A 144,179-nucleotide genomic window follows, 5' to 3' on the forward strand; every position below is an offset into this window, starting at 1 on the left:
CTTCTTCTGCACCGCGGCGTCATTCCCTGCTGCGCCTACCCGGCTGTGATATTTTATTCTAATTAATGCACTAACTCGAGCTATCAAGGAAGTAAGCTGTATGTTTATTTTATTTTTTGTTGTATTATTCTCAGTTTCTAGGACTGTTGTCATTTTTATCTTCGGTGCTTGCTATTTTTCCTATCTTTGTCCTGCTCTCTGCTGCAGCGATGACCCAATTTCCCCACGGGCATCATTAAAGTGTCATCTAATTTAAACGATACTGTCTAAATAAATAGGCCTAACAGTAATTCCTCACATCCAATGTAGGGCTACTGATGGTTTAGGGGCATTTGGATTTGTTTGGAGGCAGGATGAATGATCAGCATTTAAAAAAATGCATAAAATGCCTATAGGCTGTTAACACCCAGGAGAGATTCACCTACGCATTTATTTAATTAGCTTTATTCAAAGACGGCTCAGTTGTGCACTTTGTGAAAAGTTTAGTGCCCGGCACAAGCTTGTGACACAACAAGTTGAACTCGTGAGGTCAATCCAGACCAAAGGGAGCTCCTGCTGTCCAATCACAAAGCTCCTCCGGTCCCTGGACGTCCGGGTCCTTGACCAATCAGCGGGCAAAGCGCGGAGTCAGAGGGGACAGCGACCACAGATAAAATGTTTGACTTCCATCCATCCTCCCAATCCTCCCAGGACTGTTAGCAACAACCTTCAGAGCGGGCTATAGTCATTTTAACTTGGCTTTACCCAGCACTTTGACTAAAACTCCCACTTTAGCCCAAACATCAGCACTGGATACTGGTCTGCAGCATTTCTGAGGGATTCCATTTTTTCTTGGCGAGGCAACCTGTTACTCAAGGAACTGGAGGCTGCCTCGTACACGCCTGTAGACGAGGCAAAATACTGCAAACTAAAGTGTTTCTGAGGGATTAAAAGCGAAAAGCAAAGGCAGTTTCGTCTGAGTCGCTGCCTGACGGAGGGTCAGGAGTCATGACAGCGCTTGCAGGAGGCTTACCGAGAATGATGCGGCCAACTCCACACCAGAACTACCCGCGGGGAGGCTACTCTCTGGAAGGTAGGATACTGCGCCAGCTGCTGGCACTGTAATGTTCATAACCTGCAGAAAAGCTGACACACTGAAAAATATATTCCTCAACAAGCCATAAGTATCGAGTCTAAACATTTCATTTTTCTTAAAACAAGTGGAAAAATCTGCCTGCGGGGTGTTAAATTCACGTTTCCAATGCATACCAACTTGTTTCAAGGATTTTTCTTGAACCAAGTTTTATTTTGTTTATAGCCTACTGGTAGAATGATCTGTCTCATTCTGCTCTGTTTCAAAATGGGCTATTGACAGCCGTTTATAGAAAAATTCAGAAACGTGAAACTGCGTCGTAAACAAGAATGAACGCCACTGGCAGAATTATTCCTCTTGTTTCATGAAAAGTAAGATTTTAAAACTGAGTAAAAAATATGAATGACATGTTAATATTGACATTTTTGTAGTGCAGTAACGCCACAACTTTGACTTTTATTGTTTGGTGAAAGTTCAAAATTCAACTGCTCGTGGATGACATCCAGCAGAGCTACAATTGCTGACAGTTCCTGCGTTGGCCTTATAGAATATCTAATAACAACCAAGTTGATAATTAGCTTCTAGAATATGAAAAGAGAGAAAACACACAGTGTAGTAGGCCTAGTTATGAGGAGTCAACTTTTTTTTATTGTGGTTACTGAACGGCCTGCACTGCCCCTGTCCAGTCTCCACTCCGTTAGGACAGGGCCGGGTGAACCAGCTCGGCGGGGTCTTCATAAACGGCAGACCTCTCCCCAACCACATCCGTCACAAAATCGTGGAGATGGCCCATCACGGCATCCGGCCGTGCGTCATCTCACGGCAGCTCCGGGTGTCCCACGGCTGCGTCTCCAAAATCCTCTGCCGGTACCAGGAGACAGGCTCCATCAGGCCGGGGGCCATCGGAGGCAGCAAGCCAAAGGTGAGAGATCCAGACAGTGATGTGGTCTAGTGGGAAATAAAATGAGCTCCAGACGGTGATCATCATGGGGAAAACGACCACCAATATAGGCTCAACAAAATCCTGTAATATTTTCTGAAAAGCATAAGGATAATTTATGCTTTTCCCTCTTAAAATAGGCCTACCCTATTACCCTAACTCTGATCAGTTTGATAGGCTACTACGATGAATGTGGATATTTATGTCATGTTATGTACAACGGTGAGTAAACAAATCAAAGAAATCATCAGATGGGAAAAGGGAATTTAAATTGATTTACCCTCCACTACTTCCCTGGATACAAACTAACTGCTACTGCTAAGCTACTTTGTATGGCTGTGAAATAAACAACACCGTTTAGGCCAAATATTCGTTCATAATCAGTTATAAAAAAAAAGTTTTGATTCAAAGTCGGTCGAATTCAACGGGACTTTTGTGAAAGAGCCATAACACAACTTGGGGAATGTTTGACTTTATAGGTTTACTTGTTTTAGGCTAAATATTGAAGAACTTTGCATTTTGCATGTTAACTTCTAAAACGATTTTACAACTGCCATCAACTCAGCAAAACAAGAGAATCTGACTTGCATGCCTCGCATAATAGTTTACTTTGAATGTAGAAACTGACCAGCTCTTCTCACTGCCTTTAAAGCAAACGACTTCTCCAGACGTGGACAAGAAAATCGAAGAGTACAAGAGAGAAAACCCGGGGATGTTCAGCTGGGAGATCAGGGACAAATTACTGAAAGATGGGATCTGCGACAGGAACAACGTTCCCTCAGGTAGTTTGTAGACCTTCACATGCATGTAAATACCAGGATTAGACCAGTAAAAAGACCCGGGAATAATTAGTTCATATTTATTAAAATTTTTTATATGCTATTTATTAAACAAAATAAATGCGAGGAATTAAGGAAAATGATTGCCTCTTATCTCAGGAAATACCCCCCTATTGTTTATAGACTATTATTATTAGCCTGTGTTATAACATTTATTGTTTAGAATAAGAGTATAGGCCTAAACATTTATCAATTGTTTCCTTATATAATTTCTATTTTTGTTAATATTTTGACTGTTTTTCCTGTTTCAAAGTGAGCGCAATCAGTCGCATCATGCGGTCTAAATTCGGAGGAGTGGGTGAGGATGAGGAGGATGACGATGAAGTCGAGAAGAGGGAGATGGAGGAGAACGAGCGACGAGCCAAGCACAGCATCGATGGCATTCTGGGAGACAGATGTAAGTTGCTTCATTATTATACAGTCTGGTGATTTTAAGAGGGGCAGAGCTGCTGACCATGTGCAGTGCTGCTAGAAAATTGTGCAAATTACAATTTACAATTTACAATTTACAATTAAATGGACGAGAATTCAGTGATCTGATTGGTTGGAGTTGTTTTGTGATATATTTCTAAGTTAATTATGGATACAGGCAGTGCTACATTTATTTTTGTTCTGTCTTTTGCTGGCAATTTCAGGTGTAACAAGTGGTATTGTTGATTATTACATAGACAGTAAATATACAATGTATCTTTATCGATTTTTTTTAAAAAACTTTTAACAGATGAAATTGGATGATAATAATAATAATAATAATAATAATAATAATAATAATAATTATTATTATTATAATAATAATCATAAAAATATACGGTAGGTAGGATATTCATGAGTTTTAACACGTTTGGCCTTCGTATTCATGCCGTGAGCTATTATGCACTTGAAAAAACTTGAATCTTAAAACTGCGATTATTGAATATAAAATTCAGAATAGGGGAATAAACAGGCTACTTTTGCTTTTGGGTTATTAACCTACACAGTTAAAAAAAGGCTCAGTTTTGAAAGAAATGTAGTTTCAGTAGTTTCAGGTTTTTATGCATGCATTATAGCCTTTATGCCACTGAGATTAAACAAATATGCAGAGGACAAATGTTATTATGAAGGTAATCAAACATTTACCCAACTCACATATAGCCTAAGAAACAGTTTTTTTGCGCACAATCGGACACTTGAGGATGAACTTGAGGAGACAAAGCAGCGAGAGTCCATTGAGACTCACACCTCGGTTTGACGCGCACAAAAGCCAAACTCTAGTGAGCGGCTCAGCGGTGTACAAAAAGACGCCAAGGCTTTTCAAAATGTGGAAAGAAAGGGAGAAAAAACTGCGCTGACAAAAGGCCGGGAGAAGACATTATGAACCCGCAATGAGCGATGAATTATTCAGGAACACCAATGGGCTCAGTCGGACCTGTTTTATAGACTGCTCACTTAGAGAAAAAAGGCCATTTTCACCTACAAAGTGTTAATTTGGGGGCTTTTTCTACTGTTTAGGGCTAGAGTTTGCCTTTCAGAAAAAAATAGAGCCCAGGCTAAACACCGTAGACTTGAAGCAAACACCTGTTGATTTACGACCTGTTGGGGTCTGAGGAATGTAGGACAGCTTCTGGAGTTGGAAACATCATGTAGCCTGTAGTTAATTACAGATGAAAAGACCTTTATAAATAGGTCTGTAACTGTTTTTGGTGTAATTTGATGGCAAGTCAGATCGAAATAAAGCGCTGGCTCAATTGTTATCATCACAGTGATTTTGTACTTCCATAGTTGGATTTTGTTTATCGTTCAGTTTTAATTGGGAGATTATAGCCCCATATAATACACAGTAAAATTAAGTTAATGCAGTTAGCAGCTGGAAGTACGCTAATGATTTTTAACCTGTTAAAATGTGTAAATTCTCTTCAGGCCCTGTGTAATTAAATTGATCACTGCCGTTATTTTTGCGCACCAGGCTTTTGTTACAGTCTTTGCGCAATGGGCATGACGCTCAGCCAGTGAGCGCAGGGGAACCCTTCTCCACTAGATTAAATCCAAACCTTTTATTTCTTTCCACTTTCATCTCAGACAAAGTCCGCCCCTTTCCTTTCCGCCTAGGGCGCACACATTCATGCAATATCTATAGGCACTTCCCTCTCCCTCTTCCAGGCCAGACACATCTCCAATACAGATCAGCCAGTTGACTTCTCTAACCTCTAAAACTGCTATCCGCACTTTTTCACTATGGGTCAGAACAGATGGTCTGTGTTGGAAATAACAAACCAGAGTAAAATAAGTTAAGATGCATAGTTAAATTGCTCTCTTAAATAATTCTTAGCAAAAGACTGAGTTGTGCCTTTGCTGATTGTCCTCTTTGTATACTGTTTTATTATTATTATTATTTTTCCCCTTTTTGTTTTTGTGTTGGTAAATTGTGAGGAGTATATTTGATGCAGGTTGTTTTATACAGTTTGTCGAAAACTTGCAATAATGAAAACTTTAATTTGTGATATTAATCTTGAATCAAGGCCTAGACTAATGTGCATTTTTGAAATAAAACAAATAATAGGCTACTAACCAGTTCTATGCCAAATAGACTAGGTGATATCCTACATGCAAACAGCACAGAGACACTTTCCCCCATTGATATACAGGATGGCAGTATTTCATTCTTGTGTCTCTTTGTGGAAGTAGTTGTTGTTTTTCTCTTTTATAGCTCTTCATTAGAATGTGAAAAGAGTGGTTTGGGCACTGAGAGAGTGTCTTCTGGCCAAATATTGATTAAGTAGGTGTTTGCAGAGGCTATTGTTGTGGAGGAGAGAGGCCTGTTGCTCTCTGCCCCTTTCTCCTCTACCACTATTGTTGGCTTTCCTTAAGTGCTAAGATCAAAGCTGACTCATTTAGATTTATTTGTCTGGGAAAAGGACGTTGCAGCAAAGGTTTGTGGGATAAAGTATACTGGGCAGCCCCAGGTCTGCATGGCATTAGCAAGTGCCTGGAACATGGTGGGAAAAGGATGCCCTCGAGCTGATTGTAATGTGTGCCGGAATGAATCGGATGCTAAATGGTTTACTTCCCCTTTAAACTTAACTGTTGAGTATTTTTGTGTTAGGGGGATTTGTTCCCAAATGCATAAGAATATTTAAATAATATCATATTGCCTGAAATTGCATGACTCAAGTATTTCAATCAGTGGTAGCAGCAGTTATTGGGGTGAGTTTGAAGGAAATAATTGTGCCTTTTTCAAAGATAGGAATACATTTCTCCATAAAAGCAGCAGTGCAAGTATGTTCAGTCAATCTAAATAATGCAAAAAATTACTAATTGGAAGATTGAATAATCCTAGGATATCAATAATTTGTTTTTGCCCATAAAACTTCACTGTAGCACAATGTAACAATAGACTTGAGGACTTATGGGAGTGTTTATTGTTATTTAATAAAGAATTGAATCAAGTGGCACTTAATTAATTGATAGCATCCCTTCCTCAGTTTATTACTATCACATACACTGTTAGCACTTTAGCCCCATTTAACTAATTAAAGTAACCAAAGTCATGAAAGAGGAGTAGCCCACTCTTCCAGGATCCATTTACGGCAGTGGGGGTGAAAGGGAGTGAGAAGAAGAAGAAGAAAAAAAAAAAAGAAAGCTCAGAAATACAAACAGTCAAAGGGATAACTTCTCTTTAAAGGGAATCCTGTGGTGCCAAATTGAATGAGCCCAGTTCTTTCAAATCTGCCATGGTGAACGCAGTCAACATGTAATAATTGGTTTCATTGAGGTGCATTCCAACAATCTGCTGCCATTCTCCTGCCTCTATTGTCCAGAGGCAGGCAAATAGCCAGGGGGACAGGAGGAATCAAGTGCTGACAAAACATGAAAGATTTAGCTGCTTTTGTCAAAGAAACTGAGTAGGACTTTGTTTGTGTAAATAAAGTGGGTTACTGGCTCCCTGTGACTTTGGCATGGATTTGGAGTGAGGGAAAGATAGAGAGAGAGAGAGAGTAAGGAGAGCAGAAAGACCGTGTTTGTGTTTGAGAGTCAGAGTAATAGATGTTTTATTTTAAAGCAGGCAGAATATACCAAGTCGGCAAACAGTCGGTTCAAGCAAAGCCTGAGGGGGAAAACGATGACGGCAATGAACCTCCACGTGTAGCCCCCACATCTAAGCCATCTAATCCAATTATAAAGTTTCATAACTTATATTCTCAGGAGACATCTAAGCATATAAACAGATACATTTCTCTCACACGCAGGGAGCAATAGCCGCTGAGTAACAGAGTAATATCCCACTCAGGCGAGGGCAACTGTAAACACAGAGATAGGCATAGACATAGGATTTCTCTAAGTTGTGTATTTGTCAGCGGTCCGTGCATTTCCACGGTGCCTTTGTGAATGAGGCAGGGATTGGGAGTTAGTGGAGACTGTCTCCAGTCACAACAGACAGGAGGCCTCAATGCCACCAGTGGAATGTCTGCTTCAGCCACATTTCCATTTTCCTCTCAGGGCCGGGGAATGGAGAAATATATACGTGGGCCTCGCTTTGTGTTTTTTCACTGTTTCCCTGGGTTATTGGTGCTTGTAAGGCTAGTTCAGGCCAGTGGACTGTCTGCAAAAAAACAAAATCCACAAGGGAGGTTATATGGGAGGCTGATAATGGATGAAATGTTCCCAATTAATTTCAGGGACAAGAATTTACATCTACACAGAAATGATAGATAGATAGATAGACAGATAAGAGATTTTACAACCCCTTCTCTTCCCCTCTTCTCACATATAAATACCCAACACATTTACTCTCTGTGTTGGCATCATTCTCAAGGCTCTCTCTCTCCCTAAAAAGAAAGAAAAAATCCACACTGGCTGATCTGCAACTGAATGCAGGCTCTATGCTTCATTAAAGCCTCTTTCTCTGTTGGCACCCGCATTGTGATCCTCCAATATTAATTCAAAGGACAATTAATGAATGCAGGCCAACTTTGAAGTAAGGGGCTGGGGTCTTGCCCTGAGCCGGCCCCTCAACGCTGATGTACTCTCCACATTCTCCCCACTAACCCCAGAGACACTGTGAAGTGACTGAAAGAGAAGCAATGAGCAATGGAAGGTCAAGGAGAGGAGCCCCGGTAGAAAAAGAGCTCTCTATTTCCTTGGAAGTATTAGCCAAGCAAAACTCTGTGATGGGGAGGATAAAGGAGTGCGAAGAGAAAAGGGTCGGGGGCGAGGGGCGAGGGGACTCTGGCAAAAAGGAACACAATGGGATAGTTAATTGAGTAAAGCCAGACAGCGTTGTCAATCACTTAACTTTGTTTAGCCTCAGTTTTTGTGGAGCTGTTTCGTTCAGCACATTGCACATTATGGACACGCCAGCACAACTCTGCTGCTGTTTTGATTAATGTCTTTTTTTCCTCTCTGAACAAAGAAAACCAATAGAAAAGAATAGGACTTTAGGTTATAAGATTCTTTTTTAAAAAAAAAAAAAAAAAAAAATTGTTCCAAGTCAGAGCATCTGTTTCCTGCAATAGTCTAAACACGGGCCTTAAAACGAAAAATAGAAATTGAAGAAATGCGAGTAAAGCCCATAAAACCAAAAATAAGATACCAATAACGAGGGCGAAATAAAACACCACAATGGAAAGGAGGCTAGTGTTTGGAGCGCGAAAGAAGAAAGTATGGAATGTGAGGATGGCTTCTCTCTCTGTGCAGTTTGTGTGAAGTTTTGTTGCGGGGTCAGTGGTGAGGCCCTCTGCACCGCAGCGCTGCGCAGGGCAGCGGCTGTGAAAAGGTCAGAGGCTAACCTAGGGTCACTTGACTGTTAAAACTATCAGCCTCCAGGAAGACGAGGTTACGATAATGTTTGGGTGAAGATGACAGCTAATGGACTCCCTAATATCAGTACTTCATACCAGTGAAAAGATGTTGACTAGATAGCTTTCTCACTGTAACTCAGCAGATCTGTCAATTAAAAAAAAATATAGTTCCAGCTGTCATCTGAATTCAAGTATACCAAGTGTTTACTCTTATTTGGAGAGACTAGGCTGCTTCTGAACCTGCCTGGCCTGCACTGAGCTAGACTGAGGTGAACTGGGCTGGACTTGGGTGGAATGAGTTGGATCTGTGCTGGGTTGGTCTCTGCTGGACTGGAACGTGTGGCAGACTGGCCCGTTGCTGCGGCCCTGCATGGGTGCTGTGCAGCTGCTTTGTCCCTGCTCTGGGGGTGGAAATGCCACCGTGAAACTGTCACCTAACTGCACCGCAGTGGAACTAAATAATAACCACCTCACACTGGGCACACATAATGGCCAAGCAGGGCCATTTGTGGCTTTTTGTCACTTCACCTATATTAGACAGAGATACATCTTTCAACGTCATATCTCTAGCTACTTCTTTGTCCGTGCAGGGGCCGACCTCCTGCGCTCATTCTTTCCATTTTTTCTGTCCGTCACATCATCATCATTCTCTCTCTCCCTCTCTTTCTCTCTCTCTCTCTCTCTGCCCCCCTCCTTTCCCAGGCAGCTGCGGGTTCCTGGGGGCTCCTTAGCAAGTCAAGTGAGCAGCCCACTCACTCCCATTTTTCCCCTAACTGTTAACCCCAGCTGAGCCCATAAGCTGTCAGTTAACTATTCAGTTCCTCCGGTGCATCTGCTAGCTCTGGCTCTATGTGCCATGCCACTGTTTTATTCAGTGGCCCACTCGCACTATGCTGTGCCGGCTGAAAGGGCCAGATCTACTTCCCTGGGCAAATAACTAGTTCATTTGTCTCTTCTGCCCTTTGTTTTGTGCGGCGAACACATGTCACCAGCTCAATTACCTTCTCTATTAACAGCCCCTGGAGGACGGGCTAGCCAGCCCCTACCAAGACAAGGCCATAAACTGCCCCATATGCTCCCCTTCTCTCCCTCTTTCTCTCTCTCTGGCTCGTCCCCTTGCTCTTTCTCTCTCTTTCTCTCTGTCTATCTCTTTCTCTCTTATCTTGCCTCTCTTCTCTTTCACTTTTCGGTGCATCTCTTTGATCATCCTCTCTCACACTTTCCGTTCCTCTCTCTCATCATCTCTTTCTTTCCCTTTTCATTCAATTTTAGCCATAACAAAATACATAAATATGTGCACATGCTTTTTTTGTGTGTGTGAGTTTATACGCACATGCGCGGGATGTGTGGGCCTGTGCGTGTCTCTTCATATTAACATCTCTTGGACGGGCGGGAGGAAGGGGGGGGGGGGGGGTGAATGCTTGGCAAGGCGGGTTTTGGCCAATGGAGTCTACCCAGTAAACAAGAGCAGTCTTTATTCCCGCGGTTGGAATCCTCGCTAGTTTTCTTGGCGTGTTAGAGGCACCGCTGCTGCAGGTGAAGCTAATGGAACTGGACGTTCCCAAAGTTCACATCTGTGACCCTCTGGAGTTTATCTTCCCTGCTTGTCAGTCTCCTCTCTTGATCGATAAATGGTTCTGTTTATCGTAGGGGGTGAACCTGCAGCACTGTCCGTTTCTTGCCGAAGTTTGTGTGTAAGTGTGTGTGCGTGTGTGTGTGTGTGTGTCCTTGTATATGCGTGTGTTTAAGTTTATTTAAGGGTCTCTGATCAGTGAAAGGAACCTGTTGAAACGACTTGTTAAATACTCCACTATCTACTAAACTACGCTAAATAAATATACTGCCCACTAAACTGTTCAATAAACACTCTACTATCGACTCCACTATCTAAACTAGCTTGTTATTGGTTTATTAACCTACATCTTACTTTGTTTTGAAATGTCTGTTTTATGGGTAATTCTGCAACAACCCCAATTTCCGCTTGAGGGATAATAATCTATCTTTCTATTAAGATTCTTGTCAGAGCCACAGCCAAACTGTGAGCGGCTATGGAGTATTTTCAGCTCCCTAGTGCTTTAGCTGCAGCGTAAAATTTGATTTGGGTGTTTAAGTAAGGAGGTCGAGGCCTCCCTTTGTGTGTTTAGTATCCTCTTCTGCCATTTGTTGAGGGGAATGTGTGGGAACAACCCGCTCGGAGTCCGCTCCTGCATCAGCGCTCCTCAGCCTCAATCCACCGCGGCGTAAGAACCCTGTCTGAAAACGTCACGCGCAAAGATGCGGGTGCGGCGAGGGGTGAGCGCAGAGAAAGAGAGAAGTGAAGTGAAGGGAACGGACGTGATGGAAGGGACAGGTCCACTTTTTAAGAATGGCCAGCGCAGAGCACCCCCATTCACCCCGCACCCCTTCCCCAGCATCTTCTTCAGGTGCCTTCAGCCTCCCACTCTCCTCTCCATGTCAACCCCTTCAACTCCCCCCATCCCCCAACCTCTGTGCCCCTCGGGCTGTGGAGGGAGGGGATAAAGGGCTGCTCCCCTGCTGTGCCCCTCCGCAGCCCCCAGCGGCCCTTCTCTGGACCTCTTTGTCCCCCCCCTCCCCTCCCACTCTTCATTCCCCCACTCAGCCCCTGGCCCTACAGCCCCCATCTCACCCTGCAGCCCCCCCCACTCCCCTGCTGGGCAGGTGACAGGCCCCTGAATGCGGGCCCGGGCGTCCCTGATGGCTCCTACAGATGGAGCGTGGTAATCGGCCCAATAGAGCCCTGCCACAGGCTTTTCCCTTCGAACATACAAAGGCCTGGCCACATCACTTTCCAAAAAAGAAAAAAAAAGAAAGAGAGAGAGGGAGAGAGAGAGAGAGAGAGAAAAAGAGAAAGCGCAAGCCAGAGGATGACAAAAGCAACACTGTCATTTGCCATTAAGGGAGAGCCTGTGATGGAGTGTTCTCTCTGTAGTTACTAATAATAAAAACAGGGAGGGAAAAAGAGAGGGAGAGAGAGAGAGAAATAAAGGGAGTAAAGGAGGAGAGACCCGCCCCCCACCCTGCAGTTAACATGATACAGTGCCACTGGGGAGCTTTCTCCTCTGAGGAGTTTTATGAGCTCTCCTTCCCTCCCTCAGGAATCTTTCCGTTTCAGCTCTGTCATTGGCTCTCTTCCTTTTCTTTCTTTCTCCGCTCCTCTGTCATTAAAATGGAAATGACACTGCGTGTTTCTTAGCTTGCTGGTTTATTTAGTCTCTGTTGTGTACGTGCTGATTAATCAAAGTTGCACTTTATGGTAGAGTATAAACAACTCATAGAATTTGGATGACAATATTGTTGTTTGAAAACGTGTTTATAGGAAAGGTATCAAGTTTTAGGTTCATGCTGTGTGGCCTTCTCCTTATGAATATTGTGTCTTAAAATGTGCTCCAACTGGTCTGTAGCCACATCCTTACCTAAACAAACCACATCCCAAACTCAAAGTGGACGTTCCAGGAGTATCTTAACATCCCGCCAATCCCCTATGAGCCTCTTTGGCAGCGTGGCGCCCTCGGTCCGAATGTAATAAAGAGCTCTTCCCAGCATCAGAGTCTGCTGTGGCGGCGGTCCGGAGCGCAGCAGCATTCCCAGAGTCCAAATCCTTGTGTAATGCCTGGTCAGACACACACTGGCAACCGGCACAAACATTTCCTGCTCGGCTCCAGAGGCCGGGGCAGGCGAGGGGAGATCCCTGCTCCCCCGCATGTCTGACTTGGCACTTTTTAATTAAAGCTTTAAATCTGGAGGGCAGCGGGAGAACGAACAGTCTGGGGCTACGGGCGAGGCTCAGCCCTCTGGTGAGGGCTTTTCTGTCGCTTCCACCTGTCCCTCTGCTTTTGGTTTCTTTCACTCTCTTATTTTTTCTCTCTCAGTGTTTAGGTGTTTGCGCTCTGGAGTAGTGGCATAGTCTGAGTTCCTAAAAGGTGCAGTGAACCCTCTTCTAACTGCAGTAAGGTTTAAGAGGTCCCCCAGGGCAGAGAGGGAGTGGATTCCAACTCTTTCTGTCTTGTATCCATCTGTGTTTGAAACATTGTCATAGACTAAGTGCATTGAGGGAAAGCCTGTGGCCCAGACGCAGCAGATGCATGTTTGTGAGCGTGTGTATGACTGAGAAAGAGATGGGGGATTGGAGACATGTAATGGCGGACAATGGCAGGCTGTCACGCTAGTTTGTGGAGCCTAATCATTATTTAATAGATGGGTAACCTCCCCCATACGCTGCCATAGTCCTCCGGCTCCCAGTCCCAAGCCTTCATTGACTCCCTTCTTCTGCTGAATTAGATCCCAAAAGCTGTCTCCCAGTCAGCCGGTCCCTCTGTCCTGCCCTCAACTGAACAAACAGATTAAGAAGCACCTGCAAAGGGATGGGTGCCTGCCTTTCACCATGGGACCATATCTCCATAGTGCACAGCATGGCTAAGACCGGGAGAGACACACTGGCCCAGGGAATAGATGCCCCGGAGGGATCTAGTCCTCTCTAATCCATGTTCAAGCAGCCTCTGGCTTTTGATCCCCTCAGGAGCCACTGAGGAGTTTAAGAGACCAGGAGGACGCAATCTGAAGTGGCTGTATACCATGTGTTGTACTCAGCATAATCTATTGTCTCGGGTCTGTCTATGGCATCACGGATTTGTTGTCAAAGTATTTACCCCAAGTTTGTCTCCTGCCTCTGAACATTAGCAGCCAAAGTAACAGTGTGTTGGTTTTGTGCTTGCAGCCAGCCACTCGGACGAGGGCTCGGACGTGGACTCGGAGCCAGGTCTGCCTCTGAAGAGGAAGCAGCGCCGCAGCCGCACCACCTTCACCGCCGAGCAGCTGGAGGAGCTGGAGAGGGCCTTCGAGCGCACGCACTACCCCGACATCTACACACGAGAGGAGCTGGCTCAGAGGGCCAAGCTGACAGAGGCCCGAGTGCAGGTCAGACACACACACCCACACACACACACACACACACTCAGTCCCAGGGACCTAATCTTGACAGCAAAGCAATGTGTTGGCCTGTCATAGATATATGTCATGTGGGTGTTAAATTGCCTTGGGATGTTGCCATACATTCCATACAGCCATTAGACATGTGGACCCCCCCCCCCCCACACACACACACACACAGACAAACACAGAGACACACTGGACCCATTGTGTGCATATAGTGAAGAAGGCGTCCTATTTTTGTCAGACCTTGTGAAAAAGGGTTGTGTCAAGATCCTTAAATAGATGCCCGATTTAGATAGTGTATTAATATAGCCTTTTTACAGCTGTAACGGCTTTATGGGCTTGCTTTATCTGAACCCAGTGACTGAGCACACAAAGACGTAATGTCACTGTGGTTTCACTGCGCTCTCCAGATGTTCAGATCTCTATCGGCTCAAGCTCCTGGCTATGGGACCGAGAGCCCCTGCACTAACACACACACACACACACACAACTGCACACACGCATGCACATGCACTAAACACACTCACAAATACAGAAGATCTTACAAGTATTATGTCATCAAAACAACATAACACCAAATGCACTGTAATTGAATTAGCAGATAATCATGAGTGTCTAATATGAGTATTAGACAAAGCATGAAATAAACACCACACTTTTCTCCGTTCTTCTCTCAGGTGTGGTTCAGCAACAGGAGAGCCCGGTGGAGGAAACAAGCGGGAGCCAATCAGCTGATGGCGTTTAACCACCTGATCCCCGGCGGTTTCCCTCCATCAGCTATGTCCGGCCTGCAGCCCTATCAGCTGTCCGACAGCCCCTATCCTCCCACTTCCATAGCTCAAGGTATGCACAGCCGAACACACTCGGGCCAGCCGAACACACTTATGGGGTTTATGCTTTCCATCCTAATGGCTAGAAAGTTTAGAATGTTCTGGCAGAGTTGAGTAATTCTGTAAATGTGATTACACTGAAAAAAATATCCATCTGAGTAAGTCATTTAATCTAGTACTTACATTTTTTACCTTTCCTCAAACAAGTGAAAACTCTGCCAATAGCTTCACTTGTTTCCAATTCAAAATTCATGTTCAAGAATTATCTTGAATCAAGTGCCATTTTTTGGAAATTTAGTGTAATGATCTGTCTTCGTCCCTGTTTCAAGATATTGACAATTGTAGAAAATTTGAAAAACAAGTGAAACTGCATGAGAAACAAGTGGAATTATCTCACATCAGTGGCAGAATGTTTCATCTTTTAAGAAAAATTAGATTTTAAGACCAAGTACAAGACTAAACTCCAGTTTTTGCAGTGCATAAATCATCCATATGCAACTATAGTGTGATTTAATGGCCTCAAGAGTCATATATATTTATCTCTTATTCCTCCTCTCTGTCTCTCTGTCTCGCTCGTCATCTCCCTCAGCAGCATCGGAGCAGCCCAGTACAGTCCACCGGCCGCAGCCTCTGCCCCCCACCTCGGTGCACCAGAGTGGGCTTGGCTCGTCAGCGGGGTCCCAGGACGGAGGCTCGGCGTATTGCCTGTCCTCTGGACGTCATGGCTTCTCAGGCTACTCTGACAGCTTCGTGGCCCAGACAGGACACTCCAATACTGTCAACCCCACCATCAGCAACAGCCTCTCACCACAGGTTAGTCTATAGTATGTACTGTAGCTACACATGCATGTGGAAAATACATGTAGAAACACACAGACCTACATGTATGTATATGTCTATATCTACCTGTATATACACATAGATATACATATACACATACTGTACCTAGACATGCGCACATACATTCTCTTTCTCAAACACACACACACACATTCATGGACACCATGGAAGCATAATGGTACACACAAACACACACACTCTTATGTATGACCTGGAAGATGTCATTGCAATGACATTGATGAGGACCTTGTTAGGCTTAAAAAAAAACACGGTAGCTTCTCATTCTTGTTTATGCTGATGGGTTGTTGATGAATTTAAAATGTGGCGAATGTCAGTCTTTTGGGGGAGAGAAAGGAGCAGTTATGAGGAAGGATGAGTGGAAGTCAGATGATGACACAAATCAAAACTGAAAAGACAATTATGGTCGATTACACAGTCATCAGTGTCCATCAGTGGCTCCCTACCAGCCCAGAAGATGGACTAACAGGCGGAAAACGAGCTTTTAACCGCCACAAAGGGTGGCCAGCCCACACGCAATGCATGCTGGGTACTATTTCCCATGAGAGAGATTCTCAGACTCCTGTCAGGCATAGATAAAAAAACTGCCTCAGGCGGGCCTGTGTCTATGTGAACGCCTCAGGATGCATGTATACTGAAAGAAGAAGATCTCTGTTTTATCTGCCATGGTGCACAGTCAGAAAGCGGTAGGTGGCACCATTGTGGCTGGAAGGATAATTGACTGCTTTGATATTTGAGCAGTAGTAATCCACTAGACTTTGCTGCTTCCTCGCTAAGATTCAACCGCAGTTCTTCTTTTTTTAAACATTACTTTTTAGGATTTTTGCTTTTATTAGACAGTTCAAAGACAGTTAAAATGTGACAAATGTCTACTGAATGCCATATTCAAACCCAAGACATTGCAGGAACATGGTGTGTGTCTTAGCCACCAGGATGCCCAATAGCTCTTATTCTGATGTTTAACCTCGTTGTTGGAGGGTAACTAGTATGCGTATCTGCTAGTAGCCGCTTTCCTCTAACAGTGTGCATGGCTGTGGTGTGAGTTCACATACCCACAGGGTCACTTAGTGACTTTAACTAATAAAGAGGCCAAAGGTGCTGTGGCCTCATGGATGGTTTCAACATTAACCTTACTGGGCAGCTCCTTACAGAATGGACATCTCATCTTGCATAGGGACGGCGTGCCTGGAATGTTTTCTCAGTCTGGAATTGCAATCACAGAATGTTCCAGTGTCTTAATTGATTGGAATGAAGTAATCTATCCCCTAGTAACAAAGTGTGTAATTTATGTAAATGACTCACTTTGTTGGCTAATTTGTTTTAATTTATGTATTCATCGCGGCTGTGTGAATGTATATTGCAATACGCTCATCTCCATTTCAGACGAGGATGGAATTAATTTCCTGATTTTAACTTAATAAAAGAGGGGAAATGAGAATTGATTAAATTCTATGACATTGATAGTTAGCACATGAAGACCTCTTTGCAATTAGAAAACTTTACAGTTAGACTTAGTTTTTTAAAAGCTACATAGCTTTGTCTATTTTACGCATGCTGGCATTTTCTTACAAGAAAAAAACATCCGACCCTAATTTTGTCTATAGAGAAATAAAACTGCTGATACGTCTACTACTCTATCTTCATTAGGATGTAAAGTAGAGAAGACACTTTCTTTATTTCCGAGGCTCAGTCCAGATGTGGTAAGATTAGAGCCTCGTGGAGTTTTGATATGGATAGGGTTTACTTTAGATAGGCGATATTCTGAGGTCGTCTTGTCTGAGGCTTTTAGCCCAGCGCTCGGAGCAGCAGTCTGGGCCGCTGGACTGGTCTCCCTGTGGTGCGGGGTCTCTGGCGTCTCACTGCTGATCTGGTGCATACCAAAGGAATCCTTTCTCACCGAGGAAGTGAGCGGCCGGGATTTGCACCCCCATGAGGCCTAATCCCCGGAACAACTTCGAAACAGACACACCCTCGGGAGCTGCTGCTGTTTCGGTCGCAGACAGACATAGACACACACCCTTACACACAAGCGTGCACGCACACAGACACACACATATACGCACATTATTGTTTGCATATATGCACATGTAGACACATTCAAAGTGTATGCAATTTACACATCGACATACGTGTGATAGCATGTGAGGAAATACGGCTTAACTGATTTTACCGTGCTATAGCTGTAAAATCAGAAGAATCTACACCAGTGATTGAGATGTAGATTACAGTGCTACACTCCCAAAAAAGTCAGTACTCCATAAAGATACATCCACCATACTTTTTCTTCTAAATAAGTACAAATTTAGCACCTTAAGGGCCAGTGATGTATGTGGTAGGTAGTTTTAGTCAGGTAGGTGTAGTTTTATGTCAAAATGTTTTAGTCTTTCTGGGTGTGCTGTCTGGCTTCTTGCTACTGTTTGAACTTGTGGTTTTACTCTCTTGAATCATGGCAAAAAAAAACAAAAAAACCCGATGGAAGGAAAACTGTGTTGATTTTTTCCTTACTGGTTCACACTTACACACACACACACACACCCCGCTGTGAGATGAATTGTGTGATTTGACCTCCATGTGCTTCCCATTTGGTGGTAGTCACACATCAGCATGTTCTTCAGACGTGTAACGTTAGATCACTCTGACAGACTGCTGTAAATTACATACATTCAGACACCTGATGTTGCCTCAATGTGTGTGTGTGTGTGTGTGTGTGTGGCTGCCTATTGGAAACACCTCATCAGTTATCTTTCCATCCTGTGTGTTGTGTGTGTATGTCTGACATAAGCAAGCATAGCGTTTTTGTGTGTTTGTGTTTGCGTGTGTGTGTGTGTTTGTGTGTGTGTGTGTGTGTGCCAGTTGGCTGCCAGTAGGGGAAGCCCTTACATCACTGACCAGTACTTGTTCCTTTCCACTTGTTTTCAGTTTCCAGCTTTTCTTTTCAGGTTATTTTGACTTGTGTTGTTTTTGTGCATCTGGCTTTGCCTCTCTTTCCTCTTCTTTGAACTGTAACTTTCTTATGGAATCTCCCTCTTTCCCTACAAATTGTTCTCTCTTTCTCTCCATCCATTTTTCAGACGTTTTCATGACATTGCTTCTCACGTAAACTTTTGTGCAGCTGTTCACGATGTATCACCAACGAGACCCCTTCACCCCTGACATCAGAACAAAAAATGCTCACGCACACACACACACACACACACACACACCTACTGTTTCACACACATCCCCACACACATGAGGTAGCCTCGACACACATAAACACACACACTCCGCTGATTCCCACGTACCCTTTGGCCTCTTTACACCGGCCCCACAAGGACACGGTGAATTTGGGGCATCAGACTAAAGAGAGGGAGAAAAAGAGAGAGAAAGAGAAGGAGAGAGAGGATATGAGAGTGTTTTGCTCGGAGCAGATAGTTCAGTATATGTATCTGTTTTTTCTCCTTGAATATTCTGCTGAAAAACACACAAAGGACTTCTTGTAAATTCATTTTCTAAAACAGAGGTTTTTTTTTGTTCATACCAATGGCCAAACTCATAGATTTGGATTCATTATTCCTGTCCCATCTATTCCTTTTATAACAAAATACTAGAAGCCCATAAGTGTCATGACAAAAAAAGAGAGAAAAAAAATCCTCTTTATTCCATTTTCATCAATTTGACAGGCTAACTCGACAGAAACCACTAGTGGGGTAGGAGACTGAACTCAGCCAACATCGGCTCCCCTGCTTCGGTTAGGAAGCAGAGTAAAGAGAACCACATGTGTGGGTGAAGCCAGTATAATGCTTCTCTGACAATGAAAAAGAGGACAGAGCCTATGTTTTAGCCCACCTGAGTGGAAAAGGTGATTGAATGATGGCACTAAATACCTTCGGATTTTGATGTAAATTCGTTGCTGGGTGCATCAATTAGGGTTTTATTTATTTTATTTTATGTTTTCCCAGTGTATTGCTGCGTTTATAAGACTCATGTCCCCTATACCTAATATGTTTCAAATTATGTACATTGTATGTCCCGAAAAAACAGATAAACATCTGTTTCTATTCTATTCTATTCTATTCTATTCTATTCTATTCTAGGCAAGGCAAGTTTATTTCTGTAGCACATTTTGTACACAAAGGCAACTGAAAGTGCTTTACACAAGGTAGCCTATATAAGACATTAGATAAGAAATACAGCATAAGACAAATAAAACAAACAAATAAAAATAGGTAATAAAGTGTATAAGAAGAGAGAATAAATAATTAAAATGCATAAAAAGAAAATAAAGATCAAGTTGCATAGGCATTCTATTCTATTCTATTATATTCTATTCTAAAAAAACATGTTCCTCCATGTCTATCCCTCAGGTGATGGGCCTGCTGAACCCAGGAGGAGTGCCACACCAGCCCCAGAGTGACTTTGCCCTCTCCCCCCTGACTGGAGGCCTGGAGCCTAATGGGGGCATGGCTGCCAGCTGTCATGGTTCCCAGCGCCTGGAGGCTCTACCAGGTCTGACCAGCATGCCCACCCTGCCCAGCTCCCAGTCTTACTGCACGCCCACCTACAGCTCCCCAGCGTACGCCGTGGACCACCATCCATCCTACCAGTACGGACAGTACAGTCAGAGCAAGGTACGTCTGGAGTATGTTCTGTTTACCTCATAGTGTTAACCTAACCAAATTTAAGGCACTTAGGGGGTTACATCAGCTTGTATGTTTGATTTTTAATTATCTGTAATATGTTTGATTAGCGGTCACGTCCCTCTCCAACCCCTGCTCTGGCTGAGCTATTTAGTTTAGATTTTCTGACTCACAACCCACGTTAATTGCACAGGCCATGCTGATGAGAGAGCTTCTCAAATCACCCCGAGCTGTGCTGAGATTACATGTATGTTAGAGAGCATGAGTGGCTGGGCTACCTCAGTTTACATTACCATCACTAGACTGTCCACGTGGCCTTATCCCAGCCATACACACTCACACGCACACACTCACACACACACTTTCACTCACTGTCCTTTCATGACCCCACATGATGAGCTTGCCCATCAAACCCTAGTGTAGCTCACCTAGCCATGTAATGACCCCTGTGTAACGAGGATACCCCACCAAATGAAAGGAGCCGCTTCCCAAAGCATGTTTGACAGGAGGGAGGGGAGTGTGTGGGTCGGGGCGGTGTGTTGTTGGGGCTGATCTGGGGTACACTACCACATGTTGACTGGCCCATCAGTGGCAACATCTTGATGTCATTAATTTGGCCAGTCCTGGGAGAGACCCACATGCGGCTGTTAGGGGGTTTGGGGTAATGTGTGTGTGTGTGCGTGCGTGTGTGTGTGTGTGTATAAAGCGAGGGTAAGGGGCTCTTTAACAGGGGGCGATTATGGCCCTTGGCAGGCCAGGATTAGAACCATGTGTCCCAGTGGAGGTCAGATCTAGAGTTATTATTGATCAGTGGAGCAGAGCCAGAGATCCAGGCTAAGGCTCAGGCTAGCTTCACTAAGGCTTGGCCACACATTCTCAAGGCTTTTCACCTCTTTCTATGTGAATTTTATTGTTTAATCTGGGGCCCTAGAGCCTCCCTCCTCACCTGCTGTCACCTGCTGCCTAACACTTCTTCCCTCTGTCATCATCAATCCTTTCCCTTAAAATCACTCCTCTCATTCATAGTTGAATAAACTCAAGATATGTAAAAAGAAATTGTTCTGACCCTCCTTCTCTCTTCCCCTGTCTTTCTCAGGTGCCTTTCATTATATGAAGCCCCAACACGGCCTGAGTGGAAGTCTTCTCTGGCCGACCTGACGTTCATCTCCAGAGCGCACCCCCCCACCCACAGCCTTCGCCAGCCTCCCCTGCCCCGAGGACATCGAGGGGGTTGGGTGAGGTGTCCCGCGCTCGAGGATGGGAAAGAGTTGAGGTGGAGGGGTGGTGACGGCGACGGAGGGGGAGGACTGGAATAATTAGGACCAAAGGCGCAGCCTCTCCAGTTACCTGGCACTCGCTTTGCTCGTGCTGCACGTCATGCTCCGAGGACCAAGCACCCCTCCATGTCCATGCTTGAAGAGGAAAAGAAGAGGGGGGGGCGGGGGAGTAAATAAATTCAAGATTCTGTATTTGATTTTTGTAATAAGCGGCAGAGATGCAAGTTGGAGCGGACTTTGTAAGCAGTTCTCCCCCCTCTGTGCTTCTGGGGCCCAACTTGATAGGGGAGGGGAGGGGCGGGCTAGTTCTTATGGCTGATGGTTATCAAGGGGCCTCCAAGTGTTGCGCTCAGCCACAATGCTCTTTTTAAGGAACTCTTCATCACAATGTCTTAGGGAAATGACATTTACTGTACATTGACGTGATTCTTGTATAGGAAGTCGGAGATGAGAATGTGTCTATACCGGAAATCCAGCAGACAGGCAAGAATTGAGACCCAGTGCAGTCATAGTGAAACCACTGCAACCCAAAGAAAGTGCAATACATTCATACCTCATGTGATGTAAATTAACGCAGATCAATATCCCTGATTACATCCTCGAAAATATGTTCTCTCTTTTTAATGTCATTCATTTTGGGTTGTGTGCATTGATCGCTTACAATCAGGGGAAATCATCAAGCAACGGAAAAAAACAACAACAACAACAAAACAAAACGTAGTTGTGATGTCATTAAGCCAAAAAAATTCTCTGCCAGTGAATGCATTATTCAGTTTGACAGTTATGTTTTTTTTTCTTGCATGTGTTAAATTAGAATTCATCAGGAACTTGCAAACTTTAGTTCCATTTCTTATTTATTTAGTGTTGTTCAAGTGTCACGTCCCTTCTGTATCTCTTGTATGAGCACTCTGAGGTGCTTCAGTAGTCTTACACAATGTTGATTATTCATTACTTGTCTATTTTGTATCATGTTCATTTACATCTGCATAAAATGATTTTGTTGTAATAAGTTTTGTGTAAAATACAGCACTATTTACTATTTATAATAAACTATATAAAAATGCAGACGTTGAAGTTTGGCTTTTAAAACATGGAAGATCAAAGGGTTGTGACTTATTTGAATGGGCATAAGAATGGGTTACTTTGAGAATTTATCATCTTTAGTTTCTTTCTTTAGTTCTTTCTTTCTTTCTTTCTCTCTTTCATCCCATTTTAAACATGTCGGCTGTTTTTTCTATGCTGATCTGAATCCAGATGAGCACCATCGTGACAATGCCTGCTCTTCCTCAGCTGTGTGCCTCCTACACACTCCAAGAGCACACGCACTAAATCATAAATATATCCCCTTTCATAAACACTCCTTTTGGACAAATTCCTGCTCCCTGGGGGCTCCTTCACACCCCTTAATGACTAAAGCAGAGCCCCTGTAAATGATATAAGCACAGCGGCCCACAGACACAGCGGGACATCAGTCACTGCCGTGGCTCTACAGGGTTCAGAGGCCTTTGGCTCCCCGGCTCCCGTTGCCCAACAGAAAGAAAAACACCGTTCACCCAGTTGGCTCACAAGTTACAGATATCGCCGGTGAGTTTCTTTTATCACTCCCTCTCCTTTTCTTCTTCTCCCTTGGAGGATGGAGGGATCAGGTACCTGCAGCTGTCCATGTCATTCACATTATATGTGTTTGTATGTGTATAAAGTGAGTGTGTATGCATGAATGAGAACATAGAGAATTTGTGTTTCAGAGTGTGTTTTCATGTTCTTGTCTATGTGTGTGTATTTGTGTGTTAGAGTGTTTGCATGTGTTTATGTGTGTTTTGTGCGTCCAAAACAGTAAACGATAAGATCAAGGCGAGATCACATTTCACTATTTTCTTAGCTCTCTGCAAACTCTTTTTTTACAAGTGCTCAACTTGTAAGACACAATGAGTGAAAAAGCCAAAGGGGTTGCTTTGGAATGGAGTGTCAGTCAAGCAGCAACACACTGGAGACAACTTAACCTCTGACCCCAACACTCTTTGAAATGAGGAGACTACTTGACCGGAGCTGACAACAATCCAAGCGTCTCTGCAGCCTCCAAGCCCCCAAATTGAAAGTGAAGGAAGGAGCACAAGGGAGGAGGGGTGAACAAAATAGTTTTAGAGAAGAGAAAGAGTCAGATGGGAGAATTGTTTTAGTTAATACAATAAAGTTTGAGCGAGAATGTCCTGGAAGAATAGGGATCTTGGACTGTATGACTCACATTCATTTGTAACCATTATTTGATAGAATGCATCATAGTTACAAAATGGTCTTCAATTTGTGGTACAAATCATTCCCGAAAGAAGACCACGATTGTGTAATGGAATGCTTTCTACGATATCATGCTGGTTGCATCCAATAGGGAAAGCAAAGGAGTGGGGTTTATCTCTGAAATGCTGCCTTATCAAGACTCTGAAGAGTGTCTGGATGACTCACAGCGTGCCTTTCCTAAAGTGGTGCAGTGCCACTCGCTGCCTCTCACTCTTTCCATCTGTACTCCTGTCTCAATAGTCTTCGTCCCTTTTCGATCTATTGTCGTTTTGTTTTAATTCTGTCAAGATTCTTGACATCCGCTCTTCTTCAGTCTCTACTCCGCAATCCATTTTTGACATGAAGCGCATGAACCGGACCCTCCTGCTTGCCCTACTCTCCAGATGCCAGCAGATGATTCTGGACGACATGGATGCCGACATCAGCGGAAACCGAAGCAACATCACTGCGTCCGGAGCCACAGTGAGCCCTCCGTCCATCACCAGCCCAGTGTCCAACACGTCCGACCCCAGGAAGTCTTACGACAACGCCTACTTCTACATCCTGTTCGTCATGTTCTTCTACTCCTTCCTGGCCGTGACACTTTTCAAGCAGTTCATTCGCGGCGACAAGGCGAAAAAGGACCCCTACGAGGAGTTCATAAGCACGGGGCTGCCGTCAACACAAAAATTCAACACAGGCCCCATGGCAGAGAAGTTTTACTTTGAAGAGGAGAGCAGCCTGTGAGCCACAGGCTGGCTAAAGAGAGGGAGGGAGGGTAGGAGCACTGGGGGATGTTTTGACAGTCACCAAGCCAGGAAAACGTCAATGCGGACTACTCAGGCTAGACCTGCTAGTGATTTTGCAAAACCTGTACTAGGTTCTTTTTTTTTCTCCCCCCTTTTCCCCTTCCATCTGACAATCAGAAACCTCACGCAAGCAGGCAGGCAGGAGGAGACGGCTGCCTCTGATGATCTGAGAGAAGGGTGGAAACATGGAGAAGTGTGGGTCAATGGCAGGCCGGAATCTCCTCCTGTGAGGCCCAATCAGGATCAATAACACTGGGGCCTTCGACATCGCACACACCACAGGGAACCAGGGATACCTCAACAGACTGATGGTGTGGACAGCGTGGACTCTGTGTGTGTGTGTGTGTGTGTGTGTGTGAGTGAGTGAGAGAGAGAGAGAGAGAGAGAGAGAGAGAGAGAGTAGTGATCTGCCATGCATTCTCCAATCTGTAAATTCAGTTTGAACTTAACTGAACATACTCAACTGATTTGGGTTATACATTATTTTATTAGATTTACTATAAAATTATGTACACGCTTTTAAGTTTTCCCCCCCAATACTGAGCATGCATTGATGATTGTGAGTTTATTGTGAGAAGTTTGCACATTTACAGCTTTTTAAACAGTCTTGACTCTAAGGTGGGCAACACTATTGATCCGATGTATCCCAACATTCTTTAACAATAACCACAATACATGCTTACAACATTTACAAAAAAAAAAAATGCTTTTGAAAAATATGCATCTCAAAATGACACGTCACTCTCAAATTGGTTATAATTAGAGCCAAAGCTCCGTGCAACAGCCACTCGGTCCGAGCTGAGGAGTGAGCGACATTCCTTTGCCATTACATTGTAACTGATCTTTAGAGACTGAACGCACAGCTACGGGGCTGCTTTAATTCAACCTCTCGGTGACCCCATACGATCTGAGTTTACAAAGCTGTGGCGAAACGTGAACCCGAGACTCAGTCCGTAGAATTAACGTCGATTGCGCAGCGGGGATCGTGGAGACGGACTGAGAGAGAACACACGCTTCTGATTTACTAACATTACCTTGAGGACGACGCTTCAGAGAGGCGGCCGGACAGGTACGATCTTCTTCCCCAGTGATGCAGATGCACAGGCCACTTTATCACATCGAGGCCAAAAAACGGACTACGTTTCACAAGGCAGAGACGACTTAAAGTAATTCATTTACATTTTTGCATGAACTTAAAAAAGCCCTCAGAGCAATTAAATCTCCCGGGTCAAAGGTGGGTCGGGACGGACAATGCTTGTCTAATTTGAACTATCCGCTGGAGGTTGTGCCGGTCCCCGGGGCCATCGAATCTGTTTCCTCTTCTTCCCTCATAATTAAATTTTTGTCTCATCCTCCTCCCTTGAAGTTCTGGGGTCACCACGTGTAGGCTATAGGCTATATGGTAGCAAAACAACACCACTGTGCTGCGTTTGTCGGCTATGCTCCTGCCAGCCTGCTCTAAATACACTCAGTCTCAACAGTCAATCTGACTGATTGAATCTCTGGTTTTATGTTATTTTATTATTTATGGAATAGGAACTAAGTCATATGCGCAATTTATGCGCAATAAACATTGTATTAATTTATTTGTATTGAACAAAAGATTCCCATGTAATACGAGCCTCTATGGTCTATTTTCACACACACAAGAGTGCGTGAAAATTGTCTATTATGGTTTATTGTGACTTTATGGTCTATTTTCACACACACATTTAGAGTATATCCATTGGCCTTCACACAGGCCCTGTCTCATGTGGGTGTGATGTGTCTGATCCTCAGGGTGCAGGCACCACAGTGCTCTTGCTGCAGGAGGGCTTGGGTCTGGGATACAAGCTATGAGAGCAGGGAAAAAAAAAAAAAAAAAAAGTCACTGAATAGGCATAAAAATATGTGTGTATAATGCATCATGGTTTCTTGTGATACTGTGACTTCATGTGACATGCACACACAATGAAACTGCTTTAACTTTCCATTATTTACACTACACAGATTGTACTTACACTAGTTAAAGCCTCTAAAATCACATCTTCGTTTTCTTCTTGTTGAGATAAGACAGACACTTTTAAATGGACAATCACTGTTTGGACACCTGAAACAAACAAACAAAACAAAAAAAAGGAATAAAAGATGGTTTCACCCTACAAACTGTTTTTATGTACATCACTGAAACAGACACGTTAGTGTTACTGAGCCTGCACTGCACCTTCATCTGAGTTTATGCTGGAGTGTGTGGTTTCCCCAGAAGCTGTGGATGTGCTGCCATCTGCTGGTAAAGACGGATCACTGCTTCTATCTTGGGTTGAAGTCCCTGCTGTGATGAGAACAAGGAAATGTTCAAAAACTTTACCTGTCACAGTCTGAATTCGGGAGTGAATGTTAGATACATTTTCTAAGCCTTTTTACCTGTTTGGGTCGTCGTGACACTGTGAGTCATTGTAGTTGTTGAGACTGTGCTTGTTGTGCTCACACTGCTCAGCAGGGCAGAGTGCGGTGTGTCTGCAGTTGTGTGATTAGAATTAGTTGTACTTGTAGTATCAGTGTGGTTTGCGGGATAAGACTCGGGACTGGTGTCTGTTACAGCTTCAGCCGCAAGGTTCACTTGAGATGGAGCTTCGGACACAGAACTATCAGGTGTTATTGAGTCAGACAAAGGAGTAGTGGGTGAAACACCTTGAGAAGAAGGACTGGCAGGTGTTATTGTGTCAGACAAAGGAGTAGTGGGTGAAACACCTTGAGAAGAAGGACTGGCAGGTGTTATTGTGTCAGACAAAGGAGTAGTGGGTGAAACACCTTGAGAAGAAGGACTGGCAGGTGTTATTGTGTCAGGCACAGCAGTACTGAGAGATGATGTTTGAAGTGCCAGTGTTGACCCAATTCCTGAGACAGAGAAAGAAAAACAGAATTAATCAGTATATACATTTGACGGAGAAAGTTTGACAATATATGTTTGGCAACGACATTAAGAATCAGTGCATTTTAATAATGGGAGATGTGTATTTTTTTGAAACAGCTTCAGAAAAAGAAATAAAATAGTGTGTAATATATACTTAGGGAGAACTAGGATTACACACCTGTAGTAGTGGAGACTGTGGATTCTGAGGCTGTGCTGACATCTAGTGGTGAGGACGTGGTACTGCTGTTTGTCGTGTTGGGCTCTGCTGGCTGTGCAATGGTGACACCTGCAGTCAGGAAGAAAGGGAAGGTTTGCACAACAGAGCTCCTGTACCTTCAATTGACTCATGAATGAATGCTTGAAACAAAGTGTGCATATTCTCTTTTTCCATTTTCACCCTCACTTACCTTGCATGCAGGTGGGGCGGAAGTCCAGGCAGCAGTCGCGGAAGATCACGCAGCTCTCGTCGCAGAAGCACCCTCTGTTACAGCTGACGTTCTGACCAGGGCAGCACAGCACAGGAGGGTCCGAGCAGCCTGGAGCACACACAGTCAAAATAAGAGATCCTTCAACGCCGTATGTACTGTTTGATAACTGTAAAAATAATTCTTGTGAACAGCGATATCTTCCAATAACCAGTGATATCTGACAAACACTACACAGAGAAAGAGAATGGCTCTTAACTGGTTCTTTAAAAGGCTGTGTGGTTCCACGAAGAACCATCACCTACTAAAGAACCACTTTATTTAGTGGATAGTTCTTCTTGATATTAAAAAGTTCTTAATTTTTAGTTACTGGATGGTGGGTGATGGCATAAATGTGGAAAAAACCAAACCCCTCCATAGTATTGTGCAATTCCATTGGAGGCTATACAAGGGCAGATAAACAAAAACACTTCAGGTTCAGGTTTCTTTCAGGTTGTTTAAAGAACCTGAAAGGTCTGAATGGTTCTTTGTGGAATCAGAAATGATTCTTCCATGGCAGCACTCCGAAGAACCATTCTCAGTTCCAGTTTGCACCTTTATTTTTCTGTGTGTAGTCAGGCAGATGACCAGTAACTCACCCTGTGGTGTATTAATGCCAGTGGTACCCAGGTTTCCAGTCAGAGGGGTCTGTGAGGTATTTAGTGGCTGTCTGGCCAAGCTGTTAAGGTCCAGGGACAAGTTGGCACGGATCAGGTGAAATAGACTGCGACGGGTGGTGATGTTTGAAAGGTCTCGGGTGGGTGCAGCTGGGATCGGTGGAGGGGAAGTAAATGTAGCTGAGGGTTGTGGAGGTGAGGTGGAGGCAGAAGTTGCTGCGCTGGACTGGTGGGAGCTGGATGGAGCTTGGGTGGATGTGGTTAATGAGGCGGATGCAGTCTCTGTGTGCGGATGGGAAGTCGGAGTCGTCGTAACTTCTGAAGTCACCGACTGTGTGTCTGTGACCGAGGTGGAGCTAGGGGAAATGTTATGAACAGAGGTAGGTGTAGCAGAGGTTGAAGTGTATGTGGGGGAAATATCTGCCAGGCTGGATTCAGTATGGGAAGTTGTTGTTTGAGCTAGAAGATTCAGTGAAACAAAGAGGAAATTACACGTGATTACATAGGAATCCAGGAAAACAACATTTGTAATGAGGCTTTGTCCAGGTTTAAAGTGGAAGAGACAGGTATCAATTAACATGGATGCCACAGTGAACTGTCTGGAACAGCAACATGGGCGTTCATTAACCTTTTCTTTCAGATGTGAGACAGATGGCTGTCAGAAGTAAGTAGATCAAAGCAATTACCCTGGTAACAACTACAGAACGATCACATTTCAGGTGTGACATGCATTTCTCATCTAAGACAACTCAAAACGCTTGTCTCATAGAATGACACTCCTGTCTTTGTCTAGACAACATCCAAATGTTTTGTACAGTTGAATAAATGACATTATGGCATTTATTATTCTTAGATTTTGGTACACACTCACACCTACCAATTCCTGTTCACTCAATCCATCATTTATCATGTAATCATTATATTTACACTAAGAATGACATTCAGCCTATGTTACAAATGCAAAAGATAGGCTGTACACAGTATACAGAGGCAGCATAAATGGTTTTATCATTAATCATTTATCATATTATATGCATTACTTATAGCAGTATAAATGGTTTTATCATTTATCATTTATCATATTATTTAAGCATCATGTTAAGTCCTATGGTAAAGAACGATGTAACCTAACTATTAATACAAAGTTAGTACCTCTGCATTATTTAGCCTCATTACTTCATGTTGATAACAACTTATTTGAAAATTACTTATTCTAAGTGCTAATTTACAAGGGCAATTTTCCCACTGAGTTCAGTACAATTAGCACTGATGAATGGCCCGTCATCAACATGAAACATAGTGTCAGCAGGATGCTGGTTACTGGCTACTTTAATTGCTCATGACCTATACACCAAGGCAGTGATTAAGCTAAACAGTGGATAGAATATTATTCAAGTATCCAAAGAAAATAAACCAGGTCTAGGTGAGATTTTACCAACAAGGGTTAATTTACTTCATCTGCAGGGGTGCTACAGTTTTGAGCATTTCATCATATTTTTAATAATCCAATCAACTGAGGCACTTAGTCACGTAGTTGTATACTCTGTATTAGGATTTTCATGATTTTATCATTTGATGATCAAATAGTTTTTAAATAGACCAAAGTACAATAAATTATAGCTTGATATTCAAATACCTTTCATTGCCACTGTATGAATTTCAAACACATATTAGTATTATGTATTTGTAAGTATTATCTCACCTACACCTAATTACTCAGCCATGTCATCTTGTTTGATTTGATTTAGTTGTTGCAGTGAAACAAATATTAAAATTGTATGACTTATAGCAGTATAGATGTCAGTTAAAAACATCTTGCATCATTGCAGTGTGAGATTAATTTTGCAAAAATGTAAGATAGGTAATGCCATAACGTCATTTTATTAAACAATTCAATATTGATAGATATTGATTATAATTATAGATATTAATGATATTTCACTCACCACCATAGTGAGGTAGAAAAGGCATCAGGAGCAAATAGTATACAATAAACCCATCCATGCTTCTGTCTGGCGGCTGAGTGTGACTCAGGTTTATTTATGCATGAATAAGACAAGCGCATCACACACTTGGACATGGACAAACACAAAGACACACGTGAGCACTCACACGCACCCATCCACCCACACACATAGACACACACACACAAAAATAGCAACACACATCCAAAATGAATGATCCCACTGTCTGCCAAAAGCACAAACAAACATCTTGTGCTTGCAGGTGGGTAATATCATGTTACCGAAACTCTGTTATACTCGTTTCTCTGAAGCTTTTTTCTGTTCCATTAATAGTTAATGGTTTACACATACAGACTACAGACATGTAAGGAATGCTGTTGTATCTCCTCTCCAGACTCCACTGACTAGACTGATGGCGACACAAATGTAACCAGAGTGTTGATCTGGTAGGACAGTAAAGATCAATCACCCGCTCATTCACAGACATTCAAACACACATTGCTGCCACGTGCCGAAAAATTATTTATTGTTCATTAAATTTCATTCCAACGGTATCAGATGTAGATAAATAATCCATTGGTACTCATACATTCAGTAGGAAGGAGATATGCCAAAAAGCTTTGTTCACATTGCTGCCTGTGACAAATGTTCAATGAAAGTGTGCGTGCTTGTGACAGTGTCACTAAATTATAAGATACAGTCTGAATCATGTGTGCATCTGTAAGAATATTACCTCAGAATAAATAGTACAAATGGTAATGACACAAATAGTAAACTCTGATATAGGCTACTGAAGTGCTTTGTTATACATTATTTGATACAGAGTACAAGGAACTCTTTATACAAAAAAAAATGAATATGAGAGATTTAGAAAAGAAAGAGACCACAGTAACTTTTTTATCTAGACTTCTGAACCTTCAAATGTATCCTGGACATCAGAGTCTCGAGATGATAAGAAACCCTGGAATACTGTAGGTATAGTAGCTAAGTCTTTTCATCATGATACACTGCATGTATGGTGGGGAAATGTTTTCATCATGTATTTATTGTGCTGAAAGGATGAAGCTGCAGGATAAGAAAATTGGACAGCATTGTCACTAGCCACAGATATGCCTAGTCAATTCAGGTTCGGGAGGGGGTTCGAAGGTGAGTGGCTCGTCTAAAAAAAACAAAAAACATTGCATCTGTCAGTTTGTTATACTATAAGATGGCAGAAATGATCTCATCGACAAGTAGAGTGAGTCAGTCCAACTCACTACTTGTTATAAAACATTAAGTGGCGAGTGAACGCAGTGTCTCATCCTTACCTCCATCTGATATTCAGAGAGTCCTCCGTCACTCTCCAGCTCTCTCCAAACTCTTCAGTACTCTGGGCCTGGTTGCCATCTGGCTTCATCAGGTCATTCTTCTTTTCACCGTCAAAGTTCCCACACAGACCCCCCACCTTCCTTTTGTACATGTGTGGTAGAATGATCTCTGCAGGCAAAACAACAACGTCACGTCAGTTGATTCATTATAACACTCAATGACTCGTTAATCGGTGTTTGAATGGAATTAAAACATTTACAAGTGTGGCAAGGTTGATTAACTTGAACAAACTTGAGTCTGTTCTGTAAGCAAACATGGCAAATTTTTGTAAGAATTTATTCGATGTTGTCATTTATGTGTGTAGCCCAAGAAGACGAGTTGACATTAGCTATTGGGGATGCTTTAAATGAACAAATAATTAGAATTTTTTTGTAATTTAGGGATTAGTTATGAGTTATATATGCTCACATGTCCTGGGACTACTGATATGTGATCCATACACTCTATACTGTGTGGTAATGAGGTTATTAAGATTATTGACCTGCTGTGCTGTGTCCATCAAACTCCACTGAGAGGCCAAAGTCTGTCTTCAGGTAGATGCGAGAGGAATGCACCCGGATCTTTAGACCACTGGCCAGTGAGACAGGAGGGCGAGTTGCTCTGCCATCCAGCTGGAGGGAGAGAGAAGAGGGGGTGGGGGGTGGGGGGTGGGGTCAATGCATTTTGTAATATCTGATTAGACATGTCTGATCTTGTGTGCCTGTCAGAGACCCTTGAATATGTTGTGTGCAGGATTTTTTATTTTTTTTTAATTTTTCAACCATTTGTGTGCTTGTATTTTAAATTCTCTAAAGTCTTTTGAATGTCTTACAGCTGCTTGAACAAAGAAATATGGATTTGAAGTTTTTTTTTTAACTTTTTCGCACAGTGACTGCCTAAGTAAGCTCAAGGCCTGAGCACAAAGGTCCTTTGGGCCAAATATATGCAGATTTTCTCAAAATTAGATAGCTGATTTTTAAAGGAATATTACATTATATAGATTGATTGACTCCATAAGTGACAGGTGCACACACAACAAAGACCTTTGGATGGCCACAGATTTATTTTGTCACTTATAAGGCGGTGCTGGATGGATGTCCTTTCATTGGACTTGAACAGCAGACCCCCCAAAAGTCTGTGCACGTTTGGTTGGATAAGGCAGAAGAGGATTAAGGAAGTAACATTGAATGGCTACATAATGTACGACAGGTTATGCTTTTCCTTGTGGCTATGAGACATCTATCTTTTTTCTTCTCTCTCTCTCTATCTCTCTCTCTCTCTCACACACACACACACACACACACAAACACACACACACAGAGTGCCAATAGGGAAATAAACATGACAAAGCATAATTTAGCACGTAGTACATCACCTGCATCACTACCCTAACACCTCACAGAGATAATATGAAGGAAGATCGGTTATTTCCCTCAGTGCTGTGGCAAATGTTTGTGGGCACGCTGAAATATGATGACATTATCCCGTGAACAAAATATTGAGGCTGCTGAAAATGCTCCACTGGAAAATGAGATGAAGGCAATATACTGTAAAAAATGCCCTTGATACTTACCACCAGCTTTCGATGCTTCTTGAACTCCACAGTATGATTGTAGACTCTGATCTTGAGCTCTCTTAGCCTGCGGTGTTCCTCATGCTCATGACTGTCATCATCGTGCTCGTCATCGTCATCATCATCATCATCATCATCATCATCATCATCCCTGCCTCTGCTGTCTCTGTGGCTGTCGCGCTCTTCACTGCTGTCATCATCATCATGCTCATTATCATCTTGATCATCACTGCTGGCTGTATTGATGCCTTCTATGTAGACTTCTGGCAGGTTATTTGGCAGGTTGGTGGTCTGGACCAGCACATAGGAGTGCTCACCCTCAAACTCGTGCTTCATGTTATCAAAGGTTCTGTACTTGGGGTCTCCATTGACAGTGCACTCACTGAAGCCTGTGGAGATAGAGGGGTAGAACATTTCAAATTTAGCGTGGAAGACATAACTCTTATAATGTATCAACATAGCTTAGATACATCAGATAGTAAAGCGTTCCTATGAACTGGTGTTTACCTGTCGACTTGCAGTCATACTGGCCCTCCTCATTTTGAAGGCAGACAGCGTTTGCATCACATTCGTCTTCATCATCACACTCAATCTCCCCCACACCATCGTCTTTCTCACATTCACATTTCTGACTGCAGTGGTCGGTGTACCACACCTCATTAAACTGAAAAAGGAGGAAAAAAGGTGAGTCATCATATTGACCTCCATCTCCCTTTAATGAGGCTCCTCTTTACTAGGATGGCCTTTTGGTTAACCACATGCACCAATTGTTGGCATCAATGCTAGGGTTTTCAGAATTACAGTAATCTTATGTATGTGAAAACCAAACATACTAGGCTGTGTATAACTTTGTATATAACTGTCACTTACCTGATGTTTGCTGCCATTCCTGTCCACACAGCCACACTGTTGGATAGGCACACAAACGCTCCCTTTCCGTACAAAGCCATCATCACAGACACATCCCTGTGCACAAGGTTCATTCACATTGCAGCCAGGTGGGCCGTGCAGGTTCATGCAGGTTGGACTGCAGGCAGGGATACAAGTGGTGTAATGACTGTTCTCTGGGCAAGAGGGTGCTAGAGAGAGAGAGAGAGAGAGAGAGAGAGAGAGTGAGAGAGAGAGAGACAGAAAATGTATTGTATGAGCATCTATTGAGGCATGTGTAAAATGTATAAAAGTATCTTAGCTCCGAGGTTATCTTTGCCATTGGCTTTCAACAAATATATCAGTATTGAGTATACTTTGAGCAAAACCCGGTCCTTGTTTAAAATCTTTTTGAATAGGGAAATGCAAAAACTTACTTGGTATAGGTGTAGTTGGGGGTTGTGGTCTTCCTGTTGTTGGAGGCTGTGGTCTGGCTGTTGTTGGAGGCTGTGGTCTGGCTGTAGTTGGAGGCTGTGGTCTGGCTGTTGTTGGAGGCTGTGGTCTGGCTGTAGTTGGAGGCTGTGGTCTGGCTGTTGTTGGAGGCTGTGGTCTGGCTGTAGTTGGAGGCTGTGGTCTGGCTGTAGTTGGAGGCTGTGGTCTGGCTGTTGTTGGAGGCTGTGGTCTGGCTGTAGTTGGAGGCTGTGGTCTGGCTGTAGTTGGAGGCTGTGGTCTGGCTGTTGTTGGAGGCTGTGGTCTGGCTGTAGTTGGAGGTTGTGGTCTGGCTGTTGTTGGAGGCTGTGGTCTGGCTGTTGTTGGAGGCTGTGGTCTGGCTGTAGTTGGAGGCTGTGGTCTGGCTGTTGTTGGAGGCTGTGGTCTGGCTGTAGTTGGAGGCTGTGGTCTGGCTGTAGTTGGAGGCTGTGGTCTGGCTGTTGTTGGAGGCTGTGGTCTGGCTGTAGTTGGAGGCTGTGGTCTGGCTGTAGTTGGAGGTTGTGGTCTGGCTGTTGTTGGAGGCTGTGGTCTGGCTGTTGTTGGAGGCTGTGGTCTGGCTGTAGTTGGAGGCTGTGGTCTGGCTGTTGTTGGAGGCTGTGGTCTGGCTGTAGTTGGAGGCTGTGGTCTGGCTGTTGTTGGAGGCTGTGGTCTGGCTGTAGTTGGAGGCTGTGGTCTGGCTGTTGTTGGAGGCTGTGGTCTGGCTGTTGTTGGAGGCTGTGGTCTGGCTGTAGTTGGAGGCTGTGGTCTAGCTGTGGTTTGAGGTTCATGACTACCTGTGGTTGGTTGCTGTGGTGTTGCAGTGGTTGTTGGGACATCAGGATTAGCTGTGTTAGGAGGTTCACTTGTTGCTGTGGTTTGTGGTGGTGTTGTAGTGGTTTGTGTATCACAGTCAGTTGTGGGTGCCGTTGTTGTGGTGGCCTTTGTTGTTAATATTGTTGTAGATGGCTGTGGTGGTATGGATGTAGTTGATGTTGGTAGTTGTGCAGTGGTGTAGTTGTTCACCGGAGGAAACGCAGGTTCGTCTGTTATAACTGGACCAATGGTTGGGGGAGCAGAGGTTGTTGGCTTAACCAGATCTATAACAAAATTTCACAATCATGTCAATCATGTCAATGTTTTCGCTTACTGTATGTAGTGAGTTTTATAACAGTGAATGGAAGGGTAATGTGCTTACTTGCACAGCGCCCATGATGAAGAGACACATCATCTATGGCCACATCAGACAGATCGGTGGAACCTCTGCGCCCCTCAAAGATGATCTAAAATTCAATTGTTGCAAATGTAAAGGTTAATTTATAACACAATATTCTTGTGTTATCGCATGCGGTTTCCTTAGCTCTTACTTCATTCCTTTACTGTTGGCTACTACACAGAAAATCACTGTAGCCAGAATTAAGCTTTATACCATGTTACCATGTTACACCAGCAAACACCAGTTACAGGTTACTCACCTGGAAAGGTCCACTTGTGGTGAAATCCACCTGGGCCAGGCGCCACATGTTTCCTTGGTCATTCCTCTTCTTCCAAAAAGGATGAGCCATTCTGTCCTGGAGCAAATAAACATGGAGGCCCATCGTATCGGCTGAGCCGTACATATGGTACCAGAACTGCAGACACTGAGGACCAGACTCAGAACACTCAGAGCTGAGGAGGCGAGCCGTGTCTCCATACGCTGCACTGTTGGCCTCGATGTAAAGATAGTGACCACCTGGATGAGTAGATAAGGGTTGGTTCAATCCAAGTACAGATAATGTTATATTTTACATTTAGATAATGCAAGAATTCATTATTTATTAGTCCTTCATGAATACTCGAAACGATTTAATTCAAATTTCAAGGCAAGTACAATTTAGGGAAATCACTGCCCTCCTTTAGCAGTTTGAAGTGGGGATATGCAAGGGAACATGCTACATTTGTCAATTACTGGAGATCTTCTCTCACTCTGCAAACAAAGTGAAGTTGTTCCTTCCCACCAGTTTGAAATCCACCTGAAGGTGATGTAAATTTACTGAAGGTTGAGCTGTGTATTTCCCTCAAAGACAGTTTTACACCATAACCAACACAAGTGTAATATTACCAACATTACTTGGCTTCGTGTCAGTTCTTACCTCCGCTTGTGTGGTCTGAGGAAGGCCCTGTCATCATAGTAGGAGTGGAGCCACTACGCCATGTCCAATCAAAAACATCAGTCACCATTTGATTCCATTCACATAGATCTTGTTCAAAATCACAGTTCAGTTGGCAGACTGGAAACAAAAGATCAGAAATATCACTGAGACAATCATTCTGGAAATTGTACCAACAATTGTATAGCAGTTAAAAATTGGATCTGGAAAGACACAGTAAGTCCTAAACATCTTAATAACCAGAGGTGGAGATACTGTGGGTGTTAAAAACACTGCTGTTGACTCACAGTACCTGAGTGTGGAACAGTTGGGGATGGTGGTCTGCTATCTGGAGCATTAGTAATGTTGTCCTCATTAATGAAGTGGGTTGTTGCTTCCACTAGGGAAGGTGTGGTGACATCCACTATAGGGGGCTGAGCTGTAATATTGACCACAGGAGGCTCTGGAGCTGCAGTGGTTGGCACAGGAGGATTTGGAGGTGCTGTGGTGTTGAAATCAGGTCTAGGAGGACTAGCTGTAACGACATCACTCACACCTGCAAGAGCGCAGCAATGGTATAAGGTACGCAGTGTAACAACTTGATAGAGTGAATGATTAACAGATGGATTACAGATAGAGTTTTCAAGCTGCATAGCATTACAATGAGTTCTAAGCATTCAACACCTATGAATACTTTCTGTGTGTGCATGGTTCCTACCAGAGCATCGGCCGTGAAGAAGCTTCACATCGTCTACGGCCACATCAGACAGATCGGTGGAACCTCTGCGTCCCTCAAAGATGATCTAAAATTCAATTGTTGCAAATGTAAAGGTTAATTTATAACACAATATTCCTGTGTTATCGCATGCAGGTTCCTTAGCATTTACTTCATTCTTTTACTCTTGGCTGACACAGAAAATCACTATAGCCGGAATTAAGCTTTTGGGGAACTTTCTAAGTTAAAGTTATACCATGCTACCATGTTATACCAGGAAACACCAGTTACAGGTTGCTCACCTGGAAAGGTCCACTTGTGGTGAAGTCCACCTGGGCCAGGCGCCACATGTTTCCTTGGTCATTCCTCTTCTTCCAAAAAGGATGAGCCATTCTGTCCTGGACCAAGTAAACATGGAGGCCCATCGTATCGGCTGAGCCGTACATATGGTACCAGAACTGCAGACACTGAGGACCAGAGTGAGAACACTCAGAGCTGAGGAGGCGAGCCGTGTCTCCATATGCTGCACTGTTGGCCTCGATGTAAAGATAGTGACCACCTGGATAAATACATTAGGATTGGTTCAATCCAAGCAACAGATAATGTAACATTTTACATTTAGATAATGAAAGAATTCATTAGCCTTTCATGAAATACTCAAATGATTTAATTCAAATTTCAAGGCAAGTACAATTTAGGGGAATCACTGCCCTCCTTTAGCAGTTTGAAGTGGGGATATGCAAGGGAACATGTTAAATTTGTCAATTACTGGAGATCTTCTCTCACTCTGCAAAGTAAAGTTGTTCCTTGCATTTTCCCACCAGTTTGAAATCCACCTGAAGGTGATGTAAATTTGCTAAAGGTTGTACTGTATCTTTCTCCCCAAGACAGTTTTACACCATAACCAACACAAGTGTAATATTACCAACATTACTTGGCTTCGTGTCAGTTCTTACCTCCGCTTGTGTGGTCTGAGGAAGGCCCTGTCATCATAGTAGGAGTGGAGCCACTATGCCATGTCCAATCAAAAGCATCAGTCACCATTTGATTCCATTCACATAGATCTTGTTCAAAATCACAGTTCAGTTGGCAGACTGGAAAGAAACATCAGAAATATCATTAGTCTACTGAGATAATCATTCTAGAAATTGCACAAACAATTGTATAGCAGTTAAAAATTGGATCTGGAAAGACACAGTAAGTCCTAAACAACTTAATACCCAGAGATGGAGATACTGCGAGTGTTAAAAACACTGCTGTTGAATTATCACAGTACCTGAGTGTGGAGCATTTGGGGATGGTGGTCTGCTATCTGGAGCATTAGTAATGTTGTCCTCATTAATGAAGTGGGTTGTTGCTTCGACTAGGGAAGGTGTGGTGACATCCACTATAAGGGGCTGAGCTGTAATATTGACCACAGGCGGCTCTGGAGCTGCAGTGGTTGGCACAGGAGGATTTGGAGGTGCTGTGGTGTTGAAATCAGGTCTAGGAGGACTAGCTGTCGTGACATCACTCACACCTGCAAGAGCGCAACAATTCTATAAGGTACGCAGTGTAACAACTTGGTAGAGTGAATGATTAACAGATGGATTACAAATAGAGTTTTCAAGCTGCCTAGCATTAAAATGAGTTCTAAGCATTCAACACCTATGAATACTTTCTGTGAGTGCATGGTTCCTACCAGAGCATCGGCCGTGAAGAAGCTTCACATCGTCTACGGCCACATCAGACAGATCGGTAGAACCTCTGCGCCCCTCAAAGATGATCTAAAATTCATTTGTTGCAAATGTAAAGGTACATTTTTAACACAATATTCCTGTATTATCACACATTCCTTTACTGTTGGCTACTGCACAGAAAATCACTGTAGCCGGAATTAAGCTTTTGGGGAACTTTCTAAGTTAAAGTTATACCATGCTACCATGTTATACCAGGAAACACCAGTTACAGGTTGCTCACCTGGAAAGGTCCACTTGTAGTGAAGTCCACCTGGGCCAGGCGCCACATGTTTCCTTGGTCATTTCTCCTCCACCAAACAGCTTGAGCCTTTATGTCCTGGACCAAATAAACATGGAGGCCCATCGTATTGGCTGAGCCGTACATATGGTACCAGAACTGCAGACACTGAGGACCAGAGTGAGAACACTCAGAGCTGAGGAGGCGAGCCGTGTCTCCATATGCTGCACTGTTGGCCTCGATGTAAAGGTAGTGGCCACCTGGATGAGTAGATAAGGGTTGGTTCAATCCAAGCAACAGATACTGTAACATTTTACATTTAGATAATGCAAGAATTCATCAGCCTTTCATGAAATACTCAAAATGATTTAATTCAAATTTCAAGGCAAGTACAATTTAGGGGAATCACTGCCCTCCTTTAGCAGTTTGAAGGGGGGATATGCAAGGGAACATGCTAAATTTGTCAATTACTGGAGATCTTCTCTCACTCTGCAAAGTAAAGTTGTTCCTTGCATTTTCCCACCAGTTTGAAATCCACCTGAAGGTGATGTAAATTTGCTAAAGGTTGTACTGTATCTTTCTCCCCAAGACAGTTTTACACCATAACCAACACAAGTGTAATATTACCAACATTACTTGGCTTCGTGTCAGTTCTTACCTCCGCTTGTGTGGTCTGAGGAAGGCCCTGTCATCATAGTAGGAGTGGAGCCACTATGCCATGTCCAATCAAAAGCATCAGTCACCATTTGATTCCATTCACATAGATCTTGTTCAAAATCACAGTTCAGTTGGCAGACTGGAAAGAAACATCAGAAATATCATTAGTCTACTGAGATAATCATTCTAGAAATTGCACAAACAATTGTATAGCAGTTAAAAATTGGATCTGGAAAGACACAGTAAGTCCTAAACAACTTAATACCCAGAGATGGAGATACTGCGAGTGTTAAAAACACTGCTGTTGAATTATCACAGTACCTGAGTGTGGAGCATTTGGGGATGGTGGTCTGCTATCTGGAGCATTAGTAATGTTGTCCTCATTAATGAAATGAGTTGTTGCTTCCACTAGGGAAGGTGTGGTGACATCCACTATAGGGGGCTGAGCTGTAATATTGACCACAGGCGGCTCTGGAGCTGCAGTGGTTGGCACAGGAGGATTTGGAGGTGCTGTGGTGTTGAAATCAGGTCTAGGAGGACTAGCTGTCGTGACATCACTCACACCTGCAAGAACGCAACAATGCTATAAGGTACGCAGCGTAACAACTTGGTAGAGTGAATGATTAACACATGAATTACAAATAGAGTTTTCAAGCTGCATAGCATTAAAAACGTTCTACATTTTTAACACCTGTGAATACTTTCTGTGTGTGCATGGTTCCTACCAGAGCATCGGCCGTGAAGAAGCTTCACATCGTCTACGGCCACATCAGACAGATCGGTGGAACCTCTGCGCCCCTCAAAGATGATCTAAAATTCATTTGTTGCAAATGTAAAGGTACATTTTTAACACAATATTCCTGTATTATCACACATTCCTTTACTGTTGGCTACTAGACAGAAAATCACTGTAGCCGGAATTAAGCTTTTGGGGAACTTCATAAGTAAAAGTTATACCATGCTACCATGTTATACCAGGAAACACCAGTTACAGGTTACTCACCTGGAAAGGTCCACTTGTTGTGAAATCCACCTGGGCCAGGCGCCACATGTTTCCTTGGTCATTCCTCTTCCACCAAACAGCATCAGCCAGTCTGTCCTGGAGCAAATAAACATGGAGGCCCATCGTATCGGCTGAGCCGTACATATGGTACCAGAACTGCAGACACTGAGGACCAGACTGAGAACACTCAGAGCTGAGGAGGCGAGCCGTGTCTCCATATGTCATATTGCTGGCCTCGATGTAAAGGTAGTGACCACCTGGACCAGGAGAATGAAATAGATCAAGTTTTTCTATCATATAGCACCCCAATTTGTTATTTCCCATGTGCAGAGATAACTTTCCTTACATCAACATATTGTCCTTGTACACAATGTAAATTGTAAAATACTACCATTGTTATAATATTATATATGAATCAAAGAGTGTATCACCTCCGGTGTGGTCAGCAGAAGGCCCAGTCATCATGGTGGGGGTGGAGCCACTCCTCCATGTCCATTCAAAAGCATCTGTTATCATCTGACGCCAACGGCAAAGGTTGCTGTCAAAGCTGCAGTCCAGGTTACTGCAGACTATGAAGGGAACATTTGCAAAATATTAACATAATGCAAAATATTAACATGAACTAAATATTTTGACCCCTTTTACAACTTAGGGACTGTTCGTTATTTATGAGGGGGGTGGGGTGGGTGTGACTTCGTTTTTTTTTTTTTATCTTGACCCTCCCCGGAGCTACAAATATTTTTCCTTGAGCCTCCTTGAGTGACTGGGGGAAAATGCATGACCCTCCCTCCACCATAAATAACCATATTTTATTATATTCACACCAAAGGTAGGTAGTATTGGAGAATATATCGGCGATATAGCGGAGAGTGCCTGTATCTATTTCCTAAGTGGCTTTTTTCATTAATTTAAAACTCTCATATTTAGGAAAAGTCATGGAGGGAGGAAAAAATACAATTTTCCTCAAGTGTTGGAGGAACTAAAAATTGAAAATAACAATGCCAGATGGGTTTTGGCCTTTCTAATGTTAAACATTATCCACATAAATAACAAAACTATTATGGTGTATCAGCGGAAATAATTGTGGTTTTTCATAGACTACTTCATAGACATAGCACAGTGAATTGAGTGAAAACGTTATTTTGAAACATTTGGAGAGTTGTCTGGCGAGTTGTCTGGCCAGACAAATGTGCGTACACATGGTCTAAAGTTTGCGGGACGGCCCGCACATTCTCACGTCAAGTTCATTTTTATACATCCCGACGTGTGCGTGAAAACCAGCGTACACAACCTTTTTGTACGTGCGCAACGTTTATACACGAAGCCGGTGTCTTTCCTGTAGGGACTGTGAAGAATATGAGCCCGGACACGACGCAAACCCATGTGGGTGTTGTGGCTGTCCACCGGGAGCTTCTCCTTACTGCTGATGAGTCGGGCGTGAGGTACAATGAGGTTAAGGTAGGGGTGGAGATACCAAGTTTAGTGAGTCCCGTCACCATACAGCGGTAAAATACGTATTTTGAAAAGAAAAAACGTATTTAAAATAAATACAAAATACAACCATTTAAAGTTGTATGTCCCTCCCTTAAAGCCAAAATAAAAACATAAGTCCCTCCCCAGTGCTTAAAAAATTATTTGGCGTGCCTCCCCCGTTTTGCACCACCCCCCCACTCGCATAAATAACGAACAGTCCCTTAAATGAACATTTTGACAATCTATAACTTTAATTTCCTGTCAGAATTGCAGATTCAGTATTTAGTTGGAGCCAAATGTTCATTTGTAACCAGTTTACAATAAAGCTTCAAATTTTATGATGCAGAAGCAACTGACCCAAAAAAATATTCCCCTGTGTACTTACTTTGATGTGAGGGGAAGACTTCTGCAGTTTTAGGAGGAAGTGTGGTTACACTATCCAGTCCAGGGGAACCGGCTAGAGGAAGAAAAGACATGTTGATGAAGTCATCATTGATTTTGCTGATACAGTTTATACTCTGAGATACTGGGTAATTCAGATCTTAATTTATGTACACCTTTTGAAAATGAACCCTTAATATTATGATGTATCTTTAATCAAATTACTGAATTATTGTCCTCTTTGTTAGAGGTCAGTGTCACCTGAGCATGAGTCAAAGTGGATGGAAATGTCATCTATGGCCACATCTGATTGAGCGTTAGAGCCTCGTATTCCCTCCACAATGATCTGAAACAAGGAATATGAAAATATAATCCTTCACTGTACAGGATGACATCTTTTTTCTATGCAATGAAAGCTCACGACATTTAAGAACCATTATCTTTTAGGTTCATTATACAGTTGTCCTATATAATGTCAGCCTTACCTGGAATGGACCAGAGACTGTGATACCAGTATAAGCTGGAAGCCACTCTGGTCCCTGGTTGTTTGCCTTGGACCAGATCTTGGTGACTTTCCCCTCTTGGAGCAGGTACATATTGAGGGCCATGGCTGTGGCTGAACCGTACATGTGGTACCAGAAGTGCAGGCAGACTGGGCCACTGTAATGGCACGTTGAGCTCAACAGACGAGCCGAGTCTCCGTGGGTTACACTGTCACCCTCAATGTACATGTAGAAGCCAGCTAGAAGAAACAATCATACAGACTCAAATATTAAGCTTTTATCATTCAAAATGGATAAAACTGACGCAGCTATGGTATGACTGCGAAATTTAACTATAGTCTACTTTTTTCTGATATTGGTAGTTTTCCATTGCCATTGGAAGTGTTTTGTATGAATGTGATAGTGTGGCCTAACATTATGTCTTACCTCCAGTGGTGTGGTCTTGGTTTGGCCCAGTGGGGTTTGATGGGGTTGGGCCGGACTGTCTTATCCAATCAAAACTGTCCTGTATGAGCTGCTCCCACCCACACAAACTATTATCAAAGTTGCAGTTCAAGGGGCAAACTATGAAAAAGCATATGAAGACAATTTAGATGATGGGTATTATGAAACCACGACTTTCAAGAACATTACAGGTGAAAAATATCATAAATTATCCGCTAAAATATAAAACCTGAAAAATAATGGTTAATCATGACTGTAAATGATCATAATAATGCTATTCAAATGACTTGTATTGGAATACATTTTTACAATAAACTTAAACAATAAAACTACAATAGGCTTTGGGAGGCAAGAAAATCCAAAAGTAGCTGTTTTGGAATGAATCATTGGATTCTTTCATCGATTACACAAATCAGTAATAAAGCATTTCTTATCGGTTACATTTTGAAAGAAACCTTCCCAGCCCTGACTGTTCTTACAAGTTTGATCGGGTGTTGGAGAAGTAGGAGGAGTTGGAGTGGTTGGGGGGTCAGCTGAAATAGAAAAAAAAAATGAAACTGCTGTCATCAAAGGAGCAAAAAGAGTTAGCAACAATCAAAAGGATGAAAGGCAAGAGGGAACTATGGAAGATATTATTGGGAGAGAGAAAAGACAATCAAGAGATATGAAATGCTGCACATAGAATAGAATGCAAGGTAAGATGAATTGCCTTCAGTCAATCAGTCAATCAAGACCGATATCATTAAGCCTGCAGAACCCCTTGTACAGAAACCACTCTCTTCATCGCCAAAGCTCCATCAAACGCTCACCACAGGCGGTGCCACTCTGCCAGTGGGGCAGCTCCACCCCTGCCACCTCGCAGGCTGCCACGTAGGACTCCAGGGATTCACATAGGGTGTGCTGGTCCCCACTCGTGGCACAGTAGTCATAGACACAGCTGGTGAGGTGGGTCTGCGGGTGGACGGGGTCGTGGCAGGACCTGAAGGCCTGCCCCAATAGCTTGTTACACTCACTGTAGGCCAGATTCTCCTCATGGGCGCTACAAGGCCTGGGATCGTTTGGATGGGCAATACACCTGGAGGAGAGAGTTTATAGAGATTTAAAGGGATTTATTATCTTAGGATGAATGCAGCAGCCAAAAATGTCCAGTATGATGAATTTTCACTGCTATGCTGCCAAAACAGTGATGTGTGAAGTGATTATTTACATAAAAAAGTAGTGTAGTGTGATTCTACTCTACTTTCTCTCTCTTTTTCATTATCTTAAAGCCATTTTGATCTAAAGGCTTATGCTTAAATGCTTGAAATTTGTTTCTTAGACAAATATAAATAGGTTGATGCCTATGTATGGATGTATGTCTTTCCAAAGCCTTTCCATCAAAGGTCGGCTACTTCAAAGAATCTAAAATATAAGATAACTTTAATTTGTTTAACACTTTTTTGGTCACTGCATAATTCCATTTGTGTTATTTCATAGTTTTGATGTCTTTACTATTATTCTAAAATGTAGTAAAGACTAAAGAAAAATGTGGTGTGTCCAAACTTTTGACTAGTAGTGTACATGAGAGTATCAGTTAACAAGCATATAAAGTAAAAGGACTCACAAGGTGTTGTCCTCCACCTTCCAGCTGTTGCCAAACTCAAATGGCTCGGTGACATTTTGACCGCCCGGTGTTATGAAGTCATCGCCCTGCTGATCAGAGTAGGTGCCACACAGTCCGCACATCGCACCCCAGTAGCGCTCATCGACCTGCAGAAAGAGCCTGTTCTGCCTATCTATCATCATCCTGAGGCCAAAGGTCGTCTCCAAGATAACGTATTGCTTCTTCATGTAGACGCTTAGTGAGCCGTATGTACCGTTGGTGGAATAGGGGAGACGAACCCCGCTGTTATGCACCTAGAGAGGGGACAATACACTGTTTTGTTACTTTATTCAACCAAAGTTAGTCAGTGGGAAACTACTTTATATTGAATATCTTGCATGGAAGACAGTAGTTTTCCTAAATGTTTGTACTGGGATTTTTAGTGTAATCAGTGAGCCATTGATAGATCCAGGTGTTGATCTATTTATTGTACTGTTGAGCAGTAAATAATAAATGGTAGCGGAGTGGACTTCATAGCAGGGCAAAGTCAAGTTGTTCCGCTCTTCTAGTTTATGTGTTCCTGTAAGCCCCAGATGACAAATTCTTCCGCTGACCTGAGCTCTCTGACACAGAGTATCTCTGCACTATAACCACATTATCTGATAAGTCAGCTGATATCATTAATGTGTTACAGTGGCTAATACAGAACAGTACAGAACTGGTGCTCATAACCAGCAAAGGGGTCACTTGAATTCCACTGTAATACACATTTTCACGACTATATTACATCCACATGTTGTACAATAAATGCAGTTGAAAGGGTTTGACAGTAATACAGAGAGAATTACATGAATTATTAGGTTTTTTTTTCATGCTTACATAGACATCTCCACTCTGATACATGGTGAGGTGCAGACCGTCAACCTGAAGAGCCACAACCTCCAGCTTGGAGCGGGTGAAGTTCTGGAGGCGGGGGTGCATGTTGCGTCCGGTCACAGTGAACTGGACTGAGCTTTGTTCTCCGCATGTGGTAGCCAGCGTGTAATTGCAGCCCCCCTGGAAGTCGTAGGCTCTCCCATCAAAGGTGATATAGTGCGGGTCACCGTACACGCTGCAGGTAGCGGGTTTTAAAGGGAAACAGCCTTTCTCACCATCCTTGATCTTACAGACCTCATTGTCTGCGCAGTGCATTGTGGTGCACTGGACTTCGTTGTTACCCATGCACTGGCACTGCTCCTCACACTCTCCTTCCAAGAACATCGTTCCTTTCTGGAGGTGAAGGACATTGTGTGAATACTAAATATTAGTACACTGCAAAAAATGGCAAGCTGTCAAGTAAGTGATTTTATCTTGTTTCCAGGCCTATCAAGCTTATTTCATGATATTTTTTGTCAAATTATCTCACTGCACTGGCAGATAAACTTGCTGGTTTCAGTAAATTTCACTTGATACATGCCAAAATGACTTCTTTCAAGACATCATCAGAAAACATTGAAGAAAATCTTTTAACAAGAAACTTTCTCCAAGACAATTTCACTTTTACCAAGTAAAGGTCCTGAAAGAAGTTACATTATCCTGAAAAAAAGTCAAATTTGTTGAAACCGGTAAAATTATCTGACAGTACAGTAAGATGATTTCACTAAAAAAAATCCTAAAATGAGCTTGATAAGTCTGGATACAAGATAAACAACAACAACATCACTGAATCTGAAATTGCATAGTGAGATCACAGAAATCTCCTAACGTTAGAGTTAGGGATATTATGCCATGTGTGTTTTCTGTACATCTACTCCACCTGCCTCATAGTGTTGTCCATTTTTCCAGCAGCCACAGTCCTCTGCTGGTACACACCTGCCCCCGCTGAGTTTGAAGCTGGGGTCACACTCACATCTCTCCTCACAGCTGCCACAGGAGCCAGCTGCATCCAGGCTGGAGCACACCTCAGGGCAGCCCTCCACACATGAGTTATAATGGCTGTTTTCACCACACTCCAGGGCTGAGGGGAGCACAGGAGGAGGAGGAGGAGGAGGGGTGAGAGGAGAGAGTATGGTCATTATTGTGTTATCAGAATCATTGCAATTATTTGCCACTATTTCCCCTTTAACTTAATAAGCAGGAGGAAGAGAAATCAAAACAAGAAGTGATAAAGCAACATACGGCAGAGCGTGGAGTTCCTCCAGGCGGGTACAACGACTCCGGCCTCCTGGCAGATATCAGTGTATCCCTGTAGCGTCTCACATAGCACCGCTGGGTCACCATGAGTAGTGCACATTCCCACCACACAGCTCCTGAAGTAGCTCTCTGCCCCCAGGACTGATAGGCAGGCGGAGAAGGGCCCGGTCCCAGAGAGGAGGCCCCCGCAGTAAGGCTCACTGGCATACTCAGCCTCTTCCTGTGGGTCACACTGATGGGGTATGAGGATGGTCTCGCAGGAGGCGGGTCCCTCGGTCCGCCAGCTCTCAGCCAGGGCCACAGCGTCCGGGGCATCTGAACCGTCAGGCATGCGGTAGTCGTCGTCTCCGCGGTTGTTGAAGTTGCCACACATGCCGCAGACTTTACTGGAGTATGTGGCTGGCACGGTGACATGCACAGCACCAGCGCTGTCATATGAGACAAAGAGATCGAAGCTGGTTTCCACCACGACAGCAGCGGGGTTGCTATGGATCTTGACAGTGCCACCGTTGAGGCTCAGTGGGAGAATCCTCCAGATGCCATTAACCTAGAGAACAGCATTAATTTAGACATCCTTAGCAACTGTCAGCTGCGATATGGATTCACTGTATCTGATAGTTTACATAAAGGGCAGCAATCTCAAAACTGATAAGCAGGGAATTCTGGAACATTATGCAACTAAACTCTGCACTCTATGATAAACTCTGTTTATCAGTAGAATGAGGCTGCAGATATGGGGACTTTTCTATCCAGTAATTACAACTTAGTTCAACACCATTGCACCATTACAGAACAATGGCACAGTGCCACAAAACTGAAGCACATACTGTTGTACAGATAGCACTGCAATAATTATGAAGCTTAGAAAACAATGTAAAATGGGGATGGGGACGTGTTTTAAAGGGAAGAAACCCTGGCTTTCACCACACAAACATGTTAATCCTGTGCTTAAGGGTAGTTTGGTCTGCATTAGTAAATTGCTGTCTGCCAAAGCCATAAAAAATGATAAATATTTATATTGTCCCCAAATCTGAGATGTCATACTGATACACAGCTCAAAAGGGATTAAACTGAAAATGAACTGTTACAGTGCCAAGAATGAGTTGCCAGAGGCGTGGTTACATTTTCTGATTCACAACCAAAAGCTATGAAATGATGCTTATTTGAATGCTTAAGTTCAGACATGTGTTCTTTAAAAGTCTGTCAAAGTCGATCTCCCATTGTGATTGGAGCAGCTTCAGGCTGCTATGACAGTGGGGCATTTTAGCTTTTGGGGAGAGTTGTTCAGAGTTGTTGGCAGATGCTATGTTGACTATAGCAATGACATATGTTAATTCTTAAATTGTATGGTATCTTGATTTAAAGTCTCTCACCATAACCCGGTGGGTCTGCCTTTTCAGCAGGGACACTCGGTAGTTCTTCAGCTCCACATTGACCTGCTGGACAGCAGACACAGATGAGTTATCCTTCTGCTCACTGACCACCTCCACGCTGAACAAAGGCAGGGCCTCAGTGGGTGAGCAGGTTTTGGCCAGGACGTAGGTGCAGGGGGCCATGAAGCGGAAGAGGGCCCCATCGAAAGTGCTGCAGTGCGGGTCACTGTGGACGGTGCAGGTCGCCAGGGTCGAGTTGCCACTGGAGCTTTGTCTTTGGGACGAAGAGCAGGAGAGCTGGCCACCAGAACACAGGCAGCGAGTCGACTCATCTGTCCAGAACTCTGTGTCGGGCTCACACTGCTGTCCTGTGGGGACATGAGCAAGAAAACAATCACTCTGCAACCACAACACTGTCTGTCTGCACCAGTGTTAGGAATGACGGATGACTAACCAACACATTACTGAAATATTATTTTCCGTATGAATGTGTACTATAACACATTTTCTTAATGATCCTAATAATGTCATTTTTTTTTTTTAACTTAAATGCTACTTAAAGAGAATAGATCAGTATTCTCTTTGTTGATATTAATCAGTAGGATGAGAAAAGGTTTCACTCCTTTTGCTGAAATTGTGAAACTTATGAAACTTGACCTCTTTGGGAGCTATGGCTCATTTGACAGAGGAAAATCTACTTTGTTTGAAAATTAGTATCTTCTACATATTTTATCTTTGGAATGAAGATCTTGTGATATGTTAATCTGATAACATGTAACATGTAACTGATAACCTTCCGTATTTTTAGCAACCCATATACCTGAACTACAGGTCTACGGGTCACAACAGTTTTCTTGATAGCAATCTGACAAGTGTAATGACAGTAACATAATAGTTTGTGTATTGTGTAACTAACCCCCAGGGTGTAAAAATAAAGTAACACTGTTATCATCATGAGTGTATATACAGTATGCAATTTATATGATTTTTTTGAGTGATGGGACTAAAATTGCTCTGTTCCCTACACAATAAAAGAAGTCACATATCGTTCCTTTTTCATTTTATTTGACAGCTGAGTAAATACTCACCACACTGGCCTCTCCTTACTCCTATATGGTCAACAGCGACCTGTTCTTCTATAGACAGTCCTTGGACAGCTTCAAATACAACCTGGTATAAAAAGGTACATATATTTTAAGATACACTACATTATACTGTGATTCACCTACACAACTCAATTACAGGTTTGTAGTATATACTGTACAACCCCATATGTGGTACTTTACCTGGGTCCCTGTTTCAGTGATGGATAGGGGGACAAACACTTGTATCCAAGAACCTCTGTCCAGGGCAGGTGAGGTCCAGATTTCTACCAGTCCAGTGCTGCTTTTCAGCAGAACTTTAAGGTCTGAAGCGACTGGAGCCAGGTACCAGAACTCCAGACAGGCTTCACCTTCCAGCCTCAGGACGCTGCTCTCTAAAGAACTCACTGAGACATCATTTGGAGAGAGGTAGTGTTCATGTAGGAGGTAAAAAAGCAGATCAAATAGTGTAATAGACTAGATTATGCACATTGTTTTTTGTGCTGCCGGTCTGCCACTTTGTTTCTAAAGTACAAATATTCACTGAACTAAGCACTTCATTCTTTTTGAACCACACAATATGAACGATAACAGATTATTTTAAATGTGCAATTTTGGAATGAGCTTTTATATTGCAGTATCATTTTCATCACATCAAAAATGGCAAAACATTCCCACCTCTTTGTTATTGGAATAACAGCAGAAGTACATCTGTTGTGGCGCATTATAATTAGATGTAAAATAGCTGGAGTGTTTTTGAGCTAAATGTGAGCCTCAAGTGTAGGCCCTCTACTATGATTGCCCTTGGGAGAACACCAGGCTATAAAAGATTATTATCCTGCTTCAGATCAATTAGTGATATGCAGTAAGAGACGGACACAGAAACAGCCCGCCTATAGATTAGAATAGAACTGTGGACCAACGTTTGACACTGAAATCCCCTCAAAAAAGACTGGGACAAAAGTAAAGGCTACTACAATCAAGTTATATCTCTCTCTCTATATATATATATACAGAGGCAGCCATCACTTCACTGTTGTAAATTGTGTCTACTGTACCTGTTCCTCTCTGGGCCCTTGTCCAGTCACACAACAGATTGGTGTCACTGTTGAGGACACACTGTGTAACATATTCTATGGATGAAAAGGAAAATATAAATTTAAAATACACATTTATTTCTGTCTGTCTGCCTATCTATCTATCTATCTATCTATCTATCTATCTATCTATCTATCTATCTATCTATCTATCTATCTATCTATCTATCTATCTATCTATCTATCTATCTATCTATCTATCTATCTATCTATCTATCTATCTATCTATCCACATACTCATACATTCATTTTGATGGGCACAAGATAAATCTACCGCCTAATGGGAAGTGCATTGTTAATCAAAGAAACGTCTCGTGTGGTAAAGCTTTTGTTCGCTGTTTTTGTCCAAGCTTACTGTTGCAAGAAATTGGTAGTGTGGATGACACCAAAAGTACTGATGAGACCCAGGCAACAGCACATTATAAATTAGTCTGATAAACAACCTGCTTCTTTCACTGACAAATTATTATTCTCACATAAAAGTTATTGTGTATTTTTGAGAAAGGCATGATGACAAACAGGTCTTTGTACTTTGTATCCTCTGTACCTGAGTTTGTCCTCCAGTTTGGAAGAGTAACTGATGAGTTGTCATTTTCAGCCCTGAGAGAGGAAAACAACAGGGATCAGAGATGTGATTCGAGCTCTGAACCATTAATCATTTTCCTATAAAACAAAACAATTTATGCTCAACTTACATGTGTGTTAAAACTAAGATTCCACACACATTGACTTCCAGCTATGAAATAAATTAAACTAAACACAATTATCAGTATAAAATGATTTCAAATTACTTATCAGCTGAAAGTCGAAGCAATAACTGAGACCCACCTGCACTGAATCCCTGTCTGAGTTAGAAAGAGTAGAACCGCTGTGACCAGCAGATCTGTGTGGATGCCTCCCACCATGGCTGATCCCTTAACGGCAGCCTCTCAGGTACTCTCCCCTTGTTAATACTCTCCCTTTGACGACCTGAAGAAAGAATGATGAGGAGTGGCTATTGGGGAGTGTCTCTACGGAAGCACGGCGTATGTAGCCCCTTTACTGTTGGCAGGATGGTGCTGCTGGCTTCCTCTCTCCTTCTCCGTACAGAGCGGAAGGGTTTGGGTGTTTATAGGTCCCACACCTGACCAGGTAACCTTAGCAGTGGGCGGTTAAAAGAGGATTGGAGGACGGGGAGACAAGAAGGGGGCTGGACTGGGTCTGTGGCGTCAAATATTATAGAGGTGACGACACCTGCTAACATAGATACAGTAAATGGAGTTGACTGATAGGAAAGGTCAGGGTTTAGTACAGGTATTGCTGGGCCATAAAAAGCACTGAGGGGAGGGTAGGGCATAACAACACAGCTGAATGGATGAATGAATGAATGAGTGAATCTGATCCTTCTATTGAAGAATTTTTCACTATCATGTAAAAGTCAAACATTAATGTTGGTGGGTGCCAATAAAATAATAATAATAATAATAATTAAAAAAAAAAAAAAAAAAAAAAAAAAAATGGAAATGCCTATTGGTGTCTTTGGTTTGACATTGGTGTGTTAAGGTGGCTGTGAAAATGACCTATGAGTAAATTGATTGGTCGAAAAAAACTTTTCTCATGGTTAATCAGTTTCTAACCTCAGGCAAAACAAATTCTGCACAATTCCATGACATCATTGTAAAGGCAATACAGAGTCAGATTTAGCAGTGTCTGCCCATGTGTCTTTGCAAATGTTTTTATCTCAGAGGACAAAACATTTACAGACAGATTTTAAGAGGTATTGTAAAAATGTGAGGTGAAGTGTCATCATAGGTTCAATGGCTAGCCTGGCAAATAAAAAGTCTGTGATCATCCGCTATCCACACACCGTCCAAGAAAAGCACAGGGAGCATAAACCTGCAGAAAGACAGATTCAACCAGAATAGGGTAGTATATAGCTGCTCATCCCCTCAGCCAAAACGAGCAGGTTATCATCTGTTGATTTATGGCATCTTATCTGTTGAAAAAAGGCAGCACAATTCTCATAACTGGCAACTGCTGAAATTACAATCTGCCCTCACAAACTGTTGGTGGTGTCAGTTGCTGTAGTTCTCAGTCTTGAAACCATGAATTGTGTTATATAACACAAACTACTGATCAAACCAATTCAAATGCACACTCTTGAATTAAAAGAGGGATAGTTCTGCCTTAACGGACTTCAATACAGTAGAATTATCACGCCATAACACAACATTCATGGCATTCTAGTAGTTCATTTTTTTTAACGTTAATGTTATACAGAAATCCCTGTTCATCACTATAGAACAGGCATCACATTACTGAAGTAATCTTTTCTATACAATAGTATTAGCCTGCTCTGTTCAGGCCATTAAAGCTGATTGTTGTTGATACTCATGAATTTTACATGTAGGAAAAGGGCAACACAACTAGGTATAAAAAGCCCTACACTCCATAACACCCAGCAAAGATAAGCCCAAGGGATGGGCTGTTAAATGTGTCACCTTGTGCAATCTGTATGTCTGCCTGAGAGGTACACAAGGAGGCATGTGTACATTGTGACCTGATAATATTCTTGTTAAAACAGGCTTCAAGTATGTGTCTGCTAGAGCATATTTACAGTGTGTCAGCTAGATCGCAGCCCACACTTTAAGTATGGGCAGAGAAGAGTGATAAGAAAGAGACATCATGTGGGAGGTAGCTTTGATCCACCTGCTGTGACATTCCTGAAGCCCTGTCCTATGTGTCAATAGAGAGAGGGCCCAAAACAAATATTAGAGCTCTTTAAAACTGTCCATCACGAAGCATGTCTTTGTTAAGAATCTGTAAAGTACCAAATATATATGCAGGGTATGGAGACTGTATAATGTCTTCTTTATTCAGACAAGATTTGTTCTCTCTTGGTAAAAAAAAAAAAAGGCAAATGCAATTATTGTTTTATCTACACAGATAATCTAGATTTATCTACAAACCAACCTGATTTCATAACAGATTGGCAAAGTTTTATCTATGTGTGTCTCAGGTGTGTGATTCATGCCACCGGATGTGAGTTACTTATAAACTGACCTGTGGACGTCTGTGGGGAGAGGGGACAGATTGTAATTTGACAAGCTTCAACATAAAATAAAGCAGAAGTATGGATCACCAATGTCTGAAATATTCCAGTCAAAAATCTATCTTCAAACTGAAAATTGACAACACATATGGCTAAATAACTATGGTTATGTTTGGTTATGTTTTGTGTGACTTTATGTAGTTAATCTTTTGTCAAACTCATTTAGTTACTTATTGGCTTTTACTATGCACTTACATGTTACAGCATCACAAACAATACAAACTCTCAATCACCAAAACAGACAAATGATTCATAATGTAACTACTATGTTGGGCTTTGCTTTTAGACAGTAACCCCCCTGATGCTGTCTTGAAGGCAGTTATCTGTCTATTGATAAGGCCTAGGGTCAAGTCTGGTCCAAGTCTCTTTATCAAGGCGTATACTCTAAATATCTGTGTTGTTTATGATACACCATGATTTAAACTCTGAGTTAATCATCACAATGATTCTAATGAATAGAATCACTACCCACCATGAGGGACAAAACATAATACCAGGAGCAACATTAACTATATAACATAACATTAATGAGGTTAAAATTGCAATATGACAACATTAATCTGAAAATGCTACTCAATTACATATATATAAATCCATAAACCACGGGATTTCCTCATACCCTTGGAAGTCTCTTGCCAACTAATAGAAGGACCATTAATAATCAACCTTGACCACACCCCACTTCATGCATGGGAACAGGAGAAAGGGCAAAGACAGGGCAAGCCCACAAGCACAAAGCAATACAGGCCTTTAATAAGCTGATTGTGGACTACAGATCCCCTGATCCATGACTAACAGTTAATAAGCCTATGTGGCATTTGTATCTCCCCTTTTCTAACTCCACTGTGTCGTAAGCAAAAGCATAACACCTTACCAAGCAAAGGAATGTCGGTTTGGAAATACAAGCGAATGCCATGTGACATTGGTGGAGTATTTTTAGAACTCAAGGAGACGGCATGTCCTGCTCTTTCACAGGAGCACACTGTGCAGGGAATGTACATACTGATGTTCCATTACAGTAAATAATGCCCAATGCACTTGGCCAGAGGTGTGTTCAAGTCAACTTTGCTCGAGTCCCAAGTCCGTCTCAAGTCTTCAGGCGCAAGTCAAGATTAATCAAGTCCAAGTCAAGTGCATGTCATGAATGTCAAGTCAAGTCTAAATGTAGAACACCAAGTCAAATCAGAACAAATCAAGAGTTCAGTAGACAGAATCATGATGCAATCAAGCAGTATGCAATCCAGAATTTTGTCTTATTATTGTAATTTTTGCTCTTGTTGTTTTATTTTATTTTAATTTCTTTGTTGTTTTTGTTTTGGTTTCTCTCCTCCCATATACCCAACTCCATTCAATTTTGTGTAATTGAGCGTATTTATTTTTATCTAACAGTTCTATTGAAACTCAATGTATATGTCACCATATTGTTATGCTCGTAGTTACGTTAATTTGAATTTTTTATACATATAGTTTGGGTTATGGGTGGGAAACCAGATGTGAGGGGAGGGAAGGAAAAAAAAAATGAGAGACGAAACATCTGTAACTACATCTGTCCATTGTCATGTTGGTCCCTAATAAAAATAATTATAAAAAAAAAAGAGTTCAGTATCAGTTTAATATCTTAAACAAAACAAAATATCTAGGAATTTGGTAGTAATGCAATATCGTTTTAATAGTATGGAAACTTGGTAAGTGCATTATGAGTTTGCTTTCTATAATCAGTTTCAACTTCAATAGAAAACATAATTTCAAGGTCCCATATTCTACACTTTCCAGTGTTTTATTTTATGTCTTGAGGTCCATTAAAAGCTGTTTGTGTCTCAATCCATTTTTACACGTTCATTTTCCAGCATTTCTCGGAGCCTTACCGAGAACAGGCTGTTTCTGTCGCTGTGCCTTTAAGGTTCATTAATATTAACGACCCCTCTGTTCTGATTGGCTAACCGTTTCAAGAGTGAAACGTGAGACAGGACATGGCAGCTACAGACAGCACAGGTAGGGAAAACTCTGTAATAAACAATGACAACTGCTCAACTGCTTTGAAAAAAACACTTTGTTAGTCTATTATTTCTTACAAAAATGATAATGAGCGAACCTTTGTGACGCCACAAAGTTACGGAAGTCCAAACGGCTCGTTTAGAGGCTCGCTTTTCTAATATGGATTTTGTGGATTTAGTTGGCCACCGTGCCTTTTGATACTTTCACAATGTTTAGATAGACCATCCAACTCCTTTACAATCAAAGAGGCAAGGGGAATCCTGTTTTACACGATGGGACCTTTAAATTCAGCTGTCACAAACACAAGATCTTTTGTCAAGAAACCTTTTCAAGTCATCAAAGTCAAAGTCATGTCTCAAATCAGCAGAACCAAAGCCAAGTCAAGTCCAATATTCTCTTCATGCAAGTCTCAAGCAGTTAAAACTGTGACTTGAGTCTGACTCGAGTCCCCACCTCTGCTCTTGGCTATGTTCAAATACAATACTACAGAAACTGAACAATCAGGTCTCAAATTCAGGATTTTGGTGAGTAGATACTTCCCGTAAATATTGCAGTCTGTGATATCTGACTGGTGATTTCCCACCTGCGTCCCACCTGAGATTCTTTTAAAGGTTATTATTTTGAGTGTGGCTGCCTCACTAGACGGTGCTGTGAAAGCCAACACGAAAACCAGGGCAGAGAGAACGAAAGAAGAAAAAAAGAGAGGGAGACATAGGAGAGAGCGCCAGAGCGAGAGAGGAGACATGTAACCCAGTCCATGAGCCGGAGCCACAGCCATGACCCTGTGAAAAACATGACGTGGACATGCACTCCAGTCCACTGAGCCGCGGCGCCCAACCATCTTTATAAATGTGTTCGTCCCCTAATCTTCCCCTGCCCTCTACGGACACATATCCAAGTTCATTTGTCGAAACACTTCTTTGACCCTTTGTCAGAGTTCAGCTTATACCAGGCGCGCACCCCAAAGGTCACCTCTGCCAGAAAGAAAAATCAATCCACAGTGCAGCCTTTAATCTAGGAATAGGTCAATCTGTGGCATATGAATATCCTCTCCCGTTCTCACCTGTTTTTTCCTCTGTCTTCGCCGTCTGCGGTCCCCGGAGACGTCCTCAAGCTCAAGCAGCAGGTCAAGGTCATGGTTGATGGATAACACTGGGCAAGATAGGGCAGACATTGAGCTCTCCCTCATGTCTGAGATTTAGCACTTATATTTCTATTGAGTTCTGTTTCGTATAGCCGCTCCGTTCCCTCAGATGTGGGAATTAAATGAGGACAACTGGGATCACACTGCTGCTTCTCCTTGCTGTCTGAGGGGGATGTCCAATGCTTCAACGTGGGGTCGAGGTCGTCAGAGATGGAGACCGGTGGGAGAGCAGGCCAGACAATGAGCTCGCCTTCATGTCTCGGGTTTTAACAAAAATCTTTGTTCCTTTTCTTTTGATGCCCTATTTCTTCAGTGGAAGGAATATAAATAGCACTTTTTGAAGTTTTCAAGTGTGTGGAGACTTTTTGGCATTTCTAAAATCTCAAGGCGATCTTTTCTGCTTCTTGGAAGTCTGTGGAACATCATGTATGGCCTTCAAAAGACTGCAGAGGATTGAGAGTGTTTGGGAACCTCAGTAATGTTTAGAGTAGTTAATTGCATCAGTAAATTAATGTTGAGACATACATAACTGCTAAAGTGGGTCTATAACGTTGCATTTTAAATGCCCCGACTATTTACATTTTTACAGGCGCTGCCATTTATAATCTGTCTGCTGGAAAATGACCTATTTTCAATGAGGTTTTCAGAATGAAGAGTTACCACTGAAGGGTGAAAGCAGTGAAAGACCTTCTGTGGAATGTAAAGTAGGTAAGGTATAAGTTAAAGCAATCTATTCGTTCATCTGAAGTAAACAAAAAAAAAAAAAAAGTCTATCAAAACAAATGGGGTTTCAATATCTGTTTAATATTCATTGAATCATTTGACCTGCCAGAGCATTTCTTAATTTCACAGGGCCAAGTCAAACTTGTTAACATTTCACCCTCAAGTCTCAAAAGAGAACAAGTGTTTATAAAGCAATAAAGCACTAAATAACATCAATTTATTGTTCATTGCTCATTCCAATTATTCTTAGAAAATACACACCCAATTTAACAATTGTTTTTGGTTATGTTTTTAGTTAAACACCTCTTCTACATTTCCTCCTCCTCCTCCTCCTCCTCCTCCTTGTTTAGAGAAGGTCACAACCTGTCCTTCCCTTCCTTTCTTGTTCCTTCCTTCCGTCACGCTCCATTGAAAAGTTTCCATGTAATCTTGTAGGTGTTTCTGGCCTGTGGCGCTTCATTTCACAAACAGAGCCTGACTTCTCCTTCCTCCCCTTGGTTGCTAAACAGGTTGTTTAATGAATACAGGTGCAGTGGTTCTGCTCTGCCTATCAGGGAGACATGATCAATACTGTAGGCAAGCTGCGTTTAATTGTCTTTTGTTAACGTAGACCCTGTGTTAGGAGGAGAGAAGAAGAGACCCCCTCCCCCCCCCCCCCACACACACACACACACCCCACCCAGGGCTTTTGATCCCTCTGCTCTTCATCATGTTTTATGCTACATGCAGCTTGTTTCATCACCCCACCAGCCATGAATGCAAAATGCGACTCAACACACAATCCCTTTTTTTTTTTAGAGCATTGAAGTTCAGGAGGAGCTTCACTCATGACGAGAAACTGAATAGTGTTTGTGGCAACAATGCAAGGTTGTAATCAATTGCACGGATATGGATCGACGTGGATGAATGTGTTGTTGTTCGTTGTGTGTTTGCGTGTGTGTGAGAGAGAGAAATTCAGTGGAACATTTGTATCAAGAAGGCAACCTCCCGATTTGCTGTCATTACTTGCCGTGCAGTGATGAGTATGCTTATATGTCAAGATTGCAATTTCCATATGTATTGAGGTCTGTACTATGGGATGGCAGCCATTATGCACCTGATCTAAGATCTTGACTTGAAGGCACTGAAGGTTTTCCTCCTGCTTCATCTGCATAGCAATATTGTAGTTGCTATGCACATTCTTTAATTCTCTACAGGTCACATTCCAGAGACTTACTATCCATTGGAATGGAGCGAAGCATACAGCATCATTTAATGATTTCACCAGTGGGTGGCACTCTGTCTCTTTCTGAAAACTACCAGTGTGCCGGAGCCATGACAAAGCTTCTGGACATTTGTTATCAACCTGGCCACATGAAAACTACGCCTTGAATTTTCTGTCAGTGCTGGAAATGCATAGTATTAAATTGAATGGGATATTCATTCTAAATTTAAGACAAGATGCTGCAGCAGGTATTTGGGAAACAATGAAAGAGCAATGTAACTACATTTGAACATGAATCGGCTGAAACATTTAGTCTGAAGGAGGCTCAGCAAGGTCTTTCACGCCCATGAAACTGACCCAGAAACAGATGAAAAGAATATGAATTTAATTACGATAACAATTGATCTCGCTATCTAGTCTGTTAAAGCAAGATAATTCTCATTTGTGAAGTCTGATAAGGAATTGGTTTTTTCTGGGTTCAGTGATTCTCTCCCTGATAAACCCTGCTCCCCACTACAATACTCAGGCAGACACTGGCCCAGTGTCCTATCTCCCCTCAATTAACTTCAAACTGCTCTCCATTACACGCTACAATGAGACACGCCATTTCATTACCTCACCCAGGCCCATCAGTGCTACTAATTGTTTTTCTTTTCATTTTCAACATCCCTCCATCTCCCAGGGAGTGACTGTGAAGATATCCCATGTTCAGAGGGAAATGAAAGGAGGCAGGAGGTCAGGGAAGGAAAAAGAGGAAGATAAGATAAGGAAAGAGAGAGAGAGAGAGAGAGAGAAATCCTAGTTGTCCTCTGTCTTGTGCTTGCGGTTTATTGCTCCAGTGGTGAACAGAGTTGGGGTGTTAGTGTGTATAACCTTCAAAGGCCAGGGACCTGAAGCACTCACCGACACTTAATTCACAATCAGCAAAAGGTCAACACAGACAGACAGACACAGACACACACACACAAGCACACACACAAGGCAGGAGAGAAGCTGTAGTTTACCGAGTTAACTGGCCAGTGTCAGTGTTGACCCACTTGCTGTCCTCCAAACACAACAAATCATCAGCAGCACTTGGAAAGCAGTTAAAGTAGATCCATTGTTTGGAGTAATGCTCCTTTATCATCAAGCACTTCAAACAATATAAGATGTACTTATTTTAGATAAGAATAGATTTCCTTTGATATACCCTGGTGGAAACTGCAGACACATGTACATAGATGGAGGATCAGTCTGAACAGAAGATTAAAGAAGATGTGAAAAATCTAAGCAACTGATGGATGTGAGTCTATTCACTAGATTAACAGCCTACAAATTGCAAGACCCTGGTAGAAGAAGATTGACACATTTTAACTAGACCGCATGATCATCATTAATAAAGAACCTTACTATTAATTATTTGTTTTTGTATCAGAAGGGGTCCTTTTCTGCACCCATATGTACTGTGATGACTTCACAATGCTGCAGTACTGTAGGATAGTCATGTAAGATGGATGACATCACCCCCCCCCCCCCCCCCCCCAAGTCTTAAATCACACCACACAGAGAGAAGAGAAAGAGAAAAAAAGCAGGGAGGCCAAGAGCCGGGAGGACTCAGCACTACTTAACCACTCTGGGGGGAAAAAAGCTTACTAATTATTCATTCACAAAGTTCTGCTTAAGGGGTGCGGGTGTGGTGATGTCATGCACACTGGGCTTCCTGGATGTGTAAGAACCGAATGAATCACTCCGCTTAAAGTAACCTCACATCACATTTAAATGGCATTCAAAAAAGTAAGAATTGGACAAAAAAACTTAAATCATCCCGCTGGTAATGAGAGTGTGGAGAATATCTGAGGTTAGACTTTGTGTTGTTCTGCTGTAGCACACTGTCATTTTTTTTCTTTATGTGTGTCCATATTGTGTAGGCCTATGAAAGGCCCTTGCTAACTTTCCCTGCACTTTAATTGGATGATCACAAGACTGTCTGCAAAATGTACAGTTTACAGTGTTGTTTACTTTCTTATTCAGTGTCTCTCTGTGGGTTTTGAATATGCGATGGCATGTTGATTAAATGTTGATTGCAAATAGACACTGAATGAGTGACTTTCAAAAGAAGACGATGCCACTGGTCAAATCCCACAACTCTCATGTTTCTCAAGGTTTTGTTTCATAACCTCAGCAGTCCTCTAACACTGTTCCCCCTGTTCCATCTCATATATGAGCTGAATTGAATCGAATGCATCCAATTGAATGTGCACGAATGACTGAGATGTGAGGCAGGGTCCCCAGTCTAAAACTGAAATCGTTTCGGTCCTGCTATCCACGATTTGATTCGCTCGCCCAACCAGCCGAGACCAGTTTGTGATGAGGTGCTGGTCTCCAACAGGGCTATAGAAATCACATCCACGCTTTTTCACCTTAGCTGAGGCATACAGCCACCACCCTGAGAGAGAGAGAGAGAGAGAGACGGAGAGACAAACAGACAGAGAGAGAGAGAGATAAAGAGAGAGAGAGAGAGAGAGATAAAGAGAGAGAAGTCTTATAGCTGCAAGCTACTGGGCAAAAAGGTTGCATGCCCAAAATCCAGAGGGCAGTGGAGCATAGAAGAACAATCAAAGCTTTCAAAGACACACACACACACACACACACACACATACACATGCATGCACACACACACATTTTCTTTGTACAATTTCTTAGTTGATCTCCCTTTCTCGGTTTTGCCAGTTTTTCCCACTCCAGAACATGTCGCTGTCACCATGGTCATCCAGTAGGAGTTGGAGGAACAGGGCCTACATTGGGAATCCAGAGACTAAATGAAAAACAAGGAAGAAATGAAACCTTTGGTATTCTAATTACTAAGTGATCTGCATATATTCAAACAACAACAGAGACTTAGCCCAAGGAAGACCCTCTGTACGCTTTGACAGGAAGAATGAAAGCATTTCCCCCCTTCTTTTCTGTGAAGGCACGAGGCACACAGGCACCTCGACAAACCCTCATTATACTTTGAAGATCCCTCTTCGCCTGCAGCGCCCAACCTATGCACCTTTTTGCTCAACCTCAGCTGAAACAGATAACAGTGAGCAGCAGCAACCAGGTAGAAAGCCACATTTGAATGTCAACCGTCAAATATCAGAGGAAAAGCTACAAATGGCACAGCAACTTTGTCGTAAAGACACGCATTATCTCAACATGGAGCAACTCTGATAAGGTGAATAAAAGCCATGGGAATTTTAATCATGATATCGGGGATTAGACTTGGGAACTGAATGGCATTAATTTGAAGTTGCCTAACGCAGCCTTGAATGCAAAATGAAAGCAATTCATAAGAGATGCATAAAGAATAGGCATGGTAGGGGGTATGTTTTAATAATCGATGCACTGCTTTATTTATGCAAATACTAGCTAATTTGTAATTATCTGAGTGGGTGCATGTTTGGAATCTTTTTTAATCATCCCCTCAGCGTATAACTAAGAGCACCCATGTATAGCTATGGATGGTAATGAGGTAACCAGAGAGTACAGCAACTCAGTGGAGGCTGAGATGCTACAACATGATAACAAAGAGACATGATAACATACAGTATTCCAGACATTTCAGGTGTCCTACAGTACATCGTTATCGGACTGAATCACCACTGCTTCAGATCCAGACCTGCCAGCATAAAACAGAATAGGGAATGTGGATGAAAACTCAGTGTGTGTCTGAATAAAGCAATCCTCATCTTTTGCTCCACTGTCATAGGAACACCATTCAGTGTTGTTTGTTACAATGGTTTGCTCTATGCTTGCATCAGGTTAAAGAACATGACTGGGCTAAGAAGGACTGCTCCTTCCTCGAAGGTCTGATTGCCTCTCTTGGAGGTATGTGTGTGTGTACACGTGTGCGCGTGTATGTGTGTGTGTGTGTGTGTTTGTGGAATCGCTGTTGAAGTATCAGCCATTAGTCTGGTATAGTCTCTGGTTTTGATTTTTGGCAGCTTTGGACATGCCCATAAGCTGGCTGTTAGAGGCTGGAGGATTGCAGGTCTGCCAGGAGCAAGAGAGCAGCTGGCAAGACACTGCTTCATCTCTGCTGTCACTGGTAGCCTGGCTGTGTGGCGGAGGAGGTGCCACCCATACTTTTAAGTGTCCATAACTGTAGATCTGCAGAACTTGAAATATTGGAGAACTTGGTTTTGTGAAAAAGTAGGAACCATAGACTGTAAAAAAAAGATGGACGTAGTGAGTGTGACGTCACTCATAGGTTTCTGAAGGGCTGTTTTGAAGCCTAAAGATTGGGTTTGCGATCGCCACCATTTTGACAAAAGCGAGGCAGAGCCACAGCGTCGCCTATTATTGGCCCGTAATCAGCGACCTGTCAATCACTGGATAGGCGACCTGTCAATCACTAGGAAAACAACCCTGTTTTATATCCGTTATATCCCGTTAATGACACAATTATTTTGAAAATCGCCATAAGGACACGCATTAGAAGAAGTGAAATTAGCTACTGAGACCATAACCTCTTAATAAAAATGTATTGACTTTATATTTTGAGTGAGAAGTTGGGTTGTGGTCCCACTGACTTGCACGGAGTTGGGCTGGGTTTAGAGTCTTTTTGGCGCCGGCCTCTAGTGGAGATTAGAAGAATTGCCTCTGCAGAATCTTCCTTATTGGCTTCAAAATGTATCCGTGGTTTTGGCCGATTGGTGGGAACCATAAAGTATTTTAAATGTGTGGGTGGCTGGGCGGGTGTGGGTGTGTTTATAATTGGCTATGCATGTGCCATTTATGAGTTTATACTGCTGGCAAAAGTTATCTGACCCCCAGTTTTCTGACGCAACTAATGTATTGATGCCAGAGGAAAATGAGTTCGCAGTTTTCTCCAGAGGACTCGAACACTGTCAGAAGACCAGGGGTCCACGCTCACCTAGTCGATAAACAATCTGAGCACCACAAAGGAACAATAGCCACCATTCTCTTGCCCACCCAGCAAACACGTCCCTTTAAAATGTCAAATGAAAAAGCTGTTGCAAGGGTGCAGTGTTCTATTGATTCAAAATGGGCTCATCATTTGACCACTATGACCAATTTATGGAGCCCTCCATTTTAGATACAAAGAGGTGGAGCAAAACTATTTGGCTGTTATAGGGCTATTTAAGAAAAGGCAGAATAACACATGAAATCTTTAAAATCGCCCCTGAAGTGTATGAAAAGCAGTAAAGGAAAATGAAAAACAACTCTTTGAGTTGCAGATTTTGTAGAAACTCTGGAACGGGCTTTGGAAGCTGAGAGCTGCTCAAAAGAACATCATTTTCCATAATCTCCATCAACAATCAACGTGAGAGCTCAAAATGAACAGGATAAAGAAGTGATATACAAAAAGATTGATAATAGGAGAGAGAAAGAGGGACAGAGAGGCTACATCCACACTAATACGTTTTCGTTTTAAAATGCATAACCTTTGCTACGTTTACGCCTAGCGTCCACACTACTCTGGCGTTTTCGAACCCCTAAAACGGAGACTTTTGAAAATGCTGCTGACCCCGTTTTAGTTCGAAATCTCCGGGATTGCGTTTTAGTCTGGACAGGCGGAAACGGAGACTTTTGAAAACGATGACAGACACCCACGTTCGCTTCCTGATTGGGTCTTATCAGTCATGACGTGTCCTTCCCTGACTCCCAATCTATGTTTTCCGCCGCCTTGACCACCTCGTGTGTTACTTTCAGTAAAAGTTCCACCTCGTCGTCGGTCCAAGCAAAGAAATCTCTGGTCTTACTTTTCGCCATTGCTGTTCTTCCTCTGTAGTATTTTCTGCAACTGAGCAACCAACCGCAGAATAGACAATCTGCTTCCTGTTTACACCGGCACGCGCATGCCCAGTGTACGTGAATGGTCATGTGAGTATGGACGGAGATTATTTCTGAAACGCTCGTGTGGACGGAGATCGTTTTCGTTTTAAAACGTCGTTTTATTAGTGTGGATGTAGACAGAGAGAGACAGAGAGAGAGAGAGAGAGACAGAGAGAGAGAGAGAGAGACAGAGAGAGAGAGAGAGAGAGAAAGAGAGAGAGAGACGGAGAAGAGGAGGGGGAGGAGGAGGAGGGGGAAGGAAAGGGGGGGGGGGGGGGGATACTGCAGTGTTTCATATGAACCCGTTTCCTTTGAAGACTATATGAGTATGAATTCAATCAGGTTTAATCTGTCTCCTTCTGTGGTGCTGGGCCCAGGGGAACCCTCCTGACCGATCCGGCCAGGCCTTTTTTCTTTTTTTCCCAGCCCCTCCACCCACCATCCCTCCCTTCATCTCTCAGTCTCTTCCTATACTCCCCATCCTTTTACCCTCAGCAGCCCACCAGCAACTATCCTCTCTTCTTAGCCCCCAGGCTTTTGGACTCTTTTCATATGATTTGTGAGCATGGGTACATTGATGTGTGATATGTGCACATGTATGAGTAATGTATCTGTGTGAGTGTGTGTGTGTGTGTGTGTGTGTGTGTGTGTGTGTGTGAGTGTGTGTGTGTGCGCATGTGTGTGTACATGCGTGACTCATTTCAGAGGCACAACAAGACCTCTATAAAGGTTAAAGGTCTTTTTGGTAAGTATCTTGGTGTTGGATCAGTAAGGATCATGGAAGAATTGACCATGTCTCAGTTGTCTGAAGAGTCAGTGCTTCGTTACTTTTCTGAGGTCACATTATCTCTTTCATGTCACATGGGAGTTATAGATACACAGGAATGAGTCACAGTAAGTTGGCACGTAAAAGACTGTAGAAACTAGGGGTGTGTGGAGATACTATTTGTATTTGTATGTGTATTTGTTCAACCAACCAAATTATTTGCAGTTGTATTTGAATGAAACCAGAAGTGGGCAGGGCTTAAACTGGAAGTGAGTGTGGTTTAGACTGAACAATCACCCAAATTCTTACACCCATTATCTTATACTACTAATACTCAGGTCAAATGCATTATTAATGCTTTGCCCAATATGGCATTTGGATTCAGGAACATATGTAGCTGAAACCATGTAATTTCTGCCCAATAGTTCATAGTGGGATGCAGAGATCAGACTATTATTAAAGGGCTGTCTATATCGACTCAAAGCCTATCTCAGTGTTGCCATTACTTCGTCCCCTACCTCATCATGAGGGAGGGGGTTTGATCGTCTCAGTAACCCTGGGAGCAGTTTTGTTGGGAGCCTTGTAATCCTGGTGGGGACACCCAAGGCAAACTGGCGAGGGGTTGGAAAAATAGTGTTTCATGAAGACCCCTATGAGTGTTTCTGAAAGAACTGAGACAACCTTGCCCAGAACAGGGAGCTGGGGCTTACTCCTGGAGCTAGGCCTGGGAACAACATGATCTCACACAAATACGTGAAATGAACACGATCTCTAAAACGGCGATTTACGTGCTGTGGAAACGTATTGGTTAAGGTTAGAGAAATGGTTTGGTCATGGTTAAATAAGAAAAACGTTCGTTAAAAATTAAAATGTGACTTACTGTTGAAATGTACTTTGAAAATGCTGGGAATCGAACCTGGTCACCGACGTTGAAGGCAAACGTATACGCCCATCCACCACCCCGACCACAACACCCTTACTAGCTACCGTGCTACTTCAATGTCAAACTAGTTCCTGTTTATAGTCGTGTCTCCTTCACGTAACCGTTTCGTGCTGGGAAAACAAATTTAACACTTTATGTTCCACCAACACGTAATTTGCTGTTGTACATGTCGTGTTCATTTCACGTTTTTCTGTGAGATCAGTCTGCCTGGGGATGGTGCTCACAGCCACAGCCTGAAAAATGCAAGGTGAGTCCGCTGCCTTGTAGGCTCTACACCCTCAAGGCGAAGGGTATGGGTCAGATGTAATGCCTGTCAGGCAAGGGGCAGACTTTGTCCCAGTGGAAAAAAGGATTGCCTGAATGCAACTACGAGCTGTAGAAAGGAAATCTCTGACTGTTGTTCATGCATGCACGTAACAGCAGTTTGGCGTACCAAGCCTTCTTAGAGACAGTAGAGGAGGTGGCGGAAAAGGCTCCACCTACTAAATCCAAAGTCCTCATGGGTGACTTGTTATTGGACTTATGGGCTAGTCATACATTGTCTGTAACAAACAAGGAGGTTCATAAATGCACATTTTACCAGAGCACCCTGGCACTAACTTCAATGATTGACTTTGCAAATGTTTTATCAGACCTGAGGCCATATGCTCTGGACAATTGGGTGAAGAGAGGGGCTGAGCTGTCAACTGATCACCATCTGGTGGTGAGCTGGATCAGATGGCAAGGGAGGCTGCTGGACAGACCTGGTAAACCCAAACATGTAGTGAGGATGTGCTTGGGAACAAGCTCCTCCTGTATCAAGGAGTTTGGGGACATGGAATTGGAGTGGACCATTTTTAAAATCTCTGTTATGGAAACAGCAGATAGGAGCTGTGGCCAAAGGTGGTCAGAGCCTGTAATGGAAGCAACCCAAGAACATTCTGAAGAAGGAGGCCCTCCGGGCCTGGTTGGCATGGAGGATTCCTGATTCAGCAGAGAGGTACCGGCTGGCCATAAAAGCTTCAGCTGCTGTAGCTGAAGTGAAAGCCCAGGTGTGGGAGGAGTTCAGAGAGATTATGGACAATGACTTTGGTGGCCTCAAAGGGACTCTAGCAAATCATTCAGGAGGGGGAGACAGGATATCACTCAGGCTGTTGTAAAAAAATGTTAAAATGACCAGGTTAGTAACCAGGTGAGTAAAAATGTGAGATTCAGTGATTTTTTTTTAAAGAAAAGGGGGGGGACCAGCGTGTACAAAATTACATATGGAGAACAGGAAAAAGTGAGGTCAGGGTCACCTGCCCACAGTACGGATACTATCCTACGGACTCTGTAGAAACACCACATGAATGGCAATATATTTCTTATTCATGTGTTCAAACCATTATTTCAGTCTGGATGGTTCATTAAAATTGACACAAATGTCAAATATGACATACATTTTAGGAACAGTGGCTTTGGATTGGCAGACAAGGATGGTGTTCCCCATCTTTAAAAAAGGGAAACGGAGGGTGTGTTGGAACAATTAAGGTATCACATTGCTCAGCCTCCCTGGGAAAGCCAAGGTGCTTGGAAATACACTCCCACCAATGGTCAAGCCTAAGATTCAGGAGGAACAACGCAAATTTCATTCTGTCACAGAACAGTGACGAGGTTTTTAGCCTCACAGATAATCAAGGGGTAATGGGAGTTTGCTAGTCCTGTCTGTTTAGTGGATTTGGAATAGGCCTACGACTGTGTTCCCTGAGTGATTCTGTGGAAGGTTCTGCAGGAGCATGGGCTGCTGGGGCTGCTGCTGCAAGTCATGTGTCCCTATACACTTGGAGTGAGAGCTGTGCTCATATTCTTGGCATTAAGTCAAGCTTGTTCAAGGTGGACATTGGACACTGACAACAATGTGCCTTGTCCCGTCTCCTGTTCATGATATTCAGGGACAGAAGGTCTGGAGAGTGTCCAGTTCGGTGACATTTGGATGGTATTTCTGTTGTTTGCAGATGATGTTGTCCTTTTGGTTTCAAACCCTAAGATATGCTGGTGGGACTACTTCTCCTAGCTGGCCTGGGAGTGTCTGGGGACCCCCCCAGGAGCAAGTTGCTGGGGAAAAACACATCTGGGCTGCCCTGCTTGCCCTGTTGTCACCGTGACCCTGACCCAGATAAGCGGCAAGAAAATGGAGGGATGGATTAATCATTTATCTGTGGTGGCATTCCACAGCTAGAAAAATGCAAATGCAGTAAAGAAATCATTATCTTGCCTTATTGCTCAGCTCACCCTAAAGAAAACAAACAAAATCAAAGCAAACAATTGCAATGACAGGCCAATTGTCTCTATATCAAAATGTCCAAAAAAAAAAAGGCTGTCTTAAACTGAAATGTCAAGTGGAACTGATCCTGGAATGGACCCGGGAGCAAACCTCAGTCTAAGAAAATAAAAGCCCCCCACCCTATACATCTACAAAAAATTCTACAGGAAACACCTGCCTATCTGGCCATTTTAGTCAGCCCTATATTGACTGTTTATTCCACATGCAACCTTTCCTCACTGCCAAAATCCATACAAATGCTGCCTCATTGCCTCCATTCGATGTCTGTCTGTCGGTCTGTGTACCTATGTGCCGTCCTGTCCTATGTGGTGCGATGTTCTTCAGGCCTCAGTGGCTCTGTGATGAATCCTTATGGCCCAGCAGGCATCTGCCTGTATTACAGCTGGGCCAGCCTAATGAACTGGACCCAGACACAGGGATAATCAGATTAATGAATGTGTTCAGGTATAAAATGACCAAAATCAATGGGGAGAGAGTGAGAAAGAGGAAGAGTGGAGCTAAGCTATTGCCAAAGGAGGATGAGACAGTGTAGACAGGCATGGTGCCAAGGTCAGAGACCAAGCAGATGATTCTAGGTCAAGAAAATCTGGGCCAAGGAACAAAATAAATATGAAAGGTGACCAGGCTGTCAGAGGACCACAACATCTTTTGCCTGCTATTAATGCCATCTGAAAGAATTACACTGAATGAACTTGGAGCACTAACTGATATCTTTGAGAGGCACATGGTGAGAAAGGCCAATGCCATCCTTCACTGCCCTGGTCACCCCCCTCGAGGACAGTTTGAGTTGGTGCCCTCTGGGCGCCACTTTAGAATGCCTGAAGTCAAGAGTAAACCAGTGCCACCAGGCAGCCCACGCACCGAACCACATCCACACCCAAAGCACCATGAAAGTGCCAGGACACAGCCACTGCACAAACACACCGCATCCACAGGCAAGAAGCTAGTGCACCACAAGTGTCCACCCAAAAATTGTCTCCCAGGCAAACAAAAAAAAACAAAAATCTAAATGAAAGGTAGTAAAAGAGATACACAGACACAACCAAAAATCAAATAGAAATAGAAATTAAAACAGAGATCAATTTACATAAAAGGGTGCACTGGGGAGCTTGCCCTCTATTAGCCTATTGTCTATTTTTTTTTTTTAATTTTCAAGTTTGAACTTGAACTTGAGTTTGAACATATTTTTTTTATTCCACCACTTGCTCTAGCCACATTCTGTTGAAACCAATGCACAATGTACAATGCACTCCTACAGTGCATTGTACAATGCACTCCACCGCACCTGCCAATGTCTAAGCCTTCTGGATTGAGATCATACATTCATTTTTTCACTGCCCCATACACACACACAGACACACAGAGACAGGCACACACACACACACACACACACACACACACACACACACACACACACACACAAATAAACAGATGCTACAAAGTTGATAAATCTGTGTGCATGTGGGATGGAAACATGGAAATTTTGATGGTGTACCATATGTGGTAGCTATTTGATTAGGTGGGCAATTTCAACGTAGATGTAGTGTTAATTTATCAGATTGCATCTTGCCATTGTTATGCAATTGTCCTGATTTAGCTACCTGTGGCAGATGAATTACATTTTATAACAATGACAATAGGGTGAGTGATGGTGGGGTAAAAGATTTCTCACTCAAATTTTCATGCATTTACAACTGAGCACTGCTCTTTCAGAATGAAAAGCAAATCTGTTGCCCTTCATCATGTTCTTTGAACTCTTTGTGTTATTACAGATGCAAAACAACATTAGCAATTAATAGCTTCAACATCAACAAATGTAGGACTAGCAGCTGTATCCCAAACCACTTATAAGTGGATGCTTACTGTCCATGAGATCCAGTGTTGCAGAAATTTGCCCTTTCAGTGTTCATCTTTGCAGATGTAATCAACAGATGCTGAACATGATCTGCTATGGTTATTACTTGGAACATGGTCCATGGACTCTCATGACCATATCCTCTGGTGAAGTACTTTGCAAATGTAATGCAATTGGATGGGTGCATGCTTTACAGAAATCAACTTGAATATTAATTCAGTGAAATAGTGTGAAATTTCAAATTGCGGTACTGGTTATGTTGTGGTAAGTGGTCTAATATCTCATTATGTTGACTTAACAGGTTGTTGGTTTGGATGTCAGTGTTAGGGTTTTCTCTCTCTCTCTCTCTCTCTCTCTCTCTCACACACACACACACACACACACACACAAACACGCACACACGCATGCACACACACATGCACACACACACACACACACACACACACACACACTTCATTGCCAGACCATTTCACCTCATCCAGCAGCATCCAGGCGTCCAAGCAGGGAGCCAGGCAAGAAGGCACATGGGAGCATCTTCACAGTAGGCACAAAACACGGAATAAGAAGGTGCTTCTCATTCTAGCGTATCAGCCTGAGACAGATGCCACCCCAGGAAAAAAAGAGAGAGAGAGACAGAGAGAGAGAGAGACAGCGAGAGAGACAGCGAGAGAGAGGGAGAGAGAGAGGGAGAGAGAGGGAGAGGCAAAGAGAGAAAGTTTTTGGAACATTATGTTTACTGTGTTTACTCACAAAATTGATGCAATAATTTGCATCAGCCTTTTCATCATTATAGAATTTTAGCATGGTACTGTAGTAATTTGCATTTTTTTATGAGGAGGTAGCATTATAAGAGCCAGGTTTGCTGGGCTGGAGGCACATTAGTTGCATCCAAAGAATATGTTTTTAAAATTACAGGTTACAATTTGATCAGTGGAAGTACAAGTGTGTTCAATGGTTTTACGATGAGTTAGGTGAGTCGTTTTATCATAGCTGCACAAACATTTCAAAATGAAATTGAAATTGAATTCCATTGTGCAAGCAAATTGGGCAAAGAAAGATCCAGAGCTTTTCTGTGTCTGACCCACTAGAGCTAACTACAGGAACCCGCTGTGCAGTGTGCAGTTGAATGTGCAAGGATTTAGACTTCCCACAGTGCAATTCCATTGTCTCTGAAATCAGTAGTTTCAACTCATTTGGCTCATTTTATTCTAGCCCTTTGTAATTCTAATATATTTGTCATGGCCAGCAGCTATGAAGTATGCACATGAATTGTGTTTAGATTGTCCTTGAGAATGATCAGATGATCCAAATAGGCTACATGAATAGAGATTTATTGTTTTATCAGTTCTATTTTGACTTTTGCTGACTGGATTAGTCTCTAACTCTATAAGAAACCTTGGCTTCTTGCTGGTCATCAATATGGATATGGATAGCTTAACTACAACAGGCTGCGGCTCTCATCACATATTCACAAGGAATCATTTCCCTCCATTGAAAGGTAGTCAAAGCCCACAAAAAGTCTCCTTAATGATCCCCCTACTCTCTGAGACTTATGAATAAAACACACTTAGATCAATGAATTATTGACTACGTGTCATCAAGTAAGGAAACCCCTAATGAAAAAGTGATATCAATCCAGGCTGTAATGCAATATAAGAAAAAAATCCATTAACTTTATATGGCTACTAATCAAAAGAATTATTAGCCCTGTAAAAATATTTATGTAACTGGCACACAATAAATGTGAAAACAAAGAAATCATCTCTACAGTGCACTGATTCTTCAACACATTTCACTGCAGCATTATCCACCACCTATAGCCTGTTTGAGTCCAAGCATTATTCAGAATGTGTGAATAATGTTCTGAAACAAATAGAAAATGCCTTTTGAGGGGGTTGTTAATAGTTTATCACAGGGTTAACAATAATACTAGTAAGTTACCAGAATAAAAACAAAAAAGCTTATTCCTCTATCCAAGTGTCATGCAATTTTCAGCATAAATACTGCTTGTGAGTCTGTAATTGACTGTGCCCTTTAATAAAAGCCATGTTTTTTCCACACCTCAAATATAAAATACCCAAGTGCACATTTCCATGCAAATAGCCTTGCATTGCATCACCAAAATACTTAAAATACTCGGATTGTCCCTCTCTTTCCCTGTGCCTGCCGTCTATAGCTAAATGGTGAAGTGGTTCTGGCTGTCTATTTCAGAAGAGCTGTGAAGCTATGGGCGCATTTTGTGTCTTTCCCTGACAGCCCTGTGATGTGTACAAAGCCCCCATTCCTCAGCTGGGAAATCAGCCTTACTACAGTCCCGTCACAAACAATCAGCACTCATTACCCACTACACAGCACTACATTCTACCCCATTTACCTGCAATGTCTAGGGTGTGTGCTTGTGTGTCCGCGCGCGTGTGTGTGTGTGGCAATGTGTGTACAGCCTATGATGATTTCGTTTGCACGGCATGAATTGTGAGCACTCTTAGGTGAATCGCTGATACCTGCACACCTTTCAGTCCGTAACCAGGTGCATGAGCTCTATGGTTGGACGGTGTGTTGACATTACCTGGGCCTGCTAACCTTGCCTTGAGTGAAGCAGTCGCCACATCCAGAGAAGTGCTTTTATCTGCCTAGCACAGTGGCCCCAACATTGAGCACTCAACCAATTACCTCCCTGTCAGACATAAACATGTATGGTGTGTTCGTACTCTCTATCTCTATGGCTCTTTGAAGGACATGATGATCACAACCAACCTAGTGTCAGGGAGAGGCCCATTCCAGGAATGGAGTGTAATTGGTGAGGAGAGCTGTGTGCTGGTTGCTCTGTGTGTAAGCAGATTACAGGCTGGCATAGTGGAGGCCCCCTCAGGGCGGCACAACATGGCTGCTGGTACGTGGTGTGTAAAACAAGCGTGTCACTCATGAATTATACATGGGAGAATGCCCAGCCATGAAATTGGGACTGAACCATAGCAGGAGAGAAAGGAGGAGTAAAAGAAGGAGAAAGGGCGAGAGAGAGTGTATGTGAGAGAGAGAGAGAGAGAGAGAGAGAGAGAGAGAGAGAGAGAAAGAGAGAGAGAGCGAAAGACCTCGCTTCATGACAATTAAAGGGAAAACAGGTGTGTAGCCAACCACCAGGAAGCCAGCCGTTATAGAAGCGCGAGGGATTTGCTGGAAGCGGGGAGCTCCAGCGTTTTCTGCCATTTTGCATTGTTCACAACGCATTGTTGCTGTTTTGTGTACTTCCCCTCCTGCTAACAATAAGCTTGTTTTGCATGGAGTCCAAATTGTTGTTTACCATTTGCGCCAAAGAAAGGCTTTTTCCGACACAGGCTTTTGTTCTCTCTTGGAAGTGTGTTGTCTTCAGGATTAGTCTCTTTCATCATTCTAAATGGTTCCCTTTTGGACTATTAAGCTTTCCCCTGCACACTATGCTTCACTGCTCATTAAAAGAGCATAACATACTCATATATTAGGCCAAAATATTATTTGGCAAAAGACTTTCGATGTTCACTTTTACAGAACTTTAACAGAACTGTCTTTATTCCGTCCAAACAGATTGCCCATTAAATATCTGCAACCTCTGGTTAGGGATTGTGTGTGTTTGTTTGTGTGTGTGTGTGTGTGTGTGTGTGTTGTGTTTTGGAAATCAAGCATAGGGATCATCAATTTGCTCCACTTCCTATATCTACTGTCACTGTAGGAGAGATTGTTGCCTGCTTATTCTGTCTGTTTAGCAGTCAGTGTGTATATGCCTTTTGCCTATTCATTCAAAGCTTTTAGAAATGGACCACTGAACCCTATAGATAAAGGGTCTGGACTCGGATAATCGCTTTGAAATCTTTTGAAAGGAGCTCATTTTCAAGGACAAAAGATAGTCATTAACTCAAATCAGTCAAACGTCCCCAATTCACTTTGAGTCGGCATCTTTAGTCCAATCAAAGCTGCTCTAAAGGAAATAAGAGACATATTCAATAATGGGGATGACCATGAGTTTGGTGAGCTTTGTCTCACTGTTTCAGAAATGAATTGGAGTATAGTGCAATCAGTCTATGAACAGTATTAACAACCTATGTGTCTCAAATATTCGATTATTAAACATTTATGGCCATTAGAAATTCCTTCCTTGCCCTTAGAAATGCCCTGAGCAAGGTGCCTTAGGAATCATTCCTGTCAATTAAAATTTGCACAAACACATCTACAGTACAATCTTGCTATTTTAAATTGTTTTGAGTGACGCCGCAGCGTTACACGTCCAATTTGTAAGTAAGTTCTATCTCCGCCTCACCCATAATTTTGCTGAAAGGAATGAAATGGCTTATCTCTGACACATTTTCACCAAAATTACAAGGCCACAGCACCGCAGGACCCAACCAGTAGACAATCAACCCATTTGGACTGTCACAGTTGATAATGATGCTCATTCCAAGACACATGACAAAACAAAACAAAATTGCCTACTCCGAAATCAGCATGTAGAAAACCAGCCTCCGATAGAGATTGTCCAGTGCCAAATGAGCCTCACCACTGCGGCTTTAGCAATTCAAATCACCTCTCTCCTGTGCCTTGCATTAGGAGGCGGCAGAGAGAAAACCTTGTTAATGGTTTTCATTTACCCCCCAGCCAGACTAATCACACCAGCATTGGTTCCACTCACTGCTCTGACTGACGCATTGGAAATACTGCAGCCAGGCGCTGTAGGTGGCAGTGGAGCAGGTCGATGCCCCTCCATCACCCTGTGTCCCGGTGCCAGCTTTCAACACACAACCTCGGGGCAGGAGAGAGAGGATCTTGGCACATAAAACATACAAACTCACACATACTGTGTACACATGCACATACCCATACACATACTGTAAATATGCATTTGGAAGTGCACATCTACATACCAATCTATGCAAACTCACACACAGGGTGGCAGTGAATATTGCATGCAAACCCAAGAGTATGGCGTGTGTCTAGGTGTGTGTGTGTGTGTGTGTGTGTGTGTGTGTGTGTGCCTGGCAGTGCCCATAGTACAAGCTTTCCTTCTGGTTAAGATGACCCAATTTAGGGCCAAACCTTCAGATTTATGTTGTAGCAGAAACATTCTATACATGTGCATGTGTTTATATATATATGTGTGTGTGTGTGTGTGTGTGTGTGTGTGTGTGCGTGTATTTACATATGTGTGTCATTACTGTCAAAATATGCGTGTTGCAGTGCTGTTGATGATAGTTGTGGAACTGATGTGCACATTCAGCAGTGAACCACGGCTAAAATAATCTCATTAACTGAGGCATTTATAAATGTGTTGGATTATTAAAGATACATTTTACAGTACCCACAGTACGTGAGCAGAAAGCTATATGGTTTATTCATCCTAATCCTTTATTCGTCCATAAATATCCCAGACAGTCAACATCTACCCAGAGAATTGGATAACTGGCTAATAATATGAGTCACTCCTCTCTGCAACCGGGCCCATTCCAAGCTACACTAAAGTCATAGCTTGCTCTTGCAGGTTGGTTTTATTTTGGGTTAATTTATTGCTGTTTAAGAATACTTTAAAAAAAAAAATTCAAGGATATTGAGGCAAATCCATTAGAAAGCAGCATCTTTCCTGCGTCCTGCTGATTCCATCCCAGCAGTGGGTGGTTCCTCTCTGGGCATGCTCTTCTGTGGTTGATAGAAGAGCGGCCCGGAGCCCTCGCAGCTAAAAACCTCCACCAATTTTTTTTTTCACAATTAATCATTCAGAGTTTGAAGGTTCCATTTGTGGAGATCGTGTCCATTTGCCACATGGCCGAATAACTGAATAAGTCAACAACAACAATGAGAGAGAATTCGTTCTTGGCCTTGGCCATTTCTCAAAATAACTCTCCCGGGGCTGAAATTGAGACGATGAGAAAGGAGAGGAAATGGAAGAGCCAAATGCATGGTGACACTGTACACCGCCATACTTTCTCGGCTGAAGATGAAATAATAAAGATGGAACATTGAGGTCATACTTTATTCAGAGTAAAAGCCTCTTATGTTTTTGCTGCGGTAAAAGACTAACAATAAAGCCTCTCTATCTACTGTCTCTGACTCTATAGCTGCACAATAACCTGAGTGCCTGTGTCCTGTGTGCAGCACCAACACTCTTCAGCTTCACTTCTACAGCAGGAGAAACAGAACTTTTTTATCCGAGAAGCCTATTTTCATAGCTCTTACGTGCATAAATCTACTAGATAATAAGATAAAGGGATAAATGAAAAACAAAATATTTAAATAAAAAGCGTATGTTCATCGCCTACGCAGATCTTGGAAGTGTTCCATTTTGCTGTGACTCAATGCAATAATATTAATTATTTGTGTAATTCTAGTCTCATGGTTGTTCTGCTCAGGATTTACACACAGCATTGACAAATTGTATTATTAATGTTTGCTATGATGGTTGATTAGGTGGATGAACTAATTAAACAACACATTTTCCTAAAAGGCTTTGTGGTAATTAGCAAAATGCTGACACTACAATGTCACAAAGATGATTATGAATTAATAAAATGAGCAGGCTAGCACATCTCACTCAATCAATCTGTTTAGTTTGGAATTAAAAAAAAAAAAAAGAAAAATGTAAAAAGATGAAAATGAAATAAGAGCTATCCATTCAAAAGGAACAGAAAAAAAATCTGGCCTAACCATACAATTTAACAGAAACCATGCTGGTATCTTCAAATTTTTAATGGGCATAATTATAGGGCCACTTAAACTTCAGAATAAAAGCTATTCAAATCAACAATTTCTCTAATACTGTGTGGACACCAAATTAAAAGGCACTAGTTGTGTGCTAAAAGGGAAACATGTAACCTTCTTGTCACAAATGACAGCTCTCTGCTGTGTGAGATGTGAGTGTGTGTGTGTGTGTGTGTCTTCAGTATCCTCATTATACACACATGTGAACAGGTGCCCTCTCTTGCCTGAGTTACGGTGACCTGTCGCACGATCCCTGCTGATTAAATAGCTTTTTGAGTGGTTGCAACATCAACACCACCCTAGAATATGGAGACATTTGACACTTGCATAAAACCCTGAAGAAATTATGTGGCAAGAGAGTGCTGTCTAAAATCTAATTGAAGGCTTTTTCCTCATCACAGATTAGACCATAACACCAGATGTTTTGCAATATTAATAGAGGGGTTCTGAATTAATGACATTGATAAAGGTAAGGTTTAATGCACCATGGTTTTTTGTGTAGTTTGAAGGTTCTTGAGAACGTTACAGTCTTACAATCACAGTGTGTGTATGTACATGCGACAACATGTGTGTATGTATGTCGTTTGTGTGTGTGTGTGTGATCCATCTGATTGAGGGCTGCTTCAGTGATGTCCCCTGTCAGAGAGCAGCAACATGGCTCTCCAACCCGTCACATTGTAGTGTGGCATTGTATGATGATAAGAGAGCGCTGGAGACACTCGGCAGCCTCTGGGGCGCTCGACTGCAGTGGAGGTGCAGGAACACCGCCGCAAATTTGTCTCAGGCGGTGCCAGAGACTGTCACAGCCGGGATGTGTCTTTTTTGTTTCCTCTATCTCTCTCATTCCATCTTTATCTTTCTCTGCTCCTCTTTTTTCACCCTTTTTCCATTTCAGATGGTGTGACCCCTTGCCTTCTCTTAAGTCATAGTAAATAGGTTCACGTCCAAACATGCCTGCACCCATTCAAAGTCAGAACAGATTGAGGCATAGATGTCTGCATGCTGGATAATGTATTTTTGTCCTTTTTTTCTTGAAACCCTCAGACCCATCTGTCATGTCCATAAAACTTTCAGAATTCTGACTTACAGTTTCTTTTTCTTATTGTTGCTGTGATTTATTGAGCCGTGTTAAGATAATTTAGCAGCGTACTTACTGGCCCACAATCCACATCAAGTTAAGAACAAAAAGTTTTTATAATTAAATTGGAAAACATCTGGCATAACAACATAAAATCTCAAAACATACACAGAGAATTTTGTTGATGAGAGGAGAGCTAGAGCAGGTTTATGATGCCTTCAGAGACAAACTTGTAATGATACATGCATAAAAAGGCTTCTTATAGGTAAATGTCAAACAGCATGACACATTCCATCCACTAGGTTGGATTTTCCAAGAATGTCAATTGGTATTGGATTTCTTCAGGAATTATTTGACGGCTGAGATCAGTAATATATTCATTATTAGATTTGCCGAAAGAGGAAAAATGGAACAACTCAAGAATATAATGAAAATGGCCCTCAGGAAAATATAATGAGAATATCTCTCACAAAGTTAACACGTCCAAGCATTCCTTGGTTTATTTCTATTCTTTACCGCTGTTATACTTGCAGTCAGAATGGCAGTGCCCCATGTTGGAAATGTGGCGATATGTATGGATGGTCTGTAAAAAGTGACTTCACCACTGTCCAGATCCCATTACCTTCCACACCATGGTCTGAATAGAACATTATCTCCCCCCCCTCTATGTCCCTTCTATCTTTCTCCCTTCTCTCCTGCTGGTGTGCTGTGTGACAGCTAAACACTATTTGCCATTCAACAGCAACCGTTGCATGCACCCCACTGATTTTCATCGAAATTGCACGCATCACCCAATCTCCCTTCCTCTTTTTATCTACCTGTAAGGCAATATGTGCCTAGGAAGAGGAGAAAGAAAGGCGGGCTGGGGTAGAGACGACTACAGAGGGTAATGCGGATGTTATGGTGCATTAGAGCTTTTCCGTATCATGCACAGCCTTTGTAGATATGGGCTGGTATTGGCTTTGCCATCAACGAGCACTGACACTGTTTACCACCTTGACTAAACAAAAACATCTTCAAAGTTGTATAGGGACACCAGCAGTGCTTAATTTGTGCTGGATCCTGCCGGAACAGGATCCGGCACCTCACGGTTTTGGATTACCTGCATTCCGGTACTTATTTGCGTGGACCTGGCACCTCTGAAAGTTTTTTTTTTTTTTTTTTTTTTGTGTCTTGTCTGCCATGTAATAATCTCAATAGTTGACTCTTCCTTTCTCTCCCTTCCAAAAACCGAATTGGCTCATTTCCATAAGACGACAGGTGATTACTCTATTAGAAAGTAACAACAAGCGCATAGTAATCACGTCACATGAGTGAGCTGCTCTGCAGAGTGTGTTATGGTAAACTTCAGACATCGTCATGGCTAAAAGACAGTTGAATTTGCTGTCCATATGTCCGCTGTGCGGACTATTTTTGGAAAATTAGGTAAGCATGTTTTTTTTTTTTTTTGTAAACGTGTTACAGTTCTCTGCTGGGACAATAACATTTAAATTCATATTTGCATAGATGAAAACTTATTTGGAGTTCGGACCTGTACGTCCCACAGTTAAATTGCGCATGTTATGTTGAGTGTCCAGAAATAATTGATAATATAATTGGTTGAGTGAAGGGCTGTAAGCCCCACATCAATGTGAGCATTTCAAAACCAGCGCGGTCCAGCTGAGTGTCGCATTTAGGCCGACTTCTAGCTGCATGGCATGACCATGACACGTTTTACTGCTGTCATTTCATTATTCGCTGACATTGTTTCCTACGTTCAAAATAGATATCCTATGAAAGCATTTGTGTTGAATATTAATGCGTAACTACTCGAGCCAGAATTTGTCTGGTAAATGGTTGAAGCCATTGCAGTTTCCTTGGTGTGTTTATGTATGATTAAGATGTCTCACAGCCAAGTGTGGGCATTTTTATGTTGTGCACAGCGCATTTATATCTTTAGTCCACTTCTTGAAGGACAGGTTTGTAAAAACCCATCGTTTTGGACAAAATGAGCATTATGTAGCCTATGCAATAATCAAATATTGTTATAGGTCCCCAGTAGTCGGCGCTCTAAGGTCATATAGTCTGTCATTTAGTAATGTTTAGGCTGTTAGGTCTACAGTAAGCTATATGGCTGCACTGAGCACCACCGTGCCTCCAATGCGCTTGTTGTCTTGATATGTTCCGGAACCTTTTCCCTCCAGACCGACTCGCAGGAACACCGACCCCTTGGTGTTCCGGGACCTCATCATTTACAAATTAAGCACTGGACGCCAGTCAGTATCAACTGCAGACTTTTGATTCACATTCATCTTTAAATTACATTTCTTTTGAAAAACAACAAACCGCATAAGGGAGGATGTTATATTTTCTAGCACCTCCTGTAGCTAAAAGCATTATCTTGCTGCTATCTTTATCTTTCCAACCTTGAAGTCATCATAGGAATAGATATCTACAGTGTTTACGCTATTACTAATAGGCGTGCTTACAAAGCATAATATAGCTTGCTCAGATCTAACCTAAAGATTTGACGACAATTGCTGCTGTGTTTTGTCTCAATTACCTCAGCATACTCTGCTGAATCAGCAAGGCTCAGACGCTTGATCCACAGAGTTGGGAAAGTTACTTCGAAAAGGTTATCAGTTACAGATTATTTACCTGCTTAAAATTGTCCAGTAGTCTGACATTAACTTTTGAGAGATAAATGGAAAGAAAGCACATGAGAGGATTATTAATTTTCAAAGCACAAAAGGTGGCTGTACTGTATATCTCACAAAACAATAAATATAGTTCCCTCCAGTGGGGTATTAAAGCTTTCTGAATCTGAATGTGGTTCTGAGTCCTCTGCACAGGAGATATAAGGTTTATTCCGCCCCCGTATTCAGTCAAAGTAAGAATCTCAAATGCTTTTAGGGACGTTAAGAGTAAAAATCCAATTCATTATTTTTCTATTCCCTTTTTGCATAGTATATCTCTAAAGTCAGAGACAGAGACAGAGTATGAGAGAAAGGGAGGAGAGAAAGATATAAAACAAACAAATAATATAGATGAATAATAGATTAATTCTTTAATTTCTGAAAGAAGGAAAAAAGAAAGAAAGAAAGAAAGCAAGCAGGTGAGTATCTATGAAAGAATGCTTGATTATATGTGTGTGTGTGTGTGTGTCTCCTTGTTGAGTTGGAAATGTCTTCCAACCTCTCTGATTGAATCAGCATGATATCAGACTTGCAGAAAACATTAGGTATGATTAGTAACCGTGGGGCTCAGATGTCCTCTGAGCATCCAATTACATACTGTATGTGGAGCAAGAGGACCGACTCAGCTGTAGACGGCGCTGGCCCTGTGGCAGCTTCTCCGCTCTCACTTGGTTGATTCTGGCCAAGTGGCTCTTCTCCTGCTGGGTCCCTGTCCTGTGTCCTGGACCTGCAGCCTCATTTCTCTGTACAGAGCAAGACTGAAGAAAAGGCCAACTGTAAGTATAGGGAGCGGCGTGCCATTTTAGATTTGCTGCCTGCTGCCCCCAAATTTTGCATCAGGACAGTTTGCGTCCATCCCCTGGCACAGTTACTCCTCTCAGGGAAGGACGTTTGACATGGATGTGGTCACACATGACCGCCTGAGCAGGTTTTCCACCAGCCTGTCCCCCTCACGTTCTGACACGGCTCGCAGAGAGAGCAGGGAAGGGAACAGATTTTCGCCGGTGACAGAAGCAGCGGAGGGAGAGCACCGGCTGATTTTTGCACCGTGAAGGTGTCAGCTTCCCCGACAGACGGCTCCTTAACAAGTGGTCTGCCCCTGGTGAACCCTGTGATGATTCGCAGCAGCCAAGCAGACGGGCAGGTGGCCTGGTGGTGCGACCCTGGCCCGGGGCCAGACACCTGGGCAGGAGGGGACCGGGGAGAGAGCGCCGTCGGGACCGGCTGCTGCTGCTGACACCGCTGTGGGAAAAGTGCCACGAATCAGGGAAATAAAGATCCAGCGTATTGATGAGCTCTGTGTTAATGGAAAATGAGGTGATGAAGTGTTTCTATATAAAATGCTATATATCCATTCTAGGTTTTTTTTGGTAAATTGTCAATGGTAAATATTTCAAACACACATGTGATTCTATACTCAAAAACCCAATTTAAAGTGACCATGAAATGAAATTTTACTTCCTGGAAAACAGAGTATCTTTGGTGGTGACCTCATGCTGCACTAGTAGGTGTAAATGTATGTTTTTAACCAATAAAACCATCAGATTTTTTAACAATCCCGCCCCTCCACACCCCTCAAATGAAATTGCCTTTCTCTCCCTGACTCATATTCCATTGGTTTAGACTTTTGAAGTCCCTCACTGCATTATGTCCCGCCACAACATCCTGTTTCAACAGGAAATGCATCAGATCCAGGAAGTAAAGATGCATGGAGTTTTTAAGATAACTCGTAACTTTAATAATAAACCATAATGTGCTATACTTTCATATCATCAATCATTTTTTAAGAGTGTAAATTGTTTTAAGTAGTGGATATCTCATTTTGCAGTGAAACTCTATATATACTTTATTTACATTACTGTAACACTGAATCCTTTAAAATCTTTAATTATATCCTCAAAACCATATTAGCAAATTTACTGTAAATCCATGTCTTGTAAAAAAATATTAGTTTTGGGTTCAGTTATTGTTAAACTCAACGTTAGAATGGGCAAGACAGAAACGCTGGTTCCAGCATCTCAGAAAAGGTACAATAGGTGCAGCTGATAAAGTTTCCGCTGAGTGGCTAGAACTTCAATGCTTTTTCAAGAATTGTTTCCAATAACAAGTGGTCCAGAAAATGTGGAGTACATATGAACTTTTGTTAGATCCTCCTCTCGATAAAAGCTCAATATCGTAAACATACGCAGTCAGTTGACGATGTTTTTGTGTTCCTGTCCATTGTGTGTAAATGTTCTCCTTTCCACTGCATTTTTCTGCCCTTTTGCTTCTATCTTACAGTTTTTACAAGCATTTCTCAATACTGAGTTTCAAAACTCTTAATGCAACTCTCAACATGAAAACACAGTGAACTTCATTCACAAAATGCAATCAATCTCTCAACACAACAAGACATGTCCCAAAATTGAATAAGTCAACCAAAACAGCAGATACTCTCATCTGCTGAGTATTTGGTCAGGTTACACACTGACCCAGAAAACACTAAGAACAGGTATCAATACTGCAGTGAGTCGTTGTATTATCTGGATCTTTGGTTGATAGTATAAAATATGTACGGATAATATGCTTATTTTAGCTTTTTTTTTGTAAAACAGCATGGGATTTCTTGTTTTACAATGAACTTTATGCAGACACCACATGAGAATAAAGACAAGAAAGAGTCATACACAATTGAAATACTGCAGAAAAGGCTTCAATGTATTTTACTTTTTCACATACTACAGTAATGTGGATCCAGTTTTTTTGTTCTCATCAACACCACACCTTATGTCCACTGAGGAAATAATCTTTTGCATGCCTGATCCATCCTTGGCAATCTTCTGCCAATCCAGGATCCAGCATTCACTGCGTCTATAGGAGGAACATCTGATTATGTAGATGGTGATCATAAACTATTTGTATTAAAACTGCTGTCAACTTTAAGTTTGTAGGTTCGGTTTTAACCGTAAATTAAACAGTTTTACAAAGGGTGTGCAGACTTTTGCAAACTGTGCTGTAAATATACAAAGTTTTGGTGGTGGTTGATTTTGAGTGAGAATTGTATTCATGGATTTTGAAAGTGGTGCACATTGAACACACTTGTGTCAAAGCAATGAAAACTCATTCACAGTTTGGTCCACATAGAACGCTGTTGTGGTAACTGCATGGAGAGTTAAAACTCAACTCAGTATTGAGAAATGCTTGAAAACAATTGTGAAAAACTGGCTATTTTAAAGTTTTTCTCAATTGATTTGACAAATTTCTCCAAAGCTCTCAAAACAGTTAAATGAAATTGAGCAAAACTAACATTTTCATTGTTTTCACACAAAATACAAAACGACATATGCCACAAATCCTCTGGCCTGACAGAAATAATAGGGCTCATGAGGAATAAAGTCATTGGTTACAATAGTAAACTTGTTTGTTATTTCTTTTGAAGGAAATTGTGATTTATCCTGTTCAGCAGACCTTCTACCTCCTTATTGTATCACACATAGAAAAACATGTAAAAATGTCAGATATGACTTTTTATGAAATACTATTTAATTACAAAAATTGCAAGGAACAGACTTTACTTAGTGTAAATCAAAATGTTTCATCAACAAGTTATGAATAAATTCCATAAAATCAGATTATGGAAAAAGGATTGTAGAATTTTCTGATAAACATGCATTATCATTAATATTCCGGCTGAATATATGAACTAATCAGTAGATGAAATGTGTATGGTTTTGATGTCAGCATTTGGTTTCTATATGGACATATAAGGTATCGCACATGCTTCTTAAGGTTGTATTTTATGTACAGTGACATGTAATCTGCAGGATTTTGTGTCTGGGTTTAAGGCCCAGTGAAATTGTATTAAACATATGCGGAGGCATGATCAACAGCACCTCAAGCTTGATGTAGCTGACATATTTCTGAATACAAAATCAGCATAAACAAAATGGCTTTATTGTAATGAATAAATGTTTTTCTAAAACTATTTGAGGTAATGCCTTGTTAAGCACCTACACTGTTTGTAATAAAAGAAACTGTAATGAAAAATGAAAATTCTGATGAGAAAGTCACTTTTATAAACGCAGTTAATCAATCACAGAGAGCCTACTGCTAGCGGTTAGCTGGACCACTGCACAAAACGACTTGATTACAGTTAGTGTTGATTTCAAAAGATGGATTTGCTACGGTGTGATGTTGAAACCATGCAAACGGCTTGCAAATGCCGTTTCACCCATAGTAAGCATGACCAACAGAGATCAACCGTCATACCTGTTTAACACTTCACACCCTCACCTAGTATCTACATATGAAAACCACTGAGATCAATACAGACGCACAGGCGGCTGTCAGAATGGAAAATCAATGGCAGCAAACACTCATTATGGGAAAAAGAGCAGAACAGGGCACAAAAGGGTTGCGCCGTTGCTGGCTGGATTCATGTCGATGAGCTGAAGAGTCCAACTCTGACGTACAAGCGGGAGGCATTATGGGAACGTCACCTTCTTCTACTGTCTACCCCAATGAGCTGTTTATGTGGCTCTCGGGGTTGCTAAAAGGATTTGCCGAGTCAAAGCCAGTAGGGGATGCGAACACCACCTATCTCTTTCACTCCCAGGTATGAAATATTGAGTGGAGTTTTTACGATGGCTGTGTGCAACTCAGCAGGAATCTGACAGTTCTTAAAATAAGGGGCAGAGGTGCGGATGTAGAGAAATGGAGGGCTGGAGGAATATAGGGATGCTGGGTTAAAGGTGAGGGGATAAGGGTCTGCCCAAAGAAATTGGAGTCAGCTCCCTGCTGCTCACTTTGGATTAGAATCATATAAAGAAGAGGGGTTACTGTGTGTGAGTGTTGTTTGTTGAGGAGTGTGAATGATGACTCCCCCAAAATCTAAACTGCTTTTTTGAATTGTTTCTTTGCAATAGCAATTTGATTTTAATGCTAAGATATAATTGGTGTGAGGGGGGAAAAAAAAAGATGTTTGATCCCTCTCCTCACTCCCTGCTCTGTCTTTCTTTCTTTCTTTGCTCTTTCTCCCATTCGGTCTTTCTCCTTGTCTCTGGATAGCAATCAATAGTTATTATCTGCTGAGTGTGGCGATAGACACTGCACAGGGCCCCCATTCTGAGTTGATGGTGCTTTTTCATTATAGCTGACACTAGTCTAAACAAAGCAGGCCTATTTCCCTGCCACCAGACAAACACGCTCTCCATAATGGCACCAGATAAAAGAGAAGCAGGAGGGAAAATTGAGTTTCACATAATGGGGAATCACTAACTTGGGACCACTTCTTTTCCCACTCCACTTTTCCCCTCCTTCAGCGTCTTTTTATGAAGTGACACATTTGGCTAATACACAACAAACGTTACGTGACGTTAATTTCTTACCGCTTCCCATTGATCTGTGCATTGTTCCATTCATACATCCATCCCATTATCCAATCCAATATTAATTCATTTATTTCATCTATTCAACCATTCATCCATCCATCCATCCATCCATCCGTCTATCCACCCATCCATCCATCCATCCATCCATCCATCCATCCATCCACCTGTCAGTTTGTGGGTGGGTAGGGGGTGAGGTTGTTTTGTTTTGACGCGGTTGTTGTTTCATAAAATAAATAAATGATGTCTGCGCAGCGGAGTGGAAAGCATAACGAATGGCAGTTGGAGAAAAGGCAATTTAGGGAGAAGTGCACTGGCTGGCGAAGGAACAGAATGGGTTTTTACTGTGAAGTATAACCAATGCATTACAAAACGCATCACCAGAGCTTTATTGAAAAAGCCAAGTACCCCTCTCTCCCCCCTACGAAAATGGCCAGCATTATCATGGCCTACATGCTTAGGCACTGAAAGTCACTTTCAAAAAGTCGGGGGAGAGGTTTTTATTGCAAGGGCACACACAAATAGAAGAGCCCACGGTGAATGGCAGAGCAAGAGGGGGTCGTTTTTCAATTCACTTGCATACATGGGTGCAGACAGATTTCATGACACATGGTGTGGGGTCACTGCGGTGTGACACCTTGTGCTTTTCATTCACAAAACACGCATAACTCCGCTATTCACATCCATGTGCCTCTTAATATCTAGATTTGTATAATCATAATTAACATGCTTGTGAGTCAAATCACCAACTTAACAGCTAATGTTATGGCTAACGTGCACTTAGCAATGTCTACTACAGTAATGTAAGATTTAAAAATGTTTCAGGTAAAAGAATATCTAAAACTGCATAAGTAATTTCATTTGGGTATGTAACATAGGTCATGTCATATGGTTTGAGCTTAAGACAATACAGATTTCATTTTGATGTCTTTATCAGTTCAAAATGTTATAGTGGTTAAAACAGTGACACTGATCAAGTAATTGTTTGGTTAAAATACTTGTGTGTGGTGAAGATATGGAGAAGGGACTTGTATAGTCTGTTCTACTTGATGCTACTATGTGATGCAGCAAGGAGAGAGAGGGAGAAGGAGGTGAGCTGTTGAGGTATTGTTTTGGTGCTTTGAGACTGACAAGACTGCACTAAAGTTGTTTGACAACAAACCCATACATGTTTTTTATTCATTTCATTTTATTCCCTGTTATCTACTCTGAACCCACAACAAAGACTGTTAAAGTAACATTACATGCTCAACAAAGGATTAAGCCCACTTATAACCAATCCAATAAGCAATATGTAAAGCATAAATCAAACATTTTAATGTTGTAAAATGACAACTTATCAGGAAACCTGGGAACTTGAAATAAATCTTCTACTACTATGTGAAACACTTTAACAAGCAATTTGAAATGTAGAGAAATGTAAAATGGAAAAAGCAATCTTCCAATGCAATTGCACTGAAAAATAGCCACAGCAGGAGCAGCAACTTGCAGGCCATCAGGTGGCCTATAAAGGTTACTACCACAGGCATTTCAGACACGCACAGTTCAAGGACCTAATGAAAATACTACAGTCTCTTAGCGACATCAGTACATATAGAAGCTTGAACTTCTTGCAAACATAAAGAAGAAGACAGAAAAGAGAGAGAAAGCAAGTAAATACACCAAAATGATGCACACACGCAGAAGTGAGAGAACCAGCAGACATCATTCCACCAAGTTCTCTCAGGCTGTCAAGGCTGTCTCAAGTTTTTTATAGCTGGATTCACAACATGTAAACCACCTGATAGTAAACACTTTAGTCCTTCCATTACCTGCTGCCACCCTGTCTATGAATATGAGTTAAACGAATGAATATGCTATAGACAGAGACAGAGAGAGACACAGAGAGAGAGAGACAGAGAGAGAGAGAGAGAGAGAAAGCCTAATGGCAAGTCAAAAATAATCCTAAACAAATCCACATGACTGCTTTGACGCGCGAGAGAGAGTCTGTGTAGAAAGTGAAGATGGACGATAAAAAGTTAATCACCGAAAAATAAAAATGCAGGGAGCTATATGACCGGGGGCACTGTTTCTATACAGACAACAGAAGAAAAAAAAAGACTAGGCTCGGGATGCTGTTGCTTCGCCTGTCGAAGCACAATGTAAGCACAGCCTATTTCAACAGGACATTTCTCCCCCGCCTAGTGAGGGCTGCTGGACCACACAGAGACTCGCCTCTGGTCTGAACACCGCTGCTGCAACACGCGCACGTTAATCCTACACGTCCGTTCCGCTTCTGGTCTGCAATATTGCTGTTGCTGTGTCGCAGACAAACTTCAGAGCCAATCATATTTATTTATATGGGTCAGACTTATTATTTTTATTTTTTTTTCAACCAAGGGTGCCAGAGTGCCGTTCCAGATCATTCCGGCCCAATTTAATCCCTGGATGTCAGCAGGCCTCAGAATGTTAACAGTTGCCTATAATATTTATACTCAATGGTCACTGTATTTATTAGGTGCATGTCTCTGTTTACCCAAACAGCTTGCTTTTTGCAGTGAGTTGCGTATATAAAGGATGCAGACAGTGTCGGGAGGTTCTCTTGCTGTTCAACTAAATGTTAGTATGGGCATGATGCATGGTCTAAGCAACACCGGTTCTAGCTTGTCAGAAACAGACAGTCTCCTAAGAGTTTCACACACTACAGAGTTTACAGAGAATGGTGTAAACAAAACACATCCAGCCAGCAGCAGTCCTGTGGGCAAAAACACCTTGTTGATGAGACAGGTCAGAGGAGAGTGGCAAGACTTGTTCAGACTAACAGGTGAGCCACAAATGAGCAAATACCATCTCAGTATCACAGAGATGTGCAGAAGGGCATCTTAGAACGCACAACAGGTTGAACCTTGAAACTGATGGGCTACAACAGTCTGCTAAGAACAAGAAGATAAGGCTACAGTGGGGACCTGAACTGGATGACTCAAAGTGGAAAAATGTTGCCTGGTCCAACACATGTTGGTTTCTGTTGCAACATACTGATGACAGGATCATCAGTGGTATAATGGCTTGGGGAATGTTTTCTTGGCAAACATTAGACCCCTTGGTACCAATGGAGCATTGTTTGTAACATACTTGGATATGTAGGATAAAACTCCATGACACAAAGCACGCATTGTCTCAAGATGATTCCAGGAACATGACAGTGACTTTAGTTTACTCCTATGGCCTGCATAGTAGAGCACCTTTGGGATGAGGTGGAACAGGATCTTTGGAGTAATGAAAGTGCTGCCAAAAAATGTGCAGGGCGCTATCGAGTCAGCATCGACTAAGATTCCTGGTAGAATTCAGGCTGTTCTGGAGGCCAGTACTAGCTTGGTGTACCTTATAAAGTGGCCACAGAGCGTACGAGGCTGACCTACAACCTCACCCTGTCCTTGGCCACACTGTGCACTGCTCTGGTCCTACTGGAGTTCACCTGGTCATATGTTTCTCTGTCCAAAGGGACGTTCGCCACTGACCCCCATAGGCACACAGCTGCAGTGGACAAGAGATTTACTGAGGACCACTGCTGCCTAACAGACACACACACACACACACACACACACACACACACACACACAGAAAAGTTGAATTTTACCATCCTTGGGCTTCTAAAACCCCTTCAAACTATTCAAACGTGCAGATGTTCACGTTCACACAAACACACACAGACACACACACACACACACACACACACACGCACACACACACACACACACACACACACACACACACACACAAAGGTCATGCGTCCTAGAACAGAGTATTTATCCAAACCCCCTCTAGACACAGGAGAAAGTACTTTGGGCTCTGGGCTGATCTATAGGCTCAGGAGCTCAGTCATGGGAGGGAGACTGGAAGAGGGCTGGGACGCACGCGCACACACACACACACACACACCCCGCTTTCCCTTTGTGTGTGTGTGTTTATTTTTTTTTGTTTTGTGTGTGTGTAACTAATTCGCTCCCTGCTTTGTGTCCCCAGGCCATTAATGAAGTGGAGATAGGCTTCTGAATACACTGTGAATTTTTGTTATCCGATACTGCCTCACCTGAAAGACACACATCTTCAAACCAACCATAATTTCTTTGATAAACACAAAGGGCCTTTTATTTACTGCTTTTTTACTTTGCCTTGTATACTTCTATCCATAGAAATTATGAATAACTTTGGAAAATCTAATTATAAGAGAGCTGACTCATTAAAAGAAATTGCGGACTACAAGGCTATTAATCCCAGCCAATCATGAGCTTTTAGCATTGACAGAATGAAAGCACAATCTTCTGTTGCAAACACAATTTTTAAGTTATTTTGAATAAAGCTATTGAATCTGTTCTGGAAAATTAAAGGCAAATAGTCATTTTTAGCTTATAAACAGACTCCTAATATTGATGGAGGCCAATGCTGATACTTGCTGCATGGAGTAAGACCTGTGAAACTTAGAATTCTTCTTTGCCCTTTTCCAACACTCCAGGTAGTGCCAGACCTGTCTTGTATCATTACATCTCTTCTTCTTCAATAACTTTCAGACAATTCACTTTGTTTCATGCAAGGACTATGTTGACCTTCCCATCACTGCCCTTCTGATGTTCATCTACTGGGAGATGGATGAGGCTGCAGTCAGTCTCTAATCGTCTCGTTCTCAGTTTCCCTCCTCGTATGTGAAATGGTGTCCGCTTTATCCACTTGGCTGTGGAAGGTCAACAATCAAATTCTAACTTTGGAGTTTGCATGTCACCTAAACCTGGAATTACTCACTGGCTTGTTACTGCTAAGCCCTTCACAAACGGTTGGGGAATATTCAGCACCAAATTCCCTATCGGAGAGGGAGTTACCTGGCAGAAAGCTCTAACATCTCAAAGGGGTGGCTCATATTTGATTATCTGGCATTAACTATACATTGGGTTTACAATTTAAAGGCTAACAGGGAGTTGAATTTTGAACTCTGACATTCTAGATTTAGGGATAATGCATCGGCAACACACATGGCGGAAATTAAAACAATCAAGAGTAAAAAAAAATCTGAAGTGTCTCTCAAGTAATTATAGAAAGTGCACTTGGTAAACAGAACTCTATCATTGCTGCATTTTGAGATTGTTCCTGTCATTTTCGCAACACCATTTCTGCAGTACATTGTGTTCTCTGTGCTGTTCAATTGGCTCAATTGAATCCGGCTGCTGTAGCCATTGTTTGAAAAACAGGTAGGGTGCACCATGGACAGCTGAATAAAGTTATTACATAGGAGTGCAGCCTGCAATTTTCTCTCTGCATTGCTATAGCATGGCAGTGTGAGTCCTTTGTGGAAGAGCATTATGGTGGCAATAATACAGCCTTGTAAAAAGCATGCCCCACAGTCCAAGGGGAATGAGTGACAGACACTCGGGCATTATCATATTAGCACATGGGGTCTGAGAAAATACACCCTTCACTATAAAAATAGGGTTATTGTGAGCCATGTTTTCACAGACATATAGAGCCTAAGACAAAATACACCAGATTATACAAGGCATTTGCAGTCCTTTCAATTACAAACACCTAAATAGTAAAAATACCTTGCATGTTGTTGCAAAGAAACCATGAGCCTTTATACTACAAAATATATGTATATGAGTATAGAAACTGAGTATCTTACGCAGCAACAGCTAACAAATCAAAACAAACACACTGGCATATGGCCATACTCAGCTACACAGCTATACAACTGCTAAACAATAGCATGTCCAATACACACAATGCTGGTTTTGCATGTGCTCAGCTATCATAACAATGAATGTAGTGATTTATCTACCATAACAATGAAAGTAGTGTTTTTGTTTATCTTGTTTTTTTTTTTTTCTACAGTGCCTTGAGAGTATGGCAGTTGTGTCTTGCTTATCTCAGAGAGGTGCTATGGCTCTGTCCTGTGCAGTGTGTGAGTGCCTTTGCATGCGTTCACAGCATTTGCCTCTGCATCCTGACAGTCAGAGTATTAGAGTGCATCAACTCTGTCTGAACTCAACAATCCCCAACACAATATCAAAGACCCTGTGTCGCATAAATGGCCATCTCATTTATATTGCATTAAATTGCTTTCGTTCGCATTGTGTGTTTTGTGTGCGTGCATGTGTGTGTGTGTGTGTGTGTGTGTGTGTTTGTCTCTTTAGGTATGTGCGTGTGTGTCCGCTTGCCAGCCTGACTGCATGTGAGGTGTGTTTACTTTAGTCGGAGATATCCTCTGGAAGCTATAGGGGATACGGCTGTAATCTCAGCCAACACAAATACATAATGTAATGATGATGCGATTAGCTCCTAGCCCTGCGTTTGCTGACTGGCTAAAGAGAGGGAAGGGGAGCATCTGTAAAGAGTAATAAAAGAGTGCCACTATCAGCTGCTCCATCACAGATAAATGTGCTGCAGGGGGCTTTGTATATATATTACAAATTAAATGAGAGACAACGTCAAAGAGGCGACCTTCCAGTGGATTGTGATCACACCGCGACACTGGAACTAAACATCATTATTATACCATCAGTGCCAAAGGTTTTAATGGCAATGCGCGAGATTTATTACATGGAAATGCTATGCAGCGCACACCAAGTGTACAAACAAATGTGTCTAGGCTGTAGGCAGTATACTTCTTTCCAATGTCATGTATGACAGCTGCTGTTACATTAAGTCCAAGACTCTGAACAGATTCCTTTTAATATGCATATAAGTGGAGTGTACAAAGTAAGTGTTTGTGACAAGTTATTGACTCAGCTGGAGGGTTATTTGCATGTCCAAGTAGAGAAATGTGTTATTACATGCTGGTCAGTTTTCATCTTTGGAATTACAAAACAAGTCACAGTCAATTACGGTCAATCTGCATTCAAACTTTTACTTTTAGTACTTTATTTTCTTTCTTCATTCTTTTTTCTTTGGAAAATGAAAGTGCTGCTCTGTATTTGTCTTCTTTGTTCTTGTCACAATGCAGCAGAAAATTGATCTTTTAAATTCAAAAGCCTGTGCATCCTAATACATGGTCCTTACCTGTTATCGATTATCCTTCAACCAGGTTTGACATGGCGTCTTTGGAGAATTCTGCAACAGAATGGGAAACAAGGAGGAAGAGGATCAATGTTTTTACATTATGGCTGAGGTCTGTCATAACTGCTCCTTCCTTCTGAATTGGCGAGTGGAGGAAAAGCCTCTCTCTGCAGTCAGAACGGGACTCCCAAGGAGGAAGGCTATTACAAGCTACACAGCACGCCACTATATCACATTTATGGATGCATTCCCTCCAGAGTTTTATTTTGTCAAAGTGTTCATTGGGGGTATTTTGCCTCAGAGTGATGCAATATCAAATATGCATGATGGGAGAGATGATCTTCCTTCTGAAAACAGCTCTGCAAAACCATTGATGTTTAAATTCATCTACTTTAAGCTTCTGTACAATATCATGCAGATTTGTTTGTATCACTATCTTCAATCTCTGTGTGTCTCCGATCATTTCACAAAGTGAAATGTAGGTAACACAACACACACCGCAGCACACAGTCCTACACACTTACTGTAACTCTCTCTCTCTCACACACACACAGACACACACACACACACACACAAACACACACATACACACACTTCAAAGGCACAAGGGATGGTCACCTTCCCACTCAGTGGGATGCTTTCTACACCTGAAAAACAAAGCTGAAATATTGGCATTCAGAGTGCAGAAAGAAGCCAAAGGCCAGGGAGAGGACACAGAAAGCCAGCCAGATATACAGAAAGGAAATGATTTGTTGGAATGCAAACAACAGGGAGATTAAACTGTACGTGTTAATAATTGATGATATGTGGTCAATGGGCTTACATGAGGCTTATTGGACCTTCATATCAAAAAAAAAAACAACGTTGACAGATATTATGTGGGAAAATACAGTAATCACTATGCTATACATGTAATTGATATATTATGACCTGCCCTGTTAGCAGAAAGCAAACAGTGTGTGCTATATTAGGCCCCTTGTATTAGCATAGTGTCGATGCAAAGCAGCCCAACTTCTCTCCTGTGAATATCTGCAGAAAATGTGCTAACCTCAGAAGGCAAGACTTCACAGTTTTTTCTGAATTGTTTGAACACATTTTCTGAAGCTATAGCTCATTTTCTCAAAACTATAAACACAAGTGGAAAAAACAAACATGAAATGCCAAATTCCACAAATCTCTTGCAAAAGGAAACATTACATTCAAAACCATGTTATGTCTTCTCAAAATTGAATCTTGCGTTCAAATGATATACACATGCCATCATATGAATAGAACCAATTCCACACTGATGTGCTCAATGGAAAAGTTAGTTATCAGTACACTTACGCCTTCTTCATTTTCTATGTTATACCCACTACAGTATGTACAGTAGCCTACTGTAAAATATTATTATGTTTCTAGACAAACAGAAATACAATAACAAAATACTGTATATAGTTCAGCAAACTGGGTTTGGCTGTAGGACACGGTCCAGTGTCAAGTGTCACCCTTTTACAGTAATATTGTGAAACATGGCAGTGATTCAACAGTGATTTGACTGTCAGTCTAATGGCAGTGTTTGCTGCTACCATGTTCACAAAAGTCTCCTGCTCAAAGTCTCTACCATCATGACCTTTCAGTTCTGTAAAATGTACAAATGGAATAGTCGGCCCCATAATTTCATACATTACATGGAACATACTGATTTGTAATTGAACAGTTTAGCCGCTATTTGTACCTGTGAGTAGTCCATGTAGTAGTGCTTTCCACTTGAATACAAGATATTTTAGTTATGAAGATTGTGCCAAGTGTACAGAATTGTGGGCTGTGTTTTGCAAAACATGTGTTTTAGAATTGCAAGAAGAAGATGTCTCTGTATTTTGCAGAGTTTGTGGGACATGAGTGTCATGTCTTTGACATTATGTCTCAAATTCCTGTTAGTGTGTAAACAATTGGGAAAAAAACTGTAATCATCCAATACCAGTTATTTGATATCAGTATAACGTTATCACTCACTTGATGGATAGGTACATAGGTCCACATTATTATGCTAAGTATAGCCCGCAAGGTGTATGCTAAACGATTTGGATGGAAGATGCTGAGGCAAACAACCTGACACTGACAGACCGGTTGATATGAGGGTCTGATGTGAGAGTGAGAGGATTGTGGTTTTGCAGTTACATTGTAACAAATGGGGACAGTGTTATTTTCAAAGCGACTTTTTTATGTGCCTTGATTGCTAACTTGGACACTCTGAAGGCAACTTGCAAACCCATTTAATCAGGATCCTAATTGTATGACTGAAATGGAATGCTCAACTCTTGTTAGCATATTCATTTGAAACAGCGATCAAACACTTGCACCATAGCTGCTTATATTGAACATTAAGCAAAATTAATGGAGCCCTTCCAGCAAATCAGCATCAAGTATTCTCCCAGGTCATAGATTAATATGGCACCCTTTTGCACAATGGCAGCAGTTATCTACTACACTTATCCACCATCTAAGATTGTTTTTTTTTTTGGGGGGGGGGGGGGTGAGAGTTAAGTCAAGTTTTTCTAAGAGTGCAATAACATCAGCAGAATTAATGAAGGTACACGCCAATGTTTTCACTAGCTTTAATTATTCATTAAAAGTATGCTGTCTGTTTGTACCGATAAGCTCCTGGCTCATTCAGCTCTGTACAGCCATGTAAGCATAGCTGATTTAGCTAGCTGTAGATGCTGCTCTCTACATTCCTGTGTGCCCAGAATCAATGTCCTCCTTCACAATGACAACAACAACATAAACTGGGGTGAATCAGCCCTGCCTGCCTGCCTGCCGCAGCTATTCCATTAAAATGTCTTTCATTTCCAGTTTTAATGCCAAAAACATTTTCCTCTCTTATCCTTTTCCTAAGTTATTTTCATTGATGTCGTTCCCCGCTAAATGTCTCATGCAGCTTTAACTTTCTGACAGAGAAGCAAAAGTTTAGAAAGCCAGTGTTAAAGCTTTGCCAACAATTGAGCTTGTTAGCGGCAGAGCGTAAGGCTTAAATTGGCAGCTCAGAGGTGACAGGTGTGTGGTCCTGCATTGGCTGTATTTGTATTCATCTCACTTTATTTAAGAGGGGGCTGGGGGAGAGAGGGGAGCAGGGGGATAGAAAAAAAGACAGACTAATCAATTAGGCTCTGCTCTGCTTTTCCCTCCTAATCAGATACAGCTCTAATTCTCCTCTGCCAAAAAACGCACAAGGAGGCCACCCTAATGAAGAGCAAGGTGCAGCCACGTCAGCCCACCCCACATTGAGGCAGTGGGAGCTGATGCTCACTTTTTTCCAGCTTTTTTCAAGCTTTCTAACATCCTGCAGTGGGATCCGATTTGGAGGTGCCCAAGTGCCACCTTCACATCTTCCCCAGTGGTGATGAAGTGGTTGTTTTGGCAGCCATGTAAGCCCGGGCCCAATCCTCTCATGTAATGATCTGACAGCTGTGACCTTCATGGGAACTTGTCCAATGACCCCGCAGGTGGAAAGCTGCTGCTGCACTGGTATTAGCAGACAGACAGACACCTCTTCAGGGAAGGGGGGTAGAAATAAGAGGAAATGTTTGGCGCAGAGGAGAGAGCAGCCTGGAGACACAGTAATTTGTCTGGGCCTGAGCCTGCCGAGTGGAGTCAGGGTAACACGGGGGTAAGGGCAGAGTGTATACTAACAGCACATGATGAGCATGTACTGCCACTGGAGCGTAGAGTCACGGGGCATGGTGAAAATAACCCATGCTAAACACCACTTTGGGCTCAGTGAGGAGGAACATTACAGAAACTCTTGATTCGCTTTGCGTCATTCACTGACCCACACTACATTACAGATGGCGATCTATTTAAGACTACACAAGAGAACTGCAGCAGAGCTGGGCATTGTTTTGAATCTTTTATTTTCTGCAGGCGTCCCAATCCCTGAAAATCAATCAGCATATGGTGTGTGGAGTTGCAGAGTAGAATTGTTTTCTATCGGTGTATAAGTCTGCATTAGGCGTCGCCACAGGACTCTGAAAAGAAGTCGGTCCGAGATGCCTTGGCTTTTGCCGTTGAGAGCAGAGGTGTATTCTGGGGCCGGTGGCACCGTTCCGTTTACCATACTGTGAATGTAATTAAATCTAAGAGCTGCCAGTATTTACTGGCAAGGGGGGCTGCCTCTCTCCACTCCTCAAACAGCCCTCCATCTGTCTGATTGGATTGTGGTCCCAGGCAGCACCAGAGATGACATGGGGACTGGAGGACGCAGCCCAGGCTGAGGTGCCCCCAACATGGCCTTGTGCTGTTTTTAATACACTGCCACCTAGCCAGGGGGATTCAGTAGCAATCACTGATAATGAATGATGTATGTGTGTGTGCGTGTGTGTGTGTGGGGGGTGTGGGTGTGGGGGTTTGTGTAAGTGCATGTGTTTATGCATACAGACACAAAAAGAGTTATAGGACATTTCACAACCCCTCCAGGGTATCAAACACAATGATTAGTATTTTCTCTATGATGATTTTGCTTGATATAAGAAGACCAAAGCCTTGACAGATAGCGGATATGGTGTAGACTATAAAAAGTTAAGTGTGGGCAGAATACTGAGGGGCAAAGGCACACAGAGATTCACTCTCTGGTGGGTTTAATGACTTAATGGTGCAAAGATCCAATAGAAAGATGGTGGTATGAAACACAGATCTCATTTTAATTGACTCCATTGACAGTGTATGCTGGTGGTTTACCCAGATGCAAGTAGGGCTGGCTGTGACTGGACTGGCTTGGTGACACTGTGTACGAAGTTATGTTCCAGCCAATATGTCCTAAGATGACATATTGTGCTGTCTCTCTCTCTCTTTCTCTTTCTCTCCCTCTGTTTGCGTAGCTACTTTATAAAACGAACGCATGTACACAGGCAATGTATATCAAACATAATGGGAAAATCAAAGACACTTTGCTACGGGCAACATTTGCTATTGGAAATACATTGCATTTATCATAAAATACCAATAAACGTTTAGATGAGACAAAAGCCTAGCATTTGATGTCTGTCTTTGATATCTTACAGGTTTGGATATTTTCTTGAAAATATCCAAACCTTTGTGTCTTTCACTCAAAAGCATGAAATAACTTTGCCATTGTTCCATTTTCTGTTGATTAGACCCTGTTACCTCTTGTTCCTTGGGCAGTTGTTCTTCCGTGAGTACAAGGACCATCAGGACGGCGTGTCCTTGCCATTAGCTCAGCATGGAAGCAGCTGTCTCACTTATTACTGCCCTGCTTTACCTCACCAGGACCAGTGGCTGGACATGGCAAAAAAAAAAAGAAAAGAAAAAGAAGGAGAAGAACTAGAGGCCGGTACCCTCTGATTATGGTAGTTATGGCTTATTGTGCATGGGAAAGGGTAGTGATTGAGATGGGGGCAAGTCCTTGGAAGTCAGACCCGGAGTTAAGACAATGACAGTTATGATTAGGTCTTCTTGATGTGGACTCGGTGCTGAGCCAGCGGGGCCTGAGACGGAGCAGCGAGAGAGGGCAAAGGAGCCTCCTGTGGAGCCACTGATCAAATATGGTGTTCAGTACAGCGATGTGGCGCACAGGAGGGGCAGATAAAGACACAGGCCTCGGTCTGAGTCACAGAGAGAAAAAAGTCTCCCTGGGGAAAAAAAAAAAACAAGAGAATGAAAGACATCTGGGAAGATTTGTGTGTGGCAGTGTGCCTTTAAGACAGCAAAAAGAACAAGATGTGTTTGAAATATTACCCGGATGGTGCCGCGTTTTCCATTTCTTACTGTCCCCCCCGTGCTCCCTTCATATACACTCTCACAATAATAAAACAATCATTTTTTTTTCTCCCAATCTCTCTCTGCAGAGTCAATCTTGGAGAAATCATTTTTTTTGAAGCTATTCACCAAGGTTACACGGGAACAAACCTCTGAGCATGGCCATCCAGCTGTTTATCTGTCTTCCTTAAACACACACACACACACACACACACACACACACACACACACACACACACACACACACACACACACACAGCAAGCAACCTATACATTCTATACCTCATGCCATGCCAAAAAACAAATTGTAACCTACAGTAACAATGCACCTATTGTTCCCTATAGTAGGTTTATTGTAAGGCTGCATGTGTTGGATGCATAATTACAGTAGTCATTCACAGTTTACAGTCTTCTCACTGAAGGACAAGATAACACTGTGACATAATTTCAGCCAAAGGGGACTTTACTGTTCTTTTGAAAATTGCTGTATGCCTGTTACAGTGATACTGTACATGTTGGATTACCCATTAGAGGGCACTCTTCATCCTCATCCTCTCTAAGCCAGTCTTGTCTTTTATATCACCCCAAATGCTCACTTTCTGTTTCTTCTTCTCAGTCTTTCCCATCTTTTTCTTCGCTCCCGCTTGTCAGTTTTGCCCTATATGCCCCCCCTCTCTCTGCCTCATCTACCGCACTTGACTTTGTTTTCTCTCTCATTCTCTACTCCTTTTTATCTGTCCACAGCCTCCCCCTCCTCTCTCTCTTCCTCTTTCCCCTTCGTGGGACGAGTACTCTCTCTCCTCCAGCTCCCTGCTCACCTGAATGTCTGCATTCATCACATCATCCAGGAACAACTCAACAGTCGCACTAACACGATGTATTAGAGAGCGAGATGGGATGCGAGATGCAGCCTCTATCTAATTTCCCGTACCTGTAAATTGAAAAAAAAAAAAAAAAAAAAAAGAATCTATGGAATGGAGGCTGTGTGGAACTCCTCTGACAAACTCTTATGAAAAGATATCAAATCAGCATTTTCTGATACACTTCCAGGATGTAATCACATACTCCTGAACTTTTCCTTGAAGCTGGAAAATCTGATATCAAACCTCCCCTGCAACATGACAGAGTGCGTTTGAAATGAGCTACAGGGGACCAAGAGTGAAATAATACATTAGAGGGCTAATAATACATTATTGCTTTGGATTAAATATGTATCTCCTTGATGTGATATCTCACTTTTATCCCTCTCCGGTGCTCTCTCGCTTCCGCACCGCAACATCACATACTGTATCTCCTATGCGAGACATCCACATGTATAATCCACACTGTGACATGGGGAGCGGGGCGGTGGCGGAGGTGAGAGTGAAGAACTCTTTATTCCAAAGAGCACTTTGTGCAGTCTGTGAGTTCAGCAGCCAGAATGGGGAACTATATATGTTGAGGTGTTTTTTGTTTTTTTTATGAGCGAGAGAAAACACACTTTGTGGATACATAAGGCACTGAATACAATTTTGGACTCAAAATTACCAGGGAATTACGGATAGATTTGCAATCACACCAATTTTAGACAAGCTTCACTATTCACTATGTGAATAATGACTAAATGTCAACTCATACTGTTGAGGTGTTCATTTGATGTTAAACTACTACTAAAAAAAACAAAACAAGCAATTCCCCCATACTTTGATCTAGTTAAATTGCTCATGCACTTTTAATGTTTGTACTAAAGTCAGCACAGTGATTATGTTTAACTCTCATGATTCAAAGATGTGTGGTTAGACTGTGTCGTGCCCTCTGGATTAAAAGAGGCATCTCAATGTTTTCTTTGACATAGTTCAGATTGGAGAATGGCAAACTTGGATGTTTGGAAAGTCTGCTGGATTTACAAGAGTCATCCTTTAATCTGAGATACATTCATTTGAGCAGAGACACTGGATGCAACCGAAATAGTTGAACCTGTTTTACCTAAATTTACAGAGACTTAAACATATCATGTTCCATCTCAGATCGACCGGTATGAATGGAAGTTATTTGTATTGACCACAGTTTTGTGTTCTTATGGGTAGTAGAAAGAGAGGACAAATGTAATTTCTGGAGATTTTGGGTCTCTCTGAAGAAAAATAACAGTATTAAAGCCTGAAGCCTGGTGTACAGCCTGAGTCTGTCTGGCGTGTGGCTTTCAAGTCCAATCTTTTTATTACTTTTTTTTTTGCTTTTCCTAGATGCCTTAGAATAGCCCAAGCATGCATTAAACATTGTATCAGCATGGTCAATTTTATACTTGTTTTATGGTTGTCCATCCAATTCTTGTGTCTGTCTGGTTCCTTACTAACCCTATTCACAGTGTGCGGGTTACAGAACAATAACAGGACAATAGCATGTTGAAACAGGCTGAAACAAATGAGTGTGAGGATAATGAAACTCTCCCACAAGCAAACAACATCTTCTAATTTCTGAATCGCCAGTAACCTGTGACAATGGCTTATTCGCTTAATATGATTGTGTTTTCATACATATTACACTGAAGTTGCCCAGATAAATGTAGCTAATAGAAAATGTTCAGTAACACAGAGTAATGCCCTTGACAATGTAGCAGGAAAAACATAATTAAGTGAAAACTGAAAGCTCTCCCACATCCTGTCTATTCTCTAAAATGTATAGTTATAATTAGCGTGTTGTTGTCCACAGGGATCTTGACTTAAGAGGAAGTAGCTATGGAAGACAGCTGGACCTCATTGTTGTGTTTTGTATACATATCAACATTCATTAGGAAATCTGCAAACTTACGTCTTTCTGGGCTGAAGAACTCTTACCCCTGTCAAAGTTACCTAATAAGCAACAGGATGAAGCGCCTCTGGCACAACCTCAGGCATTTCCTGGAGCAAATGCAAGCTCAGTAAAATGCTTTTTGAAGCTGTGAATAGATATTAGAAAAACAGCATACACCCCAATACCATTAAGACGTTACTGTATTTCAAAATTTTCAAAAGTTCTATTCTTACACACGTTCTATTCTGGGTGAAGGCGCTTTTCTGTTTTACCTGAGTGTCAAAACATGGGAAATGAAGGTATCTGTATTGTGCTGTTTTCCAGGTGTCTGTGTTTGTGATCCCTCGAGATGAGAACACCTCAAATGCATTCTGAGGAGCTCTTTTATTTCTCCTCTAATGAGCCGATAGCCAGCGGGCAACTGTTGGCTCCTGCTGTGTCTTAGTCTGTATAGGTAGTTTCCCTTTCAAACACATCCCATCCACCCCCTGCGGCCAGCAGTGCCAGGTTGCCACTGTGCTTCATAGTTTCCACCGACACTAGCTCTAATCTTTAGACACAGCAAGCAAAGAGCCAGAGACCTCCTTTCAAAAGAGAAAACAAGAGCAGGTTGAGTTCATAGAACATGACATATGTCTGAAAATGGGTTCCTGTTATGCTGATATGGCTCTTCCTGAGGCGTTCATTGACACCTCACAGCAGGTGACCACCGATTAATCTCTCAGCCACATTGATATTCAACCAACAGCGTGGCGATGGAGCTCCTCAGATGGGTTTCGGTTAGGAGAAAGGCATAGAATACTTATAGTGGATGAGGAGGGCTTCTTCACTAGGCTAAAATGTGGGGACCAAACATACTGCCAGAGAATGAAAGACATCTGGGAAGATTATTGCTGTGTAATAGGAAAAAGGAAAAAAACCAAACATTTTCCTCAGGTTGTATGGTGCATATGGTCTTTGTTGCTCAGTTATGTACACAACAAGGTGGGACTGGCAATGTTCAGACAGAGACCTTCCTCATTATCCTTGCCAGCAACAAATAAGAAAAGATAAAAAAAAAAAAAAAAATGCCTCTGCAACAGAAGCATATCTGACCTTCCAATTATCTCCTATCCATGTTTTTGTCTATCCGGCACATTTTACCAGTTGAAGGTTAGACACTAATTAGGGCTCAGTTTGGTCTCCACCCTAAAATCTGAAAGAACCAAATAAAATATTTAACATGAACAAGTCCTGAATAAAAGGCTTGCACAATAAGATCCACAGTGAGGTTGAGAAATAATTTCCCTTGCATGTATTCTACAAACCATTACCTTGAAATATACAAACAGACTGAGACGTGACACTAGCCTTTGTAATGCTGTGCGGTGTCTTTAGTGAAAAAAACTCTTTCTGTGGATGCTAACTATGCCTGGAAACTAGAGGCATGTATCTGGCAGGGAGGAGTCGAATTGCTTTTGGTAGTTGTGACAGATTGGTTAGCAAACGTGAGCCGATCTGGCCATTAGTAAAAGACACAAGTATTTTTTTTTTCTTGCTGGTGGTATATTGTTGTGATTGTGGTGGGAGTAATTAGCAGAGTTCGTTTAGTGTAATGAGTCCCCTTGCCTGAGCTCATGAGAGAAAGTAGGAGAGGTTCTGTGGTATGCTATAAGTTCATCTTCTCGGAGGTGGTGAGAGAGCTTATCGATTATATCCTGCTGTTTCTCTCAAGTCTGAGAAAGCCCTGTCAAGGAACCACGCAGCTCTATAGCCTTCCTCACCACAGGTTCAAAGAAAAGGAAGGTTTTATTTTGCTTTGATAGGGCCAATATTGATAATAGCCAAGGGCATAGGTTCATGTGTGTGTTAATTAACATGAAATGACACAGACATTATCTTCTGCACGACTGTTGAAGTTGAAAGTTGAAAAACTCTACTAGTGTGGCTAGAAGAAACTGGTTTTCTCTGCTGTTGGAATCCATTCATAAATTCAAATGAAGCTTAAAGGCGTTTAAAATAAACTTCAATTCATTTAAGTGCAATGAAATAGGAATTCATTGATTTGCCCCGGTAGAGAATTTATCTGTTATGAATGAAAGTGGTTAAATGTAGTTGCATATCTAAGGCAGGAGTGGCAGCTGTATTTACACTAGTGGTTGCAAAAATAAATTGACTGCCTTTCTGTCTAGTTAGTGATGGGATTGTGTTGTGAGCTTCCTGGAGTCTAAGGAACTTTCAATTCATTTACTCCTGACCGCTCATTTTCAAACTTGCTGCAAACAATGGATCCATATAAAGAACATGCTGGAAACAAACAAACAAGGAACGGAAACTGCCAAGATTGAAAGAAGTAGTAATGAATCAGATTTGCATTAGAGAGGTTTTGCCACTGAAAACCAAGAAATATAACATTTTGTTATTTTTCCACATGTTGGTGCAGGAATTGCACATGAACCCTAGTCTTATGGTTTGAAGCACCTTGGTATCTCCAGTGTCCTTGTTTACTGTGGCAGAAGCCTGGGATTCCACACCTTGTAGGTCCAATATGCAACTTTGTAGTTTCCTTTCCTGAAACACGTGGCTGTAAAAAAAAATCAGCAAGCAAAACTTCCATACAAATTTTGAGCCAAACAAAGGAGACCACCCTAATCTGTCACCTAATTGTTCATTAATTATATCGTAAATCACTGTGACAATGACAGCTAGTCCCAATTACAAATGTCACGGTTGGGCTGGCCCCTCCATCAAGCTTCATTGTCCCTGGAAACCACATTGTGTACAAATCACCTTCTTTAATTAATGCCAGAGCCATAGGTCATGTAAAAATAGAGACCCTACTACATTATTTTTTTTTTTCCACATGTAGCTGTTGAAGTAAGATAAGAAAACAACAAGTACATATTCTGAACATATTCTTGTTTTTGTTAAATTATACTCAGCAAATGTGAGATTCAGTTCTGTTAAGATGACTTTTTACTTAATGATGAAAAACAAAAGCTAAATTAAAACATAAGAGTCTGGAAATTATAAAGACTTTAATGTTTAACAACAAAAGGTCTTGAATAATCTAGGCATAATCTGAGTCAAATCAAACCACTTTGCCCAATTATACTGCATCTGATGTTTCACCCCTTTCTTTTCTGCAACAATGAAACATAATACTGGAGTGAAATATGTGTTTATCCTGTTGCTACAACTGCCCCTGATTGCAATTTAGAATTATTTAGCAGTAAGGGCATTGCTTTTAGACATTTCTCCAGACTGTTACAATATAGTCCTCCAACAACCAGCACTAATAAGTATATAATAAATATTCTTCTTTGATGAAAATGGTTTTCTTTGGCAAGATTTACAGTATGGTCATTTCGTTTTAAGACTGAAAGTTATTATGGATGATGTCATAGGTAAGGTAGAGATTTAAAATACTATCAAACTTTGTTTAATTGAATTCACTAAACAATAGCACACTGCTTCCAACTTTAACATTAGGACAAACTGATAAATTAGTGTGTATTATATTACCCCCCACAAAAAATGCATTTTTATTGTTATGGTGTCACGATGCTTAGTTAATTTATCATAACCGCATACTCATCTCCATGCATTTTTACAGATTCAAAGAGGACCCCTTGCTACACGGCTGTATTTTAACAAGGTAATGCACGCAGTACTTGAGAACAGGTGAGTGTGGCTCGGGCCTAATGTGGCGACAGGCTGCGCACTGCCCTCCACTCAACCTGTTGGTCCCTGCACCCTGGGGACTCACCCAATAAGGACTTGGCACTGCTGCACAACAGTGCCCTTTGTGATTCCCCTCTTCCTCAGCACTGTAAATTTGTATTCCGGTTGTGTTTGAATGCCAGCAGTGACAGCTATTTAGCATTATATTTGAATGCCTTTAAAAGGACCTCTTCAAAGGAGCACAGGCATGGTAACAGGGAATAGAACAAATAGCAGATGGTGTTGAAACTCAATGTTCACATCGGGGGGTGATGCAAATGTTCATCATTCATTAATGCCGAGGACAGTAATTTGATAATGACGGAATACATTGCAGTCACTTCATCATAATATTATTCTGCTGCACACTTAGACAATCATGTCTTGAAAGAACGAAGTGAACAACAACAACAATAACAACAACAACAGGCCCACAGAAACTTTTTGGAAACAAATTAAAGAATATACCTGCTTATCCAAAGAGAGATGGGCATTGACAGCCAGCTCCGATGGAATGGCCTTGCCGGGAGTTAATGAAACAGATCAATCTTCATATGCCTTGAGGATGATCGAAACAGGTCAGTCGTAAAGTTATGAATTCAGAGAGGGGAGGCATCCGAGAAAGGTTATCATCTATGCCGCATGGAATTGAACTGAGGAGACAAAAGGGGTGGACTGCACCTAGCTATCAGACTGTAAACACACAAATCAATTCATTAGCAGGAGTAATCGACAGGGGGTTTCAGCGCTCGGACCAGTATCACATAGTAATTTTCATCGCCACTGTTCCTTACATAATTAGCCATGCAGCAAATCCTCAAATGATTTTAACACTCAGGTGTCAAGTGTTGAATATTTTTACTGGTGTGGCTGTGGCAGCACATGGTCAAACTCAATTATAGCCCACGGTGGCGCTACATTAATGCAGAGCAAGGAGCAGCATTTCACAGATTCATTATGTTACTGTTTACTCAACTGTGCTTCAAGCAGTTAATACTCTTTAATGGTCAACAATACATCTACCTTTACATACTAACCACTGCCAAGCCAACATTGCATGGGATACAAGGGTCTTACAGATTTGCAGCATTGGATGGCCAGAACATGAATCTAGGTGAGAGGTGTGTGTGATTTAGAGCTGGGGACTTGTTAACTTTTTAACCAGTTCCCATACTGGGTGAAATCAAGGATAAACCCGTTGCACTGAAGGACTGTTGGAGCACTTCATCCATCGCCCGTATGGAGGTCAGCTTTAAGACACCTACTGCCTCACCCTGGGCCTCTGATATCTAATCAATAAATAATCTGTGACTGGCTCTGCACTACCAATCCTCCATCCATCACCCACTGGGCTGCCTTTATCATTCTGTGAATTTATAGGCCACTGCCTGCATGCTAAATTATAAGTTTGAATTTCCTCTCAAATCCTCACAGTGATTCCTTTGATTCATCATATATGAGGTCAGATTGTGGAAGCTAAAAAGATGGACTTCTCTGAATAGACCTGGTAAAATGTCGGTGTTATCGTCGATTTTCAACAATACCCATGGCAGCAACACTCATGCAGAATAAACAATGGAATTGTTTTTTTACATTCAAATTAAAAAATGGTCTTCGTGTCATTGTTCTGCATCATGCACTTGTCTCTTGACCTTATCTCTGCCTGTTCTTGCCAAATGGACAAAGCAACAGCACACTCATGCATCCTGTCACCGAGCGCCACACATAATTAGCCTGTTTCTTTCATGTGTGAGGTGGATTCTGCTCCAAAAGCCCCCAGCTAAACATGCTGTAATGAAGATTTGAGAGCCATGAGATTGAGCTAAGGGAAAGTTGATCTTATTTGCTTTAGCGTATTTTCTCTCTCTCTCTCTCTCTCTCTCTCTCTCTCTCTCTCTCTCTGTCATCACTTATTCTCACACTTCTCTTTTTCTCCAATCCACCCTGCTCTCTCTCATTGCCTTCACCCCTTCTGGTCTAATCCCTCCCTTTCTCTTTCACCTGCTCACATGCTCTGATCAGCCTCTCCCCCTATCTGCGTATACAGAGCTGGGCAGTGGGAGGAGGCACAGACAGAGGCAGGATCCAGAGGTCATTTTACAAGTGTAGCTGCTAATTAACAGGAATGGGATGATTCATTTCAAAGGGAGATGGTGTGGACACACAATACAACCAACCATTTCATCTTGTAGTTTTTTTTTCCCCTTGCCCAGTGTTGCTTCCCTTTCAAAAGTGCTACAAAACACTTGATCGCTTCTATTTCCATGGGCACAGACACCTCTCCCCACTAGATTAGCTCATTTCTGAGAGTGAATGCCTCTTGGACAAATCCACCCAATTTTCTCATACCAGAGATGACATTTAATTCCACATGTGCGGCAGCTAATGCTCTAACAGTTTTCACCATTCATTATATTTAATGGCCTCCGCAAACTCAGGGCTGTTAATGTGAGGCCTTGGTAAAAGAATCACGAAATATACTTCCAACATGTTAAGTAGTGTTAAGAGTGTGTATGAGCCCCTATGCAATCTCTTCTTAGTCACGAAGACATCATCAAAATCTCCCGGTATTTCCAACCACTTAGATTACTTTCTAATCTTATCTGTGACATTGCATTCCATTAATTTAGAAGGATGTATTATTTGGTTATCAGAATAATAAAAAGATTGATATCTAGCTGAATAGGGAGGTGGAATACCTTCTTCACTCCATAAAATCACCCTTCCTAGAATATGGCTTCTGTCATGGTTAGGCTAACATAACCTCCAGCTAAAATGTTTTAACTGAAGTTCTAATCAATAATTCAACCATGCAAGCACCCATCCTCATCACATGCCTATCAAGAAGCTGAAATATAATTCAGTCTTATTTGAATGAGAGGCGAGTGTGTGTGTGTGTGTGTGTGTGTGTGTGTGTGTGTGTGGGGGGGGTGCATATGAAAATAGGAAAAGTAGAGGTGTCTCGTTACAGGTGATGATATTGCAGCCTAGATTGATGCCATAGTTCTATCTCTGCTGAGGAGTCAATGACATGGCTGCCGGTACGAATCAAGCTCACAGCTGTCAGAAAGCTGGAGAGCGGCTCCGTTTGTGTTTGTCTCAGATTTGAGCCTCATGGGTAGATTTTTTTTTTTTTTTTTTTTTTTATGCAAAATTGAACAACAGTGGGTTCCTAGATATATTGAAAATGTTTATTTATGTAATGTGTTTGTGTGTATGAGGGAGAAACGAGAAAAAGGGCGGAAGATGGGAAGAGAGAGGGAGAGATGAGTTTCTATGAGATGACAGAGAGGGAAATAGGCAGGGGCCAATTTGAGGAGGGATGAGAAGGGATGGCAACACAACAAACGCAGAATATGTTTTGGATTCTCTTTGTTAACCGTAGATTTTGGGGGAGAAGCGAGGGGAAACATTTCAGTTTCCCACCATCAACCCTGTCAAACTTGTCACCCAACTGGCTGTATGGGTATGGTTCATGCCTTTCATTGAGAATTTGCATTACATCAAGTCCCCCTGCATGATGACTACAGTGAGCTACCAGACAGGTAATGGATCTCATCAATACCCCTCATTCACCTTCAAACAGAAACCCATTAGCAGGAGGAAATATTCGATTTGAATGTGGAAGGAGACAGTTGTTCTGGTGAGGCTGAACAAAGGTATCTGGAAGGTCTGCTGACTGATCAAGGACCCAGGCGGGGAACACATGTCTTCTTTATCCCTTCACACTGCGGTTCACACTCGCGGGCATCTCACAACGAGTGGAGGTCATCCTTAATGGCATCAAGAAATAAAAACGGTGTCTATTGTTATTCCAAGGAATCTGTCTCTCACTTGCCTCCGCCATAGGCCACATTTCATTAGTCCCATCAGCAAGGTAATTCAGAATAAAATATGGAGGCTAAATTACAGTGCGTGAGAAGCCTGATAATCTAGTCACAATGCTGACACATCTAGGCTAGCTTGAGGACCGGTTAATGAAGAAAAAGGAAATCTAAATGAGACAGGTGTGCACACACACTGTCAAATTATCTCCAAAGTACGGATTCATTTTTTGTTGTGGCGCATGCTGGGTCACTGCGCGACACGGACTAGTGAGGTTCACGGTCAGTTTTTGTACAACACAAAAAAATTTAATAGCGATTTTACCCAATTGATATCAATATTGTCACCAAAAGGCTTTGGCTCAGATGTCTGGGTTATGCCTTGAGGTCACATATTAACGCACAGGTGTTCAAATCTAAAACACTTCAGATCTGACGGTCAGAGGTATGAATAGAAATGTGTGAAACGGTGTGCTGCTTTCCTGTGATACTTGACAGCAGTGTATTAGATCAACCAGGGTATTAGTCATCTTTCACTGACAAATCTAATACAATAAACCTCTTGACAACTGAGATATTAGTGAGGCTCCAGAGAAACAAAGCCACCATGACATATCAACTTCATACTGTATCACCTAGAATAATGGACAGCTTCTGCTTTAGAGAAGTGGTTGGAATTGAAATCATCTCTTGGACTATGTACCCTATTACTCTAACTTAATACATGTGTCTGAGTGGGTGTCCAGTAAATGCTGCTAAGTGAAAATGACTGTGATTTGGTGCTTGGTTGAATATTATGAAGTCAAACACCTACACAGCTGGAACAGCTGTTTACAGATATATCACTTCTAAGGTTCCACCTTTCACTTCGCTCTGATTCACTGAGATGATGGATAGCATGTATCCTACCATGTCTCCCCAGGTGAACCGAATTGAATACACACATTGGAATAAAACATGGGGATTCGCTGGATTGTGTCTGTCAAATAACGTGCAAAATGTCTGTGTATGTATGTCACAGAGGAGGAGGCTCCAAAAGGCAGATGCTGGGGAGGAGAAAGTGCTAAATCATCAGATAGTGCAAATGTAAAGATAATGAGAAAGCAATAGGGACCAAGATGGAAAGCAGGTGGAGTAAATTAGAGAAAATAAGTGATTTTTAAAATGTATTTATTTATTTATTTATTTTTGTCAGGAAGAGAGAGTGCAATTAAGGAGTTATGAGAGGATTGTGTTGATGAATAAAATAAATGTGAGGGGAATCAATTGTATTATTATCTATCTATCTATCTATCTATCTATTTATCTATCTATCTATCTATCTATCTATCTATCTTTTTTTTCCAGTTTAATCTACAACTGGCTTTATTACCAACAATCTAAATACTGATAAAGAATGCAGTGAGTAACTTAGTCAAAGAACAAAGTCTTCACGGCGAGAGCTGTGCTGCAGATCTGTGCCAGTAGACTCTTTATGTTTATAGTTTCGCAAACGTTTATCAGGTGAACAGGAAGGAAAGCCGCAGAGGGAAGGTAGTCATGGGAGAGAGAGTTCTGCAAAAAGTCATTTTGGCAGGTAGTGAATATTTTATGCTGAGCAAGGCCAAAAGTTTTGGATGAGGAAGAGACAAGCAGATATGCATAATAATGATTCTCTCCCCATGATGTACAAATCTATGGGGAGGAATAGAAATCATTTCTCCGACTTGTGGTCCACCGGCATCTGATGTATTGCATTGTGTGATGCAAGCAGCGGGTGTGAGTGAGAGACAGTCAGCTTCATTCAAGATATGAAAACAATGTATAGGTCAATGGGTGCTGCTGGGAATTCTGGGTCCCCCGGCAAGACGTGACACCGTGTTTGTTCTTCCTTCTTCTTCCTTTTGGGGAATGGAAGTTATTGAGAAGCATGGCATGTTTAGATGACTAATGATATTAAGTATTAAGAGGTGACTTGACAACAGTTGTGGATTTAGAATATTCATAGTGTTATTCTTATAATCCCTGACAATTATCACACCTACAATATGCAAATCCTGACAAAATATTGCGACAACAGGCCCATATTTGATACCACACATATCACAAGACATTTTAGAAAATCTTTTGTGTTGGGATGTCTTGTCAAATACACTACTATTTATGACAGCCTTGGCTGGATACTTATCCCATGATGACTATTAATGCTGTTGTTGCTTTAGAAAGCAAAATGTTGTGGCAATTTTATTCATGCCTTTGGGGAGCTCATTTTATTATTGCTATGAAAGAGTACTAACACAATTTATTTTAGACTAACTGAATCATTGTAGCTGCAAGCTGGCTGAATTGTGGGTCAAAATGGCCAAAAATGTCACACATTCATGACTTTAGACTGTTCAGTAAATCATTCTTTGGTGATTTACAGTTACTTCCTTAAAAAGTATAACCACCACTCTGTTATGCCTTATACCTGGTTTGCAATATATATTTTTTATTTTTATAACCGTGGGTTAAAATAGATGTGCTTATCATCAAGTGATAACTTCCAAGAGATCCAGTGACTTCTGTATACATCTGACAGATACAGTATATCAGAGGAAACTGACTATGCAAAGTTTATTGTTACAGCAATCACCAATATGCCTATAATGTTTCATCAATCTTTCATTACTTTTATTAGTTTATTACTCTTTTTTTCATAAGGCATGGTTAACCACTAAAACTACTGTATATTTGGTTATAAAACATTATACAACTTCTTAATTATTTTTTTTATTTACTCCTTTAATTTTCAAGCTTGCACAAATCAGATTTAAGATCCTTTCAGTTCTTTAAGTTTACACACAATAGAAAGTTAACATTGCTTCCACTTTTTTTCTGTGAAAACCCAAACTGGGTTGTTTGGCTTGGGTTTAGGTCTAAACCACAGTCTCTGGCAGAAAGTGTCTGAGTGAAAATGTGAGTGATGGACATTGCATACAAAGTAAAGTTAACATTCCCTGCACGTCGACTATTACGAACCCAGATAAGGTGATTTGGTCTGCATTCATGTCTAGATTCTAGTTTCCAGCAGGCAGCTGTTGAAGTGTAGGAATTCTAAACAAAATTCAAATAATCTTTTTGCTAGCATTCTAGGCAGCTGTGTTTTTGCAAGTTGGTAATATATGACATTAAAGATGTAGATATGATCATTTTTCAAGATGTAGTTTAAACCACATTAACTAACTTTAGTGAACAAAAATATGTATCTTTTGGGGTAGCTTTGCTGTACGGCCACATCTTTCTATGTGAAGTAGCCTATACCACATCAGAAAGTGTAAATGGTATAGACTTTACAATTTACCATTTACAATGTTACAGTAATAAGGCACACTAGAAGCTCCATAGTCTTGGTAGCTTGTAAAACTATACTTTGAAAATAACTTCCCCAACACTGCAGCATATTTAAAACATGAGTTATTAAAATCCACAAAGAAACAAACCACTGATATAAAAATAATTCACTTGGAAACTAGATTTGTAATAAAATAAATAAAAAATAGCTCTTTCAATTTAGTGTTTGACATCAGCATTTGTATGTGGCAAATTAATTTGGATATTTCATTTTTGATGATATTGTTGTGCTTTCCCAGAGGTATTTCACAGTTGGTGTTTCACAGTTGGTACACAGTTACTAATTCACAAAACAGAAAATCTTGGAAGAACTTGATGTACTAAGCAATTTTTCATATATCTGGCTTGCTTGGGATTGTACACTGTACTACTCTTTGTCAAGGCAAGGTACTTTACGGTTGTATACAGGTACAACTGTAAGATTACATTTATCGGAAATACAGTACATGACAAACATAAAACATTAGAGATTACTTTACAACAATGCACTCACAAAACATACACTACGTCATCGTAAAACCGCCACTGCATACATTTACAGCTGGAAATCTTTGCCCCCCATCTGCAGCTCTTGGGAACACAGTTCGCGTCAAGAGGGATACTGACATCAAACAGCATGTGAAAGAGAAGTAACTACATGATTATAACCTTTGCATGCAGATATTATTTGTTATTGTTTCAAGTTTCTCAATTAGAGTGACTTGCGACAGAATGGCATTTTCCTCAGTCAAATGCCGATCCGCGGCTCAGAGGGTAGGAAGCACGGCACAAACATGCAATCTGGTTATAGAAACGAAAGTCTTTGATATGGGTCCCCATGGGCGGCATCAGCTTGAATTCTGAGAGGGGGTTGTATGAATCCTAACAGAAGGCTCCTACTGCAGGGTCAAAGCTACACTGAGAAACGACACGTGCTGAATACATTTGAAATACGCTCTGCTTTGATATTCAGATCAGCCGGTGCCTCTGTTGGGAAGAGCCTTGGGTATTATCATCCAAGTGAGTACATCCATGAAAATGCATGTTGACTTTTTGCACTGACTAAAAGCATACAAGTATGTCGCATACCAACAACTCCACACTCACTTGACTTAATGACTATCATATATGTAACTACAGTATCATTCCAATGCATCAGAGGCATGTGGGTATTTAGATAGGAAGAGAGGAGCAAAGAGATGCATAATCCATTCTTGTGTTTGCAACAAATTGATTAGTCCATTCTATGCAACATCCAGTGTGGGAACCAGTCGACCGTTGTTAGCGGGGTATTTTTTGACAAAGTTGCAGGGGTTGAAAAATAATGAGCCAGAGTCACTTCTGTGTTTCACATCAGTCATTGCTCATGTAAAACAATACCAGTGTGTAAAACTTGGAGAATGTTGGGAAAAGGAACCTTACTTAGCAATCAATAGAATAAACTAGATTAAAAATTCTGGACTCTCCCTTTAATTAGAATTACATCCCATCCCATCTCAAGATTTAATCATTGCACAAAATTAATTATACCACAGAAGCAAGAATATTGTAACCCTAAGGTTATATGGGTGCTAGCCTCTATCTAACTACCAGATAAAACACCAGTGGTTTTAATTATTGATAATTAACCTTATGAAATATGATTCATGCACCCTCGCTCCATCTCTCTCACTCTCTCTCTCTCCTCTTTCTTTCTCATTAACATATCTCTTCTTGATGTTTATATTATGTATATAGACCTCATTTTTCACATACTCAGCTACAGCGGTTATTGGTTTCTGCTGTCTTTAACAGAGTAAAGCAGAAGAACCCAGACCTTATCAAGAGCACTTAATCTAATTATCAATTATCATGTCCCGGACAGGATCTGATGCAGCGCTATACGCATAGCTACAGATTTTCTCCATGTTGTATTGAGCTGAGAGCTATATCCTCCCCTCCCTCCAGCATGCTTCTGCGTACAGTGCAGTAATGTCAGCTCAAATCAGTCATATCAGGCCCTACCTCTCATGTTCCCAGTCTAATTTCCATTGTCCAACTCAGCCGCCCTCCACTTGAAAGGCTGAGCATGGAAATGTTGCTCTCTTCTTCCTAGGACGTCATTAGAATCCCCTTCAGCCACTCGATCACTAGACCCTCATCAGTGACAAGTCCATGTCATCCGCACAGCCAAGACAAGGATATGACTGACAGTTCTCTTAATACATATGTCACACACACACACACACGCACATACACATATCCACTTTCCAATACCGCTCTTTCTTGTCTTTTTAATGCATTCACTTGACTACATGTATATTCAAACTCTCAGGATTGTCTCTCCCATCGCATGCGTGTGCACACAGAGCGCAGTATCATGTGTGTGCGCTGAATTCATAACCAAAGCGATCACGCCTCCAAGGCTCATCAGCTGGCTAGTGCCTCTTCATACACCCTTTGCCGTTGTGGCCGGCTCGGGTTTGTGATTGTCCTGACAGCTCCATTAAGGAAGAGAAGGTGATTGCATTCTGCTCCACTCCAACAGCACGCATGACTAACCAGGCAGCAGCCAGTGGGAGGGACTTCCTTAAGCTGTTTTCCGCTGTGTTTGTGTCAGTTTTGACACAAAGCCTTCATGTAAGCCGGGCTCCACCGTTCACCACTGTCCTATGAGCTGAGGTTGTTAGCGGAGAGGGTGTCTCTCATCCCAACAGTGCCGCTACTTCTTCTATTGTTGAGACAATACGTGGACTTTCACTGGAAATGGAAAACCGTGCAAACTGCATAGAGGATGTCAGGCTTAAAACAATAGAATTTGTGAATAAATGAACATGTTTACTGAATGTGAACAGCTGCAGATAAAAAAAACCAAACCAAAATACTTGCATTTAACAAGTTACTCAACACACAACTGAAGACACCAGTGAGCTGAGATTGCAGACACATCCTTTGCCATTCTAAAACAAGGGGATACTTGCAGAGGACGCAAGGGGAATTATTAACAAAACATGAAAATGGATCAAATTGAAGGAGTTAACAACTGCTGCATTTGAAGCAAATTGCTTTGGAGGGCTATTTATTCTAATCTGAGTGGTGAATGCACAGTACCAAGATCAGTATTAGACCCAAACAAGACATGGAGATCTCCTTAATGTCCCCAGACAGAAAGGGCTCAGAGTAAGGTTTGTCACTTTATGACACCTACATCTGAATGTAATGTCTTGGCTCTAGCCTGTGGAATAATGTGATGCATGAAACATCTATGCATGTTGTCAAACTCTATCAAAGTGACAGGCTCCTTCTGAAAATCAGTCAGAAACATGCACCCCACTTGATGGTTTGATCTTTTCATCCGTAAATTAATATTAATTAGATCAATGAGAGGAATTGTCCGCCTGACCTTTTCATCTTCCCACAGATCTTTAGATCCGCGGATCCGCAAAGCTGTGGTCAAATAGCAGGTGAGATTTTCTCTGCTGCTTGATGAATCTCCTGATTGAGGCATTCAAAGAGGATAAATATCTTTGCACACAATGGCTGAGTGGTGAGCTAGGCAGTCACTAACCATTATGCAGGATGTCAAAAACAGCTCAAAGCAGCTAACCAGAATTGTCCTTCCTTCACCAAGGTTAGAAACACACTGTTCAGAAAGCACAGTGAGAGCATGGTGTGTGTGTGTGTGTGTGTGTGTGTGGAGGCAGAGGGTTAGCAGGGTTGTTTGTCTGTGGATGTGCCTTGTCAATTTGTATACATATGTGCTTACGTGTGCAGTGTCAACCTTGTATGCATTAGTATCTTTCTGTTAAAATCTCTGTGCCACTGCAGCCGGCGGCATCTTGAGGGTCCCTTGGAAAATTGGATGTTCAGAAATATTTAACAACCAGGTCAGAAAAATGAGATATCTAAATATGATGTCATAGGTGTAGATCCATACAGTCATGTTATAGTTAAAAGTGAATGGTCTGAGAAGCTAGATTTGTTTGAGAATTGAGTCTTGTCTTTAGCCCTAGGCTCCTTTGTTACTCCAAAGAACTACAAATTGTAGCTTCAGAAGAAGGCTCGGTTATCTCAGTTGGTTTTTGGGCTTTTAGCCATTACTATGTTCCTAGCCACGAAACATTTGCCATTGTGCAAATCAGATGTGTTAACAACAACACAGTAAGTGTCGGCTGACCAGATGCTATCGTTAGCTAGCTAATTAACAAGCTGACATTATCTACACACAAAATCGATCAGATGTATCAGTGATGAAATGATCAGTCCCCAACCATCGCAAGTATAGAAATGCATTCAGTTGTTCTCAGCTGCTGTTGCCAAAAGCCTCCAATACAGCCACCAGGGTGTTGTGTGTGTGTGTTTTTTTGGTTTTATTTTTATTTTAAGTACAGTTGCAGTCCACTACCCTTTTATCTTTTTTTTTGTGTTTATTGTGTATTGAGACAGTGAGGCAGCGAGGGAGACACAGGAGAGAAGGCTCAGGCAGGATTTGATCCCATGCCAGCGGGGCAAATATGTGGACCCAGAAGCTCCAGAGAGAACCACTCCACTACTTCTGAGCACATGGCTGCCAGGAGGCGAATTGCATCATCTCAAAGCCCTCTATAGCACTGCAGCCTAAACAAATCAGTCCATGAGAATTACGTTAGTGGGTTTATGGTGAGTAGATAAATATTAGCTGTAGAAATCTCTGTTGAACACTGATATAAGTGATACGCATGTTTTTACATTTTATATATAGTGTTTTGAATTTTACTTGGGAATTGTTGATGAATTCAGCTGGTTGTTCTGACAGAACACGTGGAGAGGCCACAGCTCATATTGGTTTTAATTTGGGAGTTTTTTCAGAATAAAAGCTTTTTTTCCCCCCACATATATCAAATATTGGTACCCATGTGAGCTGTGTGTGCTTGAGTTCCGTGATGCAACAAAAGCAGCACAGCCCATAGTGCTTTATTTAGTTTTTGTGGGCCAGTGATTTATTTTCCTTTTCTTTTATGCATCTCATTTATTTTACTGCTTTCCTCCTTGTTAAGTTTTGCCATTTAGTTGTTCTGTTATCCACTTCAGTCAGGTTTTTGTTTGTCACCTTGATATGTTCTTTTTTTCTCTCTTTTGTTTCCTCTCTTTTTATAGGTAAGATGTTTCGTACGCCCCTTTGGTTTTTTCTTTAATCTCACTTGCACAATCTGTTATTTTTATCTGTGTTCTTGCTGTTTTATCATTTTTAGATGTATAAATAAATAAACTCTAAATCTCTCCTTTAAGTGTATTCAAAAGTGCTGAAACAGTTTCTTTAGTAAGCATCATGACGTAACTTTCTTTAGGTGCTCTCAGGCAGATTTGACAGGAAAGGACACACCACTATTCAAAATGTTAAAATGTATTTAGAAGATTTTATATCCCCATGTGATTCACTGGCCTTATTACTTTTGAATACTTTCAATATTGTTGATAATAAAACTTTATGATAGTAATGATAATAGTTTATTGATTTTGGTTATTATGCTTACACTACATTACTCTATACAGTAACAGTTAATGAATGCATTCTACAATAAAGCCTTAACAATTTTAGGTATGGCCTTTCTCAAAAGTGTCACCTCACGTTTTTTTTTTTTTTTAACTAACCCATAGATTACCCATAGAATAACTCCATTTTCAATTCCCACCTTTTGGAGGCAATTACACGGCTGCCCTAATCTCATCAGTCAGGAAGACAGTCAGAGAGACAGCTGTTGGAGTGTTTCATTCTTATCTCTTGTGCTCGCTCTCTTTCTCTCTCCGTCTTTCTCTCCTCCCCTCTCCTCCATCTTCCTCAGGCTGGGTGGCTGGCACGTCTAGTGACAGCAAGTCCTTGGCTCCATCTCACTCTGGCTCTCCCTTTCACAGCACAGAAAGCTTGCTGACAATTACCAGAGCTCTGCCTGCGCGGACTTCTTGTTTTTACACTCTTCCTTCCTTCCTTCCTTCTTTCCTTCCTTCCTTCCTTCCTAGTTAACATGTAAGTGCAAGTCAAAGTCATCCGCTCCATGACTGCTTCAGAAGTTGCAGCAAACAAGTTCGATGCAAATCCCCTTTCCCAAGTGGTCAATCCATTAAAATCAATATCATCTCATCTCCATATCTAAGTCCCTGGCTGGTGTGGCCCGCATTTGTCCTCTCCATCTCTCGCCAACAAACTAAACGGTGCAAAGTCTCAATGGAGGAGCTGTAAATATTCTAATCATAAACCTCCAAAACAAATACTCATGTGATACCTGCAAATCACACATCTTTCACAACACCCTGAACGTCCAAATACAGAAAACATGGCTGTGATGGAATTCAGTATCAATGACACCCTTTTGTGCAAAGCGAAATTTCTTTCTCTGTGCCTGTATTCTCTTGTCTGAATGACAGTTCCTTGGAAGTTTGCTGTCCAGCCTATGAGTGGTGTGTCAGCCATGTTTATCTTGGATGACAAATGCAATCTGCCCCTGTATTTGCTGACGGGTCAATCTATATCTCATTACTCTATCTAAACAATATCCTCTTGGCTGAGATTCACAAGGTGCCCTAATAAATCCAGTCCTAGTACTATCATGCACGGCTACTTGAGAGCACCCCTCTACTAAAATGTAGCATTAAATACAGCAAATCTGTTTTTTTTTTTTTTGCTCCTTGTGCAAAAAGATATTAAAGTCTATTTTACACCCTTTATACTTTTCCTCTTCGTTTTCATCTCATCCTCTACCCCCAAAATCTCTCTCTCTCGCTCTCTCTTCTTCACTATTATTCTCTCTTTCCAGGGCCGTGCTAAAGCAGGCTTTGCTCGTGTGATTTACTTTCTATTAGGGGATTAAAAATCAATTATGCAGGAAGCCATGCGTAGGCGTGATTATAGCTGCGCATGACGGCACCATTCATCACAGGACCACTCATCTCTGCAGCCGCTAGCTACACAACACACACCAGGACAGCCATCTTTTAACATGAACTCTGCCCTCATCTTTTACACATTATAAAAGGAGTAAGTCCACCATATATTATAAGATGAATGATTCAGCTACTTTTGTGCTTTGGAAAACCCTTAGTACTGTATAGTGAAAAGGCTGGACTTGTAAAACATCCAAAAATACTGCATGAATATGATGATATCCATTACAAACAATAAAAATAATGAATTATACAGGAGATTTATTAACAACCCCTCCCATATGAATGCAGCCAATTATAACAACTACATAAAAAAATCACCCATTTACTAAGAATATAAATACTTCTCTAACAAGCTCAATTAAACCTCTAACAATATTGTAAGTCATCAATCAGCTTTTAAATAAGATATATCATCAGGTCTTCCTTGACAATTATCATATTGATGACAGTAGTAACTATATTGCCCCTTATAATATTACTTGTAGATTCAATTCAATTATTTTGTGAATGTTGGCTTATCCCTCTGTATATAGATTAGTCACACTGATGGCTCGCCTCAGATTAGATGAATGGAAGCTATCCCTCTCTATGAGGGTTTGATCCACCTATACTGAGAAGGAAGTCATGGATATAATTACCAGGATGAGAAATTCAGCAGCAGGTCATGATGAGATCAGGTGTTTCAAAGGGTCTCAAAGTCAGTAAAGTTCCCTCTTAAAGTCACGGGAACCAAGATATTTTACCAATTATCATCCTGACTCTGTCCTTTCATGTTTTTTAAAAATTAAAGCAAAGTTAAAACACAATTCAAGCCTTTGAATCTCAGAATTGAAGCATCTGAACGCTTATTTCATCCTGTATGGATTAAAAAGAAAAAACAAAAAATTCTACACGACAGTCCATGAAAGCTCTTGACAGACAACGATTTGTAGCTGCAAATGGATATTGGGCAATGATGATAATGTGTTTTTGGACCATTATATGCTGCTTTATCTTGACCTATGCTTTCTGTTCTTTTTGCTGATCACACTTCCGCTGATCACACTCTCCTGTTAAAACCCAATGACCCAAGCGGCCTTGTCACTCTACACAACTGCCCCCACAAAACAAAGCGCTGGATGTCTCAGAACCCTTTACAATGTAAGTCAATACATACTTGCACTCTGCAAGAGAGGGCAGAGCAGACTGTTCTTCTTGAAGAGGCGGAGGTATTCCAGTGCATACAACACGCTACTCAACATGTTCTACTACCAGTATGTGGCCAGCACACTGTTCTTTGCAGAGGTGTGCTGGGGAGGAAACATCAATACTGGGGGAGACAGGCAGGATAAACAAACTGGCGAAAACTGGCTCTGTTGTAGGGCTGAGCCTGGACACCCTGGAGGCAGCAGCAGAGGGGAGGATGAGGACTAAACTGAACTCCATCTTAGACAACACCTCCCACCCCCTCTATTTTGAGCCGATGCGGCTACGGAGCATCTTCAGCCTCCGCCTCGATCATCCCCACAAGATGCAGCACGGCGCCAGCCTCAGCCACCTAGGAGGGAGCTGAAGCAGGAAGCCTGTACTGCACCGCTCTCTGCATTCCTATACTCTGGGCTGTATAGGCATTTGCTGTACTGTTTTCTTCTGTTTCTGCACATTCCCTGCACATGAGTTGCCACATACAACATTTTCTTTGTACCTATAGTCCCTCCTTCCTCCTCCATGTTCTGATACTGCAATTGTTTCTGTACATATGGAATTCCATCCTCTAAAACAGCACATTCTGTACACAACATTCATAAGTGAACATATTTGGTAATCTGTATAGTTACAATTTGTATAGTATACAACACACGCCTACATGTCTTAACACTCTCTGCACATGTTAATGTAAATTTGATGCACATTTGCACAGCATCTATATTGCTGTAAATTCATAGGCCTATATCTGCTTCCTCAGTTTCACACATTGTTATATTCATTCATAATAATTCCAGTATTTCATACCAAATACATATTGATGTTTTTATATTTTATAACACTGTGTTTATCCAAGCTCATATTTATACACATTTAAATATGTTTATACACTTTTTTTTTAGAAGCCACTTTTATCTTTATATACTTTTTATCTCACATACACAAATGTATTTTTTTCTCTTCTTTTTAACATTGAATTTATCCCAGCTTTCAGTAATAACTGTACTAAATAAAATATAGCAGGAGTTGTAGATATTCAGTGCAAGTACAGTTTTACATATTCAACCTCATCATTACAGTTGCTGTGTTGAACATTTGCTTGGGGCAAAGGAACAATGCATTGAATTTTTTAAGAATAATTGTCCGCCATTTTCGCCTCAATGAATGTGGAACATCTACAATCACACTCTGATTGAGTCACAGTCATTGTTCGCATCTCAACGTTTCCTAAGAGAGCTTTGAACTCTCTCTCTCTTTCTCTCTCCCCCCACAACAGAGACACACATAAGCAGACACACCTATTAAAGTACAGACAAGCCTCCCTCCCCACCCCCTACCAACACACACACACGCACGCGCACACCTACACACACACACGCACACACATTCACCACCCTTTTCATGCCTATAAGAGGCCAGACTTCTGGAAAATGGCGCGTCTGTTTACTCTGAAAGGTTCAAAGATAATTTACCTGGATTAGAGAAGCCATCTGTGCCTGCCATCCCAGATTGCTTTGGAGGTGTCTCAATAAATACTGAGCAGGCTGTGTGGCAGGCAGTGCAGTGGGAAGGCAGAGAGAGGTTCGCTCTAAAGTGGGGCTTAATGCTCCTTTTTTACATCAATTACTATGGGGTGTGCAGTGGTGACACACGCCTCATGACCTCTGCTCATCACTGGTCTTCAGAGACTGGATCTTTGCCTGTTCCACAGCACAAATAAACAGGCGGCGGTCACAAACTGTGTGCATACAGTGAGCCTGAGTCTACAGTATATGCACAAATTGACTTTTGCATGTCTCAACCAAAGTTATGTGTTCATAACTTTGTGAAATAATCTGGACAGGTCAACACTGTTGTCTTGGTGTGCTATGCAAACTGGATCTTGAAAAGCCAACGCTGGTGTTACAGTAATAGGCCACAGCTTGACATGAAGGTGACTTTGATCTGTTGTTTGGATATTGTTCCGCTCAGGCATTCAGGAATTTAGATCACCCAATCACCATTAAATCGTACATAAAGTTGAGAAACACATTTTCTGATGGCTTGTAGTTGTGCGTGTGGGAGCTGAACTGTTTGTAGATGTTATAATCCCACAGTACAACTCCCCGATGTAAACCTTTGTGTTAGGACTTATTTGAAGTAAACTTAAGACAGTCATTCCGGAGCTGTAGCCATTGGGAAAGTGGTGGTCTCACAAAAAAAAAATAAAAAAAGTGTAAAACCTGCCTAAGGTGAGGGTATTGATTTTTAAAAAGGCTGCATCTGGTGGTTTCTTGAAAAGTGCTGAGGTGCAGAACCCCCCCCCCCCCCTACCTCCCCCACTCTCTCTCCCTCTCAAACTCACAACCTCCAGCATTTTACCCCCCCAACACACACACATACACACACACACACACACACACACACACACACACACACACACACATGCACCCTCTCTCATTTAACAGAGATGTATGCCGAATTAGTTGCACACTCATTAGATTACCTATAGGTGTTTGAGGGAGTCATCACTAAATAATGGAAGGAGGCTGTACATGCCTGGGGACACACCCGGGGCTGGAGAGGATAGAGATCTTACTGAAAGGTCCAGTTTGACTACTAGTATTCGTGCGGTCCAGGTTCCAAACCTCGATCCTGGCCCAAATGAAGCAGTTTTTGTCTTATCCAATCCCCTGTTTCAGAGATGAAATAGCAGGGGACCAGAGGTGGCAGCTGAGTAAAACCTTACATTCAGGAAATAAATTGTTGCTGTTTTCCTTGCTGTGATTAGAGCGGGGGAGCTTGGACCTGAGCAGCCATATCCGGATTATTTCCCAACTGCTGCAAACAAGAAAAGGAAACCGCAACATTCATTTTCTGGCCGTTGAAAAACAGCAGTCCTGGATATCAAGTGCAGCACAACTACGCATACATGTGCATAAACACACACAAACTTATCTGTTGCTTGCACTTGGACCTGGACACACACACTCACTTACTTGCCTACAAAACGTATGCTACATTATATGTGTGGTGAGAATGTGAAGCAGGCAGCTCATGCATATGTGCCATAGATACAGTATATCTGCCTTTACGGGCGAGCCAGGGGATCTGTACATCCTGCTGATGCTGCACACGCCTGCGGATGCACACATCTATACATACATACACACACACACACACACACACACATACGGCACATGCATATACCACCATCATTGACTGCACACAAGCTGGGGAGTTCCCATGTTCCCTGTGTAAAGGCTATTACTCACACCAAGTGCAATCCATATTGTTGAGTAGTAAGCACTAGAATGAATAGAAAAGGTAGACATACTGCATGGGAACACTGTATTGTTGGTATCATCATTAAAGGCAGGATAGAACGTTATTAGAATGTACTTGTTGCAGTTTTATGCTCCACCACTAGAGGGGATCCTTTTCACTCAGCAGTCCTCTCCTTTCAGAACAAGACAGCCATTAAACACTATCTTGATGTTTGCAGATGGCAGACTTTTGGTATGAAACACATTTGTTTCCAAGAGTGTCTAACAGCTTAGTATGATGATGAAATACACTTTATTCTACATCAAAAGCACTGTACCCTTTTCTTTTTTTTACGGTGAGTTGAACCCAAAGAAGACCATTTTCAGACCTCGCAGTCAGGTGCTGAAAGATTTGAATGATTCATGAGTCAATTTGCTGTGTGCGAATGTCGCGCTGGTAGGAATGGGCTGTTTCACTCCTAGTTGAGGCTGGGGGCTGCTGCCGCTGCGGAGTGGCTGTTAAGCGCTTTGTCTGCGTCCGATTCAGTGGCTTTGCATCGGTGTTTTACATCCTCACACCACGCTGCTGCCATTACCTGGAGGCACTCAGAGGGGGCAAAATGAGGTCATGTGCCTCGGTGATGTCACACTAGCACACCACTTTCTCTCACTCTCTCTCTCTGTCTCTCTCTCTCTCTCTCTCTCACACACACACACACACACATATTCAGACAAACATTCACAGTGTCCTTAAAGTGACCAGACAGTAGGTGCGGTTATGAATCACACCTTTCTCACTGTGTGTATTTTTATATTTGTTAGAGTCAAAATAAATGAACGGAAAAGCTGCACATGCACAAGCTATACTCTCTCTCTCCCTTTCACTAACCTCCTCTCTCTCTCTCCCTTTCACTAACCCCCCCCCCCCCCCCCCCCTCTCTCTCTCTCTCTGTTTTCTCTCTCTCTCTTTCTTTTGCACACACGAATACTGATACTGGCAGATATGCGAGAGGGGAGAGGATAGATGACACATTTCCTGAGGAGAGCAGCCAAAGTTATTTGTTATAATTCAGCTCTAATTTCAATATTTTCAAACCTTCTCAGAGATTTAGAAGTGCTGGCTGAAGGAGCATCCATCTTGACCGAGCCCCGGCTGGCCTCAACCGTGCCAGTGTCACATGATCGATGTTTTCCCTGGCCTCCTGACATCTTTGGGGGTCACATGGGCCTCCGTCAAGCTTGGTTAATTTTGCACTCTCAGCTCCACCGCTATTAGCATATGAATGTCCTCATAGCCATACAGATTCTGCATCCACGCATGGGGATTTCAAAAAGTGGTCCTTTTTAAGGGAATCTGAAAAGACCGGAGGGGACAGAGTGGAGGAAGGAGTGGATGGGGACTTGGCAGGATGTTTTTACAGCTGTCATGGTGATGAATTAGGCTGTTATGATTAATCTGTATTTAAATGTAGCATTAGCATCTCCAGACAGTCAGACCCAACCCATTTTCAGTGGACCATGGCCTTCCAACAGCAAAAAAATGTTGATTATATTGAACACCACCGAGAGGAGCGAAGCAAAGACCAGCTACGGCATTGTTGCTATTAGGTGATATAACTGAAAAATATCCTCTACAGCCTGACCACTGACACTTTCGAAAACTAAAATTAGTAAAACTCTCAAGATGTGCAAGATTTAAGAACAACCAATGTGACAAGTCGAGTAAAAGCTTAGATTTCATCTTCATAATCCCTGTGTTGCTGTGAAATGAAACGATGGAGAGACACTGAATGGACTGCTATAAAAGCTTCCTCATCCATTGAGTCTGTGAGGACAAACTCTCCTCCCATCTCCATTGTGTGCCTACATGCCAGCTTCTAAGAGCCAAGATAGCGTTAAAGTAAGAGTTGGATTCCCACCCCTGCCATTTAGTTCCCACACGACCTTGCAGAGATACAAAAGCGGCCGTGCCGAACAGCTGCCCACTGGGGCGACTGATTTATGGGGGCTAAATCAAACCTCTAAAACTCCAACAGCTGACCTGAACAGCGAAGAGAAATAAAAATCACAACGTGCATATTATTGCTCTTCTGAGGCTCTTGTCCTCTCCAGTTCAAGGCTTCAGCTGTCATTAGCGCACATAGCAAGAGCTTTCCCATATGCTTCTGTCCACAGATGTTATGATTGGGACATAACATGTTATGACTGCACATTCCCAAACAGTGCCAGGGGTCAAGTGCGGGACAGACTTAGTAGGAGAGCTAAAGCGAGGGACTTGTGGATACTGATGCTGACAGAAATCAAACATGATATGATGTTAATTGTGTTTGGCAGGCAGAAGTGACAGTCTGTTCGCTGACTCGGCTATCCTACTTTTTATCAAGTAGGTTGACTGCTAAGAGACTCTAAATCAAAGCTACTACACTAGGGGTGCATTGGCTTTGATCTTTACAGTTACAGAGCTGCACATCTTAAGTACGTTTAAAACTTTGTTTATTCCTCCCAACACAGAATATTGGACCAAAGATAATCAGTCAGAAAGTCATCCCATTCCCTCAAGGTCTAGTAACCAACAAAGCAGGACACTGCCAGTGCCATAAAGCGTGTTCCTTTAACACAGAGATTCATATAGTCTTTAATCAGATGCCAAACCAATCCACAGGCCACTTTTCATTGGCATTATTTATTATTGCTTTGCTGGATGGACTTCTGACAATTTTTCCCAAACACCATGAAAACCATCTGTTTTGAAGATATCCAGTAGCAGTATTGAATTGTCAACAACCTCATAGGCATTTTAATGTTGAAGAAGTCGCTGCTATTTATTGTATTCATTAAATAAGATGGTCAGACATGTGGACATGTGACTGTGAATTTATCTCTGTGAATTTATTTGAAGATTTAATTTGGAGAGCCATCTAAAGATGGCTGATTGAAGGGTCCATGGAGATGGTCTTAGTTCCTCTTGGCTGAGCTGATAGGAGAGGGGGAGATAAGAACGCCAAAGACCCGACTATGATTAATGGGTTGGCATTGCTACTATCTTAATGCATACCAGCAGACGCTGTGTAAAATATGCTTAAAATATGTCTGAAAGCACTTTGTACATTTCCACTGCAGCCCCCGGGTTTTACTGTGCATTCATGAAATCAGAAAGGAAAGAATGGATATAATTTGACAAATATTTGGCAGGTGGAGGTTTTTTAAAGGACAAGGGGAGGGAATAGGATGGGACAATTCTTGACAGTGAGCCCATAGAGCCTGTATAATGTGTCCCTAAGAAAAAAAGATCTGATTTAAATTCACATATACCAGCAAGCTATCCCCCACCTTGAATTTTCATTCACCCAATATGAATGCCAACATTTTTTGACCTTGTCTTTTTTGCTGCATGCTAATTTATACAAATGTGAGCATTTTTTCCCCTTCATGCTCTGTAGCTGGAGTTTGTTAGCTTTTTCTGGGTGGGTGAGGTCTTGCTTTGAAATAGCCCGACTCTCTCTCTCTCTCTCTCTCCCTTTCACTAACCCTCTCTCTCTCTCTCTCTCTCTCTCAGGAATGGAGTGTGTGAAGAGGACCAGAGAGAAGGGTGGAGGATGGGGGGATCATCAAAAACTGAAATTAAAGATTTGCAGCGGTTCACTGCCTATTCACTTAAATTAAAGACATCCATGCATTTTGAAAAGGGGAAGACCAGTTTAATGAAAATGTACACACTGTGGCAAATGTCTTTGTAATGCTCGGGTAATAAAGCATTGGGGATGGGACAGAAAAAAAATATGGTAATGTATTTTGGAGGATAAACAGTAAGGGTAAACATTACAGAGGTAAATAGTTTGGATATGTGGCCCTCTCATCAAAGCTAATGCCCTGCTGTGTAAATTTGCCAAAGTCTTTGTGCGTAATTGATTCGCGTAGAGGATAAGCTGCGTTTTGCGATAAGAGAATGGTTTGAGGACGATTTTGTTTGAGGAGAAATTGCAATTTCAATCCAAGCATTTCATGCAAAGGACAAAAGTAAATGAGTCATTGTGAAGAATGGGAGGTGCATCTAAATAATCAGACTTAATTTTAGCCTATATATAACTGAATCCAATTACTATATCCATTTTCCTGCAGCACAGTAATAAAGTGCATCTGAAATCCTTGCAGAATATGAATTAGCTGTGTTTCTAACGCTTAGAGGTTAATGATATGAAGAGCTGCATGTGTACTGTATACTTGATGACTAAGTGCTCTTGCAATCAACCCCCCCAGGCATATGGTGCAATTCCTGGCAAGTCCAGTGTGCAACAGTATGCAACTTCCTATAGCATAATGAACAGTCAATCATGCATTTGCATCTTCATTAACCATCGATTAGAATGACGCAGAGAAGCAAATATTTTGAAAAGGAAAATGCCCTCACACCGGTCTTATTGCCTCATTCCACCCTGCTGTCGGAGAAAATTCTTCTTGGCTGTCTTCTCTGATGGAAATTATATTCAAACAAATACCAAGGAATAAGCGGGAAAGACACAAGCGCAACCAGGCGGACATAAAGGCGAATGAGAGACATCCTAGGATCTCTCTCTTGCTGAGGCTCTAGTGTTCAGCTGAATATGCAACCTCATAACCCCACACACACAAACACAGCCAGGTGCCATTCAGTCAAACAATAACAGGGAAAAGAGCGGGTATTCTTTCCAGTCGTTTTAATTTGTTCCCACCAACCACAGGAGGGCCAGGGCAATAAAATGCCAGTTTAACACATCAGCACACCCCTCACCGCACCTCCGCACATCCCTCCCTCCCTTCATCTAGCCCTCTCTTCCTCCCTCCCTCACTCACTCAGGCCTCTGGCATTTGCATTTATAGTGGGTAGCTAAGGAAAAAATTTCCCTCTATTCTTTAATTTGTTTTTTGTTTTTTTTGATAATATGAGTCTTCCTGTCTACGGTTACTTACCTCAACCTCCTCCTTTCCTTCCTCTTCTCAGGGTCTTGTGTTGAGCTAAAGGCTAAATCAGCTCGCTGTGATGTTAAGTGGGGCTATACTCCCAGGTATCACTAAACAAAAGACAAAAGCAGTAATAAAGAACAGTTGAGGGACAGGCAAAAACAATTGTGGGCTATTATGAAAAGGGAGAGACCAGGTGAAAGTACCTCTCTTTTTCCTCCCTCTCTCCCTCCTTCCGTCCATCACCTCTCTCCCCAAAGCAGTGGCAGAGTCCCGCTGGTATAATTACAATGACAAAGAAGCCTATGGTGTTTCCTCTTAGAATCAACCTCTTCGCCCCTCAAATTGTTTTATGATGAAGTAATTGACATGAATTATAGCCCTCCTGCCTTTTGCCACCAAAGGACCAACAATGTTGATTGCAGCAATGGAATTCTTAAGTTTGCTACTGTGTACCAGCCAGTATAATGGTTTCTACTATACAGTAGACTTATTGTGCTGCTGTTTACTGTATGTGGACAAAATTGTCTGACTGTCCAAAGGACATGCTTCCCTCTGAGTAAGATAAAACACACACACACACACACACACACACACTACAAAGTTGTACGCAGAAAATTGTATGGTGGGCTGATAGTAGTCCGATCACCTGATATGCCAAGCGGATATACTGAACATACAGTGTGCTACAGGTTTGATAATAAGCCTGACAAACACCAGCTAAGCATGGTGAACATTTTCATCAGACGTGTTTATCTGAGAGGTGCACATGTGAACACGTGAACACATGAATGCACATGACATCAAACGGCCACATACATACACACAGGTTGGGTAGTAATGGAACACTTGTAACGGCAATACGTATTCTAAATATTAAAAAATACTCATGGGAATACTTTTAAATTGAAAGCAAGAAGGCTATTTAAAAAGCAGGTGTTGTACATCTTTATAAAATGTGGCACAAAATGAAAACCACAATGTATATTCACAAAAAAAACATGATGCTATTCCAGTGATATGCATTGCTTGGTTTTGCCACAGTACCGCGATTCAATTTTCCATTTCCACTGTACTGGGAGGGATGAAGTTAATGCAGACACAGAGTGTAACTATTTTAACCTCACTATCTTGGTCTCACAGACCAAGTTCTGGGAAGGTGCTGCACTTATTATGGTTTAAATGATTATGTTTACGGTCTGGCCAGACACTGCTGTATAATTTCAATCAGTCCAACTTCCCCCACATACAAAGCACAGCTCATTACCACTCACCTCTGTGGACACACTGTTTTGTTCCCCTGATTGGAGGGCCTCAGCTTCAATTAACATCTTCGAAGGCTGACATTTCAAAAGAGACTCTGTCCCCTCTTGTTTGGAGCACATAGTCTCATTTAATGAAGGTGCACAAAAAAAGGAATTGCCGGTCTGGATGTCTGGAGGCGTTTGCTTTGATCTTTTTTTTAGCAGATTCTGTGTAAATCGGTATGTGTGTACTGAATGTGTTCCCTACGGAAATTGTCTTTACCTGGTTGTCTTATTGTAAAATGTGATTTTGCGTCACAGTCTTGTGCATTACCGTGATTTACAGGAGTGAATTTATGAGCATGCATTGGGAGAATATTGAATATGCGTGTGCATGTGTGTGTTTCCAGGTTTAGCCTTGGCATCTCAGGTGTTGCATGAAAATGAGTCTCCATCCCACAGGTGCTGTGGCAGCTCCACGCTGATCTCCAGACTTAAGGCGCTATTATTCATTCCACAACCCACATCTTTTCTATCAATGACATATCATTACACAACCTCAGTTTTTTAAAGGTAGTGCTAATAGTCCCTTTCACCTCCAATAATTAAAAATTCAAAGCATTGACACAATAGAAAAAAAGAAAGAAAGATAGCTTTCCTTTTGAACTCAGAGGTTGGATGAAAGGTCCTTGGGGGAAGAAAACGACAAAATGTGGAAAGAACAAAAATAACAACATTAGGCCCTGTTTCATATGCACGGCTGCATCCCCTAAGCCCTCAGTCCACATAGCCTTTCTCTTTTTGAGGCACGGTGGATTTCGAGCCAGCCGCTATCTCTTTCTCCCTCTCCTGCATAATGTAGGTCCAGCTGGCCACGCTGCTTTAGAGATGTCACGCTGGGTCACGTGCGTGACGCTATTTCCTTTCCCCCCCGCTCCCCCCCGCCCCCCCCCCCCGCGCCAGGCCCTACAGGTTGTTTAGCATTTCAGACAGGCCTCTCGTGTTGCCTCGCAGCCAAGCACAAGGGCGCTTGGGGATGTCATCTCCTCAAAGCTAATTGCTGTGCCCTTCTCTTAACGAAACAAGCTCAGGAAATAAATAACTAATGTGCCCCTTGGTACGCTCATTAGCTAACTGCAAATTCCCCATTCTACAACTTTTCTTGCTCTCACCATTTCACTCCATCTCACTCCAGCATTCACTCTAGACCCCCAAACCCACCAACCACATAAACACACACACACACACACACACACACACACACACACACACACACATACACTTGTCTCACCTTAAACCCTTTTTCTGAACAGATAATTCTTAGAGAGATATTCCAAAAAAAAGAAATATCCTTTGAAGTAGACACAACGGTGGCCACTCCAAGCCACTTGTCTTGGTCTTTGTTTGTCCATACGGTTCATTCTTCCTCTCCATTACTCCTCTGTCATCCGCAGTCTCTCTCACTCTGTCTCTTCTTCTGCAAAGAGAGATCAACATAATGAGGATATTAAAGAGTCTCTCTGCAAACCCTTTGAAGTATTCTTGCACCATGATCTGGTTAAAAACAAACAACTTCAGTCGGCAGGCAATGAGAGATGTTGTTATCATTTCTGGCACAGACAGATTTGACACATTCTTTTATGGTGGAATTCAATGACTGGTGGAGGTGCTGTAATTCATAAGGGCACTGACTTTTTATTTTCAAAATGTCGCAATTCATGATGTAGCTAACATTGTCAGCAGTTATTTTGTTAATGATTTATTCAAGCATCTAGCATGTTCAAAATAGTGTCGCACAAAACCATCAGCAAGGTAATGAGTAGTTTTGCCTGCTCAGGGTCAGTAATTTAAATTGGAAATAGCCTTTGTGTCACTTTGCCCATGTCAAATCAGAATGGAATGTGACAACATTCAACCTCTGATTACACTGTGCATTGCATTACGGTAAATAAATTGATTCAGGAATTCATAGGCATCTAAATTTGCTTTAAAATTGGTTTCCATAAAAAATAGGGGAGTGCTGGGATGGGCAGAGTAGCCCCTGTATCACATCCATGGCTATCGCTCATCCATCCATAACTAGATTTTATACCCAGGGGAGAAGTTGAGCAGATTGATTTCTGAAAATCATGAATCTTTGGTGTAAAGGCTGGCTTACTGAGCTTAATTTTAAGGCTGGGGGATATCTGGACACACAGCACTTATATCAGAACTAATGTCTGCCTAAACCCACAAATAATCAAAGGCTGTATCATGAATAAACCTTGGTAGAAATTGAGTTTCCAGGCCCTTTTTCAGAGAGAAAATATTTGATTTCTAGTACAATATAAACACACGCTGCTCTTTGGTAAGGCAACTCTCCTTATCCAAAGGCAAACTGTCCTTGGCCAACCCTGAGCCTTAGGTTATTGAAACATTAGGGCTTAGTTCTCCATTAGCGAACTGTGCCATACTGAGCCGTGTCCATCATGAAATGCAAGTACTTACAAGTATAATGTGATAAATCAAACTGTAAAAGTGTCACCTTTTCACAGTTATCTCTAGAACATTTTTTATGGATCAGTCCTGTTGTAAAATACTACAGCAGCATTTTTGTAGTGCTCAGGGAAGTTTGGCAAATTAAAATGTCACCCTACAAGTCACCACAAAGGGTAAAAGAAGATAAGAGAGAATAACTAAGAGTCCACGAGTGCCATTGGAGCTTGTTTTCAGGCCCAAAGGACCTTATTTCTCTCCAACCTGTTGCCCGTGGGGAAGGACAGAATGTTAAGATGTCACTGCATGTAAAAAACCTACAATCAGTACATAACATGCGTATGTGCACACGCATACACATGTACGTGTCCGTGCACACACACACACACACTGAGTTAAACAAGCTTAAGATAAGTTTATGTTAGTAAACCACTGGCAGAGAGACATGAATAGCCATTAGTCCTTAATGACTCACTTTGGGAACATATCACCTCAGACTACAATCAAGTAAATTATCGATTGCTTGAATGAGAAAATGTCTTTAGAATTAATTCTCTTGTTTGGGCTGTGTCGCTAAAAGGGGAGTGATGTTGTGTTTAGCTCCTGCATATAACCTGCATTTAGAGACCAAGATGATGAGGAATGTTCTCCATGATATGGCTATGGATGTTGATTACTTCGCATGCCAGAGCCTGACATCAGCAGCCAACTAGCAACGGGTAGAAGGCCTGTATCAGCTTAGTTTAGATTTACCGTGCACGTGATGAAGCTGAGCAGCCATTTCTTAACTTAATGGCTCTGCCTCAGGTAATGGTAGAAAGCCGGAGCATCTCCCAAATTAATTTTGATTTCTGAGCTCGACTCAAACCTAATCAAGTTTCTCCAGAGTGCCGTGCTACGTTTTATAGATTTCCTATGAACTACACACACATAGACACACACTCACACACTCACACACACACACACGTCACACATGCTTGTGAGGACCTTCATTGGCTACTTTCATTCCCTAATCCCTTACCCTATCCTTAACCCTCACACATTAACATTAACATTAACAGTAACCCTAAACTATATTTTATCCTAATTCTAACCTGAACCCTAAATGCAAGTCCTGACCATAAGTGGCAAAATGTCCACATTCTGGAAGACTGTCCTCATCTTTCTATCCTTGTGAGGACAGTCCTCATACAACATAGTTTGATGAAATTTTGTGACACAAGCACGAACTGAAACACAGAATATGTTGTGTGGGCACAAATTATGTGAAGATGACACTCCTCTGCCATGAACTAGACTTAGTGACAATAGCACAAATTAGATAACGTCACAATAGCACAAATTGGACCAGCCATTTTTACCTGTTTGTCACGTGAAAAGGTTAGATAAGGCTTAAGTTTAGACCAAACAACTTTAGGTAAAACAATTTTGGTTAAGGTTAGGGTTAAGGTTAGGGTTAGATTTAGGCACTAATACTTTGTTTAAGGTTAGGCAACTAAAACAATTTGGTTAAGATTAGAGTAAGGTTTTTGTCATGGTGAAAAAAGAAAAACTTCAAGAGGTAGATGTTGAAGGCAAACCAGCCCAACCTCAATACCCTTACTTTCCAGCTCAGTATTTCAATGCCAAACAAACCTTTTGTGGTACGAATGTTTCTTTTTTTCTCTTTTCATTGTGCTCATCTATCAAAATTTCAGCAGACCAAGCTCCCTCATAAGCACATAGACACACACAATCAAACTTTATCAAACTTCACAGATACATTGTATATTGTATACATTGTAGCAATGTAAATAATGCACAGAAAGGTTCTCTCCCGTTCTCTACCCTTATGTGATATGCGGCCATGTCTGGGCCTCATTTACAGTCAAGGCTGAGGAGACCACTGTATGCTTTCAGATGTTGTTTTGCTGCCAGCCTCTTTCAGCGCATGAAAACACACAATGGATTGAATTGTCAGGCTGGAGCCATTGGATGGCAACCCACACTAAGGGGAACCGCTATGCAGTGGAAAACAAGGTCGCAGGCTAATGTCTCTGCTTGGATTAGCCTCTCTGTCGGGGAGAAGAAAGCCAGAGTCTGCGTCTTGTATCTTCAGGCACTGATGACAACAACCCTATTCTCTATGGGTCTATCTGGTAAAATAGTCCCTCAACAATCACTCTGTAAACTAATCTATCACTTCATCAAGAAAGGAAAGACGATTACTGTAGATTTTCAATATGGATTACTGCTAGTTCAGTCTGGATGTCTGAGAATTAAGAGTTATTGTTGCATGATCGGACAATAGCTGACATTGAATGGTTGTATTACTTCACATAGGCAAAACACTAGAATTCTTTATATACCGTATTTCCTCTAATAGTGGCCCGGGCCTTTATTTACCTCAACTGCAGAGGGTACCAGGCCTTTATTGGAAGCAGGCTTATATTAGAGACAGGCCTTTATTTCTAATTCCCTCTGTTTGATAAGTATATTTGCTCATATTTTAGTACGAAGCCTCCTTGTTTTCTGATCTGCTTCTGTTACGGTACGTTAGGTAGACGTTTTTTTGTTACTGCAATGCATTACGATAATTACGGTAATCGACGACGGCATGCTCCAGAGACTTCCGCCGGCCGAGCCGTCTTGTGGCACTTGTACGTTACTACAAACTACAGTTACAAACAGGCACCAGGAGTTTACCGGTATCCACCGTTGTTTGCATGTAAGCTGAAGCTAACTGAAGCTAACTGAAGCTAACTGAACCTGGGCGCCGATGTGTTCCCGGTGATCCGGCCGAGATTTCGGCGGGGGTCCGGGGCTTGGATCGGGAGGATCAATGCGGGCCGTGGGCGCGGTGGAGCGGCAGCGGCGGAGAGAGGAGACGGACACGGTGCAGCTATATACTAGGTTTTGAACTAGTCTTGTTTCCTTTGTTTTTTCCCCCGGCCTGTATTTGAGACCGGCCTTTATTTGTTCGTGTCGACGACGGCCCCGGCCATTATCGGAGACCCGGCTTTTAATTGACTACAGGCCACTATTAGAGGAAATACGGTATATAAAAAAAGGAACATCAGTTATTTCAAAATTCTTCTCATATTGTTTGTTGTCACTTCAACACATGTTCTGCAGGTGGGAAAAGTGAGGGTTAATGTCCTGACCTTGCCTCTGAGTCTGTGTCAGAGAGCCAGCTAAGACAATGGCAACCTGTGCACAACCCTTATATTTATGCACATAATCATACACTCAAGCCACTTTCAGAGCTACCTGTCAAAATCAGGGACCAATCTGCAAGAGTGATTAGTTATGCCTGACTGAGTTTGCTGAACATTCTCCATCTGTATGCAGTGGTAATGTATGGAATAAGCAGAGTTGGTAATAAGGCTTGAGACTGACAAGGTTAACCTGATCCTGATGCAGATGCAGGATAAACAGTTTGGCATGGATGGAGGTCACTAAGGTCTGACAGTTTGAAAGGCTGTTGTGAGGGTTCTTTCCTTTTTTTTAGGGGGATAATAAAAAAAGTAAAGCTAGAAAAACAAAGCCGAATACAGACTGTCATGGCTGAACTGAAACCCAGGTAACCTAACAAACGTATCTAAGGTATAACACTACTACTACTACTACTACTACTACTACTACTACTACTACTACTACTACTACTACTACTACTAGGTCTACTACTACTGCTAGTACTGCTGCTACTTATGCTGCTACCACAACGTGATCTCACAAAAATATGTGAAATGAACACAAACTCTAAAACGGCGATTTACATGTTGTGGACACATATTATGGGAAAAAAAACGTGTCTCCACCATGACCTGAATTACGTTCCTCCACCACGAATTCAAAAACGTTCCTCCACCACAAACTGAATTACGTCCCAAAGGTTGGTTAAGGGTTAAATTTAGGCAAGTAAAACAAGTTTGGTTAAGGTTTGGGTTAAGGTTATGGTTAGGCAACTAAAACAACTTGGTTATGGTTAGGGAAATGGTTTGGTCATGGTTAAATGAGAACAGCGTTCGTTAAAAATTAAAATGTGACTTAGTTGCATGTCCTTTGAAAACACTGGGAATCGAACCCCGGTCGCCGACATCGAAGGCAAACGTATATGCCCATCCACCACCCCCAACCATAACACCCCCAACCATAACACCCTTACTGGCCACGTGCTACTCCAATGTCACACTAGTTCATGTTTATAGTCGTGTCTCCTTCACGTAACCATATCGGTACTACTACTGCTACTGCTACTACTACTGCTACTGCTACTGCTGCTACTGCTACTGCTACTGCTACTACTACTACTAATGCTACTGCTACTGCTACTGCTGCTACTGCTACTGCTACTACTGCTACTGCTACTGCTACTACTGCTACTGCTACTGCTACTGCTGCTGCTGCTACTGCTACTGCTACTGCTACTGCTACTACTACTACTACTACTGCTACTGCTACTGCTACTGCTACTGCTACTACTACTACTGCTACTGCTACTGCTACTACTACTACTACTACTACTAATAATAATAATAATAATTATAGACATCAGCAGGAAGACTATTTTGTCAGTAAACGATTATCTTTATTTGAAGAACAGGTGATCACATTAATTGTTTCTAACGGCTGTTTTTTTTTTCTTTTCATTTTGACCCCACCACAGTGAAACATAGCAACAACAGGCAGGAATGCTGCATGTGTGAGTGTCTCTGTAAGAGTCTGCAGGTTAACATGCTCAAGGAGCACTTTGTAGTCCTCACAAAGCACACTAACATACCATTGCTGCTATAGGGCTTTTGCAGATGCGCTAATGGCCTCACAGGAAACAAAGGCTGAGCAAGAGATTTGTGGCAATGAAACTGTAGACACTGTAACTCGATGTAGTACATTCATCACCGGACCGTGTTTTATATTTACCCCGCCACTTGACCTTCTCTTTAAGCCCTTTATTAGCCTTGGTCTTTAAACCTTATTGAAGTAATACATTTCCCATTTCCTCCAGTGCCGTTGTGACCAAAGTCACAGCGAGAGAACTGAAGTAACTGAACTGAAGTATAAAGCCGCGGCTCCATTTTCAGTTGCTCCTAGCTGAGAATCAGCAGGGTGAGGGAACTACCTCCCTGGGTGTCAGTCAGAGTGTGGTCTATAGGAAATGACACATGAGCTGACCACATACTGTGCCCGCTCGGAGGGATAAAGACACATGTCTAAAACCCCTTGCACCTTAATATGATTTGCTTTAGAGCGCAACAGGCTTATACAGCACACAGAGAATTATATTAGGATTATAGTGCCCAGGGACGGGCTTCTTAGACCCCATAGGGTGTGGAAGCCCTTGTCAGCTGTCAGTCAAAAGAGCTGGAGCAAATTATGTCTATGATGTCCGAGGCTCTGACACTGCCATTTCAATCATTCATAAGAGGGGATAGTTTCCAGAAAAGCTATACAGTATCTTAAGTGCTCCTAAGAATAGAGCTTCTCAAGAAGTAATAGGATCATATGCGTTTGAAAGCACATATTAGGGGCTCAGGTGTTGGATAAATTGTTTCATAAGCACTGTATTTATACACACAGCATCACTGTTATGCCACCTATAGAATACATTTCAGCTTGATATTTTCATCATATGCACTCCTTCGCTTTCAAAAGCTGTATTTTACTGAACCGGGATTCATAGATCCAAAATATTCATAAATACAGTATTGGTATTTTTATCCAGCAGTCCTTGAGTTTCACTTTATTTACAGCTAGCTTGTCATTATTGCAGTACAGACGAGTGCTGGTCTGGTGGGACTAATTGTGTTAAAGCAAAAGTTACGTGTATTTTCTATTGCTGAGTTGACAAAATTTGTTTCCAGTGCTGGAAATGTCAATAATTAAACACTGGGATGGCAGAAGCTCTTCTCGCTTCACAGCATGCATCTCCAGGCTGATTAGCAGTATACACTCTATTTGATCTTCAAGGCTGGTGCTGTCTGGCATCATCAGTCTTTTATGTGTGTGTGTGTGTGGTGGATTCCCCGGCCTGGATCCCACCCTCTAAAGTCCTCCTCTCTTTCTGACTTGCTGGGTTCGGGCCTGGCAGGAGGGAGAGATCTGCCTCTGAAGGTGCCCCTCTGCTGAACGTATTTCTCCCGCTGTGCAGAGACACCTCGCAGCTCCACACACACACACAAGAAGAAAAAACACACTCATGGGCAAAAAGTCCATTTATTTTCGCCTGTGTGAGAGTGTGTGCCTGTGTGTGTGTGCACATACACACACACACACACAGGCACACACTCTCACATCCCAATCAGGTGATTGGCCTGTGAGATCAGGGAAAGTAATCATTAATACCAGTTAAGCAGGAATACGTACGCCCCCTTTCCAGCACTCACAATCTCTTCATCAGCCACGGATATCTACACTAATTTTATCTCAAGGTCATCTCCAGGGTGCGTACAGATCCGGCCCCTTACTATAAATTGGAACGGAGAGTCTGTCAGCTTCGGTATTTTTCAATTACCAAACTAGAAAGTACTTGGGTGGTTTACTGTTTAGTGAACAGGAGGATTTTTTTTTTTCGGGGTCAATTTATTTACCCGGGAATATGAGGGAGTAAGAAAATCCAAATATAATAGGCAGGTTGTTAGAGAGTGGGTTCCATTATTTCGTTTTTCAGGAAGGGAAAGAAAGAAAATAAAAATAAATCTAGAGAGTGGGAGATAGAGATGAGCGAAGTAGGAAGGGAGAGAAAGAGAGTGCAGGTGGATGTATGAGTCTCTCCGGCGCTCCTCTCTGGCCCTGATTGGTGGATTGGAAAGAAGGAAAGGCGCTCCTCCATCCATCCATCCACGGACTGTGCTCCTCCCTGGCCTAATGAAACCATAATAGAGGATGACAGCGAGCGGAGTGGGCCCTCGGCCTTCACGGACACACTGACTGGACCTGTAGATCATTGTTTGTGTGCATGTGTGTGAGTGTGTGTGCACGCGTCTGTGCACATGTGTATACACGTGTGTGTGCATGTGTGTCCGTGCAAGCAAAGTGTGCGTAGCTGCTTGGGGAAGGAAGAGAGAGACTGCAGATAAAACTAGAAATTGTGAACCATCTCATAACTGTGCCAACTGTGTAATCGTGTAGGAAGTCATTACAAATGTGAATTCATTTGAAATCTGTATTACAGTAGCAGGCTGTCGCTACTAAATAAAACCAAACCTAATCAATAATTCCACTGTGTCGGACCCAGCCAGATGTCTCATATAAAGATAATGTCTTTTCCCTTTTCCTTTTAAATGATGGCTCATTTCTGGGAGGGAGACAGAGGGGGAGAGAAAGGAAGAGAGCGGGGTGGGAGTGGAGGGGGGGGATTCGGATGAGGGATATGCTCCGTGCCTTTTCTCTGTTTCCCTGGTTTGCTTTTTTGAGTCTGTTAATCCCATGGCAAACTCTGATGAGACTGCAACTCCCTGGGAGTGCTAACAGCACATCAATAATACATCCAGTCCAGCTGCATCTACTAAAAACTCAAGCCACACACACAACACGTACACAAACATGCATGCTCTCTATCCCTCTCTTTCTCACACACACGCACGCATGCACACACGCACACACACACACACACACACACACACACACCCTTTCCATTCTCCCCTCAACCATGGCTTGCTTTCTCGCTGTCACTGTCATAAAAGCCTTGCATTATTCATTCATAGCAGACCAAAAATATGAGTTAAAATCATCCAAAAAAGAGGTGACACCTGAGGTGTTTTCTAAAGGCTGCTGTATCATTCAGGAACAGTCTGATTGCTAACTCTGAAAGCAAGGTGACAAGTGTTGTTTAGGCTTCAGCATTGGTACAAAGGTGCCTCTGTGTTCACACTTAGATTGTATATTCAAGGTGGTGGCTTTCTGAGGCGCCACTGACTGCACATGAGCTAAAGTGTTAACTGGAACAAACTGTTGAATGGTGCCATGCTGCAGTACAGTATCAAAGATTTATTTTATTCAATGCAGTCTCATTTAATGCACTAAAGCTTATTGATTCAGATCGCAGAATTCAAGATAGAAGATACAGTGTTAGCTAGACCTTTATCAGTAATAAAATGACAACCGTAATCGCAATAGTCATGTTGTTGCTGGTTTCAGAGATGTAAAATGGTTGGTTACTGACATCGGCATTAAATCAACAACTCAAGGGAAATAGACACATTTGGAAATGTTCAGTTTGATGTGGGGAATGCTGCACCCAGGTCTTTAGATACTGAATGATACTGAACAAGGGATGCAAGAACTATGTGCATGCTGTGTGTGGTTTCTGCGTATGATGTTTTAACCTGCCCTTTGTCTCATTAAAATGTGCATTTGTGGCTGAAATATGACAGGGAGCAAAGTTCTGAATGCAAAATGGTCGTATTTGTTATTCTACTCTGCCAGGAGGTCAGAGAAAATTAAAAACACACTCACAGACGTGCTGTGGCAACCATCCAGAATAAATATCTAATTAATTTCAGTGCATACGGTAAGTGCATCTTTTGGTTATTTCTGAAAGTTTATCATCTTTGGAGACCTTAGTCAAGGCCAAAGTGGAAATGGTTCATTTTGCTCACATACATAAATGAAACCTAATCCTGCCAGTCCCCATCTGGCCTGCTTCTGTTTCTGCAACTGAGACCAAGGTTGAAAATGAAATACAAGGGCATTACTTGAGAGAGACACAATTTATATAATTGGCTTTGGGTCTATATATATATATATAAATATATACTGTAGAGAGACAGATATAGTATATAGGGATATAGGGATAAAAAGCTCAAGGAAAATATTAGTGTTTTCCAATAGGCTCACAGCAACAAGAAAAAATGAGGCAATTATTTTCTTTTAGCTAATAACAACTGAGGAAAAGGTACACCTATCAATTAAAACACAAACTGTACTTTCCTTTTTGATTTGATTCAAGCACTAGTTGTCGAGGAATTTTCTGCCAAGTTTTTTCATGAAAGAAAACAAGAAGCTATTTCTATACAAAATACAGGAGTTTGAAATAATGGATTATAGCTTCTGATTGATGAGTTCTGTCAGCACGATTTTTGATGGAGCTTTGAAAAGTTTCAAACTGAATGGGATCCTGTATCTATTGAACAACAGCTGAAACTGAAAGAGAAAAGAAAGAAATGAAAGAGATGGGCCAAACGTTCAATAATAACAGCGTATCAAAGAGATTCAATAATAACAGTGTATCTCTTTAACCGTCCTTTCATCTTCAACATAAACAAGCATAATTAATTTCCAAATTAAAATCAGCTTTTCAGGGTGTTAACCCAAACCTTTCACAGCATTTATTTCTTAATTTGGTCAATACTTTTACAATTAGCGCAGTGAAAATGTGACACTAGTTTGGCTTGAGGATAACGAAATTATTTTATTTATGATTGAAGCAATTGTATATGTATTCTAGTTCATGTAGGCTATTGCGACAATTTATCATCATCCACATGTATAACCTACAAATCCAATTTTTTGATATCTTGATAATCTTGCTGCATAATGTTGGTTTAAATCTGACTCAGCCCGAAGATCACACCCTGACACGGCTATAATTCATTGTCTTTTACCCTTGATTTTCAGATGGTAGATTTTCAGATAAGAGCTTTTTAATTTTTTTAATTTTTTAATAAAATAACAATGTTAGAATAAAATATACACACATTTAGGAAAAGTCAGGGTCCTATAGTTACATGGGTTTTATTTCAACAAAGTTATTACATTGCAAAATTTAAAAACGGTCAAAATGACTGCCTTGGAATAGTTCTAGTGTTAAGTGAGTGATTTATTTGTGCATTCAAAGATGTCCTTGCATTTAAAGAGTTAGCCATCATCAGATTACTTCAAATTTCTGGGCAATATCAGTCACTTATTTTGATCACTGATGTGTTTAACCATGACACAGAAAAATTGCACAGAATAATCAATGCTAGCTGGTGTTCTGAGCTGTGGGTAGATTATTTTGGACCACCTCAGCTGATGTGTCCCTGAAAGTTAAGGGATCCTCCACCTTGGATTTTTCTTTTTATTTGGTGTTGTACTGTTGCTGTGTCCCTGAAGCCCTGTATAACACCCGAATATATGAACACGGTTCTAAAGAATTGGTTAATCGAGTCTTAAATATTTCTTCACGCAAAATCTACTTTTCACTCGCCTTCAAGGTAATCAGTAACACTGAAATATAATAAACTATGAATACAGTAGTAAAGATGTAGTTTATCTAGCCTTCGATATTCCTCAAGCAGCTAGTTGTTAGTTTCCCCCAGGTAATCGATTGATTCTGGCTTGTCCCACTTCGGCAGATTGTTTTGTCATGTGCTGCAGTGTAAATACTGGAAATGTCTGAATCTCAGATATGAGACTGTACACAGCCAGCTGATTTCTCCCATGTGAGATCACACATGTCAAAGAGTTTACCTGTATTTTGGCCATGTTCAAAATACTGATGCTTCACTACAAATTGCACAAGGTTAAAGGAAACTCCCTACTTCTCTCTGACCAACCCAACAACATGATTACACAGCTTGGTAGCGCATATTATAGAAATGATTCTCTGTTCAATAGTCCACTGCTTATCAACACCTCCAGTTTCTAGTCCATTCTGTGCTTTGTCTTGTCTTTCCACCCTAATTTTCTTCAGATAACAAATAGATTGCTTTGTGCTGCTGGCCTAATTGGGATGACATGGCTCATCAACACCTAGGCTGATCTAACCATGTCTCTTAGGTCTGAATGGGAATAAGACTCAGTAGAGACCAGAGATAAAATCTTTACTAATTCTCCGGGCTTATTGCTTGTTAAGAGGGACAACCAGGTTTTATTAGTTCCTCTACCTTAGATGGATACCTTCAAACAACAAAAAACAAAACAACAACAAAAACAAACAAAGGGTTTCATGGCAGATGTTTCAAAACAGAATTACGTACCAAAGCCAAAAATCTTGGCCTGGTTTCTGATTAATCCTATTTTAGTTGTTTCGAGGTACCATTGATTGGATTGATTGATTTATTTAGTTGAATTCAAAGTCTTCAAATTCCAAGAACACACTTGGCCCGTCTGTCATTAGAATGCCGCTGT

The 144,179-nt window shown here is 41.9% G+C and overlaps 2 protein-coding genes across 3 annotated transcripts; one reads left to right on the plus strand and one right to left on the minus strand.

Moving 5' to 3' along the window:
* Window positions 1-987: 987 nt before the first annotated feature.
* On the plus strand, window positions 988-20,999 carry pax3a (paired box 3a). Of its 2 annotated transcripts, none has more exons than XM_071926824.2 (9): window positions 988-1,072; window positions 1,759-1,994; window positions 2,665-2,794; window positions 3,105-3,248; window positions 13,361-13,560; window positions 14,256-14,421; window positions 14,998-15,221; window positions 19,613-19,876; window positions 20,982-20,999. In XM_071926824.2, exons 1-9 carry the CDS (start codon window positions 988-990, stop codon window positions 20,997-20,999), a joined length of 1,467 nt encoding a protein of 488 aa, XP_071782925.1. The 2 variants fall into 2 exon arrangements, with proteins under 2 accessions (XP_071782925.1, XP_071782926.1); XM_071926825.2 differs by having other exon boundaries at window positions 15,001-15,221.
* Window positions 21,000-27,305: 6,306 nt separating this feature from the next.
* Window positions 27,306-51,904, minus strand: LOC139932899 (zonadhesin). The gene is given in 30 exon segments (XM_078287651.1): window positions 27,306-27,421; window positions 27,543-27,671; window positions 28,365-28,555; window positions 31,488-31,656; window positions 32,030-32,159; window positions 33,101-33,489; window positions 33,608-33,764; window positions 33,971-34,179; window positions 34,405-34,461; window positions 34,511-35,201; window positions 35,459-35,532; window positions 35,631-35,715; window positions 40,893-41,149; window positions 41,324-41,461; window positions 43,008-43,092; window positions 43,232-43,488; window positions 43,676-43,813; window positions 44,503-44,809; window positions 45,314-45,589; window positions 45,968-45,972; window positions 46,008-46,021; window positions 46,177-46,544; window positions 47,075-47,271; window positions 47,433-47,994; window positions 48,821-49,188; window positions 49,909-49,990; window positions 50,107-50,309; window positions 50,961-51,035; window positions 51,547-51,599; window positions 51,828-51,904. Coding segments are annotated over 30 exon segments (5,859 nt in total).
* Between the last annotated feature and the right edge of the window lie 92,275 nt (window positions 51,905-144,179).

This window comes from Centroberyx gerrardi, chromosome 13, assembly GCF_048128805.1.
Source record: "Centroberyx gerrardi isolate f3 chromosome 13, fCenGer3.hap1.cur.20231027, whole genome shotgun sequence".
NCBI lineage: Eukaryota > Metazoa > Chordata > Actinopteri > Beryciformes > Berycidae > Centroberyx > Centroberyx gerrardi.

Coding starts and splice junctions, on each gene's coding strand:
- pax3a (XM_071926824.2), top strand. CDS start 988: ATGACAGCGCTTGCAGGAGGCTTACCGAGAATGATGCGGCCAACTCCA. Junction 1,073..1,758: donor GGGAGGCTACTCTCTGGAAG/GTAGGATACTGC, acceptor GCCCCTGTCCAG/TCTCCACTCCGTTAGGACAG. Junction 3,249..13,360: donor TGGCATTCTGGGAGACAGAT/GTAAGTTGCTTC, acceptor TTGTGCTTGCAG/CCAGCCACTCGGACGAGGGC.